The sequence below is a fragment of the Polypterus senegalus genome, chromosome 4 (genome assembly GCF_016835505.1).
Source record: "Polypterus senegalus isolate Bchr_013 chromosome 4, ASM1683550v1, whole genome shotgun sequence".
Taxonomy (NCBI): domain Eukaryota; kingdom Metazoa; phylum Chordata; class Cladistia; order Polypteriformes; family Polypteridae; genus Polypterus; species Polypterus senegalus.
The window spans coordinates 35234702-35378880 of NC_053157.1; positions in this window are offsets into that span (position 1 = coordinate 35234702).

Here is a 144179-nt window from a genome sequence, read left to right on the forward strand (position 1 = left end):
AAAATGAGAGACAAAAATCATGGTAAAAAACAAGAGCAAGAAAATCTTTACCAAAGATCGTTTAGAATAAATAGTTTGAAAGAGTGATTTAAAATGGGTTTTGAAAGTGATTTCCTGGAGAACCTTTTAGCCCGTCCCATCATGTCTGACCTCAGAGGAGACAGCCATGACAATAAATGTATTTGCTTTAACAGTAGACATTTCAAAAATTGATGAGCGTGAAAACCAAAATGGCAGAGAAAACAGTCTAAAAAATTAACCTTCAAAATGAACGAGAATCGCCATAATTGGATGTTAGAATCAAAATTAGTGACTTAAAAAAAAAACACCAAACAAGTGCCAAATTACCAGAATCAGTACAGAAAAACATATAGAAATCAGAAGAAATCTAAGCATGCTAGTAATAATTTAATTAATCTGTTTTATTTATCTTTGTTTCATACGAAAAATGCTTTTATTTATTTGTATTTTATGGGTTAGAAAATTTCTTTTGAAATAAGTTTGGAGTAAATTTAATTTTCATTTAATTGTCAGACATAGATGTGAACTGTGATACATTTATGCTTTACAGGATAATCAATAATTCATTTTTTTAACCTATAGAAAAGCCTTGAACATGCTAGAGACAAATTGTGTTAGATAGTAAAACTTGTTTTATTGATTACATTTTCTTTAGCTCTTTTAATAGTATAGCAAAGTCATTTAGATTGAAGTGTATATAGCAGAAAAAGCCTTGGTGTTGATAATGAAGATAGTCAGAAGAAGGAAAAATGGTAAAAGTAAAACTACTATGATACCAATGGAAGCCTAAGAATATCACATGTAAATGTCTTCATTGTTCTTCTCTTCTGACACTGCACGTTTTGATAACATGGATGTCTGTCTTCCCCAAAAAAGTACTGCACAATCTGTAGTATTGGATTCAAGCACTCTTTTAAAGGAAAGTCAGTCGTATCTGATCTTTCAGTTATTTGCCCTGTCATGTATATTGTCTTTCCAGTGTCTGTCTGCACAGTCCAGACGATCAGGGTCTGCTATAAATCTCAATTTTGAGTTATCTACCTCCACTTAGTTGTCTCTTCTCATCTTTTATTTTTCTTTCTCTCCCGTCTATTTCTTCCTTGTCTGAATGTCCATGAAAGAATGTCACCATTTTAAAACTTTCAGAATAGTAAATTTTAGTATGGAAAAATAAAGGAACAGATCCAAGTTTTTATACACTTTTAACAGATATTCTCTGCAGCTGTATGCCCACATTAGTGAAGCCAATATGAGCACTTGTGTTGGGTGCACGTCATGGAGGTAATTAACCGCAAATTCAGACATACCTTCACTAGACTCAATGAGGAGGGCTGTTAATGACTACAGAATATATATACAGAATAAATGTAAAACATTATGTATACCATCTCCAGCTAAATGTCACAACCATTACATCGGGTATAATTTGAGGAATTCATAGAGCAAAACAGATCTTTGTTTTGATGCCCCTTTGAATATATGCTGAATATAATGATAAGGCAGGTTGTAAGTCCAAAATACCATATTGGAGAGCCACATTCTGAAAAAGAGACATTCTGAAGGCAAAAGATGACAGTTTCTGTTAAATGGAAGAAACCTTGAAAGAAGTCCATCGTATATAATGCAAGTTACTTTTGTGTAGTGCTATTCACTGAGTGCGGGTACAAAGCACTGTGAACATATCAGAGTTTAAATACAATTACAGATTATGCTAATTACTTAATACAGAACTGATACACATATAAAGTAAATGCAGATTTGTTAAAACACAAAAAACAAGATAGAAACTGATTAAACGTGGTTCGAAACAGACAATATCTGTCCATTAATTAATTAATGAACTATGGCCAATTGACAACGGTAGAGATAAAAATTGTAAAAGAGAAAGTCAAACACAAAGTCACATTCCTGGGTTTTTGATAGTGGCGTCTGTGCTGGCTGTAAAATCTGATGATGAATCTTTCCATCCAATGCTCCTTTATCTGTGATGACTTTTCCATATGTAGAAGAGCTGCCTGGCAGTACAGCAGTGGCACCAAGTGCCATATCCAAATGCTAAGAAGAGAAACTGAATAGAGATGGGTTAAGAATGGCTTAAAAATATTGTGGTGCTAATATTTCTGTCCAAATGACTAAAAAACAGATATGCACTATGCGCAACTAATAAGCAGCTCTAGTCAGGGTATACTAGACTAAAGTTCTGTGTGTTTTGCCTGGATTTAAAAGCTGGGACTGAAGGGGCATCTCATATAAAAGCAAGCAGTTCATTCCATAGCTTCGTGGCCCTGTAACTAAAAGCTCAAACTCCCACAGTTATTTTATGAATCCTTGGAATCTTAAGTAGGCCGGCATCTTGAGATCTAAATGTGCACTCAGGTTTGTAAATAATGATTAGCTCAAATAAATAAACAGAGCCTTGGCTATTTAAGGTTTTAAAAGTTAAAAGGAGGATTTTGATATCAGCCCTAAGCTTAATTGGGAGCCACTGTAAAGACTAGAGAAATGGAGTTACAGGTATTTTCTGGTTGGTATATTAATTCCTGCAGCAGCATTTTTAATTTACAGTAAGTGCATAAAGAATGCGTTGAGTAGCCAGTGAATAATGCATTGCAGTAGTCAGTCCTACAAGAAACAAATTCATGAATTAATTTCTCATTATCTTGCATATTTAGAAAACATCTAACATGTCATATATAATGACACGTTCACTGCAAGCCAGACCAAGTGCCTTACAAGACTGAGTTGAGAAAGAAAGTGGAAAACTTACTCCTGGCAAAGCACAAAACATTGCTACAATTGAATAAAAAGTACAATAAAGTTCATGAAACAATCTCAGCCACAACTGTGACAGACAAGGATGCTATGTTAGGCCTTGATTTAAATCTGGAGACTGATGGGGTCTCTCTAATTTTATTAGATAGACCATTCTAAAGTGTGGGGGCTCTACAGGATAAAGGTTATTAATAAAAAGAAAAGTCTGAGATATAAACCTTACTTCCAAAGGGTTTAGTAGAGTAATCCAGCTTGTGTCAAGTGTTTAGAAAGACAATAAATTAATCACTGAAAGCTATTTTGCTGCTTCTAAACATTGCACTCTATAATCATTCTTGTGATTGACTGTCATTGTCTATTTAACTCCTGTGGCTTTCATAATTGCTCCTCCCTCAAAAATCACAGTTTATTTTTGTGTTCTGGGGCAGTCTGCTAAGGTTTAATATTTTCTTAGGTTTGTATAAAACTGATGTATCAGCCAACTAAACATGCAAGATGTGAGGCAACGTCAGTTACACTTTATGTTGGCCATTATTAATATGTGATTTATGAATTATTTGGTAGAATGCTTTTTTTCCGCATTAATCAAAATGCTAATCTGTGTTTTGGCAGATGTGAGGCTGAGCTTACACCTTAGCTTTAAGAGTCGGCACATTATTGACTTATAAAACAGGTGATACTTTACTTTTGGCCGGCAAGGTTTTTGTTCATGAAGACTTAATGGCAGGACGTAGCCAGGTCAAAGTGAAAGCATGGCATTTCAGAAATAGCATAAAGACAGTCATTTCATAATTCCTACATTTTCCCAAACTGGAGAGATGACTGACAGTAGCAGACCATCATTTCTGAACACATCTTATTTGATTACTTGATTGATTTCATTAATTTAAATTGATTCCTAGTTTATATTTCTGAACATGTCTATAATAATATAATTTGTAAAATTTCCACCCGATTATCTTGAATTTGATTAAAAAATTTATGGAATAAGGTGAACAATACAGTAATTCTATTTTAATTGCAAGGGTGCCTCAATGGTCTTGAGGCTAGTGATATTGTCTCACATTTCGGGGCTCCATCCAGATACTCTGATTTTCCATATTGGAGCATTTGAACCTGCTCAACTGGTTAATGTGAGATGTTCATGATCTGAGTGCTGGAGTGGCTATAAGTTAATCTGCAAATATATAAAAAAAGTTACCTTGGACTCTAGCTATGTCTCCATGTAAAATTTGCAGATAAGCAGAGATTTGTCACTTCAGTGTGCTTCTGCAATACAGAAAATGTAAAAATAGGATTAACACCTGAGGGCAACTACTCTTCCCATTTTGTGTTCTCTTATGTTTCTGTCTCTAATGAAGCCTTCTTCAACCTGATCATAACAGCACAAAGGACAATGTCAAACTTACTGGAATCATTACACCTTGATCTGCCCATACCCTTCTGGTCACATGCAGTCACTTGTTGTTTGTGAGGAATCGAGTTTTCTGCAGCCACAAAGATACATGATTCAACAGAACAACCTCATGTTGCACTCCTATGATAATACCCAGGTCCATATGAAAATCACAAAATCAAATGAGATATCAAGAAGCTGATCACCCACCTGAGTGACATTAGTGCATCACATCTGCTGACTTCCTGTAATTGTATAGGATCAAAACCCACTTGCTTCTTGTGGGATATCCATCTCAGTTTTGCTGATTACTAAATGTGAGAATCTGTAAAATTTTACCCATCCTCCACTGCTTTCAGCCTTGAAGACAAACTCCCTTATTACTCTGAGTTTTGAAAATCACTGCAGCGAGCAGAATATATTCTACTACCATGAAACATTTGCAAAATTTCTTCTGTTATGCAGAAATAGTCACATATTTATCATCTCTTGTTGCACTGCGTAAATTCACTTCTAAAAATGTTCATTAGATTATAACTAGCATTCAGTTCCAAGACTTATGAACCAAAGCGCACTAAAAACTTTAGACCTTAAATGACCCAACTTAAACTGACTTCCTTTACAACATTCTGTTATTTCTAAAATTCTCCTTCTGGCTACATCACACTTCTATTAGACAGGCTACTTATCATTAGGGCCTGTCTCATATCAACTCATCAGATACCTCTGCCCTCTGTCAATGGCCTTGTCACAATTTTAAACACTCATTGTACAACTTATTCATTTAGTTTTTATTTTGCTACTGCTGTTTAGATCTCCACTTCTAAGTAATTCTAACACCCCTGTAAAAGGAATTCACTCGACACACCTAAAAATGTTTACGGCAGCCACCCGTATATTATTCCTGGCTGCAAAAGAGTCTTTGTAAAATATAGAGATGTTCTCTATTTCGAGTCCAAAACAGAACTGAAGAAGGGTTGACAAGATGGTGGCTTTAAGGGATAGGACAGGAAGGGGATTTGAGGGGACCAGAAGTGATGTTTCTTCATTAGTCAGACGTAACTGGAAGTGATATTCTTCTAGGGGCCAGAACCGGAAGTGACGTCATCTGTTTTAAATCAGACAGGTTTTTCCGCGGTTGGTCTGTTGAGATAACAAGAGAAGGTTTAGTGCACCACGCCACCCCCTGGCCTGGCGTGGAATTACCTTTGCTTGGTCCATACAACATCCTCTTAGTCGCACATGTGTGACACCCCCTAATCCACTCTGTTGTCAGCTGTAACTAACTTGACTGTACCTGCTGAATTAAAGTTGATTAACCAACACAGTCAGTCCACCTTCATGTTTATATTTGTAATATTTCTTTTGCCAAATTTTCATATTTTGAATGTTCTTTGGTGTTTCATCATGTAACCAGATCACCTGTGACATGCACCTAATATAAAAAGTTACAAACTAACCATTAAGGTTTTTATTTAATGAGAGATAGATGGATTTAACATTTCCTTCTATGTAACTGTTATCTGTAACCTCATACCTGTCTCATTATGTATTCAACCGTAAGGACTTTTAATGGCAGGCTGCTCGCTGACTGGAACTGTTTTTTATTTTTACTCCTTTACTTGAACTCAGTTTACTGCCAATACAGGACTTCATAAAGCATCTTGCATTCCCTTAAGGGACAGCAGTTAGACAAGGACAATGGTCCATCACATCTCTAAGCCAGTAATCAATAATTGGACAGTGAGTTTAAGCTTTTACTTAAAAATTATATTGTGACATGTGAGTCACTGTTTTGCACCCCTAAACACGAGGCTGAGTCTCAGTACTTTAGCAAAACCAGCTTTTATTCAGCTTGAAACAGGACCAGCACAGTTATTTATTGTAGCAGGATCTACCGCTCTCCTATACACAGATACAGCAATCAGGCAGAGTCGTGGCCAGGTTAGCGGCCAAGTATTACTGTGCCCTGCATTTATAATGTTACTGCATCACCTGTCGATGGCAGGTGCTTATAGCTCGACCGTGAGGTTTTCATATTTTTTTCACTTTTACAGCGAGCTGCTACTTGTCGTCCTGTTGGGGCGAATCCGAAAAGAGTTTAGAAACCTTACAATATGTACTTGTATAATAACTAGTAGCAGCAAATGTAAGCAATACAAAGAATTAAAACAACCTGGGAGAGTTGTCAGAAGGGGACCTTGTTTTTTGATTTCATGGATAATTCAGTTACTGATTGTGTCAGGGTTGTCTGCAGGATGTAGGTATTGCTGTCTGGCAAAGGAGTCACCGCTTTGAAGTCTGGCTGGTTGAGTATACAAACAATACAAAGTTGTGATGATAGACCTGCTCCTCCCTTGGAGGATGTGTGTATTTACCTGACTTGGGTATTACATGTCTGACGCTATTGGTTTCTAATCAGCATATCTGTACTTATTCATGATTCGTAACAATACATTTTGTTAATTTGTGTTTTCATTAATTGTTAAACCCAGGAAATGTAGACGTGCCACTGTTTAAACTGATTGTCCAGAACTGATTATGGCAGGGACTGAAGGAGATTTAAACTCATGGACAGGAGAAGGCAGGAGGGACAGTCCACTGAGAACGCTGCCAAGACTTGCAGAGAGCACAGGGGCTCACTGGCAGACTGGGGTACGTGGCTGGTGTGACGTGAGGGACACGGACGGCAACACTTACCCCAAGGGAGGAAGAGGCAGCTCCATAGGAGACGGCGGTTGTGGGTCCAGCGAGTGAGGGAAGCTGCATGAAAGGACAGGAGCAAAGCTGGCAGACGAGAAGTGAGGCGTGTCTAGGTCACAGCAACACAAGGAGCCCAGAGTGGAGAAAAAGAACGTTGAGGAGATGCTGACAGGGATTCCACGGTTGGACAAAACTTCTGTTGGGAAATGCAGTGTCCAGTGAGCAGAGTGCATCAGTGAACAGTTGGACGATTGATTGTTGGGGTAACTGCACAAACTGGACTCTGCACCACTAAAGGTTGTATCCTCCAATTCTTGTTTTTGATGGACTTTTAGAGTGTGGACTGTGTGTTTTCCTTTTAGATAAAGGAAATTCGTTCTTGATATGGTTAGATTTTGTTTATGTTCATTTATCTTTTTAATGTACTAATGCTTGTCTGGTGTAATAGAAGTTACTGTTGCTTTTCCTGAAATTACTGCTGTGTCTTTCTTTGTGTGTGTTACTCACTGCCCAATTTAAAGAAACCTGTGTGCTATTATTGGTAAATTTCAGGAGTTCCCAGTCTCGAAATAAAACTGGGTGGCGTAGTCGGATATTTTAAAGGTGTCTAGGTTAGATTACCTGTAAGTGTGACCAGACACCTGTCACAGAGTTCATGCAGTCTTCATTCAGTCCCAGATGACACTTCTTAGATGGTCTACAGTTCCTTAGTTAAAGATTACAATATATCCTTAATCGAAAAGTGAAAAGAAAGACTCCTTGCCAGAGACATACCTCCTTGGAAAGTGTCCAGCAGGTAAGCACGTAGAAAGCTCCATTTAAATGTCTGGGTGCTCCTTTCAAAGTGGCAGAAAGACAGCAAATGAATCAAACACTCCATTATTGCAACAAAGCACCAGCTGAGCTAAAACTAAAGTGAAAACAGAACTGAAAACTGAAATCTCCTTGGAAAAAGTTTAAATAAAAGGCAGCCACTCTCCCCTCCCTTCTTGTCCAAATTAAGCACACATGCCTGTTTTACTGTACACTAGCAAAATGGCTGACATTTTTACAGTTTCTCAAAACATAAGAAAGTTATCACACCAACTCAAGGTCAAGTTTCATGGGAAATAAAAGCTGTATTAAGCTAGCAATACAAAACATTCTAAGGCCCTGCTTTGCCTTTTAGTATTCCCAGAACACACTTCACTCCTGTTCTGCTTGACAAGTCTTTCAGGCCTCATCCATTTACCTAAAATCTGTCAGCTGAAAAGGCTGAAGTGTCCTCCATACACTGCCCTTTATTATGTTATTTTGAAATGCACTGTTTCTTCCAGTGTCATATAAATTAAAGATTGCTTAATATGAGTAAGAACATTCACTACAAACAAATTACTTTCCCTCTCATATCCACTTACTTTAGTTCAGGGTCAAAGAGTTTATCCCAGTAGCATTGAGTGCAAGATAGGAATGAGCCTGGGATGGGGTACCTGTCCATTACAGGATTGACCCCCCACAACACAGTCAGTTTAAAATTGTCCAATTACTGTAACATTGAAATCTTTGAGAGGAAAACAAGAATCCCTAGAGAATGTCCAGTGTGGGCACTGGGAGAACGTGCATACTCCACACAAACCACAATTTGAACCATGGATACATGAGGTACCAGCACTTAGCCCTGTTTCATGATTTCACTTTCAAACATATAAACACTGCGGTGGGCTGGCGCCCTGCCTGGGGATTGTTCCTGCCTTGCATCCTGTGTTGGCTGAGGCAGATCCTCATGACCCTGTAGTTAGGATATAGCAGGTTGGATAATGACTGACTGACGTATAAAAAAAAAAAATAAGACAATAAAAGTAGGTGTAGTGAGATTCCAATCTCATACATGCTGTATTCTGATAAGTTGTAAAAGTTTATGTGTGATAAGAGGTCCATGGCAAGGTTCAGTTTTAAATATAAAATCTAATCCTGGAGGGTGCAGGCTACAAATGGGTGTGGGTGTGTGCAAGCATGTCCTACTCTAGGGTTGATTGGGGGTACTTGGCTGATCACACACTCACGTGCAAATGCAAGCGGGTCAGTCGGGTGCCTGAGTCCCACCTCGCAGTGGGTGGAGGGTCACACCTGCACTCAATCAACTAGGATGTAAGGGAACCTGCACTGCAGAGAGACGGGAAAAGAAGAATCAAGGGAGAGCAAATCCAGGGAGAGAACCATGAGAGCGGTATCAGGACCCAAAGCAGAGCGTGCCAGTGAGCCATCCAGCCATCAGGTGAGTGAGAAGCAGCACAGTTGTTAGCCCTGCTGAGCAGCAAAGGTTCAACGTTCTACAGGCAAATCATCCCCACTGATGTTTTAGAGGAAGGCCCAGAGTGGTCTGGCACCCAAGGTAACCAAGACGGGGGTCAGTGTAGAGGGCCACGTCTGCTGGAGTCTTCCTCGGCTGAGTTAGCCATGGGTGAGAGTGAAAGACAGAGAAGGAGTGGCGCTGGGCTCAGCACAGAATAGAAGAAGAACATTAAGGACCCAATTACTGTGTTTATTTTGTTGTGGTTTTATTTTTGGATTATTTATTTGGTTTTAACTCACAGACTTAAACCGATTTTTATTATGAAGATTTGCACAGTTTACACATTCATTTAGATTTTAAATAAAAGCACAGAACACTTTTGCACCAACCTCTTGCTGAATGTGTGTGCCCTCATTTGCCCGGCTCATGTCAGTTCATGACTATCAATGGTTATCACTTCAAGAGGCTCCAGGAAGCAACATGGGAGTGTGAAGCTAATCCGGACCGTCACCATATGTCCTTTACAAATGTCATATTGTATTTATTCTTTAGGAAAACTCCAAAAAAGGGCAAGAATTTATGCTGTTTGTAATAGTACTATTTATAAATATATTTTTATATGTAACTACCCAAAGGTTCTAAAACTGTAAATCTCTTGAATCTCCACGTTACATCTGCAATTTCCGGAACCAGCAACCTACAACAAAATATTACATAACTCTGCTAGATGAAAATAATTAGGTAGGTGTAATTTAATTACGTCTCCACCTACCTGCTGACTGTCATGAAATTCAGCATTCCCACAAGCAAAATAACAATATGCCAGTGTTGTAGTTTATAAACACTTAAAAATGGGGCCTCTTTGATCAGTTTCAAGTTAACTTTAATAGATACTGCCACCATTTTTATATATATTTATTGTTTTTGGGTTTTTTTAATTTTACTGCTTTTCAGTATGAACTTTACCCTTTACTGTGACAGAATTACCCCATGTAAAAATGTATTTCTATTAATTATATTAATAGAATGGTATTCTTTCTTTATAAACAGCGTATTAGATTAAATTAAAATTAAATTAAATAAACTTTATTAATCCCAAGAGGAAATTTAGATGCATACAAGTGCAGAAACATAAAAAACAAGGATATAGACTCATAGGACAAATAATGCAATCCATAAATAAATAATGTTTATTGTGCAGAAATAGGAAAATTGACTTAAAGAGTAGCAACATTTAGCTTGTGGCATTGAGAAGAAGCATTCAGCTGCCTGAGAGCAGTGGGCAGAAAAGACTCCCCAGTTGCACGTCTTAGCACACCATGGTGGAATGAGCCTGTGGCTAAAAGGGCTCCAAGACAGCGTCTCCTGGACGGGATGGAAAGGATTCTTCATGATGGTATCTAATTTTGCCATCATCTTCTTTCCCATAAGAAGTTCCAGTGTGTCCAGGGTTCGCCCTATGATGGAGCAGGCTTTCCTAATATGTTTGTTAAGGCATTTTGCTTCTTTTGAGCTGAAGTTGCTTCCCCAAGGAAACTGCAGTATAAAACAAGACACTGCACACTATGGACAGATAGAACATTTCCAACAACTTGCTGCGTATATCAAGAGTTTCCTGGTTATGTGAACACCCAGGTACTTGTAGCTCTGCACAACTTCCATGTCCTCCCCCTGGATGGTGACTATTCTCAGAGGCTCCTTGGCATGCCAGAAGTCCAGGACCACCTCTTATATTGAGTTGCAAGTGGTTCACCCTGCATCATAAGAGAAAGTACTGGACAACCTTCATGTACTCCAATTTATCTCCAATAATGCAGCATATAATGGAGAAATCATCTGGCAAGCACCAATATTGTACCGGAAGTGTGTTGTTTAGAGGGTGAACATGGAGGTAGACAGGGCAGTTCCCTGAGGTCCACTATTGTACACCACCATTTCTGACAAACAGTCCCTGAGCCTCACAAACTCCTGTTTGTTGGTTAGGTAGTCTATAATCCAAGAGACTGCTGGGGTATCAGGTTTCAAATATTTGAATATTTTTCCCAATCGTAGAGGTAGAATGATGTAAAGGCACTGGAATAAATCTAAATTAAAACCATCCTCAAGTTATACTTCAATGTAATAGCAAGTCAGTTTTCCAAATTGTGTGAGAAAATATCATATGTTGAATGTCTGTTGTCACATAAGGATATCTGAGTGCCATAAACCAAGGGAATACTTTGTAAGGTGCCTCTGCCTTTCTCCTGTAATTCACTGCTCAGTCAATAACAACGATAAATAAAATATACTAACAGGTACCAATAGCACATAACAATGTACTAAAAGTAGTAAGTAATGTCATGTGTACAGAGTACAGTGAAGTTCCTAATAGCTGGACAACTAACATAGGGCATGTTGCCACTCTCTGCCACCATTAGAGAGAATCAGTGAGACTGGTGTGAATTTCTTTTTAACAAGGATTAGTGGTGGAAACAGCAATAGCACTGGGATTTTCATATATGAAGAAGGGGCCACTACTCAGAAATTTAAAAGCCTTATAGCCATTGCAATGGGCAGAAGGAATGCAAGAACATTGCCTGGATTAATAAATCCTCGTTGTTGTTGATTCAAGTTGATGAAAGCCCCAGAATATGGTAAACATTTCATGATTCTGACGATCGTCTTGCCAAGTGTCAATAATAAAGGGTAGTGGTATTGGTAGTGTGGTGTTTTTTATGGAACACACTTGATCCTTTGATAGGTGTTAGGCTAGTATTTGAATGACACAGGATATCTGAACTTTGTTTATTTTTAATGGATTCCTTTCATGTCAGCAGTGTAAACATCTGCAAATTGTCTTTTCCAGCAGGATAAAACTCCATATATGTTCCGTATGGGTTCTACGAACAGAGCAGTAAATTGAGCTTAATGCTGAGGTGTCTACACTCATCAATCAGATCGCAGCCCAATAAACCAACTATGGAATGAGAATGCTCTTTACAGCACAGATTTAACACTGGATTATTTCCAGAGTATATGAGACAAATTGAAGCTGACGTGGTCTAGCATTCCTGAATTGTAGTTTTGACACATAATTGAGCCCATGCCCTGACAACAGCTCCAGGCTGTTCTAAAAGCTAAATGGGAGGCCAATGTCCTATTATGGTTTATGCCAAATAAAGATGCCTCTTAGTGCAATGTGTCTGAGAGGGTTCAATAGAGGCAGCAGTGGAGACTGAAGAAGAAGGACGTTTGGATATATGTCACTTGTTAAGTGAAAGTGAAGCAGTCTTATATTAAGTGTGGTTACTCGATGAGACATTTAAACAATTGTTTAATCTAAAGACAAAATGGGATCTTTAAGAGTAGAGAAGTTCGCCTCGCATGTGAGTGGAGGAAACGTCGGTCAGTTTACTTGACCTTTATTAAATACAGTAAATATGTAATTCATTGATCTACAGCAATTCACGGTGCACCATTCGGATTTATTTCCTGCCTTCCACCCAATGCTGCTGGAACAGAGTGAAAGATGGAATACCAGGAACTCTAAATTCTTAAAAACAATTAAAAATCCAAATGTAAAAATGAGTAATGATTTAGCAGCAAATAATTTAAAATTAAGGTGGGAAACTTAAACAAAGAAATGAAATAATTCACCATGTTTACACTATCCTGGCTGGCTGATAAGATGGAGAATTTTTCCTCTTGAATTAGACATTTTGTATTTGGAACATTTATTTAGTACGTGTAGGCTAAAAGGTAAAGTAATATTTAAGTATTTCTGGTAAACTTTAGTTTAGGTACTGCAAAATGCATCTAATGCACATTTACTGTTATGTAACAAACCCTTAACAAAGGCGTTTTTAGTGATAATTCTTTTGAGACAGCTTAGCTATTAGCTAAACAAATGGGCTTGGTGAACTGAATGGTCTCCTTTCGTTTGTCAAATTTCTTATGTTCTTAACTCGCTTACAAAGCATCAGAAAAGTGGTTATTCATCTGTGTAATATGGTCTACTAAAATAACTTCACTTTAGGACGGTCCAAAGTGGCTTAAGTAAGACATATGTCTTTTGATATTGCATACTTCATTATAAGATCTGTGAATCCTTAACATTTATAAGTGTTTTTTCCAGAATATCAAATGCCACACGCACAGAGAGTAATAGATGCATTTTTGCAGTACCTAAACTAAAGTGTTGCAGTTTTTCCTTACGGATCTGAACATACAGTGCTTATAAAAAGTATTCACCTCTTGAAAATTTTTACATTTTATTGTTATACAACACTAGCTGTGTAAGCCTGTGCTGTAAAAAGCCCAGGGTCCTAGAAGCTATTGAAATCATCAGAAAAAAAATTAATTGAAATGTAGAGATGTCAGGTAATTGAAAGGAACTACACTGGGAATCTCTCTCCTAGGATGATTTGTTTTGTCAACATGCTTGCATCGCTTGTGTATTAGCGGCTAAGCGAGTGTCTCTTTTTTCAGAGGTTTTGTTTCGTGCTCGCCTTGGCTGTGTATTAGTGGCGGGAGGAAAAGTAAAAGAGATACCGTTTTGCCGATGTGCTCGCCTCGCTTCTGTGTTAGCGGCTAAGCAAATGACTTTTTCTTCGGAGGTTTTCATTGTGCCGACATGCCAGACAGACAGATACACACATTTCCACATGCGGATGTTTATATATAAGATTAAATCACACTGGATTTAGTTTGATGCTTTTGACACTGATCGACAGAAAAACACACTTTAATGTCTGTGAAGTGATGTAAATGAATTACAAATATAAAACATAAGATAACAAATCACATAAATATTCAACCCCTTTAAAATAGCACACCCAAACCATCACTGGTGCAGCCAATTGGTTTTCGAAATCATAGAATTAGTTCAATGGAGACCATCTCTCCAGGGTTTCAATTGATTGTAGTATACAGTGGTGTGATAAACTATTTGCCCCCTTCCTGATTTCTTATTCTTTTGCATGTTTGTCACACAAAATGTTTCTGATCATCAAATACATTTAACCATTAGTCAAATATAACACAAGTAAACACAAAATGCAGTTTTTAAATGAAGGTTTTTATTATTTAGGGAGAAAAAAAAATCCAAACCTACATGGCCCTGTGTGAAAAAGTAATTGCCCCCTTGTTAAAAAATAACCTAACTGTGGTGTATCACACCTGAGTTCAATTTCTGTAGCCACCCCCAGGCCCGATTACTGCCACACCTGTTTCAATCAAGAAATCACTTAAATACGAGCTGCCTGACACAGAGAAGTAGACCAAAAGCACCTCAAAAGCTAGACATCATGCCAAAATCCAAAGAAATTCAGGAACAAATGAGAACAGAAGTAATTGAGATCTATCAGTCTGGTAAAGGTTATAAAGCCATTTCTAAAGCTTTGGGACTCCAGCGAACCACAGTGAGAGCCATTATCCACAAATGGCAAAAACATGGAACAGTGGTGAACCTTCCCAGGAGTGGCCGGCCGACCAAAATTACCCCAAGAGTGCAGAGACGACTCATCCGAGAGGTCACAAAAGACCCCAGGACAACGTCTAAAGAACTGCAGGCCTCACTTGCCTCAATTAAGGTCAGTGTTCACGACTCCACCATAAGAAAGAGACTGGGCAAAATGGCCTGCATGGCAGATTTCCAAGACCAAACCACTGTTAAGCAAAAAGAACATTAGGGCTCGTCTCAATTTTGCTAAGAAACATCTCAATGATTGCCAAGACTTTTGGGAAAATACCCTGTACTGATGAGACAAAAGTTGAACTTTTTGGAAGACAAATGTCCCGTTACATCTGGCGTAAAAAGAACACAGCATTTCAGAAAAAGAACATCATACCAACAGTAAAATATGGTGGTGGTAGTGTGATGGTCTGGGGTTGTTTTGCTGCTTCAGGACCTGGAAGGCTTGCTGTGATAGATGGAACCATGAATTCTACTGTCTATCAAAAAATCCTGAAGGAGAATGTACGGCCATCTGTTCGTCAACTCAAGCTGAAGCGATCTTGGGTGCTGCAACAGGACAATGACCCAAAACACACCAGCAAATCCACCTCTGAATGGCTGAAGAAAACAAAATGAAGACTTTGGAGTGGCCTAGTCAAAGTCCTGACCTGAATCCAATTGAGATGCTATGGCATGACCTTAAAAAGGCGGTTCATGCTAGAAAACCCTCAAATAAAGCTGAATTACAACAATTCTGCAAAGATGAGTGGGCCAAAATTCCTCCAGAGTGCTGTAAAAGACTCATTGCAAGTTATCGCAAACGCTTGATTGCAGTTATTGCTGCTAAGGGTGGCCCAACCAGTTATTAGGTTCAGGGGCAATTACTTTTTCACACAGGGCCATGTAGGTTTGGATTTTTTTTTCTCCCTAAATAATAAAAACCATTATTTAAAAACTGCATTTTGTGTTTACTTGTGTTATATTTGACTAATGGTTAAATGTGTTTGATGATCAGAAACATTTTGTGTGACAAACATGCAAAAGAATAAGAAATCAGGAAGGGGGCAAATAGTTTTTCACACCACTGTAAATGCACCTCATCTGGAAGCTTCACCTTGGAGTGAGTCAACACCATAGACTAACTTAAACAATAAAAAAAAGAAAAACACAAACTACACACCGCAAAATGGTTGAAAAGTCAGGGGATGGAGACACTCAGTCACTGAATATCACTGGTGTCCAGATAAATCAATCATTAAGTAATGGAAAGAGTCTGGCACAGCAGTAAATCTGCTAGAACAGGCTGTCCTCAAAAACTGAGTGACCATGCAAGTAGGACACTGATGAGGTAGGCCATCAAAAGACCTAGGATAACTCTGAAGGAGTTACAAGCTAATGGGAGGCAGATTGGAGAGAGGGTGCATATAACAACTGGACATGAGTGCTTCACCAGTGACAGCTTTATGGAGAATAGCAAAGTAAAAGGTACTGTTTAAAAAAAAACACATATGACATCCTAGGTAGAGTTTCCTAGATGGCATATGGGAGACTCCGCAGTCAGCTGGAAGAAAGTTCAATTTTAGGCTAATAAGACCAAAATGAAAGCATGACGGTGGCAGCAGGGTCCTGCAAAGATAACAGAGAGCTGTGCAGACAGATTCAAAGCTGTCACAGCTGCCAAAGGTGCATCTACTAAATACTGACTTGAAGGGGGTAAGCACTTACTGTACGTATCTGGCCTCCTTCTTGGGACCTCTGCTGAGCTTTTTTGTAGATGGCCTGCTTTAGACAGATTTACAACTGGGCCATACTCTTTCCATTTCTTCATGATTGATTTAACTAGACTCTAATGGATATTCAGTAGGGGATGATAATGACTTATCATAAGTTGGACCTTCATATAAAGAAGCTTTAGAATGAATAAACTGAAACCTCTTGCCTGCAGATGGGTGATCTGTATTGAAACAAATTCTGTGACATCTTCAACCAGTACGCTGCACCAGTGATGATTCAGGAGTGTCCTTGTGAATCATTATGAGATCAGTTATTTTCTGTTTTGTATTTGTAATAAATGTGGATCCCTTTGCAGAGATTTATTTTCATTCTGACATTAAAGAGTCTTTTTTTCTGTTGATCAATGTCAAGAAGGCCAAATTAAATCCACGTGATTCAAATTGTATAATAATAATCAAATTATGAATAATTTCAACAAGGTGAATAATCTTTAAGGGCACTGTATACAGTACATCTGCTAAAACGGAACATATCAGAAAGTATGGAGTAGTTTGAGTTTCTATGAGGCAACAAGAGAAACAACTCTCAACAAACCTCCTCTGGACTGCACTCTGTAGTTGTTTACACACTGTATTGATTGGCATTTCAGTTTAATAATAGATTGTGACTTTCATCTAAATCTATATATAGCCCTGGAATATTCTGCCACACAATTACTTAATTTGTGCAATGAAGCATATGCAAATTGAACTAGTGCACAGATAATTCACTAACACATTGAAGCCTTTTTCTGGAGAAAGAACAAGGGAGCCGAGGTGTCTAACAAACATAAGTGTTATTTTTGACAGAATATTTATTATAAAAAATAACCTGATAAAAATGCACAACGCATTTTAAATTTTAGGATATTTCCCAATGAAATGACAGTGACAGTAATTAAAATTCAATGTCACAATTTGTTTTCATGTTTATTTAATTTTAACGGGAGCATGGAAACACAGTGGCCAAGAATGTTGACTCTCTCCTCCAAGTACTTGGATTCAGTTTTTGCCTGTTTGTTTGGAGCAGATTCTCCCAGTTCTTGTTTGGATTTCCTTTCTACTCCTAGTATGAATCACTGTGTATGTGTGATGGGTTGGGTTCCAGTCAAAGTTTGGTTCTTGCCTTGGTTTCAGTGCTGTTGGGATAGGTTCTGGCTCTCTGTAAACTTAAACCATACAGTAAATGAAGGGATGATTGTTGGAGTAGCACCTTTGATATTCCAGACAAAGAGCAGCTGGCTGAGTTTATATAGTTTGGGTGTATATTGAGGATGTACTCTGGCTGCCTCAACAAGAGGTGGACAGATATAAAAAATAGAGATGATTTCAGTACATGCTTGAAGGAATTCTATCTCTAATCTGGTTTGTGAGTCTGGTGCAGATGTTCTCCAGAAATGGCATAGATGGTTGCTGGCATATGCAGGCCTGTTCTGTCACTGAGTGTTTTCCCGCTGTGATCCTCACTGGAGTAACCAGATGGAGAGTGATGGGTTTTGAAAATATTGGATTTATTGCAGTGGTTTCTAAACTCAGTCCCTGGGACCCATTGTGGCTGCAGGTTTTTGTTCCAACAAACTTCTCGTTTTAGTTGGACTCCTGGCCTAATTAAGCGAGTGGTTATTTCCCACTTTCTCAGTTTGGGGTCCAATGTAGAAACTACACAACTAAATTTAGTATTTTTTTATTAAAATGTACTAAGCAGTCATATGGAGATTTTTTTTACATTTTAACAGTATTTTCATTCTGCTTTTATTGGTATTCTGGTTATTTAATCCATTACTTACTAATTAGTGGGTCTGACACTGAAGTAGTTGCAGCCTTCTATCATTCAGTGTAGTTTGTCCAAACATTTTCTCTGCATGTTTTAAAATGTCATTAATACTATAAAATGAAGGGAGAAAATGTCATGGAAAAAGAGCACAATAATAAGAAAACAACAAAAGAGAGTTAAGCATTTAAAACTATAGCAAAAGTAAAAATATTGCTTAATGTCTTCTAAATGTAAAAATCATACTGCCATGCTTTTCTGAATGCAGAGCACAAGAAGCAAAAAAAGGACAAGAAAAAGAAACGAGATTCATTATTATCAGTGATTGTGAATCTGGTTGGATTAAAACCCTGTAGCCACAATGGGACCCCAGGAGCAAGTTTGGGAACCACTGATTTATTAGATTATTATGGCATAACTATCTCAAAAAACATTTTATTATTTGTATTTTGTTGATGTTAGGTTTATTGAAATATATTTCCTTACTTAAAAATGTAGGAATAAAACTCATCTTGCATAACATTAATCATACTGACTATACTAAGCAATCAACAGTCAACCAATAACATTGAACATTAATGTTGCCACTCAAAAATAATGACTCTTGTTTTCAGATATTTAATGCAAAAAAGCAAAGTAATTTACCATATATACTTGCGGATAAGTTCTCCCGTGGATAAGTCGGGGCTTGATTTTACTCTATAATTTCCGGTATTTTATAATGTCGGTCGTATAAGTCGAATGCAGAAAACTTATGCTATTGATCCAAGAGATTATGATATGCTAACACCCACCTGAGAGAGTAACCACAGAGCACACTGCCTTTTTCTCTATGTATTGTGCCTACGCGACCACGTGGTAATACCCAAACTATTCTGAAGCGACATTTGCATTGTTTTGTGTTTTTTGTATCTCACACCCTCATACACCTTTATCGTAAGAGCATCCCTTATCTATGATGGAGTGTTTGATCAGAAGAAAATATGAAGCTGGTTTTACATTAAAAGTTGTTGATGTGGCGAAAGAAATTGGTAACTGCACTGCTGCAACAAAATTTGATGTGATTGAGAAACTGATGCAAGACTGGAGGAGGCAAGAAGATTTAAAAAAATAAAAAATTAAGTGTTGCATTTTTGAACGGGTGTATAAATTGGGGTCTGATTTTATGATCGATTTTTCGGGTTTCAAGACCTGACTTATACGCGAGTATATACGGTAATAAAATTTTGGCTTTAAGAATAAGTTTGGTATTTTTTAAGTTAAACATATTTTTTCACAATCTCTGTATATAATCTTCATTTGGATCTTGATCTTTGTTTGTCCGCGAATGAATTAGAAGAAGAAGCACTAGATGGCAGTAGAGAGACAGCTAAAACATAGGCATTGCATTAAGAATCTCCTCCAGGCTTATACTACTGAAGACTGTAGTACTCCAGTCACACCTCAAAACACAGACATTCAAACTAAACAAATTGTTGTGCTTTAAATTAACTAAAGAGATCTTCATTTAGATCTTGATCTTTGTCCACGAATTCCAATCATGCGTAGACCACCTTCCAGTTTAGTACGTTGTTGTTACTCACGGATGTCAACAATGTGCCGGAATAACGAAAGGGGTGGTGGACAGTGTTACGCTGGTTAGCTCCTGAGGCCTGGTTAGAGAATGAGATTGCCGAAGATAAAAGGTACGTGCCTACGTAACATATGAATGAAAGAAAGACAGTGGGTAAAATGAATGACGACGTAACAGCACGTTCCGGAAATTATTATTGTTATGTTGTAGCCGGCGAGTGCTGCGCGTCTCATAGTTGTACCGTGGCTTGCTCACATGTCAGTGAAGTGATCCCTATTTATGCTTTATAGAGCCTGGATACCTATGTGTCCCCCTTTTATAACCATTGCTCCTTGTATATTGCCTTACTCATTGGATTGCCACAAAGCAACCTGTGAGATTGGAGAAAGGTTGAGAAGACATCGTGAGAGGAAACGACAGCGTCATGAAAACGAGACGGACTGTGAACAGACAGAAGCAGAAATGCTCCCACACCACCACATAATTACTATTTGGACAGTGATTCCGAGTAGGCCGTTCCTATCGAATCAATGTCCAAGGGTTTTCTTTTGTAATTTTGTTTCCCTTATAAAAAATCATAATGCTGTGCGACGAAGGGCCCAGTTCACAACTGGTAGCCGCATTTAAACAGGGAGCCCTTCACAGACAACTTTAACACGCATAACGTAGTTGGGCGCACATGGCTTGTCATGGTATATTAATTTGCCACATAAAGTTTTGTTCTAAAGTGAAGCATTTTTTATATATATCTTAAAAATACCTATTCTGTTCTTGCAGTTTACAAAAGGAATGAAGGATACCAGGGCTAAAAACATCAGGAAAAGTCTTTAACTTACCAAATCCATTTTTCAATCGGCTCTGCACCTCTGCTCACCAATTGTGTTTATCTATTGGCCACTGTGTAGAAGGCAAGAAACAGGTGCCAGCCGATCACAGGAACATTGACATACAGACACACACACCCTTGCACAATGTCATTCATACTAACCCCGGAATCAATATTTCACATTATCTTTATTGCTTTGTATATATGTTATAGACAACACTTCAGTAAGTCTGGGAGAAACTTCACATAGACAGTGACAGGGTACACAATTCAAACCCATGACAACCAATCCATGAAGCAGCACCGGTAGCAATTGTTCTACCTTGCTGCCCTAAATAAGAGCCACTCAGTTTTCTAGTAAACAACATTTCCATTATTAATATTCCACGGCTCTGCATTTCAGCCTGATTCCTTTGCAGTTACAGTGAATTGAGTCTACTTAAATGCATATGGAACTGCAGCTGACTTCAATAATGGGTAATCAGGAACATGTTTTCTTTTCCTCTTCAGTTGCAAGTAGTTATCCATGGAGAAATGAGTGCTACAAACTTGCAGGTCCACTTTCAGTACATCCTCCATTTGAATGTTCACATTCAACCTAAGTGCTACCAGCCATAACTTTAAGGTGTCATGGTTATAACAAGGAAGTTGATGGAAACAGTAACCACTTTAAATCATGGATATGTACATTTGAGAAATATATTCTCAGAAGAAAATAATGCTCAAAACGGCTTAAGACACGTTTGTTTTCATGCTGATCAATTTCTTTATTTAAGTCTAAACTTCATCCAACAATATGGCTGTTAGCACACAAGCAAACATGAAATGTATTCTTACATCAAAAAAAATGTTATCACAGATTCTTGGAACTAATAATTTCTAGTTATCACAAGGATGCCTCATAAATGTGGGAGGCATGTTTTCTTAAATCAAAACCTTTTCTGCTTCAAAGTGGACATCTCAGTATATATAAAATCCAACGTCTGTATGTCTGTATGTCTGTCTGCTTTTGATGAGAGAACTACTTAATGGATTTAGATCGTTTTTGTCTGTAATTTGCTTGAACATTCTGGTTGATTTTGCAACTTTTCTCATTGTGCTAAGTATCATAGTTTGGTCGCGGCATTGATTTATTTGCTCGAATCTGAGAGACAGGATAAAGAGAGGGGGAAGTAGGACCTCAGGAGTAGGGAGCCGGGCAGGGACATCCTCATTCATGCACCAGCCTCCATTTGAGTTGCTGTACCTCTTGCCGTGTGTTGGAGTGTACCTTGCCTCTGCTTAGCTAGTGATACCTGTTTGTTCAGGAGACATTATCATCTAGAGATTGTTAAAGAGTAACGTTTGACATTTTTGAGAGATAGATCACAGCTACGTATGTTATAGACGGTACCTGCTCATTGGAAGAGATATTACAGCCACATGCTCTCCACCCCACGCGGGTGACGCTCTCCCATCAGAGCTGAACATGATCAGATACAGTGACAACGTTTGACATTGGAACACACCTACCTTCCACTTGGTCAGCAATGCCTTACAAACTTTTTGATCACAGCTACATTCTCGAAGGCTTGTTTGAAGGCTTTTTCATTTGGTATTTTTAAAGTTTATAAAAAACACTTCATTTTAGTACACAGTTTTTGTTGCAAATGAATATATACCATGATTGTGAAGAAATAACTTCAACCTGAAAAGTGCTAAACTTTTCCTTTAAATTCACAATTTTGGACCTGATTTAATCCCAGAACAAGGTGCAGAGCTTTTAATACAATTACTTAAACACTTCCTTTCATACACTGGACACAGTTCAAAATGCTTTATAAAAAAAAATTACAATACTTTCCCAAGTTACCTTAGCCAATAATGCATAATAAAGAAAGAATCATATTTTTACTACTGACATTATACCTAAAAAACAATACAAATAGGAATAGGATCAAAAACATGCATACATTTTAAAAACATAGATGTTATCTGTTTATCTTATATATCCTGATGTAATGGAGTCATTAATTTATTATTGTATAACTGCCAGACGGCAATAGAGGAGAAGAAAACAAACCAAGGGTCTAGGTAAGAAGATCTGAGAGAAAAACCTCTGGATGTGCACAGCCTTGAGTAGAATACAAAGGTTTGTAGACCAGGACTTTCATAACATGTAACAGCCAGGAAGACATGGAGGTCTGAAGATGCTGGAGTCCCTGTCGATGTGTTGTCCTTCAAGCTGGGGATGTTTCATAGGAATTTTGTATGTTCTCTCTGTTTTCCCGGTAGGTTCCTTTGGAAATTCCAGTTTTCTGCCAAGATGCAAGCACACAGTAGTTTATTATGCTTTTACATGTGTGCAGTTGTATTGGTCTTTCTATAAGCTGACGATCCAAGAATTGTTTGTGTTTGCACTCACAGCTATTTGCGTTTGTCTCTAACTACTTTGTCTGCTGTAGGATAGAATGAGCGTCAAACCTGGCTTAAAATAATCCTCTCAGATTTATGGAATAAGTGCTAGGAAAGTGAATTTATGTGGCATATGACACATATGTGATATGTTGGAATTATGATAATATATATGTGATGTGTTTAAATTGTGATGGTCTCATCCAGGTCCAGAAGGCTCAGTCCTCTCGGGCAATGCTTATTTCAAACATCTGCTGACTCAGACTATATTCTCTAACATCCTTCCTACGTATAAAAAATCTCTTTTACACATGTAGTAAAATTGTTTAAAAAATGTGAAATTAATTTCGTGTTGGACTTCTTGTATGCTCTAAAGTCTGCACTTAAGACATTACATGGGATATGTTGCTGATTGTAATGAAGGTCTGAAGGAAATAAAAACAAAAATTCAAGTGTAAAGCACAAACTAAAATTTTAATGTGCAAACAAGTACAACAGAGTGTATATTATGAATCTCTCATACTTTAAAAAATTGTTTTATTCACAAAATAATTCTACATTTGACTTTTGTTTCTTATATCATTCAGTTATGTATCTGATAATCTCTTTGGTTTAAATTTGTATGAGTACTGAACTGAGTTAATAGATACAGTATTTGTGCCTGCTGTAGCCAAAGCCAGTGTGAGGCTTGAGGCAATTTTAAAGGACATCGACTAGCTTTTATTTGTCTAACAGACGGCTGAAGAACTGTGCCAAAATCCTGCACATCTCCCAAAAAAGGGTCAAAACTGGTGGACAGCAAGCAGACCTGGTGGATTTGTTAACCCAATCACGCACTGGGATGGCACATAAGGGAAAGGCTCTAAATCAGTCCAGTAGTTTATTCATGCAGAAGGGGAGAACAGCTCGATCCTTGAGACACCAAGTGGCAGCGTTCCTCACTCCCTTCAGGCTTCTCTGTTTTCAAGAGCTGCAGCCTGACCTGGCTGTCAAAACTTCTGGGGTTATGTGGTTTTTTTTATTAGTATTCTGCAGAATCTGACATTTCTGTTATCCAGCGATCCTTCAGACCCATTTAGCTTGGATAATTGGGATTCTGTTATATTTTCAGTAAGGACAACACACTTAGTACTGTGACAAAACACTCCCCAGTCAATGAATGTTCATTTAAATCTCTAAAGATTAAGAGTTAAAAAAATACATTTGAAGAATCATATTAATCTTGCATAAAGGTCAGTCATAGGTTAATAAACATAACAGGTCAGTTTAACATCTTGGGACTAAGAGGTGTTATTTATAGTGCTCTGAGGACACCTACTGACGAACAAACAAATAAACAAAGATGACAGGAGAACTTCTACATGTGAAAATGCACTAGAATCAGTTACATCCTGGTCTGGATTGAACCGCTGTTTGTGTTTTACATAGTAATCTAAAGACAGATTTATTGTTTCTTCACAAGTTTAAATGTAACCTTTCTGGTATTAACATAAAAATTGCACTGAATGGCTAACATCCTCTGTTGTGACATTAAGTAGCAAATCGAGACAGTCAACAAAGAATTTCTTTATTGAAAGTAGGAAATATATTTAAACTTTTTTGACTATTTTTTTTAAATAATGTGACTAAATTCAATATTTTAATTTTTTAACTGACTTATTATTTTCACTGTATATGACCAATTTAAATATTTCAAATGTCCTCTTTAACTTCTTGTTAGAAAATAACAATATCACCATTTGATGTATAAAAATGCAAATAAATTGAAAACAACTGTCCTAACAAAATGTGCAAGTACATTTGAAAATAGATGAAGGACATTGTATGATGAAAGGCCCACATATTTTCAGTTGTTCATTTTTGCCTAATTTTCTCCATTTTAACGCGATCATTACACATGCAAATTGACAAAGGAGACATGTAGCGATTCTTGTAATTAGCAGTTGGAGGGGGAACCAGTTGGGTCAGGGATTTCAGGTGGAATAACAAAGAATAAAACAGGAAGGACCGTGCAAGTCTCTTGCTGCGTTCACCTGCTCTTGGAGTCTTCAGAGCTCCGATTTGTGACGTTTCACTTTCCCACATGACTGCGCTCGTGTGAAATTCTCGTCGGACTATTCTGAAAAATGCGACGTTGCTGTTAATTTGTTACGTGGTCTGTAAAACAATCCATTAAAGCTAAACTGTATATTTTTCCTGAAAATAAGGAGCAAACTAAACATATTAAATGTGTATCAATTTTCTCCCAATGTAGTAGCATTTATGGTTGATATGTTTGCATTTTTTATTTGACACAATGGACAAAGGTAAATGGTCAGTGTTATATCATAACTTGGAGTATTTGATAGCTTTGTTTTCTCCAAAGTTGTAGCTCCAGGTTTGACATGGAATTTTTTAATTCGGAAACTTATATTTATTATCCGTCCAAAATCACGCAAATAAGGCATCAGACAATGAATTGTCTGGCAATGTAAATGTAGGTCACCATGGGAATATAATAATTTGACTTCTAAGAGTGCAGAGTGCTTAGGAAAGAATGCAGGCAGGGGTAACAGCATTAATGTGAAAGAGAGGTCAAAGTGGCATCTCTTTCAGACTGATACAGGGGCACAATCTTAAGAAGTGTAAGAAAACATGCTGTCCCATGAGGCCTGGCCTGTTTTCTTACATAAAAGACTCAGTGTTACCAAGGAACACCAACAGAGGCTGAAGGAAGCTTTATCCATGTGTCCAACAAGGCAATAAGGTTCTCGTCAGTGGGAGCTCCTTCTCTGCTGACAAGGGATTCCAGTATGAGCTGCCATCTTGCGTGGACCACTGGTTTTTATTGTGTCCTGACTAGAAGGGGTGGGACCATCTCGGGGCTGAAGGCAGGCACTAGGCATCTTCCTGGGGCTGCCCCTTGGAACTGCGGGTGAAGGAGAAGACATTACCCTCTCATTACGGAGTGGTACTGCTTACCTCAACAGTGCCAGGAAGGTGATCCCCAGGAGCACATGTGTGACACTCCACTCTTCAAAAACATTTACTTTTTAGGACTGCACATGTTCTTTGCTTCTTTTTTTTGTTGTTGTTGGTTTTGTTGTTTTTCCCTGCTCCCTTCCTTGTACTTTGTTTTTATTTTTGGTTTGTATTTTTAATGTATCCTTGACCGCTTACCCTTTGCTGTGTTCCTTATTTACTGGTGTGGGTTTCCAATTGAATTAACGCTTTCAAGTGCTACGATTATTAGGACAGGACTTGCCTGAGACATATTTAAGTCACCTGTTGTCAGCCGTACTGACTAAAAAATTTTAAGAGGAAAGTCTGTGAGAAAAGAATAGGTAACAAAATGAAGCAAATGGTCAAAATCGGAGATCAAAGAAAGAAGGAATAACACCAATAACACTAACCTAAAAATCAAAGTTCAAAGCAAAAGTCAATCTCAAAAAAATCTCAAAATAAAGCACACATTTCCCAAATAATGAATCTAATGTCAGATAATATGAGGCAATACGAGGAGACCTTCATACGGTCACATCCATTACATCATTATCGCGTAACCCCAGTGCATTGTATCAAGGATTTCTATAAAGGGGAAAAGTGAGGACCGCAGTATAGCAACACCAAGAAGAAAAGCAAATGGCATAGAAAAAGAAGGGAAAAAATCATAAACTTCAAAATAAAGCGTCTAAATAAAGCTAATCTCTGGATCAGATAACAAAAATTAAAAAGTATAACAGCACCATCTTTGCTGATCATTTCAGTTTTATGCTTCCCTTTTTGGAGAGGTTGGTGGTGATGTACCTTTTTTCTCTATTGAGTATACATCAATTTTCCTGAAATTATTGTTTTGCTTTTGAAATTGTAAAATTTTGGATTTTTTGTTGAGATTTTCATTTCTACCCTCTTTTCTGTTTGAATTATTTTTTGTTTATTGTCATGGTTCAGCCAGGGTTTTATCTTTTTATTTGATCTTTTTGCTGTTTAATAAGAATTCCTTTGAAAAATACTGTAATGGTACTGACAAGTTGTATTAGCCAGGGATGAGTCACTACCACTATGAACTGGAAACCGAATCATGCAAAAGAGCAGCTTCAAAGCCAGCAGTAGGTGTGCCATTAAAAACGACTGCAATGTCGCAAACACAGTTCAATCTAGTTTGGCAATGGCAAGCCATGTAAATAACACAAGATATGTTGTTGTACTCAGTGCCGGAAATAAATATTATTATTATTGTACGGTGATGGGTCTGTCTGATGGTGCAGCTGAGGAGCAATAACCACTTAAGAATTGAGGTTTGATTCTGTCTTTTGGGTTGTGCTTTGGTTATAATTTTGGATTACGTAGTTTTGAACCTCACTGCTAACAAATTAGGGCACTGGTTTTTGGATTGGATCTGTTCATTTCAGGTTTGCCTAAGGCCAAGCTTTTCTCCCCCTTTGTTTATTTCCTGCCTTTGCTTTCTCTTATGTAAAGATTTTTTTGAATTCTGAATATTTTTTTTAATTATTTAAAGATTTTCCTTTCATTTCATGGGCCAGGGTTTTTTTTTTTTCCTCTCTCTCTTTGTAATAATTTGGACTTGTAAGCCTTTGACAAACTTTTAGGCTTGTGCTGGCAATTAAGCCTGCCTCTTGAGTTTAGGGCTTGGCTGCTTGAAGTGATGAGGCCTACCATTGTGATGAAGCGCAGGACTAGCTTTTTTTGAGGCTTGTAACCTTTTTTGAGAGTATGAATTGACAGGATTCAACATTTATTTTGCGATTTATTTAGTTAATTGAAGGTATCGTTTGCATTAAATATAACCTTTTGACATTATGAATATTACTTGATTCTTATTGAATTTATACTTTTCAATTTAAAGATTTTTTTTTACATTTGGAAACTTTTTTGATTAATAATTTTAAACAATAATGCAAGTATTGTTGGCCAGGGGTTTTGAAACTGTTTTGGCCTTACTGTTTGGGTTAATTCACAGCAGTGCAGTGGATTCACAAAAGTCAGTTCACAAAGCAAGTCATGTGTTAGAAATAATTACTTTTTCACACATGGCTTCTAAATGTTGCATATCATTTGTTGAATAAATAAGGCATATTAAAATCGTATGTGATTTATCTAGCTTTAGAACTAAGGTCTAGATAATAAATAGTTATGTCCTGAGATGTTCAACGACAGAAATGAAAAAATGTTTGCTTTTTTTGCATCACTGCAAGGTCAGAGTCTGTACAGAAATAATATCTACCATATATACTCGCAGATAAGTTCTCCCGCGGAAAAGTCAGGGGTTGATTTTAATGTATAATTTCTGGTATTTTATAACGTAGGTTGTATTAGTTGAATGCGGAAGACTCACGCTATAGGTCCACCTGAGTGAGTAACCACGGAGTACACTGCTTTTTTTTTTCTATGTGTGTGCGTCAATGCGCTGTATCAGCATGTGCTCCTAAAGTCTCTCTCTCTCTCTATTGTGCCTACGTGACCACGCGGTTATCCGCAAACTATTCTGAAGCGATGTTTGCACTGCTTTGTGTTTTTTGTATCTCACACCCTCATACACCTTTTTCGTAAGAGCGTCTGTTATCTATGATGGAGCATTCGATCAGAAGAAAATATGAAGCTGGTTTTAAATTAAAGATCATTGAAGTAGTGAAACAACTTGGTAACTGTGCTGCTGCAACAAACTTTGATGTGCCTGAGAAACTGGTGCGAGATTGGAGTAGGCAAGAAGACGTAAAAAAAAATTAAAATTAAGGGTCGCATTTTTGAACGGGTGCATAAATTGGGGTCTGATTTTATGATCAACTTACATGAGTATATACAGTAATTGGGCTAGTGACAGATTTAGTGTAAATGGGTAATGTTTTACCTTATACTGTGTGAGATATGCCCGGCCATTCATCCCGGCCAATACCCCCAGGCCACTAGATGGAGCCCTCCTTGCAGCATAGTGGTGCCCCGAATGCCAGCAGGGAATCATGGACAGCGGAGTCATAATACACAGCCCTGCTGGATACCATGGGGGCCGCCAAGAGTCGCTGCAGGGAGGCCCAGGGATTTATATTTTCCATACAGCTCGGAAGTATTTCTAAGTCATGGGAACGAAAGAAATGATATACTTCTGGGCTGAAGAAAAAGAGAGGTTTTTACCTGACCCAGAAGTGACAGAAAGTCACACAGGCTAAGAGACAAACACTTCCAGGTCAAGGACTATAAAGGACTCTGGGAAATCCCAGACAGACGAGCTGAGTTGGGAGGCAGGGTGGCTAAGCGTCTGGGAGAGGAGGATTGTGATTTTTGGATTATTGTTTATTGAGAATTGTGGAGAGGTGTGTGCTTTGTGCACTTATTTATAATAATAAATCAATTATTTGAACTTTTATCTGGTGTCTGACGTGTGGTCTGAGGGTACAAGGGAGCGAGAAAGCCCTAATCTGTCACAACTGCTTATTCTCTCCAGTGTAGCTGTTCTTCTGCCTTCTTCTTACTAAATGTTTTATCAGTCAATCAGGCATCTTGCCATGCTTCTTCAAGGGCAAGACAGCAGTTGGTGTGTTTTCCAATATACTCCTGTTGCAGTCCATGATTCTTACTTGCTGTTTGACAGTACACTGTTTACACCTGGCACTTCCACCATGGTATATACAGGGTGAGTCAAAATTATGTTAACATTTGAATGGTGGAAACAATTTATTCAGAAAACATACTTCATATGTGCAAGATGATTTACAGGAATGTCTCAACCTGTTTGGCATCATGTTCAACACATATATCATATGTGACACATAAACTGTCCACAAAAATTGTATATAAGTATATACACAGAAGTACCATTAGGGCTCATTTATACTTCACGCGACGCGACGCATGCTGCAGCAGACGCTCCTGCTACGCAAGCGTTGTAGTGTTTATACTTGCGCGCATACTTTACGGAAATCTGGAGGAATCCACCAGGTGGCAGTGCGAGATATTATCGAGGTGAGAAAATGTTCGGCTTCTCTGTGTTGTGAATTGCCTAAAACACCTATTAAATTCGATAACACCTTACCGCAATATCTCTGAAAAGGATGTTTATTGATTAAATCCATAAATCCAGGGATGTATGTGTCCATTCCAGGAAGCATTGGGCACGAGTGAGAAACAGTCCCTTGAAAAGGCTCAGCTCATCACAAGGTGAATACAAGCACACATACACTAGCGTCATTTTAGCGGCACCAAATCCCCAAATCTGCATATCTTTGGAAGGAAACCGGAGCACAGTGTGGAAGACAAGCAGGAAATACCAGCAACATAACTCCCTCGAGACAGCAGTGCTATCGCTCCACCGTGACACCCCCATGTGTGTAATTATTCCCCATGTGTGTATTTATTAACAGTATTCATTATTTAAACGAAATTATATGTAAACGTAACATACACATTTTAATGCATTTCATCATGAAAGTGATATCAAGTATAAATCTAAAGATTCTAAATGTGCAGAGAGTTGGAATATCATACATTTAATTTGTTCTGTTTGGCGATCTATTGCTGCTTTCCGCTGCTGAAGCAAAATGCCGACATACAGATGCATTTGTGGTGCTTTTATATTCAAGCGTCACATATTCCCGATCGTAATGACACGATACATTTTAAAAGTCTCACATACCATCTTTTGTGCCATCTATTTTTTATTGTTTTACTTTACCTGCTGTCAGGTCCAAGAAGCATAGCGATTAAAAACTGGGATGACGCTTACGATTGTCTGCTTTAATGATAAAGTAAACTACGAGGTTAAAGTGGAAATTTCGAGATTAAAGCGAAATTTCCACTTTAATCACAAAGTACATGTTTTCACCGTGTCCTTTATTTTTTTCAGTGGCTCAAATATACGCTATACATTATGTTGCTGTTGTTAAGTTGCAAAATTAAAAAGTAAAAAGACATATATAAATGACAGGATACATTTTAAAAGTCTCACATACCATCTTTTGTGCCGTCTATTTTTTTTTTTTTGCAACTTCACATCGGCAACATAATGTATAGCGCTGTATTTGAGCCATTCATCAAACAGCAAAGTGCGCACATCAATCCCCGAAGGATCTCCATAGAGGCTTGCTGTCACATGAAGATAGTAAACAGACTCTGACGTCACGTTCCGACTTTTAGCACACTGCGCCCATGACTTTTGCTGGTACTGCAACTCGCGTACGCATCATGTTAATTTCTGAGGACCTGCTCAGAGGATGCGTGAAATGAACGCTGGGAACGCGTGGCAGCCATGATGCGGGCGCGTACGCGTTCTGAGCGTGAAGTATAAATGAGCCCTTAGTGTTAACATATTTTTGACTCAGCCTGTACTTGTTTTAGGTATTTTGTGTATTTTACTCTCAGCTGCCTTTTAGCATCATAAGTCCATAAATTACAGTCCATCATAGTGCATGCTTAAATCCTACAAACACACTAACTCGTTCACGTGCAATTTAAAGTCAGAAATCATTGTAGCATGTATACCTTTGAAAAGTGGGGATGAAATCTGAATACCCAGGAAACAACAGGGAGAGGCCAGATCAAAATTCTGAGCCAGTGTCATGAACCTATGAGGCATTTACACTAACCAGTGGGACACCATGATGCCAGTCTGGCACTGTGGTGGTTACTTACTTTTTATTTTCCATCTCTAACAACTGTTACTGATAAAATAACCTTCCCACAGTAAAACACCTGGTTTCTCCACTTCAGATGCAGATGGGGTATTGCTTCATCATCTTCAAAGGCTTTCTATGTCACTTCCAAATACAATTTCTGCTTATTATTCGTTGTTTCTTCTGCTAGGAAACTTTGGTCTTTATTTTTATTTTTTTTTCTCCACATTGGAATTCCTTTGTTATTTATACCTTTTCATGGACATACTTTCAGGATGAGAGTTCACGTCAGGATTTGACAATAAGAAGATAAGGTTTAAGAGCCACCTGGGTGCTTTACTCTCTGATCTCCTCCTTATAAAATCATTGACCCTCTGTGCATGTCCAGAACCCAGCTGCACACAATGAGGTTATTTTCCCAAGTGACTTCTCACAATTGTGCTGTTCTTCAAAAAAGCCTAAAAAGACAACAAAAAAATACAACTTGATAAAAAAGCAGTGCACATATTCAATGGAAACAATCCCTATAGTTGAAGAGCAAGTGAAAAAAATATTTTATCCAGTTTTAAACCTACTTTTCTGGCTTGAGATGTGCAAGAATATTTTATCAAACCATTTGGCAAAGCTCTGTCAGGTTTTAAATCCTTTAAATTGTTGCAAAGAAAAAAATTTGATCTCATGTAGAGAAAAAACATTTACCAAATAAAATCACCAAATAACATAATTCAGTGGTGGCCAGTGCTGTGGAATGGCAAACAATGTGAAGAATGTCCATATAGAAAAATAATTCTCATTTAACTCGTATCACATAATCCACATATCCAACATCCATGTATCATCTCAGAACATGCAAAATGCATGCATTATTTTACCAAAATTCTATTAATACTTACTTCTGGAAAACTCTGCCTAAAAGATAACAGGAAAGGTGCATAACCACAATACAGTGTGTTTGAAATGAAGACCAGATTCTTGACCAATGAATGAGGGGGGAGAGGAACGTATGTGTGCATTAGCGGACTTGCAATTAGGTAAAAAAAAAAGCTGTTTTGTTAAGGTTTTCATATTCTCCACCATACCACAATTCTTAGGTATCATTCTTACACTTTTGTATCTGAGAGGTCACAGAACTCTTCCTTTATTGTCCAAAATATTGGTCAAGGTGGAAGGGTATGCAGAACCTACCAAATGAAATCTGGCAGCTTATTTGATGTGTTTGCCATGAATCCAAGCTCAAAATATCACAACATTGCTTTCCTTGAAATATCACAGTGTTGTTACTAAATTATAGTAGTAATAATTGGCGTTAAAAGTGCTTTCTAGCATCTGTTCTTAAGTAGCTTCCAGCTATGCCTTCTGGCTCCTTAGTTTTGAGGACTTATTTTAAAATGTCAGTTGTATCAGAACTTTCCATGTACTAAATAGTTTAAAATAGAACCATGTGTCTTCCATCATAGGTCTCATGCTCAATTTGATAATACCCCAATCTCAGTCTCCTTTCATAAGAGAATGAGTTAAGGTACAGAATGTGAGTATTTAATCTTTTATCATCTTTTCATTATTTCCTTCCTCAAATAGAAATACTGTACATCCGCTGGGAAGGCCATAGAGTTGCAGTCTCATAAGAACTGAATTATAAAGATGTCTTCTGCATGTTTTGATGCATTTTGTTACTTCATCTTTTGCTTAACATTTAAAGGGTACCTAGAGTCAGTATTGTGACATGTACAGAGTACAGTGTAATTTTATTGCATGTGGTAATCATTATATACGACATTTCACACATTCTACTTAGGCCTTGTTCCACACTACTACTGTATGTTTTCATTTATAAACACACTGGTCTTCAATTTCACCTGTTGTTCATACTACCTGGCTGTTATCAACCCATGAAAAATGATATTTTTGAAAACGCACTCCAGAGCCGTATGTTTCTGAAAATGTAGTTTCATCATTGTAGTGTGGACAGGTGAAAACACAGACTCTATTAGTGCTAATTTGTTTGTGCTTATTACGTGGCCCTTCCTGATTGCATCCTACTCTTTACAATGTCTCACTCCCTGATTCACAGTTGAAAAACATATATGGATATAGAAGAGTTGGTTTCCATGGCACTTGTTGTATTGTTTACTTGTATGCATTTACGTTGTGTTTATATAGTTTGAATGCTGCATACATGCGCAAAAGACAAATAATTTACCTCGTACAGTTTTGCAATTAATTCTTTGCTGATGGCTTTATTGTCCCTGCAAGGATTTTTCTGATGATGTGCACATGCCCAGTGTAGGCGAAGGTTTCACCATATGCATTTTCAGTCATTTTAGTGTGGATAGAGATACTTTAATAAACAATATGAAAACGTAGTAGTGGAGATGTAGCCTTAGTATGTCTGGATTTTGCCCATTTATATGGAAAGATGCTTGACTTCAAAATAAAACTTACAAGCTATCCCCCGCAGCTCCGGCCGTGTAGTAATGAAACAGGACAATGAGGAGGGCCCTGCCCGGCTCTCCACTCCTGACGTCACGCTTCCTCCTCCCCTCGGCTCACTACATATCTCTCGGAGTTGCAGAAATAAATTCGTACCACAAGCGAACTATGAAACATGATGCACATTATAGAAAAAAAAACGATCTAAATCCTTTAAGTAGTTCTCTTGTGAAAAGTGGACAGACAGACAGACATTGGATTTTATATATATATAGAGGTAATACACCTTCTTAATTATGATTGTACAAAATCATGTGCATTTTAGTTGAAGGAGAATAAATTTGTGTGTCACAAGTGACGTCACAACGTTGCATTGTCGCTGATCATATTTTTAGCAACAGCCCATGACAGTGATAAACACTGGTTTCGCCAATAAAAAAAATGACACAAAATGGCTGTAGCTTCAATAAAACAAAATGGCATCCAATAATAAAAATAAAAACAAAACTTAATCATGGAGATTTGATAAGGTATGAAAATAAAATTTTACAAACAAACTAAGACTGTGAGCAACTATCTAAATTTTGAAGGCCTGGGTCTTGTTCCGGTGGCTTAGTAGTTAGTATTGCTGCCTTACTTCTCTAAGTCCTTGAGGTTAAATTCCATTCTGGAAACTGTGTGTTTTATATTGTGAACTCTGGTTCCTCTTGTAAAAAATGAGTATATTGGATTGATTGAAAACTGTAAATTATTCCAGTATGTGTGAGCGTATGAGTGTATTTGAGTGTGTTTTGTAATATCCTACTATGGAGGGTTGGTTACTAAGCTGTTTAATATTAAAGAAGTTCAGATCTGTAGTCTTGAATAACAGGGTGGTGTGTCCTTTCATATGGGGATGTTCTTTGTTGTGTTTCTTCACATAAACCTACTACTCTCTGTCTTTTCTAATGTAGTGACCAGACCTGCACACAAATCAAATGAGATTACATTTAAAGCAAAACAATGCACATTTGAAGCTTTAATTGGAATATTGTGTGCAGTGTTTGCAAAAAGGCACATTAAACACTAGAGAAAGTCCATAAATGTGATTTTTGACTGATCCCTGTGCCGAGAAGTGTGAGCCATAAGGAAAGATTGAGGATATTAAATCAAAGCCATCTCACCATCCATCCATTATCCAACCTGGTACATCCTAACTACAGGGTCATGGGGGTCTGCTGGAGCCAATCCCAGCCAACAAACCCCTGGCCGGGCACCAGTCCACCACTGGGCACACACACATCAAGAACACACGAGGGACAATTTAGAATCACCAGTGCACCTAACCTGCATGTTTTTGGACTGTGGGAGGAAACCCACGCATATGTACATGGGGAGAACATGCAAACTCCACGCAGCGAGGACCCGGGAAGCGAACCCAGGTCTCCTAACTGTAAGGCAGCAGTGCTACCCACTGCGCCATCATGCCGCCCCATCTCACCATACAAGTGTTTAAAGTTATGAAAGTAATTAGTAAGATACATAAGGCATGTTTTCTTCAAATTAGTTCTTCAGGAATATAGAAAGCCAATGAAGGATGGTCAAAGATAAATTTTGCACACTATTTCTTCCTACATAGATGGGAAATTAATCAATTGCAGAAGTTACCATGTCCTGTACTAGATGGTTGTACTGTGGGGCCCTTCAGATCATCACAAAAGAATATGATTAATGGACTAAGACTGGCTAATTTTCTTCTTATTGATAAAATTTTTCTTATGTATTTCTGTGCATTTTTGCTAATTTATGTTTTCCCCTAAGCTGTGAAGATTCCTTCAACTCTGCTTAGTGTAGGAAATAGAAGAGAATTTTAACTTGGTTAATTAATTATTAGTTTAGTCCTTTGGCCATTCTGGTAATTAAGTAAATAATTTGGTGAGGCTTCCTTTGCTTACAGAAGGAGTTATCTGGCTGCTAGGTTTATATCACAATAACTGAAGCACACTTGTTTTAAGAAACATAATAGTATAATATAATAACCCTATACAGTACAGAACAGAATTGTCAGCTTTCAGCTCCCTTAAGAGAGAATGGCATATCTTCTTTTAAATCTCAGAGACAGAGCTGCTCATCGGCTTTCAAAGAGAGATGACAAAGAGATGTGTGCAGCTAGTTTTTGCAAGAAGGTGTAACCCTGAGTGATTGGATCAAGATCACTTCTAGTTACAAAACCAATATCTGCTTATAGGAGTCTCATTTTGTACATCATTGCACAGGCAGGCTCAGTTTGCGATCAGGAGCTTAAGGTAGATGTCCATTTGGCTGTCTTAAGTGTCAGGAGAAGCCTATGCAAAAATGTCAGTCCATCTCTGATTCACACCTTTGTTATCAGATGAAGCACAGAGCTGACCAAAGTTTGGTATGAGCTCCAGTGTATCCATTTATTCTGGAATGTAGTTTGAGGGAAGGTGCAAATGGCTCTCTGCATCTCTGTTAAATCTGCTGTTTTAACGGGCCTTATGTTCCACTTAAAGCCAAGCAGAATGGGCAGTACTCACTTTGTCATACACTAGTATTATAAGAACATCAACGGCACCAAAACCAACAAAGTAGGATACCTTCCTTGATCTGAGCCCATGCTCACTTTTTCCTTTTCTACTTAAATCCTTTTACCTCTTATTCGTTGGTCTGCTCCTTAGTCCATTGTGGTCTCTCAAATTCCTCTCTTTACCACAGTCAGTGTCAGGTCTGTGGACTGTGTGCCAAAGCATCCTCTTTATTTATTGTCTGATGACATCAAGGGATATTTAAAACACACAACCTCAGGAACTTCAGTATGTTGAGAACAGACAAATAGAATGTATTAAATTATATACTTTGTTTATCGCTGTAGTTTGACAGTGACAGCTGAAGTGTCTATGCCTCTATCAGGTATTTTAATCCAGGATTTTGTGGAGAATATGAGTTGTTCCCATCAGTACACCCTTCTGGACTTCTTGGCTTGTGTTTTGTCCTGGCAGTTCCTGAAGATTCTTCTTGAATCCTTTCTTGATGGTAAGAAGAGCCGCAACCACCACAGGCACAACTCTAGTCTTGATGCTCTACACCCTGCTGATCTCTACATCCAGGCCTTTACATTTGCTCTGCTTTTGAGCTTCTTTGAGGATGATGTTGTTATCAGCTTGGATTTCTATATCGATCAGCAGGCACTGCTTCTCCTTGTGATGGACCACCTTATAAGCACAGTTAGATGAAATGGTACGATCGAATTTCAATGCCATGTCCTACATGATGCTAGTGTCTCTGATGCTGATGACAGACTCTAGCATGAGCTGGTATCATTTCTCAGGGATTTTTCCACCTAACGAGCCCCAGATTACTGGCAACCTTGTTGTAACGATTAATATTGATGCCAGCATGGTATACCCAGCAATAATATGGCTGATCACCCCTTCAGGCTTTCTGCACATTCTGTATTATTATTACTATTACTATTAAGGGAATTCTTTCATTTTAATCTGCAGTTTAAATATTTTTTTTAAATTATTTTGAAATTCTGAAAATGGGTAATTTCGGCATGTCATTGTTTTCCTGCTTATCTTTTTAAATTCTTTCAGTTACTTTACTCCATCATAAATGCTCACTTTCTTATTTGAGTTCTTTCTTGGACGCTCTCATGCTGCATAGACCCTACATTTTCCAGATGTAGACTTATTAATCTATAAACATATGAAATTTCTTCATACAGCATGATAACAGTTTAACTCTTTCAAGGCAGGCGTTGACTTATAATAACATAGAGTAGCATCTTCACGCAGATGCCAGCCGCTACAGGAATGCATTCAGCACTACGATCAGCTGGGAACTGATCAGCTGATGCTGGTACATTACTTTCATTTTCATTCTCCAGATCACTTGCATCAAAATGAGAGTGTGCTAAGCCAGAGTTCAATTCATAAATAATACGCAAAATGTGGTCTATGGAGTTTTTTGCTTTGCACATTCACTCTGCTCTCTCGCCTTTAGCTCCAGTGGCGGGCAATTGCTCTGCTGCGCATTCTTGCCAGCCACCAAAAAAAATAATCAGCCCTCAATGAGTTAATCTGATCTCATCAAGTTAGTTTGGTACTGGCACAATTTTTCAAGCAGTTTGCTAAAATTTGCCCTGATAAAATTGAATCTTTAAATGCATCCTGCAGATGCAATTCCTAGCCTTTACTTTAGTCACCATTATATCCAAAATGGATAACAGGATTTGTTCCAACTGTCTGAAGCTTGTCTGTTCTCTTGGGGAAGATAAATTTTGCATTTGCCATTTAACACACCAGACAGTCTATCATGTGAACACCTGCCAGTCTACAATTATAATACATAAATTCCTCATTACATTAATATTTCTCTATTGTATCTATTAGAAAGATAGATACAACATTGGCAGTACTTCTCTCCAAGTTGCTGTTGACTTTTGTACGTGCAGCGAATGACACACTTTATTGCCTAGATGTAGGCACACATGGATTAATGTACACATAGACCAAAAGAGCTTTTTAAATAAATTCTTGCCTTATTGCTGTGAACAGAAATAAGTGTCTTAATAAATTACTAACTGGCAATATTTCCAAAGATTTGAAGAAAGTCATTTTGCAGATATCATAGGTTTACATTACTAAGTGCACACTACTTTACTGCCTGCAGCTGATTATGCTTTCCTCCGCTTCTGCATGAATGTCACTTTAGCACGATTGATCATCGTCTTTGTGCAGTCATGCCAACTTGAAGTATACTGCTTTTTGACTTATAAACAGTACTCAGTGACACAATTCATTTTCCCTTCTGACTTATAAATAGTACTTAATGATGTAATTCCTTTTCAAAGCCTTGAAAAGGCAATATAAGCCTGTATTAGGTGCACAAAAAACCCCTGAATAAAGAATTGCTACTTAAACTGCAAGGATATGATGTGACTGGAAAAAAATACAGGCTAGCAGAAATGTGACATGAGTGCTAACATGCATACACATTTTTTCAAAATAAAATACCAATGAGTCATTACAAAATAACATTTTGAAAATTCTGTACTCAAGCAAAACTGTGTATGGCACATTAGCATTAACTAGGCACAAAAAAACCCTTTTTCACAACCCTGAACAAGTTCACGAAAAACTTACACAAGGCATAACATTTAGGTGGATTCAGGGGCTGTGCATGCAGTATAGCATTCAATGGACTGAGATCAGTAGGTGGGTTTTAGAACCTTCTCATTCTATTTCAGGATTCTGGGGGTCAATGGCTATCTCACCAGGATTGGACAAAAGGCTGAAAACAGGACTGGACAGTTCATCACATGGACCACTCTAACTCACACACACACACATAAACTCACACACCATATTCACACACAGTGATGGTTTGCAATTGCCAGTATTTAGAGTTCCCAAACGTTTTGATAATCAGACCATTACCTGTATGTGTGGAGCCTACATGTTCACTCCACATTTACCTGGATTTTTATCCAGGTACTCTAAATTTCCTCCCATACCCTAAACAAAAGGTTGTTATGTATTTAGCAATTGCATTCAGGCAAAAATCTAGCAGTTATGCCTATAATTATGCTCCACACTGTAATGGCCCCTTCAGCCAGGGTTGGTTCCTGTCTTGTACCTAATTCTGGAGTGGTTAGGTGGTGCAGTGGCAAACTATGCTTCGTCGTCCAAATATTGTCTGTGTGAAGGGTGCATCTCCTTCCCATGCCAACAGGCCTTATTCTCTGTGTGCTCCAGTTTTTCCTACACTCTTAGGTTTATTTTTATTAAACAAACCTTGGTGTATTGAGAGCAGCAGAGAAACAGCAGAAATTGTCACATTTACAAAAAGAATCTTAAATCAAAACAAAAACTTAAAGAAATGAATTGCTAAATCTGTCATGTCTTATACTTTCAATACCAACTACCAAAACCCATCTATTCATTGTGGTCACCATTGTGCACACCAGCCACCCAACCCTGACATTGCCAGACTCTAGGCACAAGTCTTTCCAACACACACATTTTATTTTATACCAGTAACGGCATACTGCACGATAACATGCAGTAAATACTCTTGACTTGAGCATTCCTAGTTTTCATCCTCTTTCTCTGTGCATTTAGCATTTGTTTGCTCAGAGGTTGATGCACTTGCTGCTTCCTGAGCAGCTCTTCTATTCTCCACCTCAGCGGCCCGCTGCTTCTCTTCTTTTTGCAATAAAATTGATTAAGTTAGTTTTTGTGTTGCAATTACTTAGTACGTTTTCTTTAATTTTTCTTCAATCTGCCTCAAGAATGATTTAAGATATGAAGTGGTAGGGGAAGTGATGGCGAAGGTGGTAGGGAATGAGAAGAATGAGAACGGAGCCCATACACATGCGCCGCATGGCCGCCCTGCTGCGCGCTGCCGAGAGTTAATTCTACAATAAAATAAAATAAAAATAAAAAGAGTAATACAAATTGTCTCCTGAAAGCGGATAGTAGACGTCACGTAGTATATGTGTACCAAATTTCAAGTCAATAGGTGAAACGGTTTGCGAGCTACAGGTGATTTAAAATCCTGGACAGACAAATGAACAGCCACGGTAGCGTATTATATAAGAAGATGTGAAACGCTGCTCTTTTATTCCCCCTACAGCACAGTACCATAAACAACACTTTCTATTCTTTTCTTCTTCTTCTTCCTCTCCTTTCCTCCTCCACTGGCCAGCTTCGGCCCGCTTTCTCCTGACTCTGGCTCTATGAGTGAAGTGTGGCGGCTCCCTTTATGCTGCATCCTGGGAGCACTTCAGGTGGCTCAACAGCGTTATCTAGAAGTACTCCCTGGTGTTGTTGAAACCCAAAGTAGGGCTCTGCAGCTTCCCTGGTGACCCCCACAGAACCCAAAAGGACTACAGCGAACTCCACCTCTCCCAGTGTGCCCTACGAGAATCCATGGAGCCACAGCAACCCAGGAGGCTGCCCTCTAACACTCTGGGGGAGACAGTGTCCTGTTCAAATCTGCTTCCCCAGTTCTTCGCATATATTGGCCTTCAAGCATGTGAAAGAACCACGGCCATCTGTCCACCGTCTATTTTCCTAATGCATGGGTCCAAAGCAGGGTTATGGGGCTATTTCTAAAATGCTAAAGTGGCTTTCAAGTGTTATTATCAAGCTAAACCTTATATTTGATTGTTTACATTACTTTTCCTTTCTGGTGCATTAGCATTAGTGTTTAAGGCAGATCTAAAATTCTGATGTCAGTGTGCATGCAACATCATTGCTTATAGTGGTGATGTGATGTGTGAGGGTATAATGCATTGTGGGGTACTTAGCCTATGCTCAATACATGAGTCTATTAATGTTGTCACAAATGTGCGCATGGGAGCCACAGGGACCAAAAGAAGGGAATTCCATGCCCGGCCAGGGGGTGGCAGGGTGCACTCAACCCTCTTATATTGTCCCTGCAGACCAGACACAGGAAGTGCTGCCTGAGTATGAAGACGTCACTTTAGCCTCGGCTCTGAGAATGACATCACTTCCTGTCCCGGCCCAGAGGACGACATCACTTCCTTAAACCACCCTATAAAACCCAACCTCTTTCCTCTGTTGGGCAGTTCTGTTTTGGACTCTCTTCTGTACTCTATTGTGCCAAAAACCTTGCCTTTTGCAGCTAAGGTCAAGTACATGGGTGGCTGCCCCAAACCTTTGTCTTGTGTCGAGGCTCATCATTTCACAATATACAGAATGCAGCTTGTAAGCAGAGATGGCAAAGCTCTTTCACTTTTTTGAAATATATAGAACAGTCTATTGTCTTCTGTGAAATCCCTAAGCACACAATATACTCAGCTGCAACTGGCTCTGCACTCTAAAGAGGAAGTCTTAAAGACTAGGTGTTCTCTCTGCATATGAGTAATAAGATTTGAGCTATGTGTCAAGTATCTGAGGCAACACCCTTTATGAGACCAGCAGATGCTGACAAGGGAACAGTCAAAATAGAAGCCCTTTACCTCAACCGTTGTAACTTCACCTTCAAGAGAAGCAGCAAAAACATAGCTGGGTATCTGGCCTAAAGAGTCATGTTAGTTCATTCCCCAAGGTTCTGACAAACTTTCATGTTCTTTCTACAAGTTGACAGTCATTAGTGGAAAAGACTACCATACAGTATGCACACCTGGGCCAGCACCTCGGTTGTTTAAGGAGACGTAGCCATCTTGACACAACCCTTGCTCATTTCGGAAGACAAATGGTCAGTTACCACCAACCAGGCTGACTACAATGAGAGGGATATTCCAAGTTGTCCGAAAGTGCAAGGGAATGTAAATTGGGGGCAGAAGTTTGGATGCACTTAGAACTAGAGAGTGACACTAATGTGTACCTGGCAAGAGTAACTCACAGCCACAGTCTCTTCAATATCACGATACCTGCAGCCAAGTTTCACCCAACAAAATTAAAAATGCCACACAGGGAAGTATTTGGTACTGGTTGTGCCAGTGAGCAACTCATTACAATAAATAAATAAATAAAATTACAAACAAACTTCAACAAATATTGAAAAGGCAATTGTAAAGTAGTAAACTAACAATAGTTTAATCGATTTAACCTGTTATTACAGTGCAAACTTGTGGTATTGCGTTGTGCAGGATGAAGTTCTATTTACTATGATCTGTTTTGTGCATTCTTGGGCATATTTTTTGTGAATTGAAAATAATGTGGACTTTATTTGTTTTGCAGTCAAATCTGAAAAGCAACTGCGCTAAATTTGTTTTACCCCTGTGTGATATCTATTGTAGTGGGAAGTGGCCTCAGCCTATACTCTGTATATCTGATAGTTTATGAACCGAAAAGGATCAGTGGAGAGATGAAACACAGACAAAAATTGAAGAGTGAATGGTGCAAGTTTATTTACAAGAGTGTTGTACAATCAAAAATGCAGTAGTGTCAAGTGGGCTTTGAGACACAGTCCTTCAGTACTGACACTTCTTCAGAAATAAATAAAAACAAAAAAACGGAAAAATATGGTATTTACAAAAAACAGTGCACTCCTACAAAAACTACACACACATTCCAATAATGAAGGTTGTCTTCTTTTTTCTCTGGCTCAAGAATCTCCTCCAACAGGAAAGAAAAAAATGCACAAGAATAAAAACAAGTGTGTGTGTGTATACAAAAACAATTGCACCAAACCCAAAATCAAAATTATCCCAGCACCAAATAAGTATTTACAGTATACCTCCACCAAAATAATCACTAGGAGATATATAACTCTATATACAAAAGAATATCTACAAAGCCGCCAAAATCACAACTGCTTCTCCAATAGCTCAGCAGAGCTTACTCCTACCTCGCCTTTAGGTCCGCTTCCTTACAACCATATAAATACCGCTGCTTCAATTTCAAGGCTTCTTTAACTTAAATTTGGTAATGCACTGGGTCGCGCTTTACCAAACCCTGACCAAGCTTCACAATTGAGTTACTTGTACATTGTAATGTCAAAGGACTCCTGATTGTGACATATTTTTATTGTAATCTATACTAATAAAAGGCAAAGCCCTCACTCACTGACTCACTCACTCACTGACTCATCACTAATTCTCCAACTTCCCGTGTGGGTGGAAGGCTGAAATTTGGCAGGTTCATTCCTTACAGCTTCCTTACAAAAGTTGGGCAGGTTTTATATCGAAATTCTACGCGTAATGGTCATAACTGGAATCTGTTTTTCTCCATTTACTGTAATGGAGATGAGCTTCAATGCCGTGGGGGCGGAGTTTCGTGTGACATCATCACGCCTTCACGTAATCACGCAGTACATAGAAAACCAGGAAGACCTCCAAAAAGCGCTGAAGAAAACATGCATTATATAATTTAGAAGGCAGCGAAACAATAAGAAGCGAGCGAGTGACATATACAACCATATTTATGAGTTCTGCTACTTCGGAAACAAAGCACGATGTAAACCTACACTATAAATTAAGTTCATAGACAGGCTGCGCTGGTGTTTGTAATTTAGTGCCTGCCCATATAAGGCCGTCCGTCAGCGGAAATCCAATAGCAAACTCCCACTAAATATTCACGGGTTAAGGACTGTGCTTATGCAGAGGAAGATGAGATGGTCAGGGTGGTGTTTGACACAAACTCAGCGAAACTGCGAGAGAAAGTTTTAAGTGCCAGGACTAAGGTAACATTAAATACAGCCATGGACATAGCACGAGATGGCACCAGCACAGCTGGGAAACTTCGATGCATGTACACCGAGCGGCTCACGTGAACTGACGAGTGCACAGATAAAAGCAACAGTTCCAAAGAGCTGAACAAAACCGAATTACACAATTGAAAAGGCAGCAAAAATATGAAGCGCCTGATAAGCATATTCATAAATCCAGCTACTGCGGAAACAAAGCACACGGTGGAAAAAGTCAATGTCCCGCTAAAGGAAGACAGTGTAAAAAACCCATGCATGCAGTGTGTCAGGTCTCAGATAAAGAAGAAGACGAGCTGTTTATTGATGCAGTAAGAAACGAATCGATGAATGAAACCTGTCATCTTTACAACGATTGACAAACACGGAATGTAACTTGAACACAACACATCCTACAAATACGAACCTGATTGAAAGAAATAATGATAATCAAATCCTTGATGACAGCAACACTCAGTAACACTCACAAAACAAATACTGTATATTGACAGTCATGTTACGTTATTTTTAAAATGTTCCCTTTTCTTTTTCTAGCTTTTTAACACACTACTTCTTCGCTGCGATACGCGGGTATATATATATGTATATATATATCCCGATCTACATACTCGAATAATGGATACTTTATTCGCCATCAATGATTGTTTTGGTAAAGCCATACTCAGTGTATTCATTAGATGAATGGTAAAAAAGTAAGAGCGAGGGGAGGATGACTTATTGAGGCATGCAGGCTGTAGTGCGCGTCAACTCTATCTGAATTGCGATCACATTTAAAAATATATATTTTCAAGTTCTATTTAGTCCATATGTGTCAAACTCAAGGGCGCGGGCCACATCCGCCCGGTGTAATTATATCCGCCGCGAGATCATTTTATATACTGTATTATTGTTATTAATGGCCCGGGTATATGAAGCGCTGGTAACACAATAAACTACAGATCCCATAATGCAGCGCTTCAGCTGCCTTGTCGAACACTTACCGCGTTAATCAAGTCTAGCTTATGATGCTGCAAGTTATTGCGAAGCTAGCTCACACGATGCTGAAGAGAAAAGTTGATTCTGAAAATAGAGCCTTTAAAAACCGATGGGAGGCTGAGTATATGTTTACTGAACCCGTGTGTCTCATTTGTGGAGCTAATGTGGCTGTAATTACAGAATTTAATCTAAGACGGCACTATGACACAAAACATCAGGGTAACCTGAAAGACCTGAATGCAATGCAGAAGATACAGAAAGCAGAATAATTAAATAAGAATCTGACACTTCAGCGGACGTTTTTACCCGTGCACAATCACAAAGTGATTTCAAGTGAAGCTGCTTTTATGGGAGACACAAATGCACCAGTGCAACTTGCCCCACTTTCCCTGTTGCCAAGTAATGTTGAACCAAGTCGTCACTACGGTGTTCCCAAATACGCACTTTGCTGATAAACTGAGCGCACTGAGTTTGCACGGCGCTTTGGTGACTTTGAAGAACAAAAAAAGTCCGTCTACATGCGGCTCGAACCTTGTGCATGTTTGGTAGCACATATCTGTGTGAGAAGCTCTTCTCAGTGATAAAGACTAACAAAACAGCACACAGGAGTCGCCTCACTGATGAGCACCTGCAATCCATCCTGAGAATCTCCACAACACAGAACCTCACACCAAACAGAAACGAACTTGTTGCCAAAAAGATGCCAGGCGTCCAGCTCTAAAATGACATATGAGCAAAGACAACTGAATGATTTGATTTGTTATTGCTGAAAGGAACACATTTTATTTATATTTCTAGGTTTTGTTATGCAGCATGTTCATATTTGAATTTGTATAATTTTGACAGGATATATTTTTATGGAGAGCAAAATCTTTTGGGATATTTAAAATCTAAGTTTATTTTTTATATAAAATTACATAAGAGTAAAGAAATTTGAATGTTCTTTTAACGTTTACTTTATTTCTAACTTGTATAATTTAGACAGGATATATTTTTATGGAGAGCAAAATATTATAAGTTGTTTAAGGTTTGAGTTGATTTATTCACGAATAATATTCCTGTCTGTTTTTACCATTCCTACCAAAGATATTTCTGTCGACTAAATAAAAATTCCTTCTATTTAAAATTTAAATAGAACTTGAACAAATACGATAGTTCATAATATCCACGCAGACTTGCACGTAAGCGCGGGAATTATCCGTTTTAACAACAGCGTATTGCACTGATACGAAATAGCTGTGTGTGTATATATGTGTGTGTATGTGTGTATGTATATGTGTATATGTATAGATATGTATATATATGTTTGTGTGTGTGTGTAAATATATATGACAGCAATACTCATCACTCACAACAGTGACAAAACAATTACATTGACAATCATGTTACGTTATTTTCAAAATGTTTCCTTTTCTTTTTCATTGCTTCTTTAACACACTACTTCTCCGCTGCGAAGCGCGGGTATTTTGCTATCCTTATATATAATACGCTACCGTGGCTGTTTGTTTGTCTGTTCAGGATTTTAAATCATGTGTAACTCGCAAACTGTTTGACCTATTGACCTGACATTTTGTACACATGTACTACGTCACCTCTACTGTCCACTTTCGGGGTGATGATTTTTATTACTCTTTATGTTTTTATTTTATTTTATTGTAGAATCAACTCTCGGCAGCGGCCAGCAGGGTGGCCGTGCGGCGCATGCATATGGGCGCCGTTCTTATCTTTACCACCTTCGCCGTCACTTCCTCTACCCCTTCATATCTTAAATCATTATTGAGGCAGATTGAAGGGGCTTAAGTGAAAAATTAAGGAAAACATACTAAGTAATTGCAACACAAACACTGACTTAATCAGTTTTAATGCGAAAAGATGGCAATGAAGGAAAAGAAGAAGCGGGCCGCTAGGGAAGAGCTGCTCAGGAAGCAGCAAGCTCATCAACCTCTGAGCAAACCAATGCTAAACGTATAGAGAAAGAGGATGAAAACTATGAATGCTCAAAACAAGTGTATTCACTGCACGTTATTGTGCAGTGCGCCTTTAATTAATAGTATTAATGCAATTCAAATTATACATGTTTTCAGATGACAGCGTTTTCAAATAACACAGCATCATGAACTCCGATTGAGTTTAAGTAACCAAACTCATATCAGAGAGAGAACATTTTTGTACAATGGGTGGTTTCCTTTTTCTCTTAGGCAAAAAAACAAGTGAATAATAAATGTAAAAAGCCAATAGATGAAGGGGCAATAGGCACCCTTCCTTGAGACCAGGATGATAAGTGAAGGCAAATCTCTAAAATAATTCTGGCTACAGGATATTGTTGATGTCTGTCTGTAAGACGTAGATATTTGTCTGACTTGTAAAAGAGTCACCTGCTTTGAAGATTAAACTGCTTTGTAGCTCATCAAAATACAAGATTCTGATAATAGAATTGCTTTCTTCCTTGGAAAATATTTGCATTTACCTGGTTTGAAAATTAACATTGTTCAGGGGATATTGGTTTCGAATTAGCATACAGTGGTGTATGTACTTATTGAAAGCTGACAACACTTTTTTTAATCAATGAAAATGTGTTTACACTATTGTACCATTATTTAATTGATCGTCATGTTGGTCCAGGCAGAGACTGAAGCAGTTATATACTATTAGGCAGTTAGTGGTGGGAGGAGACGGTCCTTCAAGTATGCTGTCTAGATTGCTAACACTGAGCGCAGGGACTCGCAGGCAGATGAGGGTACATAGCTGACAGCATGCAAGCAATGTTCCCTCTAAAGAACAAGGGCATGTGTGCAAAATATATTTTGTGTCGGTGGTTCTCTGAAATGACTTGTGCAAGGTAATATGTATTTTTAGGCTTGCAATTTAAATATGTGATGAAGGCCTGTATTGTGATAAATTAATATAATATGTATGAAACTTTATTCATTTATCGCCCAGTTATAGAGAAACATAAATACAAACAAAATACATGTAGCCAAGAAGCTATCAGTATAACTGACTTGAGTATTATACTACGACGACAAGTCATGTAGTATAATAACTAACGCAATGTAAGTCAACTAAGTGGCAGTGGCACAACCAATAATCACACTGTTAATAACATAATGATAATACAAAATCAACCATGTTCTTAAAGTATTGAAACACAGTAAAACACAACAGTTTTATATACTGTATGATACAGTTAAAAATCTGGCTTGATAAAATTAACAAGGTGGTTATTACAACTTTTCACGTCTAATTTTACATTCCTTCGACACGTTATACATTTTGTGCAAATCCAAAGTCTTTCCAACATTTAAATATAATTTTATTCATATAAGATGATCCAAATGAGTAACGTCAAGCATGTTTCGTGTTTTCACTTTAACACTATTTATGAGGCTAAAACCTCGTTCACGATCAGCACTGGATGCTTGAAAAGTACAGCAAATATCGATTAACATTGCGAGTGAGCTAAATTGTTCATCATTTAAAGTTACTCCTGCAATTTCATGTAGTGAATTTATGGTACCAGATTTCAGTTTCTCTCTGATCTGAAATTTGAAGTCATTGTATTGAGTAATAATCAACTCATCCTTTGTTGTAAATCTTTATACTTTACGCACAGTTCTTTTAACACTTTGGCACCAAAATCAAATGCACAGTTTTTCAAACCTGTGGGATCAAAAGCTGACCAAAATTGTAGTTCATCCGCTGCAGATCTTATCCTTTAAGTGATCACAGACTGATTGTATGAACTGTGTGATTTGTCTTGTGTCAATGCTTTCATTTTCACTGAAAATTTGCTTGGCTTTATCATTCCAGTAAACATTCTCACCCAGATATTGTGCTTCCAATTTACAGATTTTAGAAAAGCAAAATTGATGTGCTTCAATTGGTGATAAATTACTTCGTTTTAATAACATGGATAAATTAGCTAATTTGATACAGTGGATCTCGTAATGATTTCAAAACATAATTACAAACAGGATCATTGCAATCTTGCACTTGTTCTTCACAGTATGCAGCTAAAACATCAAGATTTTTAACAAAAGCACTGACAGCAAAGTGACTTGACAACCAACGAACTTCATGAATTGATCGAAAAGAAATTGCATCCATATCATTTACATTTGCCAATTCTTCAAGTGCACCTTTTTTAACTGAAGATCAACTAAATAAAGTATAAACAGTACGCAACAGAATCTCAATATTTTTAAACAAACTAACATCCCTCCAAGAATCAGTAAGTGCCAAGTCTTCTCGGTGAGCAACACAGTGCTGTTCAGCAAGATGAGGAACCGTTGCCTTGAGTAAAGCAGCCAATCCCTTCCGACGGCCTAACATAACTGATGCCCCATCTGACGTTATCATAACCATGCGGTTCATGTCGAGTCGATGATTACTGTAGTATTGTCTTATTGCTGCCTCAAGGGCTGAAGCATCACATGCTGTTAGCTGAATGATCCCACCAAAAATGGTTTTGTAATCATTTGAATTTGTTGGACGATATTTAAAGTAGATGATTAGCATTTTATGTACTGTTATGTTCGTACTTTCATCAACGATGAGCGCGTGGAATGATGCAGCTCGAAGTTCTATAAATATGTTGTTTGCAACCACTTCGTTGATTGCTTCAACAAACTCAGAGGTGTAGTACTTCGCCAACTGTCTGGTATAGAGGCACATTTTCCCTTATGGTCATGAATTATTTGCACTGACAACATCGAAGCGTTCAGCCTGATGGCAAGAAGGACATTATCCATTAAGATTCAAACTCCTCGTTTGATCGCTGGAGCTTGTTATGCTCAATTCGTTCTTCTCGCTCAGTACTTGTTTCAACCAGAAGATGTTTCAGGTCGATTCCATGCGAGCGATTGTACAAAATTTCAACATTTTCTAAGTGAATACGTGACGATAAATGTCGTTTACAGTAGTCAAGCTTCCACGTATCCCAACGCTTTCTGGTGACATATTTGTTGTCTTTGTTAGCCTTATTACTTGAACTAGCAGCACAGAACTTACACTTAAGTCCATTCTCGTCTAAGTATTTGTATATGCAACCTAATTCTACCGCAACATTCCTTGAATCTGGCGTATCTGTGGTTACTTTTACTTTTAACCATTCAGGCTTAAATGAATCCCGCACTTTCTTATTTTGCATTTCTTTACCACTTGTTGTACATGTTTTTCTCTTCAACATTTTAAAATATCGACAGAAAGACTGTTAATTTAACGAAATCGACACAAAAACTGTTAATTTAACGCACTAATGTATGTCTAGGGAAAGTGAACTGAGTGAAGTACAGTAGACAGTGCAGCGACTGGTCACTCAACAAAATAAAATGTCCTTGCTAATGTGGCTCGCTGGTTATTTACACGCGCCGGTGTGTAAATGACAGTCTGCTGCCTTTATCTCACTTCACAGGGTGACGTCACGATCTGTGCCCGGGATTACAAAATGACTGTGCGGCAGGTTTACAACTACTGCGCTGCCGCACATCTTAGAGGGAACGTTGCACGCAAGGCACACGGATGGTGACACTTACCTCCAGTGAGAAAGACACAGTTGCACCAGAGGAGAGGTGCCAGGTTCAGCGAGACAGGGAAGCTGATGGACAAGAAAGAAGACTTATGTTGGAAAACAAGCATTTGGTGAGCAGAGTGTTTCACTGGGACAGTTGGAAGGTTAATTGTTCCGGTAGCACAGTTCCCAACTTGGACTTCACACCACTGAAGATTGTATCCTCCATTTTTATGTTTTACCAGACTTTTAGAGTGTGGACTGTGTGCTCTCTTTTTAAAATGTTTTTGCTCCTGATATTTTTAGACTGTCATCTACTTTTATCTTCTTGATGTATTTTATATTGTAGTACAAGTTACTGTTGTTTCTCTTGAAATAGCAGCCATTGTGTGTTTACTCACCGCCCAATATAAAGAAACCTGTGTGCTGTTATCTTTTAATTTAAAGAGTTCCCAGATTCTTAATAAAATTAGTTGGATATTTTAACTGTGTTTGGGTAAAAGATTACCTATAAGGTGACCAGACACCTGTCACACTCAGCATTGAAATTTGCCATTTTTAGAATATTCATCAGACTCTAACAATAATTTCTGTTCTAAGACTGTAACTGTAACATTCAATTAGCCAGGTTCAGTAAGGAATGTATAAATTTACAGTGAGTGTATTGCTGTAAACAGTAATGTTCTCTGTACATAAAAATGAGCCAACCACCACACAGTTTAAACTGTTGATCAGAAGGTTGTTATTTGTGTGGAATTCATTTATTGTCAGGTAATATGTGACATATTTAGAAAGCTCTTTCTGTATAATACTGAGCTTTTTCTATAAAACTATCAGTTCCTTTATCAAAAGCGTCATATTTTGCTTTTTTCTATTACCTTAGCAGTAATAAATTTCCTTCATAAGCAAGAATAATTTTCATAGGGGTAAGTCATATTTTTTAGTATTATTTACCCTTTTTTGCTCTTATTATTCTATACATTTATAACCATTTTTTTTTTCAAAAATACAGTAGGTAATTATGTAAAAAGTCACTTACATATCATGTTGTATTAAAATAAAGTTATGTTCTTTGTTCTTGAGGGCTGCCACAGTGTGGAATTTATTTCCATTGCTAAACAGCCCAGTCTATTCTTGACCTCATGAATACTGTACATAGATTCAACTGACAAAACAGAATTTATTTCCAACAATCTTAATAACTCACAACATAAATTGTGTAGATGAATAATGCACAGTGTTTGAAATGTTAAAGTTCAGCTACATTAAAATACAGTATGTATGATGAAAGAAAGAGGACTTTGTTTTTGTCTAGTAAGGCCTATCATTAATCTTTTTGGGCTCCCAGTCCTGTGTGGAAGGTTCCCTTTTGCCGCTGATCACGATGATTGTCAGCTACAAAAAAAATATAATGGAAAAATAAAACTGGATTTAATACAGTTATTCCACTATTTTTCTTTATGTTCCATTTATGTCCTTAATATTGTGATTTAATATAATTTATTTGTCTAATATGTATGTTTGACAAGTACACAATGAATTGTCATGTTTAGCGCATTTTTGTGTATTTCTACTGTATATTAAACAATGTATTTCCAGAGATGTTGCATCAGGAAAAAGTGTCCCTGGTCACAAAAGGACTCTAGGATGCAGAAACCAAGAAGGTCAAAGAAGTGCAGTGCCATATTTCAAAAAATATTGCCAATGTTAAATCATGTGAGATGTCAGGTCTACACAGCAAAATACAGTGGAGTCAGAAAGTATTCAAACCTTTTAAAATTTCTGTACACTCTACTGTGTTTTGTTTGTTTAAGTTTAAAAGGATCAATTTGGCATTTTTGCCCATCACTCAATAACTCATAATGAAAACGTGAAAATGTGTGTTGAGAAAGGTTTGCAAGTTCATTAAAAAATCAAAATGTAAGTAAGTATGTAAGTATTGCAGACCCTTTGCAGTGGCACACCAAACTTTGGTCAGGTGCATCCTGTTCTTTTGGCTTACCTGTGAGATGTGTCTAGAAACGGGAGTCCACCTGTGTAAAAATAAATAGACAGTCTACCCTCCATCTTACTTTAGTAGGAAAAATTAAAACTGTCAAGATGAATATCCTCCCTAAGCTTCTGTTCCTATTTCAAAACATCCCCATATTCATTAACAAATCTTTTTTAAGAAATTAGATTCAATCATAACCTCGTTTATTTGGAATTTGAAAAATCCATGCATTCAAAAGGCGACCCTACAACGACCTAAATCAGAAGACGGCATGGCTCTACCTAATTTTCAATTTTATTACTGGGCAGCAAATATACAAGCTATCAAAACCTGGACATTGACACAAATAGATGAACACACACAAGCTTGATCTGCAATAGAAATTAAATCCTGCAGCACTTCTTTATATTCCTTGCTTTGCACACCAGTAAATACAAGATATCATCAATTTACTAACAACCCAATTGCGCTTCATTCACTCAGAATATGGAACCAATGCAGGAAGTACTTTAAGATAAATAAGATTTTATCTTTGGCACCTTTGCACAATAACCACCTTTTCCACCCTCTCAAACATATGCAGCTTCCAATGTCTGGAAAACATTTGGGATTAAATCACTTAGAGATCTGTACATAGACAACTGTACACTTATTCAACTTGAAATCATCTATCGAGCACATCTCTCTCGTTTAAAATTGTCACAATGTTTCCAGGGCAAGATCCAACCTGTGAACGTTGCAAACAAGGTCCAAATTCACGGCACCACATGTTTTGAGTCTGCACCAAATTAACATCATTTTGGACCAAAATCTTTAAATGCCTTTCTGACAGCCTTGGTGTCACAATCTCTCCTAATGAACTAACAGTTGTGTTTGGTGGGCTCACAGATGGGCTTAAAGTGGAGAAGGACACACAAACTGTAACTGCCTTTACTTCACTATTGGTACGTAGACTTGTCTTGAATAACTGGAAGAATCCTAACCCATTTCTTTTCAGTCAGTGAGTAACTGATGTTTTATACTACTTGAAATTGGAAAAAAATAAATAGTCACTTACAGGATCTGTGCAAAACATTTTTAAAACCTGGCAGGATCTAATTAATAATATTTTAGAATAAGCATTTAAATTGAGGAAGCGGATTTTCTTCCCTTTTTTATCCTATTTATTGATTTACTTATCTTTTCTACTATTAGAGTTTCACTGTGTTGGCATAGCTCTCTTTCTCATGGGTGCAGGTTGTCTTGATTTGAACCTCCATCCTTCCATTATCCAACCCACTATATCCAAACTACAGGGTCACGGGGGTCTGCTGGAGCCAATCCCAGGGCGCAAGGCAGGAAACAAACCCTGGGCAGGGTGCACACACACACACACACACACAACAATTTAGGATCGCCAATGCACCTAACCTGCAAGTCTTTGGACGTTGGGAGGAAACCCACGCAGACACGGGGAGAACATGCAGACTCCATGCAGGGAGGACCTGGGAATCAAACCCAGGTCTCCTAACTGCGAAGCAGCAGCGCTACCCACTGCGCCACCGTGCCATCCTGATTTGAACCTAGTTTTGTAAAATTGACTTGCTTGTATGGAATGTTGTTTGATTTTAATAAATGCAATAAAATGTAAAAAAAAAAAATAAGCTAAGGCTCTTTGTAACTATTTAATAAAAGGGTTTAGAGAATAGATGGGTGGAAGAATAAATGAATAGTTTTCCTTTTAACAATTTTATTCAGTGCTTCATTTTGTACATTTGGGTCACTTATATTTTATACTCAAAAATACCTTAGTGGTCATTTATTTATTTTACGAGAGAAAAGAATTATGCATTTTCAACTTTACTTGTGTTTTTTCAGCTCATGGAATAAATTAAATATTTATGTAATGCTATATATCTAGCAATATATGCTCCTTTTCATCATATATAAAATAAAAAATGAGATACACATGTGAGAGCATAATAAGGGTCTCATAAGAAATATGGAACTTGATTTGCCTTTTTAGTGCCTGATGACCAATTGCTTCTTTGTGTGTGGGTGTTGCTGTTTTTATATCTTAAATTTATTTTATAAGATTATTAAAGTATGCTTTAAAACTGCATTACTTCAAAATGGATGTGTGGGTGGATATTAATATAATTGTAACTTTATCCTTGATCTTTTTGAAGGATACATTAAGAAATTGCAGCTGGATAGATCCTGATTTGTGTCACTTTCACCCGAGTAGCTTTGGGATTTGCTTCACATCACCAGGTGGTCATACTGTATTTTTGGTAGAAATACAGAAATAAAAAAGTAATCATTTTGGGGAAATCATTTTGGCATCAGCTTTCAGTGCATATTATATATAATAGCACTGAAAACTTATCATATAACACCCAAGAAAAGTAATAATCTTCACTCAGGATTGTATCAAACAATATGGAGTTTGTTTGATGTTCTTCTGTGCTATAATGCAATTGTTTGCATTTAACTATGCAATAAAAAAAGTAATTTCTCTTATCAGTATTTAGTTGTACTAGGTGTCTGCCTGAAACAGAACATTCTAATTGTCACAACCTGCAAGCACATAAAGGTAGTAATGAGTACAAAACAAGCGACCGAGTCATTCAAATACAAATACATTGCAATACAAAGACAAACAACTAAACCTGCCTAAATTAAATATGCAGTAAATGATATGACAGTACTGAAGTAAACAGAAGTAATGAAGCAAAGATGGCAAAACCAAAGAGAAAAAGTATAGTTAAAATTAAGATCTCGTGCGTGTCCCAGTTTCTGTTCTCTAATGTTAAAATGACCGATGTGACGTAGCATACATACATAGGATTTTACCAATGATACTGTGTTGCCACATATATCTTAAGGCTGTTAGGAGTACAGCATCGAAAAATGGCCAAAGTGGTGTGAGGCCTCTCAAAATAAACCAGGAAAAGGTTCATTCCTAGGTAGCTCAAGTGCCTGCTCTACTGGCAGGCTTTGGTCTACACACAGGGCCAAGTGGGACTTTGGCTTCAAAAGTATAGAGAAATACACACAATGTCCCAAAATGTTCAAAATGCCCAAGAGAGAGAATTACTGTTAACCTGTGGCTTGTGAATTTAAATGGAAAACAAGGGAATCTTAAAAAAACAAAAAAGGATTTAGTAACAGAAATAACAACATTAATTTTTATATCACATTTTCATACAAAGAATGAAGCTCAAAGTACAGTACTTTACAAGATGTCAAAGAGAAAGTTACAAGGAAAAAACAATTAAGACTAGATAAGAATAATAATAAACAAGTAACTAAGAAAAAATCTGTATGATCTTATTAGACTTGATATTAAATTATTCTAAGAGCAGTGTCACTAATATAGAAAATCGTACTGTAAGTATCTAAAAATGACTCTAGTAATAAGGTCAGAGGGCCAGGAGGGCATAAAAAGCAAACTCTGTAAGGCCAAAAAACACTTAAATCTTGTGTCATATTTGCTCAACACAGACCCATAAAATGCTCCAGATGCTCACATATTTGACATGACCTAATGTTACACTATTTAGATATTTTAATTGATATTGTCTTCTTGTGTCTACCTAGTCTAGAAAACATAAACACGTACTTTCAGCCTTCCTTCCCACTTTTGTTATTCTCTACATTGATTTTTGCGAGACTCTTCTGCTACTATGTGGAAATTATTAATCAGCCCACAGAACTCTCTCCATTTGGGTGGGTAACAGGTATTGTATTATTCTTCTTCAGCGTGCCATACGTGCCTAGTGTTTAATCACAGAACAATTCCAGCATGGGAACAGAACAGGAACAGACATGCAGTGTTACAATAACAGTATCTCTTTCAATTTACCACCTCAACCTTTGACCTCTTATGAGGTTAGAGAGCCTCCAGATCCAAAAGATCTCCCTTATCAGACTAACGCAAAGCCAAACACAAAAATAAATGCTGAGTAGTTTATAAAAGAAATAAAAATATTGTCAAATTATGTCACAGACACAAATGGGTGGATCCGATAATTCTTCAAATCTACACAATTTAGCTATTATACAACAAAGAATTCCACCATGATAAGGAAAATAATAAATAAATCAGTGCACAAAACACACTAGCAAGTAATTGGCACAAAATCTTTTGCCAAAATACACCAAAGGTAGCATCCATTTTTAAATCATTAATGGGGGAGAGACATAAATGGAGCAAGTCATGTTGGGTGAACCTAGCTTTGCAGCAATCGCAACATAAGAGACTTCTTCTACTTCTTGTCGTCCCTGCCCACTTCTTTTCATTGCAGATGAGCACAAACATGTCAATAAAAATGTGCCAAGCAACCCGATGACCCCAGAATGTTAGAAATAATTTTATGCAGCATTTGAACAGAAATAAGTAAATGAAAACACTGTCACAAGTCTCAAAATGTTTCATTATTATTATTTTCTTTGTAAAGAAAAATGCTTCCTCTTGTCTATAATTGATGGTTTTACTGGTAAATCCAAATCTCAATGAAAAATCAAAGTGATTTATCTAAACGCCTTTCAAAGAATGTGTGCAGTGCCCATTGGTACGATTTTCTACACTTTCACTATCTGATGGATAGCCTGGGAGCATTCTTAGGTTTTGATCAACTCCTTTCTAAAATGTGCCTAATGCTTCTAACTATCATTGGTACAGTTTGTGTCTTTCACTTCCACATCCTACTGATCTCGATTTTCAGGTCCTTATATTTACTGAACATGATGTTTGAATCATCTGGAATGGCTATATCGATCAGCCGGCAGGTTTTCTCTTTATTGTTCTGCAGCATTATATCAGGACGATTAGCTAGGATGGTTCTATCAGTAAATATTGGAACATCCCACATGATGGTGATATCGTTAATATTCACAACATTTTCTGTTTGATGTTTATAGTATTTATGTGGTACTTGTACCCCCGGATGCTTGCACATAGTTCAGTGAACATAACTGGCTACTTTACTGTAATAAGACTCTTCTACTTTGTTGCGTAGTCTACATTTACTATCTACCGGCTATTTGAAGTTGTTCTTCTGGTGGTATCTGGTGTTGAGTGCTTGATCCTGAACTGCTATGATTAAGCTTTCTGCCTCTCTTTTAAGACCGGAACTGCAAAGCCATTTCATTGATGCCTGTTTATCGACAAATGGTCTTTCCAAATGTTGAAAGAATTTTCCATGCAATGGTTTGCTCTTCAGTTGTACTAATTTGTCTTTCGCAATGTTGTTTTTCAGATTCAGTTTGACATTCTGAACTTTAGTGTTTTGCTTCAGGTATTTCTCTTTTTGGAGAGAGTATTTAGCTTTGCTGGCATCAGATCCCTGATTAATTGTGTAAACATGTTTTTGCTAAGCACGATGTAGTCACTAAGGTCAATGATTGATGAATTGAGAGCAACCTCAAGTTCAATTAAACCATGTCCGCTGTCTCGTCTCTTAATATAAAGTCTTTCGACGTCAGCTTTTGGGCGATGAATGAATCCGATGGGCAAGAGCTTTCTTGTTTTTCTATCCTTTTCAACAAGTCTGCAATTCCAAAGATATAAGCTACTGGGATAGATAAAGTATTGATAACTGTGACCTTGTTCTTAGAGCTTAATTCATTCTTGAGAATCTGACGAACTTAAAGATAGTCCTCTTTCACGATCTTCTACTTCATTTGGGTGTTATCAATCCCATCACTGTCTTCCTCACCGAAGTACAGTACAAGTATCCGTATTTGTAATAACTCTTAAATAAGTGGTTAACTTTGTTGCTATTTTGACTTCAAATCCAACCCCTTGTCTATTTAGCATGTTTTTTAACAGTATTAATACTAAACAGAACAACAATATTAATATTATTATTATTATTATGATTAATTAATCAAAATAAGATTGAAAGACTGGGGAACATAATATATAGCAGTTAAAACTCAACAACAGTTATTTAATAATGACAAAACTTTCCTCTGTACCTTGTGAAGCTTAATGTCACACTTTTCTGGTGTTATAGGCCATGGGAAACACCTTGTAAAATAACAAACAAACTCGCACTTGATAAAGCTACTCCTGCACTTTTCAACTATGTGGAAGTGTTGAAATTAAAATTATTAAATATTGTTAAACATTATATAAAATGATTCCCTATTAAACTTAGCATTCAGAAGGCATTGACCTTTGAGATGGCAATCAACATAACATAAGAAACTGCACAACACCTGTAATGAGCAATGGTTAATAATGCTTAATAGTGACAGAAAGGAGGACTTGGCAAGAACAGAACTGAATTTTCTTGTTTTTACTTGAAACTGGCTACAACTGAGTGACAATTGATGGGGACACATTATCAGTGTAATAAAACCGGTGGCCCAGTTAGAGAAACTTACAAAAACTCTTATGATCAGGGCTAAAATCCAGACACCATAACAACCCTCTAGTACTGCTCAAGTGTTTCATATCTGCATGTAGGGTTAAAAATAAATCCTTATTCATGTGACCTAAATTAATAAGCCTGTTGTAGCAAGTCTAGGATGTCTTATCATACTTCCCATTTCATGCTCTCTCTCTCTCTGTGATCCACCAAAGGCCATGTTTTCCACAGGTCTGCTATTTATTTTCTCCTCTGAAAGTTTCTGCCTGCATTCTTGAATCTCCCTTGGCTTATAGAATGTAGCACTAACCTCCCCAGAATTTATGGAATGGAGTGCTCTGTGTAGATGTGTGACAGGTCAATCATGCATCCAGTCCCACCCATCCTCAGGGCTATCTTCCAGCTGCTACAATATGTTAACACCACATCAGTATTCCCCCATATTGCAACAAACTGGCCAAGCACATCATAGGTTTACATTAATTTAGTCTCAGAAAAACTGTTTATTTTAATATTTTTTTATTTTAATGGAAAGGTTTGAAATAAATGCATTTTTTAGGGTGGTGACCCCTCCCACGAAACTGCAGGTAGCCATAAATTTTGTGCTGTGCCAGTGCTTATAACTCAACTTTTGTGCAATGCCTGCTTCTATAATTCATTACATCTAAAGATACTATCATCCTCTGGAAGCGCCCATTTACCTATGTAACTCATTTATCTTTTCCCATGCCATTTCCTTGTCTGCCCCTCCAATTACTTTTGATAACAAACCAGTTACACCTAGAAAGCCTACTACATTACACACATACTCATGACAGAAAACTGTAATAAAAAGACAGAATGAATAACTTTCATCTTAACAATGACATCTTTTTCAGACACAAATCTAGCAGTACATTTCCTGCAGATGGTGGTGGAGCCGTTTAAAAGGTCAATGGCAAGAAAGAGGCGGGTTCAGGCACACGGAAACCAAAAGTGATTTCATGACTTATCTCGCTGTCAATCATCAGATCTGCAGATGAAAAAAGGGAAGAGACATTAGGTGACAGTGCCAATGCTGGGTCGGGCAGGGCCATCTTACAGCATGGGCACACTGGGCAGTTGATGGGAGGACCCCATGCTAATTTATGTATGTTGTGACTTACTGAGTGGTTTTGTAGGTAGGAGCCCCAGTGCCCTGCTTTGCCCGGGGTCTTTAATGCTGTTAAGATGGCCCTAGGGTCTGGGTGGAATTACAGTCAAATGAGTCCTTAGGTTGTTTCCCAATCACACATTTGTGACAAGACAGACAGTGTCTCTGAATGTGTGGTGTTGGTAAAATGATTTCTGAGCAGTAGCAGCTCATATGCAACCAGTGACTTTTATGAGAATGTCATTTTTAATGAAGTCTCTTATTGCCATTTTGCCAGCGGATGGCTGGCATCTCAAGACACAACTAAGATCTAAGCTAATCTAACTCCCAGAGAATTAAACCCTATTAAACATCAGTTGGACTGCAAAAACATATTGCTAAAGTTTAAAAGGCTTAATAATATTTATATTACAAATGGGATCCCATAAATGGCAAACTTGTTTCAAAATAATAAAAAATATGGTTTGCCATTCATATTGTAAGAGAAATAATGATGATTGTGTATGCTTTTCTTGATGTTACAGTCCAATTGTACTGTATTTCTGATGTAACCTTTAAATAATATTGGAGAATTGGCTAGAATGGCTACCCACATTATGTCAGACTCATTCGGCATTAGTAAGATGTAACAGAGATGCTGCAACCTCAAAATACAGTAGGCTCTTTTGACAATATTCCTTCAAAGAAAAAGCATGATTGCAGGTGATATGTGCAGCAGTGCAGAGGGATGCTTGTATCTCACTGTGCCAAAAGCTGCATGATGAATCTTGCCTTATCTGAAAGTAACAGTTGTGCCACTGCTATTATCTGCAATTAAGTAGCGAGGGGGGAGTTTCTGGGGCAGCTCGCAGCCAGATTTGTTTATTGTTGGAAGTCCCACTGGGAAAGGAAAGAGGCCTCCACAGTGAGCTAGGAGACACTAACTCTAGGATCATGTTACGTCTTTGTGCAGCTCAAAAAGCACTCTGTAGCCCTGTTAACACACAGGGCTTTCATTTAACGTTGCTCAAAATTAAACTTCAATTTAGTTTGAACCACTGTCTTGTAAATACTGCAAATGTGAATTCATTTGGCAGTGTTCCCACTGTGCCTTTCTTCCCCTGTATGCTAATCAGCTACAAGCAGTTGGTATGCTGGCTTATATCCTTTAGGGCTTGGTGTGATCTCAGAGTGGGTTTCTTTTATCAAGGTTAATATAGTGAATGGCCAAAGCTGAAGGTCTATCTTTGAGTTTTCTGGAATTTTACTAAAGGTACTGTTTGGTTATTAATTGGTGGCTCAGTGATGCATTGCGAGTTGCGATCTTCTAGCTGCAGAGGCCTGATTTCTATTCCCAGCCTGGTGAATGGCTGTATGGAGTTTCTATGTGGTGCTCCAGGATCCTCTTACTTCCCAGTGCTGTGCAAGTTGTGCTTCTTGCCGACTCTAATTCGAGTGCTCCTTATGATGGATTGATGTTCTACCTAGGGTGGGTTTCTGGATTTCATCCGTTATTTCTTGGGTATGATTCTCGTAATTCTACAATAAACAAAATATTACTTGATAATTATAAAATTTACATATAAACTTAAAGGGCTAAGCAATATATCACATTTTTGATTCATTATTTAACAGAAATCAATATGCAAAAGCAAATATTGGAATATTTAGCACTATAATTTAATTTTGCATAACTTTTTTTCTTGTGTGACTGCCTATGTTGCCTGGTTTAAATTTAAATCCCAAAATGTTTTCTCTCAGCACCATCAATTAAAGGCATAGACATTATTAATCTTTAAACTACAATTTTGTTGCTTGGAAGACTAACTAGACTGGTGTGTTCATCTTCTGATTTTATTTGATTTAATCAAAAATAAAAAGCCAAAGAAAGAGGATAAAATACCTGATGCAGAACTACCATGTAATGCACCAGCCTGCTTATCCAACAATAATATCACGTGCTATCCAATTTATGAAACTATTCCTGACTTTGACTTACTATTTAAGAAAACAATTAAAGAAGGTGACACTTGCAAAAACTATCCAAGTACTCACTTTGTTTTTATACAAAGTCTGCATGCACTTCTTAGTCAAATATAGGAAAGGGTCCGTAAGTAATATAATTTACACAGCAGTCTTTGCTGTCAGGACCTGGCATAAAGTGTACACATTCATCTTATTAACTATTTTTCTATTATTGAGCACAGGGAGATGGACACACCTGTTTACTGGTCCATCATGGCGATCCACCAGTGTTGAACTAGAAACAAAAACTTGCTTTAGACATTTGTCTACTCTGGCCCATGACACCTTAAATGTAAAATAATGAAAGCCTTTAACACTTTCTTTTCAACATTTTAGAAAGATTTTACTAGCCTTAATTATTTCAGTTAAACCCATTGTTTAAACCAACTTCATCTTTCCCCTCCTGAAAGAGACTACAAATGTGCTAGTAAGTTTCATTTTCTTTTAATCATCCTCTGATGGATGCTTGTAATGCTTAAACTTTGGGAATTCTTTTTACTTTTTAAGCACTTAATATTAAATTCTGAATACTCACCACCCATTGATCAAATTGAAATATACTATCAATGAGTATAACAATCAACTTTCTCGACCCTGTGACTTTCAAAGAACCAGAATTTGAAAGCACAGGAAACTTAAAAGTGTATTTCAAGGAGACAGATACACATGCTCTCCTATATAAGAAGAGTTACCGCACCAAACATACCTTTAAAGGCCTGGTAAAGTAACAGTTACTGAGGTTCTACAGGTTCTGTACCCAGCAAACAAACTTCCACGATGCAACCACAACCATGTTTCGAGCTTTACAAACCAAAGGGTACAGGAGGACATTCCAAATGAGAATCAAAAGAACGTTCCCCCAAAGACCAGAATCAGAAAATAGGAAGACAGTTCCATTCTTTGCAACTTGTTCTCAAACCTGTGTGGAATAGAACAGAAGAATCAGACAGAGGTTCTAGCAGAATCGGAGTACCACAATGCTCCAGGAACACAAAGTCATTCACAGCTTACAGAAAAAAACAGAAGTCTACAGGACATCTTAGTGAAAAGCATCCTTACAAGACCACTTTGAACAAATGCAAGCTGAAAGAATAGTGCATTCAAGGTAATACAAAAACTAACACTGGATTCAGCAAACTGCATCTATGTGATTAAATGTGAAAAATGCACTCTTCTTTGGGCCATGGAATCCAAAAATGTGGTAAAAGTAAACCTAGCAAAGCACATCTACAACATCAGAAATGAGAGAAGTAAACCTAGCAAAGCACATCTACAACATCAGAAATGAGAGAAACACAGATACCATTCGTAACAAACTTTATACAACATGGACTGAAAAACATCAGAATCTGCCCAACAGAACAAAACAAGGACTGGACAGACAGACGAAGGAAGTTAATGGAAAGAGGCTGGATCTGTAAACTAAAAGCAGTCTACCAAGCAGACCTTAATATCAGAAACTCAGGAGAAAGCCAAACTAATAGATAAAAGACAGTAAGGCAACAACAACAACATTTATTTATATAGCACGTTTTCATGCAAATGATGTAGCTCAAAGTGGATTACAAGATGAAGAAAGAAAAATATAAAAGATTAGGCAATACTAAGTAATCTATACTAATAAAAGACAAAGCCCTCACTGACTGACTGACTGACTCACTCACTCATCACTAATTCTCCAACTTCCCGTGTAGGTGGAAGGCTGAAATTTGGCAGGCTCATTCTTTACAGCTTACTTACAAAAGTTAGGCAGGTTTCATTTCACATTCTACGCATTTGAACGTCAAAACTGGAACCTACTTTCGTCTATATCCTGTATAGATACGACCATAGCCTGCAGCTCGGTTGCCGTGTGAGGCGGAGTTGCGTCTCGCATCATCACGCCTCCCACGTAATTTAGTGCCTGCCCATATAAGGTAAATATTCGCGGGTGAAGGACTGTGCTTAGCATATTCATAAGTGAAGCTACTGCGGAAACCCTCCCTCAGCGAAAGTGCAAGAGAAACTTTTAAGTGCCTGGTCTGAGCTAAAATTAAATAAAGCTGTGGACATCGCAAGATCGCACAAGATCTTCGCGAGATACAAGCTTAATACGATGGTTGTGCTGCTTCCAGACATGTGTTTTCATATTAAAGCATTTAACCAATCACATTTCAGCCATCATTTGTTGCCAGGCAGAGAGGCCTTCACAATCCATTCTGCAGGCCCTCTAACACAGAATAAATGTCGATTAAACTGTTGCGTCAACCAATCAGATTTTGAGCTGTTGTCAGTAGGGCCCCCTAACAGGTGTACGGCAACGTCACCGTATTCAGACCCATTGATTGGATAGAAGCCGATATGAGGAAGTCTACGAGGCCACTGAATGCACCGCAGGCGCTCCGAGCGCAAGATCCTCGCGCGCACTACCGCCAACTCCATGGCAGGATTCTTGACAATATTATTTGCCAGACACAGACCAGATTTCAAGACCATGAAAAACTGATGTTTGTCACGCTCCTCGACCCCCAGAAGTTTCGGGAATACAAGAAAAATTTCCTGCATGCAGCCTTCTCCAGTTTAACACAAGAGCCACGGGGCAGTTTTTGATCTGTCTCAGCTAAAAACAGAACTGACTGTAATGTATGCCATGGATGATTTTGCAGGAAAATCTCCCACTGATCTCCTTGACTGACTTCATCAGAAAAATCTGAATGAGAGCATGGGGCAGCTGTACACATTGGTATATTTGGCGGTGACCATTCTCGTGTCCACTGCTTCTTTCGAGTGGACATTTTCAGCCCTAAAGCGAATTAAAACTTATGCCAGAAATACGACAGGGCAGGTTCAACTTTCAGCAGTAGCTTCGATGGCAATAGAAAGGGACTTTTTGATGGAACTGAAGCGCACGGATAATCCGTACGACAGAGTAATTGAACTGTTTTTGAGGAAAGAAAGGAAGGTGGATTTTGTTTACAAATAATCCGAATTTTTGGTGAGTAAAATGTTGCGATTTTCCTAAACAATATTGCAAGTTTATGAGTTAATATTTTTTTATGTGTGTCATGGCTGTAGCTGCAGTAGAAAGGAACTTGTTCACCCCTGGTTTGTCTATTCAATAAAGGCATTTATTGTGGCTACAGGAGTTATCTATCTGCGATGCAGCTGCTCTTTATACTGTATTTCTGCATATTAAGATGGTTTTTATAACCATAAATTAGTTTTTGAGGGGCTGGTTGATTCAGACGGAACACTACTGAAGGTCTAGGTGTGAAATGCTCGGTCCGCCACTCGACCAGATGATACGTAAATTTGATGAACATTACAACCTGAAAATAAACGAAATTGTAGAGAGGTTCAGATTATACTTCTCCCAGTGTGTCTCTCTAAATCCTCCGCGCAGGAACATTATCATAAGGCTTAACAATCTTATTGTTACACCTTCTACGTGCACCGAACCGTCCTTATTACGAAGTCTTCCTTGCTTTACCGCTGGCTGCTTCTTTCCATTCACCTATCTACCTCTTTATTTAAACAGTTTTCCTTCTCACTTTTCCGCTCCTTTGCTGTCTTCTCCCTTTTCATTCAAAATACGCACCTCCTTGCCTTTTTACTGTCAGCTCCCCTTACGTCACACCATGGTACGTTTAGCACAAGTTAATACCGGGAATGCCTGTTAAACATCTTACATTCACAAAAGCGATTTGCGTAGTGAACACTTCGATGAATGAAACCTGTTATCTTTACAACGGTTGACAAACACGGAATGTAACTTCAAAACCACATGTCCTCCAAATACGAACCTGATTGAGAGAAAGAATGATAATCAAATCCTTGATGACAGCAACACTCATAACAGTGACAAAACAATTACATTGACAATCAGGTTATGTTATTTTTAAAATGTTTCCTTTTCTTTTTCATAACTTCTTTAACACACTACTTCTCCGCTGCGAAGCGCGGGTATATTGCTAGTAAAGAATAAAGTAAGGACAGAAAAAACTAAAAAAAAACTGTAGAGGGCTGGAGAAAAAAAAAAAACAAAATCTGCAGGGGTTCCGAGGCCACAAGACCGCCCAGCCCTCACTGGGCACAGACAATACACTGACCAAAATCCTCTTTGAAATTCTTTTCTTTACAAATTATTGTATGAGCAATGTCCCGCACCAACCCCCTCAATGCTAAACACTAACATTTCTGTTTTTCTCTTCTGTCTTCCTTTTTTCTTCTCTTCTCCTCTTTATCTCAATTACTACCTCACCCTACCTAAAATCCTAAGCTTAACTATTCCCCCATCAGAAGCAAAATATTAACCCTTTTGTTTCTCTCATTCTTCCATCTTCCTATATTACTACTGTCCCTACCCTAAATCCTTACCTTAACCTGCTCCTCTGTTCCAGCCCTATGGTTAACCCTTTCTCCCTAAACCTTAAGCCAATTCCTTCCCAAAAGCCCTAATGTTAAAATTTCCATCTCCAAACCTAACCCTAACTAGGACAGGGCCCCAGGACAGGACACCAGGAAGAAACACAACAACAGGACAACTACAGAACTACTTTCTCACCAAGGAGGAATAGACTGAGAGGTCCTTTGTGTAAATGGAAAAACCATACCTCTAATTTACTAAGGAACAAAGAACCTCATCATATTCCTGTAGGAAATGTCTGTAACACAAATAATCAAACAAGAAAATTTTAAGGCAAAGGACAAAGAAAAGGGATTGATTAACCACAGGTCACAGTCTCTAGGAACATGCCTCTGGAAACACACAGTGCTGCCCTAATAAAATGTCTATGACTTTTTTGTTCATTTTTGATTCTTTTGTTTATGTTAATAATGTTGATCATTTATTTTTCTATGTGTCTATGTATTTTCTATTATGTGCCATGTGTTTTGTGTTTGGATCCTCAAGAGGCAGGCCCACTTGCCCGTCACCATAAAGGGACTGCCCTCTGCTCCATAAAAGCGGAGGAAAACCCACAGCCGCTTTTTTGCTTTAATGGACATCAGGTTTGAGGTTCCTCTATAGAGCTCAGACACCTTTGCATTTGTAAGTCTTGTGTATCTCCTAAAGACTCCTAGGTTACCTAAAGCAGAACAGCCCAACTCCTCCCAGTTGGGCTCCATATGTTGTTACCATAGTGGCTTCAAGGTAATGATTATAATAGTGTGAGACACTCCAAGCCTTACTATTTTAAGGGCTATCAAGGTCTGGACTTTGGGCTACTGTATGGCCTCTTGTCATCCTAAACATGTTCCAACTTCTTGCCAAATCCCAGTCTGCCTTCTCTGCCCTTGGGCAAATAGCTTCTGAGGCATCCATTGCACTGGCTAGACTTACTGCCAGTTATCAGTGTTTTCCTATACTGGTATATATAGAAATGTATTTCCATTGCCAGCATTACCCTAACCCCCACACCCTCTCTTTTGACCTACACCAGGCCTTTCCTCTGTGCCAATTTGGTGCTACTTTTCTTCCTGGAAGCATCTTTCCACTTGGTCAGCATTCAACAATATGCAACACTTCATATTTACATTTTTGTTAATTTTACTGCCTCATTAGGCATTCTCAGAGATTATATTTTAATTGTTTAATATGATGGGTTTGTTTGTACATAAATACCAAAAATGATATTTACTTCCTAATAGCAATATAATTTGTTTAAATATCATAATGTTCAAAATGAATGCTTTCAATAGCTCTTGAAATACTTGAAATTGCCACAATTCAAATGTTAATATCCATTCATTATTGAAAGATATTACAACATATGAATACATTTTAAAGTGAATGCCCACAAGTGCCTCTTGAATTACCTGGGGTGTGTTCCATAGTGAGTTTATAATGCATACGTAAAGCAGAGCAGTGTGTACAAGGATGTGTGCCACCTCAGTTTACCATTTAGTACTGAGATGAAATATTTCAATGTAACAAAACAGATAATGACATTGAACTGTGTTCTTCAGTTGTTATTTTGTAGCACTTTGTACCACTTGCCTGTCACCATCAAGGGACTGCCCCAGCCCCATAAAAGCTGAGGAAAACCCACAGTCACTTCTTTGCTTTAATGGACATCAGGTTTGAGGTTCCTGTAAAGAGCTCAGATGCCTTTGCACTTGTAAGCATTGCCTTCTCTATGGCAGAGTCATATTATATTTTGTTTAATCTTTTTTTGGTATATTATATGTTTAATAATATTTTGATGTTATGAACTTTTTTCTTTAACTTTAGCAAGAAAAGAATTCACAGAAATAAATATTCAGTAATAAAGCACAAACTGTTAATAAGTGAAAGGTAAACAGAAAATAATAGAAATAGAACACCCTCATGGCAGCCTACTCCCTACTGAGCCATTTCATTCACTCTTTTGACAACTCGTAAATTAAAATATGTAGGCCAATGATGGCTGAACATACTGTAGTGAAGAGAGGGGATGTGATGCTAATTATGAACCCCAGACACAAGAAGATTGAGAGTGGTAGCAGTGTTCACAGAACACTTGTCCCCAGATTAATCACACCATAAACTACCATTTAGCAATGGTGGAGACCCAATGACTGACAGTTCGAGAAGAACTGAGGTGCTTTCCAGAGGGTTAAACAATTATAAACAGCTGATTTCTAGTGAGAGGCCCAGAAAGAATAACTTTCCTTGAGGTGGACACAGAGAGAGAAGTAGAGAGGAGCGGTACAACAGATTGTAGAGTTAAAGGTGAAAAGAGATGTTGACAGAAAGGGCAGGTGAGAGAAAATTGGAAATAGAAGAACAAAACTCAGAAACCACGGGACATTTCCAGAATATATGTAAAAATGTGCCAGGGACATTTGCCTGAGAGAAATGTCCAAAAAACCACGGCTCAAATAGCAGGAGAGTAAAAGCACCAAGTAATCAAGAAGTCAGAGCAGGTCAGGACGGCTCTGGGAGGTGGCCCTCAGAGTCTAATCCACGTGAGTTAATCACCTTCTTCCCTAGTAGACAAAAGAGCAAAAGTCTTTGAACACCCATAGACATGAGGAATAAGTAAAAGTGCTGCATTATATAAAAGGATTTGCCGAGTTTACAAAGCACTGTGGAAAAAAACTCAAAAGCTCCTAGAGGAGTCCAAAGACACTGCAGGGGTATCTGATAATCAAAAGAAGTTACGAGTCCAGCCCTTTAGGAACTGCCAAACAAGGGCAAGAAATACTGAATTGAAATTCAATAATCTAAAGATGGAAGAAGCCCGACAGGTGAAACACACATTGCAGTGAGAGAAACGATTCAAAAGCCATTGGTAATGTTATACAATTCAGTAGGACACCAGGAGAAAGGAGCGTCTTATGATATGAAAAAGCTGACCTTTGCCATTATGAAATAAAGCTCTCTATGGAATGGTAATTTCCAACAGCCTCCGTGGCAAGCCTCAGGTTATCATAAATGGAGTTACCTGAGTCATGAGTGAACTTACAATGAGCAGAATATGAGGAAAATGGCTTCTCATAACTGGAGCCATATTTTTACACGCTTGTGACTTAACACTTGAAAACCTGAATAAGAGAATATTTTTTATCCTTCAAATGATATTAACTAAAAATGATTCTCATAATTCTGTAAAAAATTGGAGGCCTCAGACGTAAGGAGTTGTCACCCTGAATGCAGATCCTATTCCATTTTGAGACCAAAATTACTAAGGTTGACAACTATTTCATTGCCTTTTGTTTTCTTTGATGTGTAAGTATTTGAATGTTATTTCTCCAGGAATCAATCCTCAACTTCTTAGTGGAGAGAACTGTGACCTGGGGTCTGTTCCAGAAAGAGAGATTGGAAAATCTTGGATCTCAAAATGAATTCCAGTCTACTATAGCACAATTTCTCACCAGATGATTGGCCAGTTCCAGAACACAAGATTTCAATCGGCTCATGCAATCTCGGATATGTTGGTCCAGATTAACGCGCATGCACAGCAAAATTTGCAAGACCTTATGAGTCAAGCGCTGAACAGTTGATCATCTACTGTCTACAGGTGTGAAAAACACAGTGAACAGCTTTCATGCCAACAGAGCAAGAGGTGCTGGTGTAAGTGCATGAAGATTATCGGCATATCCAACAAAAGAGGAGCCACACAGCAGCAGCTACTAAGGAAAGGAGATGGCATGAAGGAATATCACTGCAAGAATGAAAAACATAAAACATATAAGGTCTAAGATTTGTATTAATATCAACTCAAAGCCATGATGTGAGACACTGAATATGTCATATTTTATGAGGTGGCTCAGCCATATTAAAACCTCAGATGTAAAATGGTAATTTTCATTCAGGCACTTCTCTGGGCATTCCAGAATGTTTGATCATGGTCTGATTAAGTTTCTCTGTGCAGAATTTGGCAAAGAAGATGTGCTTTAATGTTGATTGTTCATTTGAAAGGGGGTACAGCGTTTTCAACATTTCATCAGCTTTTTCTGCTTTATAATTAGTGTGGAGGGGTCAGCATTTCTGACAGAATATTTATGACCCTTGATTTTATGATTGGATGAACTTCACCTTAGCTGTTGAGGATGCAAAGTGTTAATCCCTCATGTTAATATTTGATATTTGTCAGGTTAGTTTCAGGGCATTGGTTGCTCCAGTAACTGAGCTGGATTTCATCAGATCTTTCTTTCTGGACGAAGCAAATCCTGATCCTGTTCCAAAAAGAAGGATTAGCAAGTTATATACATCTTTAGCCTTCATCTCTTCCTGAAATGCAGGTTTTTGCTAAATCCAGGTTTTCTCAATTGTGAATTCTAACTTAGTTTAACCAGATTTCACACTAATCTGGCTTTCTGAAACAGGCCCCTGGTGTTTAAGATCCTATAATTTTGGTATCATGTGAACTTACTTCATTGACCAGAGTACTAAGCTGTTTGATGACTTTTTCTCTTCATCTGTCACCTTGGCTATGCCATGATGAATTACTACAAGGTCTTTTTGAAATTAAGTCTTAAACCAGCAAACTGTTAGGATATAAATGTTTTAAGTTCACTGAAGATTTGATGGCATCACAATCAGAATTTGCTTCAGCATGTGGAACTTCTTTAACTGAGTTGGCTGCCTCTACATTGGACCCTCTGAACATCATTATTAGATTCCTCAGAGAAATGAAGGTCCATACGTTGTATTTCTTAATAAAGGAAGAATAGAGTGCAAAAAGGAAAAAGGTGGACATTGCAGATGAGCTGCTATACATTATGTTGATCTAGTGTGAAGGGCTGCATGATCTCCATGCATACAAACAAATTATGTTTGGATAAAAAAGCACATTAGTTAATGTGTTTAATAAAATGTTCTCTAGACGCAATTCTTTTCTCTGAAGTGTGTTTAATGTTTAAGTCAGCATATTATCTTACATACCATTTACTTAAGTCAAATCCCAATGCACATTTCTTAACTGTAAACTGCTCATTAATTAAGCATGTCCCTCAAGCTTTTCCTACTGGTGCCTCAGGCAAGTTTGGGTCACTAGTTTCTATAAACTTCCGCCTTCTAGCTTTAAAAGTTTGCTAATCACAATTGAGTCAGTAGTGTCAAGATCCATGGTTACAGACAATGTGATAGTAAGCCTGGTAGCAACCTCAGGGGCAATAATGGAGAAAATAAAGAGCTGTACAAGTCCTGAATTCAACCACACAGTATTAGGGAGGAAAACCTGATAGAGAGTTAAAAGCCCCCAACATGTCAGAGGCAATGTGAGACACCACTGATGGATGCTTGGATTCCTATTAGTCATCAGGAAGGATAACCATCTGGAATTTCTCTGGTCCTATCTATGGCACAGAAGTGCACTTGGACACCTAGCGGCAGCTCTGAGAATGCAGTCCCAGATTTTTCTTACACGGTTCCCAGGTGGTCCTTGGGGCTTATCTGGCTAGCATAGCTTTGAGCTTAGAATTGGGAAGTCAATTAGCTGAGGGACCATCTCAGGGAGTAGAAAAGTACATTATGGAGTGGAGTATAGTGAAAGGTAAGAAGGGAGTGCTTCTTAGGTACCATGGGTTACTGGACCAGCCTTCCCACTTAAAATATAAGGTCCTTAATTGCATAAGCAGGTACAATGTGACAGAGGGTGTTTATTGTTGTTTCCCATTTCATTGTATCTGGAATGAGTCAAATGGCACCCTGAAAGGCAGGGTGTTTACTCACAAAGCATAAGCAAGTTCAATTGCTACTTTAATGTTTTGTGAAATGTATAATCTATATAATAGAGAGCAAAATGCAAAGTGACAGTTTTTGATAGTTGGCAGTCATTAGAACTAAGTGTTAAGTGCAAAATACAGATTCAGCTTTTTGAAGTGTAATTTTTTTTATGTGCATGTAAACATATTTATTTATATACACTCATTTTATTATGAACTGTTTGTACACACCAAATATATTTTGTTTGCATTAAATGTTTATGTTTTAAGAGACTGCATTGCTTCCAGTCAAGGCAGTTATTTTTATATTTAGAATTGTTCTCTCAGAATATTTATATGTTTCATTAAATATATACTGTATGTAAAAAGATAAAGAATATAATGAGTTATGTTAATTATTGTAAAAATTGAATTACTTGAATCTATACTTACTAGTTGTATGCATTGTACACATTTTGTGTTAAGCAGTATGTGGTATTAAGGTCATTATGCGTCAATACTCTGAAAAATTTATCAAAATGATAACTCAAATTGTTTACTAGTTGTCAGTTATATCATAGAGAGTGTGGCGTATTAGGGCTGAGGTTTAAGAAGGAAAACCCAGATTAACTCTTTCAGGGCAGATGTCAACTTTTGTTGAAATACAGGGGTAGAGGATGGTAATCTGCAGTAAATGGTGACAAAACTGGCTGTTTCATTTTAGTTTCACTCTGTTTGCTAGAATAAAAGTTAGCTTTGTTGATTTGACCTTAATTCCCTGTGTGTGCTTGAGTATCAAAGAGCAAACAACCTCTAAAATGGCATCGACATCTGGAGATAGACCAACACGAATGTGCAAGGCAAAATACTCCATGATCGACGTTTTGTGTATTATCACTGAATCGGTCTCTGACCTGTCAGACTGCAATTTTGATGCAAGTTATCTGGAGATAGAGATCAAAAATGAAGGTAAGGTGCCAGCATCAGTTGATTGTGGTGCTGAATATGTTAATTTAGCTGATACGCTTACAGCAACGTTCACCTGGGAGGACTGACACTTACAATGACAAGAGGTACAAACCAGATTGCATTGCATTGTGACTGCCACTGCCATCGAGCCACCCCACACATCTGCTGCTGCCAGAAACAGACGCCGACAGCAGCCACAGCATGCAGCAACAGACGTTTTATGTTGATTTATTTGTGAAACCATTGCTTTGTGTGCTTTTCAGAAAACTGAGTTTCTTGGAAAAAATATTCATCCCTCAGAGAGTTAATTGTGCCCCTTAATAATTCCTTCAGCAAAGCTGCATATAAGAAAGTGCGTCTCCATATTCTCCATATTCGTAGTCAGCAAAAGACAGTTTTGTTTCCTCTCTGAGCTGTTTTATGGCATTTTCACACTTGTGGGCATTTGCTTTGTGCTGAATCAGGAGATGATTAATTGCTTTTTTCAATCTCCAATTAATTTGGGTTTCACACCGCAAACTTTAAAGCAAACCAGAACGTAACTATAAACTTCTTTTATTGGGCAGAAATCAAGGGTTGACAACAGCTGTGTTTGTGCATTGCCACATTTGCAATAAATACAGGGTGAATCAAAATTACATTAACATTTGAATGGAGGAAAACATACTTCTTTCACAAAACATACTTCATATGTGCAAGATGATTTACAGGAATGTCTCAAACATCATGTTCTACACACGGTATGCGGCACATAAATTGTTCACAAAAATTGTATACAAGTATATACATAGCAGCACCATTAATGTTAACATAATTTTGACTACTCTGTATATGGTTTGCTTTACCAAAACACAGCTCTGTGAGAATAGCCCTTACTATCTCACAACTAGAAGAGTATATGAAAATTGCGCACTACCTCACATTCAAAAATAGCTTGCCTTAATGCTAGAAGTATCAAAAATAAGGTAAGTGAGTTGGAGTTGTATGTAGCAGAGCATAATTATGATATTATAGCAATAACGGAAACCTGGCTAAATAACAAAGATGGGGATAAGTGTAACATAGAGGGATACACATTTTTTAGGAAGGATAGATAGAACAGAAAAGGAGGTGGGGTTGCTGTTTATGCCAAACAGGGTTTAAATGTAAGACCTCTTAGTGAGGACATGTGGCTTCGCCTGGAAAATATTAGTGAAACAGGTCTTATTTTAGGAGTGTGTTATAGACCACCCAATTCAGACAGTAATTTCAATACACATCTTTTTAGTAATATCAAAAAGGCAAGTTTACAGGGAGATATTATATTCATGGGGGACTTTAATTATCCAAATATTAACAGGGATAACCTTGCAGATGGAGGCGCATAAGAGCAGGAGTTTTTAGAAGTAATCAGTGACTGTTTTTTAACACAGCATGTTAAAGCACCAACAAGGGGTGAAGCCTATCTGGATTTAGTATTCTGTAATAATCAAGATAGAATTGAGGGCGTAGAGGTGATTGAACCACTAGGGTCAAGTGACCATAATATAATACAATTCTCAGTATTTTGCAAGAGTACAGATGCAAAGACTAAAATTGTTAAGTTGAACTAGATGAAAGATGAGTGGGCCAAACTTCCTCCAGAGCGCTGTAAAAGACTCATTGCAAGTTATCGCAAACGATTGATTGCAGTTATTGCTGCTAAGGGTGGCCCAACCAGTTATTAGGTTCAGGGGGCAATTACTTTTTCACACAGGGCCATGTAGGTTTGGATTTTTTCTCCTAAATAATAAAAAACATCATTTAAAAACTGCATTTTGTGTTTACTTGTGTTATATTTGACTAATGGTTAAATGTGTTTGATGATCAGAAACATTTTGTGTGACAAACATGCAAAAGAATAAGAAATCAGGAAGGGGGCAAATAGTTTTTCACACCACTGTATAGACCAGTAAGCTTAACATGCATCACAGGAAAATTAATGGAAGGAATTATTAAGGATTAGATTGAGCAACATCTGGCAAGGTTTATTCTGAACAGTCAGCATGGGTTCAGAAGAGGGAGGTCGTGGTTTTACTAACATGATGGAATTTTATGAGGAGGCAACAAAAGGATACGATCAAAATAAAGCTTATGATATTATTTATCTGGACTTTCAGAAAGCATTTGATAAGGTGCCACATGAGAGGTTGGTCATCAAGTTAAAAGAAGTGGGAGTTCAGGGTGATGTTTTTAGATGGGTGCAGAATTGGCTCAGACACAGGAAGCAGAGGGTGATGGTGCGAGGAACCTCATCAGAACTGGCCGATGTTAAGAGTGGTGTTCCACAGGGGTCAGTGCTAGGGCCGCTGCTATTTTTAATATATATAAATGATTTAGAAGCCATTAAGAAGGCTAACAGAATGTCAGGTTATATAGCGCCTTGTTGTGTGGAGTACAAGTCACAGGAGGTTCTGCTGAACCTTTATAATGCACTGGTGAGGCCTCATCTTAAGTACTGTGTGCAGTTTTGGTCTCCAGGCTACAAAAAGGACATAGCAGTGCTAGAAAAGGTCCAGAGAAGAGTGACTAGGCTGATTCCAGGTCTACAGGGGTTGAATTATGAGGAAAGATTAAAAGAGCTGAGTCTTTACAGTTTAAGCAAAAGAAGAGTAAGAGGTGACATGATTGAAGTGTTTAAAATTATGAAAGGAATTAGTCCAGTGGATCAAGACTGTTATTTTAAAATGAGTTCATCAAGAACACAGGGACACAGTTGGAAACTGGTAAATTTCGCACAAACATTAGGAAGTTTTTCTTTACACAAAGAATGATAGACACTTGGAATAAGCTACCAAGTAGTGTGGTAGACAGTAAGATGTTAGGGACTTTCGAAACTCAACTTGATGTTTTATTGGAGGAAATAAGTGTATAGGACTGGCGAGCTTTGTTGGATTGAATGGCCTGTTCTCGTCTGGAGTGTTCTAATTCTAATGTCAAACAGTACATCTTCAGTTATGTGCTTCAAGTTAAGTTAAACAGTAGACACATCAGGTGCAATATAGCACATTCAGATATACCTACACACCCAGCCCTCAAGTCCCTTTCCATCTTCCTTTCTGACAAATTGCTTGTGGGATTATCAGGCACTGGAGAGCATCTGATTTTTTTTATATTAAATCAGAATAAGACAAAAATCATGTTAGCAGGGTGAAAAGCTGCTCTCTCAGACTGACTGACTATTCAAAATGCTGGCATCAGCCTACACCTGGCCAAGCTCTTCAGTTTTCAAAATGTTTAAATACACTTAAACATCCCAATAATTCAATGTGTCTTTTAGAGAGAAAAGGCATTGATGGTTTGAGTAAAGAATATTTTTGAAGAATCTTCTCTTTATATATAAAATCCAACGTCTGTCTGTCTGCTTTTCACAAGAGAACTAATTACTAATTAATGGGTTTAGATGGCGGCACGGTGGCGCAGTGGTAGCGCTGCTGCCTCGCAGTTAGGAGACCCGGGTTCGCTTCCCAGGTCCTCCCTGTGTGGAGTTTGCATGTTCTCCCCGTGTCTGCGTGGGTTTCCTCTGGGCGCTCCGGTTTCCTCCCACAATCCGAAGACATGCAGGTTAGGTGGATTGGTGATTCTAAATTGGCCCTAGTTGTGTGCTTTGTGTGTGTGTGTGTTCTGCGGTGGGTTGGCACCCTGCCCAGGATTGGTTCCTGCCTTGTGCCCTGTGTTGGCTGGCATTGGCTCCAGCAGACCCCCCTGACCCTGTATTCGGATTCAGCGGGTTAGAAAATAGATGGATTTAGATCAGGGTTTTTCTATAATTTGCTTGAACATTCCAGTTGCTTTTGCAACTTCTTTCATTGCACTAAAAATCACAGTGTGCTTGCAGGAGCAATATATTCACACTAATCCGAGACAGAGGATGCAGGCCAAGGGGGAGCGGGGGAAGCGTGATGTCAGGAATGGGGAGCTGGGCAGGGCCCTCCTCACTGTCCATTTTGCTAATACGTGGGCGGAGCCTCAGGGCATGGCTAGTTATAAATACAAATATTTATTACAAGAAAATAGCACAAGGCTCTACATAAAGCAGCAAAAGGAGTTGCCAAGTAGGCAATCCAAAGAAACCAAGTCCAATCCTAAATTGTAAAATGGAAAAAGATAAAAAGAAATCACAAAACCAGAAATCCAAGGATGGAAACAGCAATACTCGCTTAACTCTCATCCAAAGCAAATTTAATGAATCACAAGGAACTCATTTTTCCAACTTGCTGTTAAGAGCTGAGGGTGGTTCCTTACATTGAAGAATAGATGTCTGTGCCTCTATGGGGGCCCACCCACAAAATACAAGGAACATAGGAGAACAAAAATATGCACATAAAAATCTAAATAATTAAGAAATAAAATAAAACTATAATAAAGCACATTCATAGAAAAATAATAAAAATAACTAACAATATTAACAGAAACAATAATAATAATTCAAAACTAAAAAGTGAACAAAAAAAAACATAAAAAGAAACATAAGCCACAGGAGGGACCCTAGAAGCAGAGTTGTGACTTCAAATGTCACCTGACATGAATCACAGGAGCAGCAACTGTGCTTGGTGTCACCCATGAAAAAGATGTTACAAAATGCCTGCATCTGCTTCATTTTCAAGATGGTGGCAAATTTTTATAACTTCATAAAAAAAATAATACAAGAAATAAATATGTAAAATTATTCCTGCAGATCACAACATATGTTTGCTGGTTTTAATGAGCAGAAGTGTAAAGAAAAAATTCTGTTGTCTTTGTGACTTAAAGCAACTAACTAATCATGATATTGCCTAACTCCGATTTGAAGCAGGCACAAACGTAAACCCTATAAAATGCACATGGCCAAATTCCCTGCCAATTTGTATGAATTTTACCTGAATTTTCAAAATAATGTGTATATATTTAACTCGTTTCAATCTCTAGAATTAGATCAGGCTACTGTTACTGTTTAAAAATTTTATTTATGCACAGTTACAGAAACTGCAGTTAATTTATTTCGTTTTTATGCTTCCAGAAAATATTAGTCTTTTCCGTTGTTGGCAAGTAAAAAAATGATAAGCTTTATTAGATTACCAAGGATCAAGCTTTTGCATATGTTCAGCAATTTTACTGTGTACTTTGCTGCATGCACTTATAAACATGGCCTGTCTGTATGTCTCTGTCCCAGTGTATTATTTTAAAGTCTTCTTCAGTTCAAAAACAATTCAAGCTGCAGCTAAGTATCAAATCTGTCTCAAAAGTTTCTATTTTAATCCAAAAACATGTGTACTTCTATCCCACATGCCTAAAAATAATGGTTGTAGTGTAGTTTACTGTTTTGCATGGTTCCTTGTAAAATCATTGACATGACAATGAACTATTTCATTCAGGGAAGTGTTCTTTGCATGTGAAACCGGTTCTTTGGTGTTAGAAAGTAAGTGGACAAAACAACAGTCTTCTTGTATATAAACGTCTACGCATGGAAGTGTGCCTGTCTGTCCGGCCCGGAAGTGAGAGGTGGAGTCAGGATAAGGGCTCCAGCTCTGAGGATACACAAGCAAGGCCAGCACGTCGGCAAAATAAAACCTCTGAAGAAAGTCACTCACTTAGCCGCTAATACGGAAGCGAGGCGAGCACATTGATAAAACGGTATCTCTTTTACTTTTCCTCCCACTGCTAATATAAAAGCGAGGCAAGCATATTGGCAAAACGAAACCTCTGAAGAAAGATAAAGTCGCTTAGTTGCTAATGCACAAACGATGCAAGCACGTCAGCAAAAGGAAACCTCTTAGGAGAGAGATGCCCAGAGTAGTTCCTTTCAATTACCTATCATCTCTACATTTCAATTTTTTTTTCTGACAATTTCAATAGTTTCTAGGACCCCGGGCTTTTTACAGCACGGGCTAACACAGCTAGATAATCTATAATAGGCTACCTAGCAGGATACAAACAGATCAAGAAATCCTGAAGTTAGCATTTGTTATTGTACTCTGCAAGACTCCTTTTAATTTCAGATACGCATTGGTAATTCATAATCTGTTATTAATTATTCAAGGCTGTTTAGACCCTGTTACTGATCTAAACAAGTAAATGTTCTTTCTGAAACTTTCATGTGGATGTCTCTTTGGTGAACCAAAAATGCTTCTCCAATTGCGTCACTCAGGACATCCACTTTGGTACCTTTATTTTTAAGAGTGTACACTGTGTGGACGCTAGGGGTCGCTGTCACCCTGTTGAACCCACCAGACAGACGTCCAAGACACAAGTTTAAAACACCAAAATAATTTCTTTAATAATCTATATTAATAAAAGGCAAAGCCCTCACTCACTCAATCACTCATCACTAATTCTCCAACTTCCCGTGTAGGTTGTAGGCTGAAATTTGGCAGGCTTATTCCTTACAGCTTACTTGCAAAAGTTTCATTTCAAATTCTACGCATTTGAACGTCATAACTGGAACCTACTTTCGTCCATATACTGTATAGATACGGCCATAGCCTGAAATTCTACACGTAACGGTCATAACGGTCGATAATGGTTGACAACGTCCGCCATGTTGAACTTTCTTATTTATGGCCCCATCTTCACGAAATTTGGTAGGTGGCTTCCCTGCGCTAACTGAAACCGATGTACGTACTTATTTCGATGGTATGATGCCACTCTCGGCCGCCATATTGAACTTTCCAATGTCACTAATTTTCCAACTTCCTGTGTAGGTAGAAGGCTGAAATTTGGCAGGCTCATTCCTTACAGCTTGCTTACAAAAGTTAAGCAGGTTTCATTTCGAAATTCTACGCGTAACGGTCATAACGGTCAACAACGTCCGCCATGTTGAACTTTCTTATTCATGGCTCCATCTTCACGAAATTTGGTAGACTGCTTCCCTGCGCTAACCAAAACCAATGTACGTAGCTATTTCGGTGGTATGACGCCACTGTCAGCCGCCATATTGAACTTTCCAACGTCACTAATTCTCCAACTTCCCGTGTAGGTAGAAGGCTGAAATTTGGCAGGCTCATTTCTTACAGCTTGCTTACAAAAGTTAAGCAGGTTTCATTTCAAAATTCTACGCGTAACGGTCATAATGGTTGACAACGTTTGCCATGTTGAACTTTGAACTTTCTTATTTATGGCCCCATCTTCACGAAATTTGGTAGGTGGCTTCCCTGCGCTAACCGAAACCAATGTACATACTTATTTCAGTGGTATGATGCCACTGTCGGCCGCCATATTGAAGTTTCCATTGTCACTAATTCTCCAACTTCCCCTGTAGGTAGAAGGCTGAAATTTGGCAGGCTCATTCCTTACAGCTTATTTACAAAGGTTAAGCAGGTTTCATTTCGAAATTCTACGCGTAACAGACATAACGGTCAACAACGTCCACCATGTTGAACTTTCTTATTCATGGCCCCATCTTCACGAAATTTGGTAGGCGGCTTCCCTGCGCTAACCGAAACCAATGTACGTACTTATTTCGGTGGTATGACGCCACTGTCAGCCGCCATATTGAATTTTCCAACATCACTAATTTTCCAACTAGGTAGAAGGCTGAAATTTGGTACTTATTTCAGTGGTATGATGCCACTGTCGGCCGCCATATTTGTTACTTATGGGCCCATCTTCAAGAAATTTGGTACGCGGGTTCCCAACGGTAACTGAATCCTACTTACGTACATATATACGTCCATAGCCTGCAGCTCGGTCACCGTGTGAGGTGGCGTTGGGTCCCCCATCCCAACGCCTCCCACGTTGTTGGCTGCCTGCCTATATAAGGACGTCCATCGCTCCAGTCTCTACATTCCCTTCCTTGCTTCGCCACGGGATTCACGTCTCCCTGCTGATAACTACAGCCTTTTTATTTAATCCACGGCTTCTCCGCTGTTTTATTGTACATTTATTACGATTATAGTTATTGTGTGGGTATTTTAGACTTACTTTACATTGTTCAGGTACCCATTTCCTTTATCATTCCAACCGTACCCTCATTAACATGTCTATCGAGGTGATCACCACTGATCAAAGAACTGTCACTTACCGAGTGGTTTCCATGCTCGGAGATGGCACCTACCTTTTCCATTCTCTTTGTTACATATTGCACGGCCATATCAGGCTTACTCTTGATATCCGGAGGAACATTGTGTCTTATGTATTGAATGACTTGGACAGCTTCAAGGTGTGGACTGATGACGGTAAAGGAGATAATTATTCTACACAGGAGTACTAGAAGAGTGAAATGCTTAAGCCCTTCACCTATGAATCTGCATATGAGTTGATGGCTGCCGGTGAATTGTTCGGTTGTCGCTTTCAAGTGTACTGAAATGGCCAAATATTTTACACCTTTTGACAACTGCCAATGCCTCTTAAACATCTTAGATTGACAGGTGACGATTTCAGTAGTGGACACTTTGATGTTTATGAATGTTTAAACTCTCAAAAGCTGGATGTAAAGTTATCGGTGAAACCGGTTGTATACTTACAACGCTTGACAGATACCGAATGTCTCTTCAACACAAGTCCTACAAATACTGTCGTAATTGAAACAAACCATAAAACTCAAACCGATTATGACAGCGGCAATCCAAGCTGTGAGATTTGAAACAAGATTACTTTTCACATGGCCAACTGTACGTTGCATGCTCAAGAGTAAGCTCAGCGCACAGCTTGGTCATATTACAACCGGAGGGCCGAACTCACAATGTGGTATACAAAGAGATCCTTAACAAATAATTATTGGTATATTTTCCCTCAGTTTAAAAAGGTTTAATTTTCTTCTTAATAAAAATTTTAAGGCAGTACTTTGCCGCTGCGAAGCGCGGGTATTTTGCTAATATTCTTCAATAAAGTGCACAAAGCATCACACACTCCACAATTCTTACAATAATAATAAACAATAATCAATAACACAATCCTCCACTCCCAGCAGCTCCGTTACACTCCCTCCAAACTCCAGCTTGATCTGCTGGGTTTCCCATCATCCTTTAAATAGTTCATGACCCAGAAGTATTCCTTCTCCATGTCAAACGGCACATCCTCCTTCCTTAAATATCCCAAAAGTACTGCGGGCTTCCGTCCTCGTGACTTCGAAGCACTTCCGGGTTGGTGTAGCAATACTAGTCCCCAGGTTCTCAGTGAGCTCCACCTGGTAGCACCCCGGCATCCAACAGGGCTGAAGAAGTGGTCCCCATGTCCCATGCTGCTCTGAGGGAATCCGGGGAACCATTTCTGTCCAGGGGAGCTGCCATCTAATGTCCCGGGGATGCAGTGCCCTGAAAAGGCTGCTCTTCTTACTTTTCTCTGTTGAGGGATGTCCCAGCCAGACTGAAACGCCGGCCGTCCATCACAACGGTTATGTTTCCCCAAAAATAATGTTACTAGGACAATCACATGACTCTTTTTAGAAAATTGTCTTGTCAGATCTGCTCCTAAACTTATATATTTTAGCAGATCAGAGCACTCATAGCTGCCTATTAGCAGTTGTAGAATAATAGGCAACAAAAGATCATAAAGGTTTGGGGCTTCAAAGTGATCACTGTATATTATGATGTTGAAAAAAAGGTTGAGGACAAAAAAACGAGTCTTCTTCAGACAGATGTCAGCCAGACTGTTTCCAAATGGTAGCTTTAAGGAAGTGCAGGGGAAAAAGGTGGGTTTTGTACACCGGAGATGAGAAGTGATGTCATTGGAAGCCAGTCCGTTAATAATTCTTTCTGTGGAGGGAGGTAGATGAGAGGTATTAGATGACAATGCCAAACCTTTGTTTGGAATGAAGCTATTATCAAATAAACCTTAAAGTTGTAGAAATTAGATGAATAGATTTGCAACTCAGAATGGAGTGTTTTGTGTTCGTAAGCCATAAGAAAATTGGAACATACAGGAAATTTCACATGAATGGCCTCCCAGGTGGAATTTACCAGTGAAAAAAAGTTGGGCTTATTGGTACAAGAAAAAAAGAGTGTAAGATAGTTGGTCTATGGCACATGCATTTTAAATAAATAGATAATGCACTTGTGTTTTAGGGTGGGATGATGCTGCACCCACAAATGCATGAGTGAGATTGACCCGTTCCATCATTACCGCTGGAGCCATGATGAAGCCCCACAGAGTTTTAAAAGAGAACAGATGTGTGAAAGAGAAGGAAGAGATTAAACAAAGAACCATGAGTGAGCACGGTATTGGGTGCCTGAGCCAGTTTAAGAATAAAGAGTAAGAGCGGTCGGGAGTCTTATGATGATGTGAGCAATTGGCATGAGATGGATCGTTATCTGCTGATATGCTGGAGGAGCAGGAATGATGATTATGGAGTCCTCTTTAGGGATCTAAAGGACACCTGGAGAATGTGACAGAAGACGGGATTACAGCCAACTCAGCGGTATGGCAGACACCGATGGAGGTGGCCAAGATGAGAGTCAGAAAGGAGGACCACAGCTGCTGGTGGCTCTGCCAGCTGAGGAGTCCATTGGATGAGCTGGGGAGACAGGAGAGAGAAATTGGTGCTACTCTTAGAATTATGACAGAAAGAAAAGTAAAGCCACAATGACTGTTGTTTTTAATTATAGTTTTATCTTTGGATTATTTTAATGATTTTATGGATTTTTGCACTGCATTTTGGACACTTTATTGTTTGGTTTTTAATAAAGTGTGTGTCCTCATTTGCCTTGCTCACACGTGTATAGTCCATACATAGTTATTGGTGGTTCTGGGTTCAAATGGCTCCTTAATGCAATTAGGGCATGTGGAGCCGACCTGGATCATCACACTGATAGAGAAACTGATGAAAAACCATAACTTCCTGTATCCATACTGGAAATAATTAATTAACCAGGGTTAGAGTACTTCAGAATTTTTATTTAATTTCCTCATTAATAAGACAAAGTAGCACATTAAAAAGATTGATGGAGATCAAGAATTATAATTTACTAGGCTGACCCGCCTTTTAAGGTGACCGACTTTTAAGTTGACCACTTCTTAAGGCAATTCAATATGCAGATCAATTTGATATTTTATACAAACTCATTAATTTGGTTATATTGCATTTGAGTGCTATTATTTTAATACTCGTAGTTTCTGTTATTTTTGTGATGAAATTTAAACTTTTTTTCTATATTGAGGCCGCCCTTTTGAACCCCCCTGATATTTACTACGTGGTGAGGCATTTGTACTCCATCAACATTAATTATTTCCAGAGGCATAATTTTGTCTATTTTTCCAGCGCATCGCGCACAAAAGCAAGGTAACGATGGGAGCACCAGAACTCTGCTCACATCATGTCGCTTTGTACCGCAAGCTGCAAGTAGTAATTTTGTGATAAGCGGAATACCGCTACACTTTCCACTGACGGGACGGAAGGACAATCCCGACTGCTTTTATATAGTAAGAAAGAAGAAGATATCGCACAGTCTGGAGTAGAAAATATCTTTTACCTGGAAAAACGAAACTACAAATCCCATCGTATCCATCCATCTACATGCTTCCGTTAGGTCAGATTATCTCAGTTTACAACGTGAGCTACCACAGCTATGCTGATGACACACAGCTGTACTTATCAATAGCACCTGATGACTTCGACTCTCTCGATTCACTAACACAATGTCTTACTGGTATTTCTGAATGCATGAATAGTAATTTTCTCAAGCTAAATAAAGAGAAAACTGAAATTTTAGTAATTGGCAACAATGGATTCAGTGAGGTTATCAGAAATAAACTTGATGCACTAGGATTAAAAGTTAAGACGGAAGTAAAAAACTTAGGGTAACCGTTGACTGTAATCTGAATTTTAAATCGCATATTCATCAGACCACTAGGACAGCATTTTTTCACTTAAGAAACATAGCAAAAGTTAGACCTCTTATATCATTGAAAGATGCTGAGAAATTAATTCACACTTTTGTTTTCAGTAGACTAGATTACTGTAACGCACTCCTCTCAGGACTACCCAAAAAAGACATAAATCACTTGCAACAAGTGCAGAATGCAGCTGCTAGAATCCTAACTGGGAAAAGAAAATCCGAACACATTTCTCCAGTTTTGATGTCACTACACTGGTTGCCTGTGTCATTCAGGATTGACTTTAAAATACTGCTTATGGTTTATAAAGCCTTAAATAATCTCGCTCCATCTTATATATCGGAATGCCTGACACGTTATATTCCAAATCGTAACCTTAGATCTTCAAATGAGTGTCTCCTTATAATTCCAAAAGCTAAACTTAAAAGAAGTGGTGAGGCGGCCTTCTGCTGTTATGCACCTAAAATCTGGAATAGCCTGCCAATAGGAATTCGCCAGGCAAATACAGTAGAGCACTTTAAAACACTGCTGAAAACACATTACTTTAACATGGCCTTCTCATAACTTAACTTTAACTTAATCCTGATACTCTGTATGTTCAATTCATCATAATAACTATTCATAGTGGCTCTAAAATCCGTACTGAACCCCAACTCTCTCTTCTGTTTCTTTTTCCGGTTTCTTTGTGGTGGCAGCCTGCGCCACCACCACCTACTCAAAGCATCATGATGCACCAACATTGATGGACTGAAAGCCAGAATTCTACGTGACCATCATCATCAGGTCCTTCCATGAAAACCCTAAATACAAAGAGGACTGTTTGACTTATGTTAGGTAGATTGCCCAGAGGGGACTGGGCGGTCTCGTGGTCTGGAACCCCTACAGATTTTATTTTTTTCTCCAGCTTTTGGAGTTTTTTTTGTTTTTTCTGTCCACCCTGGTCATCGGACCTTACTCTTATTCTATGTTAATTAATGTTGACTTATGTTTATTTTTTATTGTGTCTTCTATTTTTCTATTCATTTTGTAAAGCACTTTGAGCTACATTTTTTTGTATGAATATGTGCTATATAAATGAATGTTGATTGATTGATTGATTGATCGTGCATTGCAAAATGGACAGGGCGTGTGTGAAACTCCGCACCTGCGTAGCACTCATGGGACGGAAGGACAATCCCGACTGCTTTTATATAGAAGGATTATTCATGGTACTTGCAAGTTTTTCCCCATTGTTTATTTAAAACCCAGGGAAATAACTGCATACAGTTTTGTTTTGCTGTTTTTTGTTCATTAACAATATGTATCTCTTCAAAGACTAACAAACATTTTACTAGTAAACTGTGTTTATTATAGCTTATGGACTACAATGATAATTACTGAAATCTTGTGCTGTGTGATGTGATGAACCAGATTTTTTTAATCTACTCCAAATTTTTCTTCCCCTTTCTTGTCTTTTTTAAAAGGAGTTTGGCTTAAATGCTACAATATTTGTTACCCTCTGTAGGTATTCTGTCGAACGCATCCCACCTCCAACCTGACAGTCAATCTGAAAATCACAGAGAGACTAATTACTGGAGGAGACACTTACCAAAGGAGCGTTTTCTCCTGACGAAAATGACAGCCAGGTGACCTACTTCTCAAGCCGATCGAGAAATCTAAATCGACTATTTTCTGTCACACAAGTAAAAAGGCATTTTGGACTGCTGCTAGCCACCACTTTAGAATGACAAATTAGATTTTAGGTAATGGGAATATGGTGCCCCCTTTTTAAATTTTTTTCACGAAATTGAAAATCTAGCAACTTCCAAAAAAGAAAAATAAAGGCAGCAAAACAAACAAAAATCTTGTGGCCAATGGCATTAACATCCCTTCAAGGAGTTTTCTGCAAACACACATGTGCCCAGTATAGAAAAACGTCTGTGTCTTATGTGTTTTTGGTTGTTTTAGTGTGAGCAAAGATACTTTTGGAAACAGTGTGAAAACACCAGTATGGACAGAGATTGTCCATCTATCCATTATCCAACCCGCCACATCCCAACCACAGGGTCACGGGGGTCTGCTGGAGCCAATCCCAGCCAACACAGGGCACCAGGCAGGAAACAAACCCAGGGCAGGACGCCAGCCCACCGCAGGACAGAGATTGTTTCACGTTAAAAATAAGTAGTGTGGACATAGCCTAAGAATTTATATCAGTAATGAAACACAAGACATTGTTTTCAAATCTCTTTAAACTAGATAGTATTGATAGCTCCAAGTCAAAGTATAAACATCAGATAATGTCTTAAGATGACCTTTAATTTTTTTTAAAAATCCAGAAACATCCATGAAATATTGATTGATTAGGAACAACAAAATGAAATTGAACAATAAGTGGATTGTTCTTCTATGAATAGCTTCCTAATAGTAGTGGATCTAAAGCAAGCTCTTACCCTCCCCATTTTACCAGTCTCATATCCCAGTCTCCTCTCTGCTTTGGACATTGCACATTTACTTTATAGGACTTCATTCAGTTACTCAGAATGGGCCTGATTAAAATAATCACAACTACACTAACTTCTGGAGAGCTGCAGCTGCTGCTGCTTATGGTTCACTGATAAACTGTGAGAGCTCAAGGGTGAGGTGGCTAAATAGAAGTTGTGCTCTTTACACTTCTAACTTTTAAGGCAAGAACTTGATCATGCTATTGTGTATTTCACTGATGATATTGGTAGAGGGAGTGCAACTAAAATATATTCATGAATATCATTCAAACCCTTCTCCCTGAAAAAATATACTTCTTTTCCGTCATGAGTACCTGACATTTTTAGTATTTTAATGTATTTTTTGCAGTGATGTGTGCATGTTTCCTATGGTTCTTTGTCAACAGTTTGATGTGTGATCATTTGTATTGATGAAATGTGACAATGTGCATGTGGGTCTAACTATAAGCTTTCTCTCAGAAACATATCAGGTAGTGATTTTTTTTTGTTGATGTTTTTAGGACCATAACTAATTTTTAATTTCTATACATTTTTATCACTATTATGTCACTAGCTGCATGTGGTCTTTGGGACAAAAAAATGACCTGAAGACTCCCTAGCCGTTTTAGTATATTGGTGAACTTGCAGAGGCATCAGCAAAATGGGCAGAGACAAGGTTGTATCTTGTCTGAGATAGATGTGTAGTCGAGTGCAGCTGTGGCACAAATTGAGCCGGGCTGGCTAGAACCTGTTTTATGCAAATATATGGTAGCTCGTTGTATGAACCTACAACATGCATGTACCACAAAGCAAAGTTTGTCTGCTTGGGTTGAATGAGAAGTGAGCTGAATGCAAGTGCTGAAAAAAATTAAAAGTGCATGCATGTACCATCTCTCACCAAGTGCAAGTCACACTTATATAAGCTTCTACATCTTCCGTAGATTTCACATCAACTCCTGTGGTTGTGGTTGAGCGTGAAAAGACACACACGCACACACAGATCTTTCGTAGTGAGAACTGAGGTGTATGCAAGCACCAAAAATTTTTAAAAGTGCATATATGAGCCATCTAGTGGCTGCGGTTGAATGTGAGCAGGGCGGAGTGCTCCATACACACATACAGGTCTTTCATTTATATACTATATGTCTAACAGCATAGCCATTTTTTGTATTTGTTTGAAATAGGTGCCATTATTTTGTGTGTCTGGGCACTACAATACTATGTGGTTGCTAAGCATGTGATCAACCAAAAAAGATCAACAACATCAAAGAATTCATCACATACAGTTTAATATGGCCTTTTACACTGAGCAAGGATCTGAACTTCATTGTGACCACTTGCAAAGTAAAATTCTGGTCATTAATTTTGATTTTGCTGAAACGTTTGTGATTTGTTTTTGTTTTCCTGTCTTGCTTTGTCAACTAGCCATAGTTCAACAATTAATTAATGTACAGATATTGCTGGGATTCATGTATTTTAATCAGTTTTATAGCAGGCTGTTTGCTGCTTGTGCTGATCGATGTATTTACAAAACAAAAGATGCTGAATGGAGAGGTGCGAAGGGACTTAAGGTGGGCCGGGATTACGAGTTTTTTTCGTAGGCTTCAGGGATTCTAGTGTTAAACCATTTTGTTTTCCTGTGTGTTGAAACAAATTTGTGTGTTTTTGTGTATTAGTTCTGTAATTAGTAATTTAAATTAAAATTTAATTTCGCATTTTACCTGAGAACTTGTCAAAGCACTCTGTGTCTGCACTCAGTGAAGAGAGCTATACAAATATAAACTGAATTGAATTAAATTTAGCCTTGGTACCATTGGCGATATTCCTTGTAAGAAACCCTACTTCTAACTCAGACTTCTTTTCATTAATCCACTTGGAAAAGAATTTTCTCATCTCTGCTGCCTATAAAAAAAGAATAAAATTATATCACTTCCAAGTGACCTTTTCTTTTGCCAATTTCAAACATAATTCAAATATGTGATATCATGGTGGCCATTTTAATAGAGCCAAACTACATACATTTTAGCCTCCAAACATTACAGTGCCTATAAAAAATATTCACCCCATTAGACATTTTCACGTTTTATTATCCATTTAACTAATTATGTGACTTTTTAAAACACTTTGCAGAGAACTGCCTTCACTTTGCTGTTAACACTAGAATTACCAGAGCCTACGAAAAAACTCGTAATTTCGTCCCACCTTAAATCGCTTCCTAAATCCCTTCACACCTCTCCGCCAGCGTCCTTTGTCCTCTAAATGTGCTGATAAAGAGAAGCTAGGAGCAGCTGGCTATTCCATCCCCCCACCAATTTAGAACGTGCACGAACTTCTCTCAGCTCATGCCTTGATTGAGTATCTGGGAGTGAAGTGGAGTTTTAGAGTGGAAATAATAGATCGTTATTTGGAACACACGCATTTCATGTCTGTTTTCCGTTTCTACAGTAATCTGTGTAAACACATTGTTAAAACAGAAATGTTTTTAATATTCTACTAGTAGATGACAAAATGTAGGCATAAACTATATAATGTATGAAGCCTGAAGTCCAAATATCAAAGAAACATTTTCACAAAAGATACAAATATAACACAACAATTGCGCTTTTATTCAAAAATATAACTGCAGAAACAAAAAGCCGCCTTAACATGCGACACTGACACCCTTTTGTTGTAACTTCCTCCGTGGTGCAGTAGAATCGGTTCCCGCCTCAGAATCAAAAGGTCGCGAGTTTGATCCTGCACCAGTCCATTTTGAGAAGTAAACTGCTCTTATTCTTACTATTTTTGAATAAAAGCATACATTTGTTTTCAGTCTGTAACAGCCAGTGCAATTTATGATCCTTGCTTAGCTTTTTTATTTTTTTTTAATTCACTTTTCATTCTCTCAGTCGCGTTCAGAATCAATCCATACAACCCCATCTGACACAGCTGTTTTCACATAAAGACGCACTATAGCTCTGCAGTGTACCACGATGCATACTAACGCCTCCCAAAAAAAAAAAGGGTTCTGACACACAGACGCTGGTGAAGCTGCCTTCTTCGTATCTCACCTTCACTTGATTATCTTTTTATTCAGTTTTATTGAGTGTTCCTGCCAGTCCCCGCAAGTTGCTGTATGCTGTTTCTTTTGTACTCCAGGACATGCAGAGGAGAAAATGGTAAAGGCATTCCGAGGCAGGAACTGATTCTATTGCACCATGGAGGAAGATACAATAAAAGGGTGTCAATGTCGCATGTTAAGGTGGCTTTTTGTTTCTGCAGTTATATTTGTGAATAAAAGCTCAATTGTTGTGTTATATTTGTATTTTTTGTGAAAATGTTTCTTTGATATTTGGACTTCAGGCTTCATACATTATATAGTTTATGCCTACATTTTGTCATCTACTAGTAGAATATAAAAAACGTTTCTGTTTTAACAATGTGTTTACACAGATTACTGTAGAAACGGAACAGACATGAAATGCGTGTATTCCAAATAACGATCTATTAATATCCACTCTAACACTCCACTTCACTCCCAGATACTCAATCAAGGCATGAGCTGAGAGAAGTTCGTGTACGTTCTAAATTGGTGGGGGGATGGAATAGCTGGCTGCTCCTAGCTTCTCTTTATCAGCACATTTAGAGGACAAAGGACGCTGGCGGAGAGGTGTGAATGGATTTAGGAAGCGATTTAAGGTGGGACGAAATTACGAGTTTTTTCGTAGGCTCTGGTAATTCTAGTGTTAAGGCATCTTTTTCTGTTGATCGGTGTCAAAAAAACAAAGTTAAATCCACTGTGATTCTACAATAAACTGTGGAAACATCCAAGGAATGAAAACCTTTTTATAGGCACTGTAGAAAATTTTTTTTACTCTTTTGGCTTTGTTTCTTGCTTGGCTTCAATGTGTTTTGGTTTTTGTTGCTCACGTCTGGCCTCTTAGCGTTTGGTTTTGGATTGTTCTTGACTACTCTAAAGGAACCTCTGATGGTCTCTGTCTGTCCATAAAACTTTCATCACAACTTGTTTTGATTCTTTCTCCATCTTCCCAGATTATACTCCTCTTGCTTTCTCTTCATTTCTCCCAATCACTCCCACTTTGTCTTACCTTTCACTTCTCCGTCAGTTCCACTTTCTCATATATGTGCCCTGATACTTTCCAGATTTGCTATTGCAGATCTCCTCCCTACTCTAAACCTACACAGATTAGGTTGCTGGTTCAGTTTTTGCATCTGATTGGCTGGGATTAGAAGTGATTAGAAATGGTGAGAAGTGAAGCTGACACAGAAGTTGCAGTAGCTGACATAGGCAAGGTAACAGGATTTTTGTGTTTTGGAGGTGAGTGCTCTGTAACTCAAACTGCGGAGCTGACCGCCTTTCAGTTTGTACAGAACTTAAAAGAGCAATAAACTCAAAGTGGCCCCAACAGCTGTGAGTGTTCTTGGTTCATATTTACAGTGTCTTCTACAATATTTTGAAGCATACCAAATATGAATGGGCATGCTATACTGATGTGATCTTTACTAAGATGATATGCTCTTTTCTTGACATGTTCACCAGCTAAGTAATGTCAATGAAACTGACCATATCCCACTGTGGACATCTGGGAGTAGACACAATGGCAGCAATTGCCACATTCTTTTGGACAGGAAGGACCAAATTAAAGAAGGAATTTGTATACTGTGTAGGAAAACTAAACTCAGCAGCTTGTGTAAAATAAAGAAAGCCACACTGAAACCTCTGCTTCATTAACAGGCTCTTGTGGGAACCAAGAAAGCAACTTAATTACATCATAGTGACTGAGGATTAATTTATAAGGTTCTCACAGACCTACACCAAACAAATCAGGTAAAACTGCCACACACAAGAGTTTTTTAAGTTTAGTTTTGTTTGTTTAACTAAAATGAATTATATCTAGTATAAAAAGTTTCAAAATGAATCACAGAAGTAATTCTGCAGAGCACGATAGGAATCCAGTGCTTCAAAATGACTCATTGTGATGCTAAGTTAAACTGTAATACCTGATTTGGAATTTGTTTTATTGCCAGGAAATGGCTTGCTGTGTAGTCACTTCCAAATATAATGCATGACAGTGTACAAAAAATACTCAGCTAGCCCTAGGTCTTTAAACTCTTCATAATTGACCATTTAAATTAGGATAAATACAAAAGCAATCCAGAGCATCAATAATAAAGTCCAGGAGGATACAAAGACACATCTGAAATCCATGGAATGTGCTTCTGATAAACATCGCTAAACATCTCAGGAAATCTGTAAAGATAAATTAAAAAAGCTCAAATGTCCATCCAAGCAATGAAGTTTACAATTATATCTCAATAGTGCTAGTTCTTTCTGCTGTGTACATTGAACTAAACGTTTCAAGAGAGAATAGCAAACCTGAGGAATCAAAAGCATCAAAACAACAAGCGTACAGTGTAAAGCAAAAAGAAGAAGGAAAGACTATTTCAAACAAGATGCTGCACTCAAGGAGCGTGGAGCTCAGTTATCAAACCCAGAGATTATATTTCATGTTGCTATTCTATTAGCACCTCAGACCATGAAGAACCATAGATGGTCTGAGGTAGCATTAACCTCTCGAGAAGGAAGTATAAAAGAGCCATGACTTGTAAATTGACCACATGAAAGTTAAGTGGTGGACATTTGCAGACTGTACTTACTCACAGCATATTAACTTGTTTGGGCGGCATGAAGGCACAGTGATAGACACCAATGCTTTACAACTCATGGAGAGTAGATTTGAAACCTGGCCTGATCACTGTGTGCTTGGAGTTATTCCAGTGGCATGATCTACAGATAATCTGGTTTTAATTTTTATATTAAATTATAATATATTACAATAATAGTAGTGGGCAGAAGGCAAAATCAACCTTGTGACCTTAGGTTCAATTCATCACTATGTACACTGACACTCAATCATTATGGGCCAAATTAAAGTCAATGACCAACCAAACAGGCACATCTTTGCACTATGCAATGAAAATCTTAGTGTCCAGAGGAAGACCCACTCAAACATGGCAAGAATGCACAAAGCACAGAGAGTTAGTGCTTGAGTCTAGATACGATCCCATGATTCTGAAGCTGTGAAGCAGAATTGCTAAAAACCATAGCACTAAACTAAACACCATAGCACTAAAGCACTAATCACCAAAGCACCCCATTTTAATTTCCGTTACTAATATTTTCTGGAGTGTGATTTTTATAAATATGTTTTTGAAGAGCAAAGCATCATCTTGAGAATGACAGGCAAGCTATCAGGAATGCAATTAATAATGTATAACAAAAAAGTACTGGCATATTAGGGGAACAAGGTACACTGAAATGGCTCTAACAGTGAGCAGTGATCATCTTCCAATATTGTATCAACTTGCTTGTACGATGCTAGTTTACACTGCTGCTCACAAGACAAACCCCTAAATAATGTCGCCCTATTATTAAAATTGGATGTATTGTTATAAAAAGACACACATGCATATTTTAAAATCAGCTTGATCATTTACAAATTGTACTGTTCACTGTTCAAACATAAAGATTCCTGTAAATCAGGGTGCAGTAAAGTTGCAGTCTGCTTTGAGATGTGACTCAGACAAAAAGAGGTTTTACTGTACGCTGTCCCAGATGACTGGGGACCCTGCCCAGCCGGGATGCCAGGACGGTCCCCGAGATGGACGATACCTCCCCTGGGCCACGAGAGGGCAGCTGCCAGGGTCTCCTTGGGGGCCACGGGAATGGAGCTGGGACGCTCACCCCTATAGGAGAATGTGGCCACCGCCAGGGGGTGCCCGGACAGTTAGGGAATCCTGGATGGTAGCACTTCCGCCACACAAGGAAGTGCTGCCGGAAGCAATCCCAGGTGCACCCGGAGTGCTTCCAGGTGCTCTCTTGACACTTCCGCCACACCAGGAAGTGACGTCAGGTGGAGCACCAGGGGCTCACCCGGGTCATGATAAAAAGGGCCACCTCCCTCCAATAGACGAGCCGGAGTTGGGAGGAAGAAGACGGAGCTTGTGAGGAGGGGTGCGGAGGTCGAAAGAGAGAGAGGAAAAGAAAGGAAGAGAGAGAGGTTGGAAGGCATTGTGGTGAAAAAGGAAAATAAAGAACTTTGTGTTGGACATTCTGCTGGCTGTCTGTCTGTGTCCGAGGGTACACTTTCCACAACGCATAAACTCAGGAAATGCAGCACTACTGTACCCAGAATTCCTCTGAACGGGAAAAATTCAAATTTGAACAGTAGGAAAAAAGTTATGAAGTTATGTAAAAGTACTTTTGTCAGATTTTTCTGTTTCTTTCTATTGATCCACACATGTCTTTTTTCTGGTGTGGACATTTTCATTACGATGTTTGCTTGCACTTTCCTCTATATTTTTGTGTGAATTTTTACTTTTTGTTTGTATTTTTATATTTTTGTCAGTATTCTCATATATTTTTGTTTTTGTTTTGCCCTTGAGAATCATTGTAAGATTGCACATTTCAGAAACAATCTGATAGATTAGTTGTAAGTAACATTAGACAAAAAATGGGAAATCTAATGTAAATCTCAAACCCACAGTATGCAATTAAACAGTGTCATCCATTGTAATCAGTTGTGTACAGTTTTTAGACAATTATATAATACGAGCTGTGTAAGCCCGTGCTGTAAAAAGGCTGGGCTCCTAGAAACTATTGAAATTGTCAGAAAAAAAATTAAAATGCAGAATTGGCGGTTTCATTTTGCGGACGTGCTCGTCCCCCTTGTCTATCAGCGGCTAAGCGAGTTTCTCTCTCCTCAGAGGTTTCGTTTTGCTGATGTGCTCACCTCGCTTGTGTATTAGTGACTAAGTGAGTTTGTCTTTTGTTTCACTTTTACGAAGGAGTCCCTTTCAGCTTCATGCTGAAGCCTCATACTTCTTTCTTCTTCTAACTCGTTAACTTGGGGCCGCCTTGCCGGCTTTTTGAGCTTCATGCTGTGGCCTTGCACTTTCGGACCGGACAGACAGACACACACACACTTCCATGCGTAGAACGTTTATATATAAGAAGCATTTTTTTTAAGATTATTATTTTGCAATTATATAAAAACTAGCCAGAACAGAAGTACTCAGAATTGGCTGGGTATAAATAAACAGGGGAAAACTGTCTTTTGGAAATTCAGTATGTCTAAACAATAGCTTTGATGAGACAAAAAAGATGTACTCTTTGACAAAAGCAGTAATCCTGCAAGACAATGGCAAATTACTTGAAAAAGAAAACACCATGTATTTGTGCTATTAGATGAGATTCCGCTACAAAACTTTTATGCACACTAATGAGAGTTTCCTCCCACCAGTCCCAGCACATTTGTGCTACGTGATGGGAACTGTCGCCCCTGCTTCAGAACTGTTTTTTGAGTTGCCCTCCTCCCATTCTGCCCCATACAATATTAAGTCTCTATTTTAGATTGAACCAACAGCAAGGCTTTTCATGAAAATTGTTTCATAAGTTTTTGCGCAACTAGCAAACAAGCAAACAAAAATGGCTTACAGTTTTATTTATGTAGATTGTGCATGCTTTATAATTCTAATTTTAATAAATGTATTGATAATTAATGACAGTATTAATATTGGTGTTATATAATAATATTATCACAATATTAATAATAAACTGAGTCATAATATTTTCATACAGTCCAAACTGGCATATCAAGACCACCTTCCATTCAGGGAAATATCTGAGGCACATTTACAGTAAGTCAATAAAAAGCAAAGTTTATTAATAATATGACCTGTTCTTTAAATACAGTAGATGTATAAACATAACACCAATGACAATTGAAAGCTCTAGAATAATACTTTTATTCAGGGCAAATGTGCAAATGAAAAATGTAAGCTGAGGACTTTGCAAATCCTCTGGCCCTTTTCCTCTATTCCTACTTTCCACATAATACTTGCCAAAGGTAGCTGTTTTTCCATAGACTACAGACAAAGAGGAATAAATCTTCCCTCAAAGCTGTAGATCTTGCATTCAGAAAATCTACAGCTGCTTTATTCTTCTTGGAACCACTTCAAATGTTAACATACTATGGGAAGTTTTGAGGAGGATCTAGCAGTGCTTTCTACATTGGGTGAGGATTTATGTGGTCTGAATTGTTAAAAACCCGGGCCTATTCCTGTACAGAGAGCAGAGGTGACACTATAGCACTCGAACAAATTGTACAACATGCTGCGGTTCCAGCAACAATGGGATAGAGCCAATGCTGACACAACCACTCATCATTTATAATTCCTGTACACAGCAGTATAAAACAATGAAAATTATTTTGCAGGTGTCCTACTTCCAGCTGCACGTTATATTTCCCAGAAGTGTCAAAATTCATCCAGCAGTTCTGAGGTCTTTGATAAAGAACACAATGGAAATTTTATTTTCTTCCTGAATGAAATGCACTGTCTGAGCTGCAACATCCTCTTTTGTTTCCAATTTGGCTCAACAACTGGGGCAGAGAGTAAGTACGGTTCAGCCAGAAATGGCTGTCTTAGGTCCAAAACATAAAAAGGAGGCAACTTGTGAGAAATAATCACAGCCATATTTTACATTTGCCTTGTTAGTTATTTCTTTTTTTTTTTTTACACACAGTTCTTGCCTTTCATATATCCCTAAAATTGAAGCTATGCTGCTGAACAAGGACAAGCTATTTCATGTGCCATGCATACACTAATTTAAAAATAGAAAATGGCAGTAAACACTTTATGGTATTGATTTTATGTAATTATTTTTCAGGTATCCAGTAATGTGTGCTTTTCTCCACATCAAGAATTAAGGATATATACGGCACATCCCGCTTCTTCAAAATCTGAATTCAGTAATATCAATTAACAAAATTAATAAATAAATGTGGCCCTAGAAATGTTGTAAGGAATCTCTTACCTGAAAGACCTGTTTGCAAAGCATGGCACAGATGTGAAGCTCTGGTGAACACACACTGTATCAGAGGTCACTGTGTAGACAAAATCTGAGTTCACCTACAGAACATTCCTCATTCTAAGGCTCCTCAACTTTAGAACTGAGAGGACTCCAACTGAGAATATATCACCAGAGGACTACTGAAGCTCTGTTAGGGTGACCATTATGTTCTTAGTCACCTCCCTAAACCAAGGCCCTTCTTGCCCGTTTCCTCAGTTTGGTAGGAAGAGTCCTGATGGTTCCAAACTTCTACTCCTTCAATATTATTGAGGCCTCGGTGGTCCTTGGAACACTCAAAGCATTAGAAATGGGTTTATACCCCTGAACTGATCTAGAAAGTGAAGGGGTCTGAATGCTTTCTGAATCCACTGTGTGTCATCCTATACTGCTGGCCTATACAGTTCTAGTTCAGGAGGTCAGGAAAACTTATTCTTTCAAGTTGATGCTGATAGAATGATCTGAATTCTTTTAAGTGAAGGATTCCTTTTTTGACAGTGCTTCAGCTCATAGTCACTCATTAAAGTGCGTGTTCCGTCTTGGTAGGACACACAAGTAAGAATTTCACTGAATTCTGTACACGTGACAACACTACTACTAATTCTAGTACTTCATTCTTGTTTTACAATTCAGTCTTGTGTCATTTCTGGTCATGTACTGTATATCAGTAAACAAGTCACGTTTATGAATTGCAGTTTGAGTTGGATTATTTCTGTCTAATTCAGAGTAACTTAACATTCTCCATCCTACTTACTGCAGTGGACCTTATCTGGCTTCCTTTCTGAGCAACAATGGACCCAAGCCTAGATTAGAGCTCAGTACTTTTCAGGGCCCGCTCCTGCACATGCCATGTGGGGCAAGTTAGAAATTGACAATTAGCCTAATATGTATGTCTCTGGTAAAAAAAAGTCAAGCTGGCATGGGGTAAGCCACATAAAAAGCAACTGGGCACAGGATTCAAACCAGGACACAGAATCCTGCAGTGCCATCCAATAGAATTTTAGTAAGTAAGTAGGAGAATATAATAATAAACCCTGATCTTTTTATTGAATCAGTAGTCATAATGCTTTATGCACAATACTACAGAATGCCTTTTGATGACGCACTCCATGAAAGTCGTTTTATGAACTACAGATTGATTTCAGCTTGCTGTTCACTATGTTTTTACATAACACAAGCTCAAATTTAACAAATAAAACTAAATTCTGGTTTAATTCTCCAATTCTTTACCTTGAAGGGTAATTTACGACTCCAGTTTAGCCACCGTTAGAATCACTGTAGGGACATCCAAACAGCACTTAGGAGAATGACTCAAGGAACAGACTGGAAAACATAAAAACAACACTGACCTGAAAGTATGGACACAGTAAATATAATGGAGCTACATATCATGGGTGCATTTTATTAAACCCAAACCCCAAGTCTTATTATATGATTAAATCAGGAGTTTCCTTTATCAGCTCACCCACTCTTTTTCTTGTTATACTGTGTTCATTTCTGGTGCTTCAAGAAAATAGATGCAGGTGTCAGCTGGCAAATTTCTTGGTAGGGCAGGCCAAACTGGCGATGTGGAAGAGTCAGAAAAAAATAAATGGATGCTCACTGGTAGAGGTAATTGCTATGTTTGACAAGTTGGCCACCACCCATTTTAAATTATATAAACTTTCAGGTAATCTTGAACATTTTGTGCAGACAGAGTGTTATAGTAGGCTTTTTCTGCCATTGAGGTTTATTTGTAGTCATTATTTGGTCTTACTAATATATAATGCCTGTTGAAAAATGTTTGTCTCTCATTTAAGTTTTGTTTTGATTAATATCATCTCTTTCTTTCTTTCTTTCTTTCTTTCTCTGGGTGAGGCAGAGTAGCATGAAGAAACTGGTCCTGACATCTCTCTTTTCAATCAATTATCCGGTTGCTGTTTTCAAGAATTAATAATTAAGCATATGTCAGCATCACTACAAGACTCGTATGATGCCGAGCGTGTTTGCTAAAGAGCCCTGCACAGATTCTTTAATACACTTATGGTAGAACTGATGGAAACACCCCTCAAATGTAAAAGATTTTATCATAAAATAATCAATTTACCTCAAAATACCTAAAGGTCAAGAAGCTGACACTTTTTTTTTAAATGTTTAGTAGGATTTATCTACTAAAAAAACTAAAACAGACATGTCTCACATTAATCAATTTTTAACTTCTTTAACCAGTTTAGGGTCACTTAGGTGTTCAAGTCAAATCTCTTCATTATTTAAAATGGGCAAAAAATTTTTACTTAAACTTTACCCCTTGTGTTTTAAACTTTGTTGTTTTCATGACCTCAAATGTGGATTATTCTAGATTTATTATTACTGTTATTATTACCAGATGCTTTTAACATGAGGTGAACTTATAAAATAAATCATTATAGTTACAAAAATGTGAGTGTTTGGCAAAGACATCAATGAGCAAAACAGAACAGAATTCAACACAAAGCATGTGAGGCAACATTTTGTCCTGAGACTAAAGGATAACGACAGGAAAACTCTGGACTGCTCATACTTTTGACTGGTCTAGGTTTTGTGATTTTTTCTGGATTCTTGGGCAGCAATTTTAAAATTCAAATTTAAGGAAGAATAAAGAAGAGATGAACAACACATTTTGCTGGTTTATTAATTTATTTGTTAAATTCCGTGACTTCTTGTTTACTGTTATGAAATTGATGTTTATTTATTATGATTATTTACTTTCAGATGCCATGATGCGTTTTTGAGGGTGTCACTGTTTTGTTTTTTGCGTTGCTTCAGTGGTTGCTAAGGGTGGCTTGGATGTCATCACCCCAGCTTTCAGCATCAGATTAAAAGGTCAGCTATTAATATACTTCCTCATCTGAATTTACAGAAACCAAAACTCTTTTTGTTGGTTGTTCTTTTTTTTTCAAAATCTGAATTTTCTAAAAACGTTTCTAGTTATCGACTCTCACTTATGTTTTTTGACTCTCGTTTTGACTTTGGTTGCAGTGCACCACATCTCTCAGTTTTAAACCTTTTTTTCACTTTTTGAGTATGTCTTTTCTCCCGGGTAAAAAGCCTTGCTAGTCATCTACCATAATATGTACGACTTTGTAATTTCTTAGCAACAGTGTAATCTCTTATTGCCGCTGACCATTTGTAGTGATCATGTGAGTGTATGTACAGTTGTAAACACATCCCCATAAATTATAAAATGTTTTGAGTTTTTAAAAAGTCGGGATACTCAGTGGGTCTGGATTTTTGGAATCTGTATTTTTGGACTTTTATTGTAGCAATATAACAAGAGTACACTTTAGATATTTAGAGGAGAGAAGTAAGCCATAGACCCTAAGATCCTAAGTAATCTGGCAGTACTAAATATCAGTTTGCTTGAAAACATTTTGAATGGTCATAAGAATCTCATTTATCAGTTAAGAAACAAGTGAGAAAAAAATAAAAAAGAGAATTAGTAAGAGAGAGATTTATAAAACATTACAAAACACTATAAAAGAGCTGCCTGGTGATTTACAGATAGGACATCATGACCTGAGTCTTTATTTACCGTATATACTTGCATTTAAGTTCTCCTGCGGATAAGTTGGGGCTTGATTTTACCGTATAACTTCCCATATTTTATAATGTCAGTTGTATAAATCGAATGCAGAAATCTCATGCTATTGATCCAGTGGCAGTTACTGATATGGGCGACATGAGCCATTGCCCAGGGCGGCATCGTGGTGGGGCCAGCATCTTGGGCATCTTAAGCATCTTTGCGTGCGCCCATACTGCCCCAACATCATGCCAGCGCATTTTTGGGATTGCATGGGCACAGATCGGTTTTCTATTGGGGGGAGTAAGGGCGCCCTCCATTTGCGACGTGCATCTGCTGCTTGCCGCACAGGGAAGAGAGGGTCGGGGCGGCAGGGGATTCTCTGGTTGGCTGGCGCAGCATCTAATAACCAGCTCGCAAAATAAAGCAAAATAAAAACAAACAAACAAACACAAAAGCACCAGACATTATGATATAGACTTTGCATCGATGTGTTTTCTAAATTCTATCACACTCATACTGTATATGCGGGAAGTGAGCACGAGGGCCCTCGGTGCACCTGCTTGCTGCTGCTGCTGTGCTGAAGTCTCACTCACAACCTGTCGAAAGGGGAGGGGGCGGGGTGATTCCAAATAAAGCACATTTCATTCATAATATTGTCAATCCAAGCCCATTATGTCACAATTCATTTTTCCTGGGTTGTGCAAAATCGCAGAAATCGTTAGATGGGCGCTCCTTGCGTGAGCATCATAGAGCAGAGTACAGCAAACAGGAAGAATAAATCCTCCTGTGTGAAGCTGACGCCAGCTCAATGCGTGTCCATAATTGGAGTGCACATTACAGGCTTTAAAACGGTAAAATATCGTCAATGAGATTTTGAGCATGTTGATAAAATGACTTGAGTCAGTAAGAGTTTTTTGTTTATGGATATATATGTTTATGTGCTAACCTACTAATGCAAATGACTCGCGTAGTGGAGAGTGGTAGGCGGGGAAAGTTAACCCGAAATGATAAACTGACTGCAGCTCTGAGAAAAAGGGTTTATGTTGCTGTTAGTGACCTGGGGCCTAATGTATAAATGGTGCGTACACACAGAAATGTTACGTAAGAACTTTTCCACGTTCAAATCGCGATATATAAAACCTACACTTGGCATAAAGCCACGCACTTTTCCACGGTGCCTCATACCTTGTCATACGCAAGTTTTCTGCTCAGTTTTGCAGACTGGCGGCACCCAGCGTCAAAGCAATGCTACTGTTCCTGTGTGGTCCTCCTTATTTTCCTGACGCGGCTTTATAAATACACTAAAACTAACTGCATATTGTTTATTAGTGTAATGCATCTGATTGTAATTATCTTGTAACAATATAATGGTCCAGGGAATAGCCATAGTATTCCAAATACCATAACTGCTTTAGCGTTGTTACTCTCAGTGCGCCTTCTTCTTCTTTCAGCTGCTCCGGTTAGGAGCTGCCACAGCGGATCATCTTTTTCCATATTACTCTCATTTCATCACTCGGAGTATTTATATCACTGTATCTGAGTGTGAATCACAGCAGTAGCTGATCGGAAAGAGAATTCTCATATACAGTATCAAGCACACGCTGCCTCAGCCACGGCAAAACGTTTCAAAGCCTTTCCTGTATGGACCTCGCGGTTCAGAAACAGTTTCATCCCAAGAACTTTAAACACACTCAATCAAGTGCTCCTTGTAGAACTGTTTGTACTTATAAGCACAATTACCTCACTGTAAACTTGCACTACAGTTATAATATTACACAACCTGCGCCACTTTATAAAGCACATATTTACATATGAAGACAATATCATTTTTAAGATGAAATGCAGCAAAATATGTTTATTATATTATACAGATAAAACTTTATCTTCATTTAAATAATCTATATTCTTCACTGGGACTGGCGTGAAGGATAGAATAATTAAACATGTACTACGAAGATATTTCAATGTTCCTTAAATGTTTTGAAGAATCGGCGCTCTAAGCTTACAGATGGCTTAACGTCTATTACAGAGCTGATTGTGTGGCGATCGGTTACTTGGAGAAAGAAAAGCAAGGACTGCAGGGCAACCACGCCAACATATATTGAATATAAAACAGAAAGAGAAAATAACTACACAGCTAAAAACGCAGCGGCAAATTTAAACAAAAGTTAAACGCCTGTGTTATGAGCACGAGGCAGCTATGCAGTGTCCGCAAGGGACGTGGCCATCCGCTGTGCATAATATACCATATTGACATTGGTGGGCGTAGGGCCACCGATTCTTTCTCTGCCCAGGGCCGCCACAAGCCTAGAGCAGCCCATGAGTACTGCTGCAATAAATAATTTCATCAAAGGTCACGCACAATCACTGCGCCGTGAAACCCATGTTTAATAACGTGCTTTAATTCCTATCATCATAAAAATGATATCACGTATACATCTCAGTATTTTAATTATTCAGAGAGCTGTTTCATCACAAATGTAATGGATTCTGTGTCCAGTCGGAGGAAGAGAGCCAGTTTAAGAAGCAAGTAGTGATTCACACACATAGAGCACATAGAAGATCACATACAAAACAAAGCATTTAACGTGCTACTTTAATTAAGATGTGATTTGAGAAACTTGTTAATTAAAAAATTTTAAGATGAAGTTTATGACGTTCTACTTTAATGACAAAATAAACTACATGATTAAAGTGGAAATTTCGAGACTGAAGTTGACATTTCGTGCTTTTTCCCCACTGTGTGCCATTTTTTTCTCTGTACCCTAATAAGCTTTCATATGGCACTCAGACGGTGGGCTACGACTCACCTTTTCACCTCGACTTTGATATGTGACTTCTTTTTTATTTCCGGCACTGTGTGACTTTGTGAATGTGAGCTTTCAAGTTTCTCCAACACACTATGTCACTCAATCAACTTCCTTTTGTTGATTATACCCCAGTTTAATTAAACAAATAGTATATTTTTCCTTTGCCTCCACTTGGTATTCGCTGAAATTCTTATATTTTCCCCCGTGCTTTTCCCATTGTCTTTTCACAGAAGGCTGAGCTTAAGGGCGATTTATATTGATTTGCATATTCAAAAAGGCATAATTCTGGGAGGAGTTGGGGAGTTACATAAAGCGCGTGCATAACGTTACTTTTCACACTGAGCGAAATTTATGTAGCGGAAGAACATGGAAGTTGGAGTACGCACAGATTCCTGCATCTGGATTTTTCTGTGCATAAGCACATTTCAGCTTTTGTGCTTACGCCATGTTAAAGTGCGAATACTACGCACGGCGTTATACATGAGGCCCCTGGTGAACTGATGACTGGAGATGGTACTAAAGTGAAAATTCTTTACACTATAATGAAATATTTTGGTGCTGTATAAATGTAAAATTTGATTTTGTCTCTGTTAGAAATTACATTTCCACTAGTTGGTTTTATTGCACTGGTTTTGATCAGTGTTTATTAGAACACTGATGGGGACGCCAGGGGGGGCGCCAAAGGGGGTGTTCGCTCAGGGCACCAAACAAGCTAAAACCGCCCCTGCTAACGCCCACATGAGAGATTAACCACGGAGCGCAGTGCCTTTTTTTTCTATGTATTGTGCCTACGTGACCACACGGTAATACCCAAACTATTCCGAAGGGATGTTTGCACCGTTTTGTGTTTTTTGTATCTCACACCCTCATTCACCTTTATCTTATGAGCATCCTTTATCTACGATAGAGTGTTCGATCAGAAGAAAATACAAAGCTGGTTTTAAATTAAACATTGTTGAAATGATGAAAGAAATTGGTAACTGTGCTGCTGCAATAAAATTTGATGTGTCTGATAAACTGATGAGACTCTGGAGGACACAAGAAGATGTAAGAAAAAAATGCAAGTGTTGCATTTTTGAATGGGTGTATAATTCGGGGTCTGATTTTATGATCAATTTTTTGTGTTTCAAGACCCGACTTATACGTGGGTATATACAGTAAATAAAACTTTTTTTGTGCAATAACATACTTATTTCAGTGAGGGTGTGCTTATGTTTCATTTCATATTTTGCAGTTTTCAATATTTCTGGCATATTTATGAATTTTTCAGTTATGTACATTTCACTAATACTGTTCTATTCATTTATTATTTTCATTATACAATATATCATGTTTTATGAATGGATTTCTAAGAGGCTGGGCCACCCTGGTGTCATGGATCCTTCAGTGTTTCATTGTCATTTGAAGTGTTAACCTCCTTAGCGTTACATTTTTTCGGACTTGAAATATTACATTGTTATTAAATTTTATCTTTCTACTGTAAAATGTGCAAAACACTAAAAGTACAAAGTCAAAAGTGTAGAAAGTATAATAATGATACAAATTATAATATTAATGATGAATAATCATAATAACATGAACAGTACCCTGCACATGTGCGAGTGACGCAAGCGTCACTTTCGGTTTCACTGACCATTTTGTCATCACTGCTGATGAAAACATTTCCTATGAGACGGCATTATGAGGCTAGGAGAAGATGTGTCTTCATCATTACCATGGTAACACTCGGGCCTGACAAATACACAAGACATGCCTATACCGTTGCCTGAGTAACGTTCAGCACTAACATTGTTGGCACTTTTACAGCCCAAGTAAACCTCGGGTCTTACACGAGACATGTCTGTCCTATTGCCTGAGTGACTTCAGTACTAACACTTTGATCACGTTTGGGACTTTTTTACTCCCCTTTTGCCCCATGTTGCCTTTTTTTGTTCTTTTTATTAACTCCAGTAAAGATTTTGTGTAGATTTTGTCTTATCAAGCCAGAGGTTTTACGGTTCCTCTCTCTAATGAAGGGCAGTTATGTGTATTTGTGTATATTCTGAAACATTTAAAGAAGTATTGAGCTTTAAAAGCTAGATTATCCTTTAAGACAATGTAGGCCAAATCTTGCCTGTACAGTTTGGTGTCAGGCTGCCTGAGGTGAGGCCAGTCTACAGAGAGGTCAGTGAAGATTTGGTCCTGATTTGGGGGCCTTTAAGAGCACACACCCCTTTTTCGGGTGTACTCAAATCATAACACTTGTTATCTGATAATATACATATTATGACACTGAATATTTATTAGAGGGCCACATCTGTTTGTAGCCAATTTGTAGAGGTTTGGTGATCATGCAAAATGACATTTGAGTTGCTGTGTGAAAATGTCAGATGTATAGCTGTCTGAGAATATTTTCATAATGCAATCATTGCTCCTGTAGATTACTGCTGGTTACATTTGGTGACACATATCCTTTAAGGCACAATACAACTGAAAATAGTGACTAAGCCGTATTTCTCATCATTAGTGCTGGTTGCTACATATTCATATTAATCAAAATCAGTTTGCTTTGTTCATTAGCAAAAAAATGGAAGTCACTGGATAAAATATTACTGAAATGAAGTTGTAAAGAAAAATGTTGTGATTTTATGTGCACTATGTTTTTGTGGTATTGTCGAAACCTGAAACCCGTCTATACTTAAAAGAGTGAGAAAATAATAAGATTATCTTACAAAGGTGTGATTGAAAATAAATTTTCTACCTTAAGATATTGTACCAGATTGTTTTAAGGGATCTAAACCATGAATTTATCTATTTTTTCAGCAGTTATGGATAAGGGCATAAAGAACAGAACATAAAGACGATGATATGCTGTATCACCATTTCTAGTTTGAGCTTAAAGGTTTAAGTTCATTCCACAGTCTTAATGTGTGTGTTAAGTGCCCAGTAATTACATTAAAATACCCAGACCTCTTTCTCCTATAGTAGAAATTATATTTCAGCCAATGTCACCTCCTCTTTGATATAAATAAACTCTGCATTCAATTACATATTTAAAGAACAATTCATTGAAATAAACAGACGAGAATCTACGCGATATTGTGATATTGTAAGTGCGAGAATCTATGTGGGATATTCATTTTTATCATTTGCCTCTAGTGACAGGCAAACTAATTTCTCATTTAACATATTCCAGAGGACTATTACATGTAGATATTATTTCATTTTTAATACTTTGTGTGATTGTAACTCCTATATATGTGAAATGCTATCAAGATAATCAAAGGGATATGCTAAAATTTGGACATACATGCAAAAGTATTAAGGAGGCAATAACATGTTGATCTTAAACCCAGAGAACTTACATAACTCATTCATTACATTTAGAAATTTATAGGCATCCTAGGCAAAAGAGCTTATATTGATCTGTACCGTTAATCTTTGCAGTGTGCATGTTGCATGTTGTTAATCAGAATGATTTAATTTATTGCATTCATTTACCACAGAGGATTTAAGGATTCATTTGTTTTAATTAGAATTGTAAGTGGCAAGTCTTAGAAATACAAGGTGGGACAATAATTAGCATACTCATTTATGGTGTATACTTCTGTAATGGGGAAGTAAAACAAGGTAAAGTGAGATGATGGTAAGAAGACATGAAATAGTAGACAAAGAGAAGAAATGTGCTTGGACTCTTGTTACTCAATCAGTAGACAGGGTAGCGGCACCTTTAATAATTTTCATAAAGTCTACAGCGTAATTGTTGAAATAATTTTGCTGCACTTCAAACCATCTTTAATTGTATAGATCAAACTGTCAGTTTCATCAGGTTTTTATATCTTTATTTTGTTAAAACTTAAACTGGGAAACCTCAAACAGTGATGCTAATATTGGATGACAAATGGCAGTCACCTGCTTACAGTAATTTTCCTTCATTTTGTCACTTTATAGCCAAAAAAATATAAGAAATGTAGAAATGTTTAATAAGACTAAAAATCTGTGACTATTGGAATATTACAGGTAACAAACAGAGATTCATAACAACCAGAAGACACCGCTCTTTAGTAGGAATTGCATGTACTACTTGGCAAAGCTGACTCAGCCTGTCCACTGTAGCCTATGCAAGGCAGTAACAAAACCATGATTGGGTGCCAGTCTGCTACAATGCCCACATCCACACTCACTCACATCAGACCAGCGTAGAGTCACAAGCCTAACTTGCATTTCTTTTGGACACAGGAGTACCTATAGGAACCCTATGCAAACTTCACTGGACCCGAATTTGAACTGTAGCATTAGCATTAGCACCACTGAAATGACATATATAATTTGATACTATCCGTATGTATGGTGTTCACGTCAATACCCCGTATGTATGGTGTTTGCGTCAATACCTCGACTCAATACAAGTTAGAACCATAACGTGGCAAACGCAGACTCAGTATTGCATGATTGGCTAAGAATATTCGATGCGTCAGTGACGCCACTGGATGGCCAAGTATAGTAAGTCGGTGTTGGTTCGAGCAGATAAGAGTAAGTTCGGTTGGTTTTTGGAACTTTGGTTTGGTGGGGCGTACTTTCCAGGACTGACATCGTCGACTGACTTAAACCCTTCGACAGCTCTGGAACCGTAAGTAATTTAGAACGTATCGCCATTTGTTTGGTACGTCGAAATCTATCTTTGGTCAGTTCGGTTTTGGCATTCGTCCTTCTGACATCTGTTGGCAAACTGAGTAATGATGGCTGGGTATTAACAATGGTCATTGTTTAAATTTTAGCCGATCTCAGATCTAAAATGACCACGCCAACATAATTATTACTTCAACTCTGATTAGAATCGTAAAATGCGGTTTGTTTTGAAAATTTGTTTGCCGGAAAAAATCAAGTGAAGTGTGCTGAAGAGCTGAGTTCACGTCTCTCAGCCCCATTTAAACAGGAAGCTCTTCATTACATTTTAATCACAAATCAGTGCCATGATAACAAAATCATTTCAAGGACTTAAAAAAACAAATAATTCTTTGCAGAGAAAGTATGGATTTCACAAACGTAGAATTTGTAGCACGATTCGATTAGGCTCCCAGTCACTAGTTATATTATATTATATTATATTATATTATATTATATTATATTATATTATATTATACAAGCTGTGTAAGCCTGTGCTGTAAAAAGCGCAGGCTCCTAGAAACAATTGAAACTGTCAGAAAAAAAATTGAGATGCAGAGTCAGCGGTTTTGTTTTGTGGATATGCTTGCTCCCCTTGTCTATCAGCGGCTAAGCGAGTTTCTCTCTCGTTTGTCTTTCATTGGTGGTTTCACATTGGCGACAGAGTTGCTTTCAGGGGTCATAGAAACTACTGAAATCAGAAAAAAAATTGAAATGTAGAGATGTCAGGCAATTGAAAGGAACTACTCTGGGCATCTCTCTCCTAGGAGGTTCCGTTTTGCTGATGTGCTTGCATCGCTTGTGCATTAGCGGCTAAGTGACTTTGTCTTTCTTCTGAGGTTTCTTTTTGCTGATGTGCTCGCCTTGCTTGTGTTATTAGCAGCTAACTGAGTTTCTGTTTCCTTTGAGGTGCAGCCCTTACCCCGACTCAACTTCTCACTTCCGGGCCGGACAGACAGACACATACACTTCCCAGCATAGACGTTTATATTATATTATATTATATTATATTATATTATATATGGTCCAGGACTGCATCTCCTGTGGCCCTTTGTTATCAGCTCTCTTATCGCCATTTATTTCAAATGTATATTTTGCAGTTTAGATTTTTATGAATATAGCTGCCAATTCTTTCAAGCTTACGCTGTTGTTGTAAGTGAACAACAAAGTGCACACACAGCACCTGCAATGTTTTGTTCACATTAACGATTCGTCCAGAACAGGTTATGTTTATTATTAAAATGTGTAATGTGCTTCTTCCACATGCGACACACATTGTCTAATAGTTTTTTTTTTGGGAGACTTTATGATGGTTCATGGAAATCTAAGCCAAGTGAAAAGTGTTTATATCATGACATTAAATCCACTTTTCCTTATTGTAAGAATTATTGACTTATCCAAAAATTTGAATTTACGATTATTTAGCTTACTTTAAGAAATCTTGTCAAGTAAATTTTTGGCAGATTTTATTTGCTAAATACAAACAAAATAACTCTCATTTAGAGATTTGTTTGTCTAGTTTTTGCATGTGGGTTTTTTGCAGTGCAGAAGCTTGTTGTCTGTTGGACCAGTGTAACAAGAGCACCACTGCTCTTTGCAGTTCAAAGTCACCACCCCTACTTTGACCACTGCCTTCATTAGGCATTGGATTGGTTTAGAAATGTGACACTCAGTGAGACGTATAATTCACTCAAGGCTGTCTCCAGACGTATATATTACACATTTGGCTTGTGATACTAGTGTTCGTTTAACAAAGAATTTCACAGAGAAATTAATTTTTGAAAAAAGATGTATTTAGTTCTGAGAACAACAGACTGATTTGTCAGACTTGTAGAGGTAGACATTCTATTTGACTTGAAGGCTCAAGAGATATTACTCAGCACATCAGTACCAGAAAACATAAAATCGCTGAAAAGAGTAAGTGTCCCAGGACTTGAAGCAGACACAACCTTAAGAAAGTTCAGGGCGGTTTGCATACCATTCAGCTTCATAAATAAGAAGGGATTCCTAATTCAATGAAGTTATCATTTAATCAAGCAGTGCCATAGATAGCATTGTAACATGCTAATACACCCCAGCAAGTGCATAAAGTGCTGTTTAAAGCACTCAAGTAATAAAGTACCTGAAGGCTGTATTTGCTAGGTTTTATTCTTTACAGTTGTTGTTTGTATGAGCAGTGTAAATGTGTTTTTATACAGTATAGTAAAGCTGCGATACCCCCAGTACCTACTCCCCAATAACCCCCAGCTTCTCCATAGGGGCGCATGCAAATTCTTTCATGACGACTCTGGTCACCCAAGCCATTCTCTTGTGGCCTCCCTCATTAATAAGGTATTTTAATCCCCTGGATATTTTCCTTTATTTTCTTTAAACTTTACAGACTGTAGTACATGCATGTCATAGGCAGAGAAGAATTTTCTGTAATGCTGGGACCTTCACTTCTGGCCTTAATAATCATCCCATTGTCTTCGTCACTTATAGTATGCGTCTGGCTTCTTAACCATGTCTGCAAAGTGTACTGTGTATATTGAGTCGGAGCTGCATAATTTGCTATTGTGTTAACAAGAAGGTGACCCTAATAAAGTGTCCACTGAGCATACACATTACATTAATTAATCTGCATATCATAGCCACTATATTTGGATTGGCATTTTAGTTATTTTAGATTTCTACTGTACTGCGATCTGGGTCAAGTGCCAATCCTTGTGGTAAAGCATGTAAAGCATCTGCTTGAGCCATGCTCCTTACTTCTTTGGAATTCAAAAAAAGAGAAATGTATATATCTTATATATACTACAACTTCCATTGTTAATGAAAATGTGCCATGTCTTTGACTTGAAGGCACAAATAATCCAGATATTTAAAGCAATGCAAGCGCACTACCAATTTGCAACTTTTACTGACACGTCGTACAGCAATATATAATGGCAGGACAATTATAGAAAGTCTAAGAAGTCAATATAGCTGGAGACAGATTAACACTAATTAACTGTTTTCCATTGTTCTTGCCATTTTTGAGACCGTGTGTGCATGTGTGTGAGCAGGCAAAAGGAATGACTGTTAACAAGAACTTCTGGGATCTGCAAAAACAGCAGGTGCTATGCTGAGCAAGTTTCATTTTCATTGTTCTCTATTAGTGATAACATCACATTCTTACTTTAATTTTATTTAAGACTACAGCTTTTGTTTTGCAGTAAATATGGTAAATATAGCACATTTGAGAACTCAACCTCTCAACATTGTTTTTAATACGCTGTGATTTTTGATTTACAGCATTTATGCTTGTGCGCTAAAAAAGATAAAAATGAAACCAGCATATGCAGAAAATGGTCACTGGCAAATTACTGTTATGTATACAGCATATTGAAAACCTATTTAGGTCCCTGAAACTTTTTGTACATTTTGGCACTTCAGATTTTCAGTTTTAAAATGATTAAATTAGGATTTGTTTTTCATCAGTGGTATATAGTGTCCATAAAAAGAGTTCACCCCAGGGAAGTTTCACATTTTATCGATACATAACATTAAGTCACATTGGATTTAATTTGGCTTTTTTAATTCTAATCAACAGAAAATGTCTCTAATGTCAAAGTGAAAAGAGATCTTTGCAAAGTGGTCTAAATAATTACAGCTACAAAAATACAAAATAATTGGTAAGTATTTACCCCATTCAGGTCAGGATGTAGCAGTGAAACTGAAGATGCTTAGAGAAGTGCACCGCCATCTTACATGGTGGGACAAGGTGATACAGCTTAACATGTGACCTCTGTGTCACTTGCCCGGCAATAGACATTGGAACACTAAACTATACAAAATGACAGTGGCCGTAAACTTTTTCCAGCACACAGTGGCATTTAGGTGATACCCCAACATAATGGTAAAATATAATAACTGCACAAAAACCAAATCTAATAGAACATTTCCACAAAACAAGAACCCTGATGTCTCTGGAGCAAGCATATAACAAATAGGAGAATGACAAGAAGAAACATATCCTTGTCGGCAAAGAATATGCAAAATATCACCTAAAATATATTGCAGACAGGTTAGAGGAAATCTTGTCATCGCCTGAGCCTAAAGTTTATTTGCTTTGGCCTAAATAGTAAGTGGTATATACTGTACAAATCAAATCAAACATTACCAGTCAGCCAGGTCAAACCTTCCACACCCTAGAGTACGTTGCGGTGGTCACATTATGTTATAAGAACTCTTTTTGGTACAAGGCATTTGAAATATTGTCAAGAGTGAAAGAGGAACGAATGGAGGAATAAATAAAGAGAAATGTTTAACCCAAGTGTCCCTCAATTACATATCAGAAACTGGGGAAAGAGGCCTGTGCTGCAATAGAACTGTGGTGGAAAACATATTGCTCGATAGTGTTGGGGAATGTTAGTTATAAAAGTAATTTTGTTACATTACTTATTACATAATAAAAAGCAGCTAAATATATGAAATATTGTTACTTATCATAAAATGTAATTATTCTTCTTTTGTATTAAAAACTGTACTTTTCCTGGGCAAGCATGTGTTTCTAAACCCATATATGAACCTTCATGAAACTGACCAGAAACACAGCCAGATTTGATCGTTTTCTTATGTTTCACAAACACACGTAGTCCTTCATGTGCTGTGAGGTAAATAACATCATGTCATCTTTTTCCATCCCCAAAGCAAGCCCTTAAAGATTCGCATTATGAATACTGACCAGATGGATGGATGGCAATGATTTATGGGATGGGTGGTTGCTTGCGTTTATTAGTGATTTAACATGACACAAGACTACTGAAAGAAAATGGTAGTTTACGCGCACCACCAGCCTTACGCCTTTCACTATTTTAAGCATCACCCTGGCCATCGGACCTTACTCTTATTCTATGTTAATTAATGTTGACTTATTTTTATTTTTTATTGTGTCTTCTATTTTTCTATTCTTCATTTTGTAAAGCACTTTGAGCTACATTTTTTGCATGAAAATGTGCTATATAAATAAATGTTGTTGTTGTTGTATCATAGCTATTTGTGCTGGCCACCCTTGAACAGCTTTTCTGTCTGCTTCCATTGCCTTTTTTGATCCCTTCATTTTTCTCCTGCTTCCTTGGTTGTTTTACATGGACAGAAAGCACATTTGGTTTTACATTTGTGTTAAATATGGTCACCATCTCGGTCTGACCTCCAAAATTTTTCAAGGAAGATGTAATTACAAACCGATCACTAGTGCATTTACACCTGGTTTTTAATGTGGTCAAGGGCTGTTCAATCATGAGATCATCAGATTACCCAAATGTAAATGGCACATCATACACACTAACATCAACTGCAGGCATTTTTACAGCCTTGATGGGTGAAAACAATTAGAAAATACACTATTTTTCAAACAATGTACAAAGCAGCTGGCAGTATATATATGTTTTGCGCAAATTGCACTGAAGGACTAAATTAATATTATTAATGATAATGGCTGCTCTCTGGAATTAACAAGCATATGTACAATAACGAAACATCTCTAAATAGGTCAGTGCTAAGAGGGGCATTACTGTTTACAAATGACTGAGGATGGCATTGTGGCTCAGTGGTAGAACCGCTGCCTCGCAGTTAGGAGACCCGGGTTCATGTTACATGTTCTCCCCGTGTCTGCGTGGGTTTCCTCCAGGTGCTCTGGTTTCCTCCCACAGTCCATAGACATGCAGGTTAGGTGCACTGGGGATCCTAACTTGTCCCTAGTGTGTGCTTGGTGTGTGTGTGCCCGCGGTGGGTTGGCGCCCTGCCCGTGGTTTGTTTCCTGCCTTGCGCCCTGTGTTGGCCTGAATTGGCTCCAGCAGACCCCCGTGACCCTGTAGTTAGGATATATCGGGTTGGACAATGGATTGATGGATGAATGACTGATTGCATTTCTTGACTCAGTGAATTATTCTAATGGAGTCATTGAAATCTTCATTAGTGTATGCACTTTTAAAGGGGTGGCGCAGTGCTGGCGCTGCTGCCTCGTAGCAAGGAGACCAGGGTTTGCATCCCAGGTTGTTACTCCATGGAGTGCATGTTCTTCCTTTATACGCAAGGTTTTACTCCCACTGTCCAAAGACATACAGTATAAGTGAATTGGCAACACTAAATTGGCCGTGGTGTTGTGTATTTGGTGTGTGTGTGTGTGTTCACCCTGCGATGGACTAGCACTCTGCCCAGTGTGTGTTCCTGCCTTGTGCCCTATGCTGGCCAGGATAGGCTCCAGCTCCTACATGACCCTGGTCTGGATCAAGTGGGTTAGAAAATGACATGACAAGACTCAGATTTGCTACTTACTTTTTGACAAAAGTATCAGCTATATAAAAATTGGATAGGATTCTGTATATTGTTTTTCTTTAAATTATTCATTAATTATTTTCTTTTCATCTTTATATTCATTTGATAAATAATAATAGAATGAACCACAGAAAAATGTGAGAATCAATGCACAAAAATCACCTGAAGCAGTTTGAAAAGTAAGAGTTAAAATAAATCAGATGAGAAAACATTAATCGTATTTTATGGGGGAAATGTTACTTTAGGTAGAGAGCAGGCAGTTGCACTGTATCATTTAAAGTGTATCTTTTAAAGCAGTAAAGCTTTACCTTTTAATTCCCTGATTCCTTGGCCCTCCTACATGTGTGAACAGCAGAGACTACAAAACTGAAGAATTTTTGCAGCTAAAGTGTTACAGCGTGTGATTCAAAAACACTTAAGAAGGTGAAGATGGTTATAGAAATTAAACCTAGAGCTCAAAAAAATAATTTAACCAAACTGTTGAAGTGCTATACAGTAAAATTCTGTTTTTCATTTCTGTTTTATTTATTTCCTGATTTACATAAAATACTTGGACTATTAAAACCTTTAAGTGAGTAAACTACAGTAGAATAAAACTGGGACAAAAACTAATAGATGTTATATAAGTTGTTTCTCAGTTACTGGTGTAATTACACTTCAAATTCCACGTTATGATTCCAATAGACATTTGATCACAAAATAAATAAATAAAAATGATCATTTACCAAGTTGGCTACATATTAATGCATCTGCTGATTAAACAAAATGCATTTTTTAAGGTGCAAAGCTGTTACCCCTCCACAGTGAAGGAATGTGCTAATATTATCCCAGATGTAGAAACTGGAAACAAGCAAAAGGTGGCTCAAGTCCTGGAGGGGAGTAACCCAGAGGTGGAGCAGCACTAACGCCTCTTTAAGGACATGTGTCTGTTACCTGTACATTGGCATGACGTAATTACTGCATATGTTTATCATTTCAGCTTCAGTAGAAAATTGGTCTCACATTTCAGATGACAATTAGACATCCTGTTTCGATAGAAGCATTTGTAAGCAAAACATGATCATGAATGCAGGAAAAGCTTTATTGGTGAGGCAGAGTGTTTAACTGTACAAACTCTGGAACAGTCTTTTTTACCACTATTAGACACCCAATCTGTTTTATTGTTTAAATCAAGGCTGAAGGCATAGTGTACTCTTGTTATAGCTGCTGAGGCTGTTCACAGTAATTGCAAGAGTCATTTAACTGGTTTGTTCTTTCCCTTCTTGCTGTCCTGTGGTGAACTGAAGTAAGTCTTAAAGATTTATAAAAATTATGGCATTTGCATAACCTAATTACAGGATAAGAGGTAAGTGGTGGCAGCAGTAAACTGTGGAACCAAAGATATAAACCATAAACCCAAGATCAAAATTGGTCTATTCAAATTACACTACTGCTTTCACAAAAGTGCAGTATTTGTTAATTTGTCACAAATTGTACCCTTTAGTTAGATTTATTTATTCATTTTTTTTAATTTTATTAATTTTATTGCAATCCATACAAATCAATCAAGTTTTTACAAAAAGAAAAATTGAGTTAAGGACAAATCGATCCCCACCCCTGAGAGAGAGAGCAAGCTTGTAAACATACCTAAATTAATAAATTGTCTGTGCTTTATGAGCTTATTTTAAAATATTACTGATTAGATCCTGCCATATTTGGAAAAAAGTCTGTACGGATCCTCTAACTGAGTATTTGATTTTTTCCAATTTCAAATAGTATAACACATCAGTTTCCCACTGACTTAAAAGAGGAGAGTTTGGGTTCTTCCAGTTTATCAGAATAAGTCTGCGTGCCAACAGTGTAGTGAATGCAATCACAATTTGTTTGTCTTTCTCCACTTTAAGCCCCTCTGGAAGAACCCCAAACACAGCTGTTAATGGGTTAGGAGGGATTGTGAGACCAAGGCTGTCTGAAAGGTAATTAAAAATTTTCGTCCAGAATAATGTTAATTTGGTGCAGGGCCATCTTCAGTTAGATTTAAATTAAATAAACCACTTGGTTTTTTTTTTGACTTGTCTAACTCGGGTCGGTCTGCAAAGTCAGGCCTGAAGGGCCATATTGGATACAGGTTTTTGTTCCAACCCAATTTCATAATGACATGTCAATTACTGCTGTTAAAGCTCTTATTGCTTATTTTAGTCTTTAGCAGCAGTATTCACTATTTTAACTTTTCCTTGCTAGCAATGAGGTGCAAAAAGCAAAGGTGCCAACAGCTCTCCGTCTAACTGGCTTCCTTTTAGTAAGGAAACAAAAGAGAAAAAAAGCGAAGGACTGAGAATTACTCAAAATCATTTGGATGATATCCTTGGAAAGGTAAAATCTATGATATAAGAATGAAATGATACAGCAATATAAAAACACTAGGTATCCAAACAATTAACTAGGCCTGTTATTGGCAAGGATTAGTTTCTAATTAAGCAATCATGGTTGCAATAAAAACCTGCAACCGATTAAAGCCATCCAGGACTAACATTGTAGACTCCTAGTTTATCCTGACAATCAAAAATTACCATGGCATACATCTCTGTCAACTCATACAGCCCAAAATGTATCTGAATAAAGGCCCTTATTCTGCTAGTATGTCATCCTGTCATGTTCAACTTGAAGAGTGGGAAACAGAAAGCTTTCCAAATGTTCCTTAGAATCTAGTGGCACTTATCAATGTTGTTATGCATTAACTGAGCATGTTCAGCTGTTGCTAACCGTAGTGTTAACTTCACAGTGAATCGTTTTATTTCAGGTGACTACCTGTTGAAGCTCATCAAGAGAATGCCAAGAGTGTGCAAAGCAGTAATCAGAGCAAAGGGTGGCTATTTTGAAGAAACTAGAATATAAAACATGTTTTCAGTTATTTCACCTTTTTTTGTTAAGTACATAACTCCACACGTGTTCATTCATAGTTTTGATGCCTTCAGTGAGAATCTACCAATGTAAATGGTCATGAAAATAAAGAAAACTCATTGAATGAGGAGGTGTGTCCAAACTGTACCTGTACTGACCTGTACTGTACTTCCAAAAAAACCTTACTGCCAGTCACACTTGCCCTGCTGGGACTTCCAGGAGGTGGTGATCAGAGCAGAACCACCTACCATCACTTCCAGGGTTAGGCTTAGGCTTAGGCTTAGGGTTATAAAGCCTTATAAAGGTGAAGGCAGTCCTCGGCGGTGGCAGGCAGGTGGTCCCATTACTTAGGGGACCACACACAAAACACAAGGCAAATAGTAAATGCATTGATGCATAGACAAAATTGAAAAATACAAATACACATAAATAAAATGAATTAAAACAAAAAAAAAATCAAAAATGAACAAAGAAATTATAAAACAAAGATGTGAATCCTAGCCAGGGGAGGAACCCTGGCTGAGGCACAACAGGTAGTGAGGGAGTATCTGATCTGATTTCAATAAGATACAGACCTCTATGTTTTACTGATTTATCATGTACTCACTGTAACAAATCCCTAAAATTGAAAAAATCCACTTCTTTTTTATCCGATAACCTTAAAATAATATGAAAGTTTGGATTTTATATGTCCAGGAACCTAAACACAGACACCATGTTAAGTAAGGGGGTGAATAAAAACAAACTGCAAGCAAAATTAGCACTACACACATGAATCCCCAATAAGAATTACCAATCACTACAATTCCTAACTCACTAATCCAGTTCAGGGGCCAGAATCATTGCTGGCAGCACTGTGTGCAACATAAGAACAACTCCTAGACAGAATGCCAGTCCATCAAGGGGTAAACCCATGACTCCTAGACTGAGCTGAGATACTTCACCCTAATAACAGAACAGACAGGGTTGTAAAGGCTCGGGACACTGTAAAAAAAAAAAGTCTCCCAGCTTATGTAAAGTGTATATATTCCATCTCTCATATCGTGTTCATCAATAGTATAATTTTGGAGATTTTTGAACCAGATATGGATTGTATTTAAGTATAATTTAACTGGAGAACATTTACATGTTAGTAGTGTTAAAATGTATCTACAGCAATGTTTTTTAAACTATGGCTTGCAACCTCTTCTGATTGGTCACTGTATGATCATGTAGGAAAATTAAGCGAGTTCCTCCAAGTGTGAATACCATCCGCTATTTAGCATACCATTTACTGTTGTAGTTTGCAGTCCAAAATGCAAGCCTACAAGTGACACTAGTGCATTACAGAGAGTTTTGTTTCTGTGGCATGAATATATAGTGAATATCCCCAATGAGACCACCACCCTTTCCACAACCTGTGATGACTGAAAAAGAAACACACTGTCAAATAAACAGACAAATGCCACAGAAAAGGTTTGGGACAGCTACCCATATACTTGAAATAAGGCTGCAAAGTAGGCAATTAGAAGCAAGCTGTATACAGATTCAAGTCCAAAACAGAACTGATTTGGATGAAACAAAATGGAGGTTTTATGGATAGGCAGAGGAAGTGAGGTCAGCAGAGTCTGAACCAGAAATTAGGTCATTGGGGGCTGAACCAAAAGTGATGTCATTGGGCCCAGGACCAGAAGTGACATCTTTAGGCCCAGAAATGAAAGTGATGTCATCAGGGCCAAGCGGAATTTCCCGTAACGGGTCTGCAGAGGAAAGAGAGAAAGTGTTAGTGCACTCCATCACCCCCCCGGTCTGGTGTGGAATTACCCTTATTTAAGCCCTTTAGCTGCATCCTATATGCACGTGTGTGACAACACATATAAGAAAAGGGAGAGAGGAAGAAATGACAAATATAATGTAGTTGAAGGGAAGTTTTAGTTTGTCGAAATTAAATGTGGCACAAGAATGTGACGATTCTCAGGGTGCGGGGTCAGGTGAGTCAATAGGGTGGAGGTATACAGTATATAGTGCTATGAAAGTGTTGCATGATAAATGCAGTTTTTAGTAGCAATGGACATATGCTCGGGGCCTTGACGTTGTGGTATACATTGAAGTGAAATATCACAACTGAGGTGCAAACATTTTGTATGAACTTTAACATGCCTTGGTGGCAGGGCTGGTTTTCGGTTGCCTTTCCTGGTGGTGCAGCCAGAAATATCGATAAATCTTTGTTGGGTTCTCCTTTCATGTTTCGAGTGCACTGATAAACATTTCACTAACATGAGGCGGAGGTTCTTGAAGCATCACTCGTGCTAATACACTTTTTAGAAATCTCATTGATGCTGGGTAACTTTTGTATGCTATATACTTGAGGAGTCATGTCTACTTTCTATTGGGAGCATACCTACCCCAACAATGGCTTTGCCCGGCCGGGAAAAATTCCTTCTCGTAAAATTATTTTAAAGTGCTTTGATAAAATTAAATCCATTGGTAAGGTGAAGAACGTGTTTGTTGGACCATTGAGAAATGTAAGAGCATCAGAAAATATCAAGAGATGGAGTTGAGACGTCTGCGTTCAGCACAAGTCCGTTATTAGCATGACACCTTTCAGACTGGACTGTTCTTCATCGAGAGTAATCACTCATATAAAATTCAAATAGCACATATTTTTTTAAGGAATAATATGTCTACGTGATTCAGTATAATGAAAACTCGGATATGCTGAACAATTTGCAAACTCATTTAGAAGAGTATATTGCTAATGGTGGAGCGCATTTGAAAACATTATTTTTTTTAAATAAACTGCGTTATTAATTATTTTTTTGACTACTTTACTAATTATCTAGCACTTTGAGTCAGGTAACTAAGTTAAGTGGCCATACATGCTTTCCTTTGAAAAATCTTATTCTTGCCTCACACCTGTTATAAAGAATTTATTTCTCCCAGCTTTATTGAAGCTTACACTAAGCATTTACACTGGCAGCGAGCCTATTCCATTTTGAATGATAATTATTTTTTCTTTAAAAATGTTTGCTTTCTGCTTTTCTCTTGGAGTAATGTTTAAGTGAGAAATATGCTTAAATAGAAAGAGAAATTTGATCATTTTTTTTAATTATACGGCCATTGTTATTTGTCTGTGTGTGGCTCGGCTGTCATTATGGGGATAATCCTGTTCTTGAGTCCCAGTTTGTTATAATTTTGTTCTTTGGGTCATCAGATTAAAAAGTTTAAGAACCCCAGATCTGCAGTGTCCATGTCGTGTGTGGATAGACATTTGATGTCTCCGTCCCCTCCCAAAATTCACATCATCTGCTGCTTCCATGTCTGCTAGAAAATTCATTTGCATCTACACTTGTGTTAAATGTGGTCACTGTCCATTTAAGACTACCTCCCAATTTGATCACAATCCCAATACAAGTGCATTTACAAATGATTTTAGACTATAATCAGATCACCAAAAGCACATGTTAATTCCAGGTGTAAAGAGTGCTTTACAAAAATGTGTGTTTGTAAATTGTCAATAATATCCAGCTACGGAAAAATTACATTATGATTACTATATTAAATTAACTGCTCAAGTCTGTAATATTACTATTGGAAAAAAAAGGAATTTAAATGGTGGAAACAGCTTCAGAAAATGCCTTAGCTCATGTCTTTTCCATTCTGGAAAGTATTTTCTCAACTCACGCCATGTCTGCTTCATGAAGGACTCCTAACACAGGGTGACAGCTTCAAATCAGTAAAAGCACAAAAGTGCCAAAAGGGATTGGAGGAGGCATATTTATAGATGCAAAAGCATGGTCATCATCCCATCACTCATCACCCTATGTAATGAATCTTTCAATCCACTTTGAGGCTTGAAAAGCTGTGTGTGTGTGCCAGAGAGAGGCATCAATCTCCACTTCAGGCATCCTGATGGATAGTAAGAAATTGACCAGCCAGTGTGAATCCTCACTCGGCTTTCACCAGTCATTTATTCAAGTCACATCTTACTGCTAGAAAGGCAGAATGGGAAGAGACAAGTCAAATATTAGATGCCACCCACTTAAACCAAAAATATTGAAATGTGATTCACCATCTTAGTGCAGCTTAGCAACAGCCAGTGTTGAACTATTCATCAATTATGCCAAGTCAAGTTGCCAGCCATTTGTTCTATGCAGTTAATGCTTCTAATGAGAAACTTGTCTTATAGGAGAAAAAAAAGAAAAAACACACACAATGAATTGTATCCATTCCATCTGAGAAGTGCCATCTGGCAACATAAAGCACCATTTGTAGCTTCAGAGCCAAATGAAGCTTTCAGTGATACTACAATAACATATCATATTATCTTTCCAGGTTTTCAAGGCAGTCTGAAATTCTGGCCTTCTACTGAATAGCTTTGAGATACTTCCCAAAATGTATTGTTAAAATCACAGCATCCTGTTCACTTAAAGTCATATTTTTTAGGTTATTAGTCAAAAATAAAATTAATTTAATTAGCCAAATTTTAAATTATATCCATGCAGGTGGCGCAGTGGTATTGTTGCTGCCTTGCAGTAAGGCGATCATGGGTTTGCACCCTGGGACCTCCTTGTGAGGGAAGCACTTTGAGTAGTGAGAAAAGTGCTATATAAATGTAAAGAATTAATTATTATTATTATTATTATTATTATTATTAGGTTTGAATCAACAAGAAGAGCAAAAAGTTACCAGGCTGAACATTTTCAAATTAAAACAAGTAGCACAAATGTGGCATGGCAAGTCATTTAACCTTCTGACTGAAAAGTATGTAAAATATTTTATCATATCCTAATCTTGTAAGCCAACTAAGGTAATGTCGTAACATAGAAATGAAAATACAACATTAAAAAGGAGCACAAAATGGTTACTGCACAATTATCAGGTGCACACTTGAGGACAGGGCATGACAGAAACACAATTACATCTGTCCATTTTTCAAACCTTCAGGGAGTGGAGGCCTGTTCCAGTATCATCATCTGCATGATTGGATCAGATCTGACAAATGTCCAACCAACTGCAACACAAATTAATTCTAAAATGTGTTATGGTTTGTTTTTAAAGCAACTACTCATCAGTTGTGTCCAGATCATGTTTCTTAACTATGTTTAGCACAGCCTTCAGACACATGTGATATGACATTATATGATGTTTTCACTCACAGCTCATGGACGCAGGCCAGTCTGCCTTGGCATCCATTAGCCATAATAGCAGGAACCGACTGTGGACAGGGCAGCAGTCCATCACAAACATTTCTGAAAAAAAAAAATTAAAATAAATAAAACAAATACACATGCCCCAGACTAATTGAGAAGACATTCATGGCTATTCAGAGACCATTCACTAATGGATCTATCTCAAGACCTCACAGTCACTGAAAAGTTCATTTAATCTTGGAAAAATGGAGGAAAATCACAATAATGCTTCATATTTAATAGGTAGAAGGCGTGATCTTAGATCTGGTTGTGAAACAGTGCAGATGGTAGCATGTCCAACTGCAAGACGGAGGCAGTATGGTTCAGGTCCTGACTGTTGCTTTGCTTTTATCTTTTGTATACAAAAATGTATGCAGAAGAATAATTTTCAGCTCTAATTAAGTTATATCAAAATTTAAAAAAAACAACTTTATAATTACAAAATAATCTCTTATCATAGAAATTGCCCAACATAATTATAAAAAAATTAAAATAATTACACTGTTTGGTCTTTACTTCTATCTATTTCTAATGTGTGTTTATTTTATATTACTTTATTATCATGTAGCATAATAACTTTTTTGATTTCTTTTGAATATTCCATTCCGGTCTTCTGTATTCTGTAATTTAAACTGATTACATTATGAATATCCTTTAGGAAATCACATCTTTATTTATCCTCCATGGTTTACTTTACTTCCTTTATTTCCTTTAAATAAAGTTTATCTTTATTAGTTTGCATGTCTGTCTTACTCCTGCAGAAATATTTAGCGGGGAGTTTAAAATTATCATTGCAGTTCATAAGTACATCGTTAGTATTTCTGTGTTCCAGTGTGTATTTACATGATAATAGTGTTACCCATTCCACAAGAAAAACAATTTGCTCCTTATATCCTTATATACTGTATATATGGACCATATGTATGTACTGTGTGTATGTATATATATATATATATATATATATATATATATATATATATATATATATATATATATATATATATATATATATATATATATATAGTGGACGCGGCCCGGACACAGACAGGCGGACATGTTGTTCATCAACACCACACGTTTATTTACAAGTATTCACACAGAATAAAGTCAGTGCACACACGAACCCCCACAAAGTCCTGGCCACACAATGCCTTCCTCTTCGGGCCACCTCCACTCTCTCTCCTGCTTTGTCCTGCTTCCACCCGACTCCAGCCTTGAATGAAGGGAGACGGCCCCTTTTATTCCTCCCCGAATGGGCTCCAGGTGTTTCCCGGCACTCCTCCCTGGACACGCCCCAGTGTGCAAGTGCCGGCTGTCCTCCCGGAAGCTTTCCGGGTGTCCCTGCTCCTCTTCACCCCAGCACTTCTTGGTGTGGCGGAAGTGCTGAGGTCCAGGGTTCCCAAGGCATTGGGGAGCCCCCTGGTGGTGACCATGGGTCCCTACAGGGTTGGGCCCCCAAAGCAACCAGGGTGGCGGCCTTGTAAACACATATACATATATATAGTGTGGCCAATGGTGGCATAGCAACACCCCATACTCAACTACACAAGGAGAGCCCAGGGTTCGAGCAAAGGTTATTTTTATGGGCACACAGTGCCTCAGTAACACACAAGTCCTTTTTTTTTTCTTTTCTTTTTTCCTCCACGCTTCCCAGGCGAGTCTTGTCCAGCTCCTCTTCTGCCCTCAAGTGGAGGGCACTTGTTTAAAACCCGACCCAGAGAGTGTTTCCAGTTCACATCCAATTTATAGAGGAGCATAACGGTCCTTGTGTCATCAATATCTGATAGGGCAGTCTTGCTGGTTAGCTGCCTATAATGGATGCCCTTAAACATGGCGACCGTCGCTCATGTGCAGTTCAGTAGCTCCCCTGCTCCATTCCCTCCACCCCCGCATAGCATCGCCAGCACCATGCTCGTAACTGTGAGCTGTCTCTATTTTAAACAGTAACTAACTTATGGCAAAGAAACACAGCTGCTCTTCAGAACTTCCCTCTTAAACAGTATTTCAATGAGAAACAAACATTCTCTTACCTGTCCCCATTACAGGATCAGCTGCAGACTTGCAGGCTTACTGTGCAACATGCTTCTTGTATGAGGTTTAGAGCATTTAAAAGACCGTGCCCCGGCCAACCTAACGGCTCACTCTCTTGTCCTCTCTCCCTCAGACTGCAACTGCTCCAGTTGCTGCTTCCGAGCCATTGAACCCGCTTGATGAGGAGGACTTTGTGTTCTTTTGACTTGGAGATGGGATCTGACTATAATTTTTTAGGCACTTGATTAATTATGCGTTTTGAAACATTCAAACATCAATGAACAATAATGTTTATTTTTACATTATTCAAAACTACTGTTCACTGTAGTTGAGAAATGAAAAGATCATGAAAGATTAATGATGTTCTTTCCACTATAAATTCAACATGGTACAAGACTCAGTTGTACTAGGAACTTGTCACATTAATCAATAAGTTACAGCTACAGAAAGAATGGGATAAAATGCAGCAAATGTAAAATGGTACAGCTAGAAGAACCATAAAAATATGGTTGAAGAAAAAAGAACCACAGATCCATCCATTCATTTGTTAAACTCTCTCCAGGTTGTACAGCAAGATTGTGGCATAAGGCATTCTGTCACTGGGCACACTCTCTCATTCACCCACACTCGCTTACTCATACAGAGCCAATTCAGAGTTGCCAATCAATGTAGACTGCACATATACAGTATGGGAAGAAATTAAGAGTATCCAACAGAAACAAAATATACAGGTACAAGGAGGGCATGCAAAGTCCACAAAGATTAGTCTGAGACTTCATTCTAGATATATGTGGCAAGAGCCATATCCACTTCAATGCTATGCCATTCTGGCAGATACACGTTCTTACCTTGTTCCAACAGCCAATTTCCCCTGACCTTGATCAATAACAAGCTGGCTTATGTGAACAGATGCTTTTCAGTTTTCTCGCGTGGCAATTGTCTGCTTATTAAGATCACATTACACATTTTAAAATTTCTATTCTATGTTTCTTATAGACAAGATTTGGTTAATTACAAATACTTTCCACTCCTTACTCTGTTTAACCATAATATTTCTTTGAGGGTTATACAATTTTGTGTATTACAGATGTTATTTGAAAAAAAAAATCAAAGGAGTCTAGTTCATTATTCTCCAAAAAAAATCTCATAACAAGAGTGTTTATAGGTTCAGCATGTTTTCTAATACACTGCTTAATTGTCTTGACCTAATTGACATGACATAAGCATTATTAGGTCTTCGTCTGGATGTATCCTGCAGCTAAGAATACGAAGGAGGAGTCAAAAGGTTAAGTGGCAACAGCTGTGAGCTTCTTGCATCAGCTCCAGCTCACTGTATGTGGGCAGAGCAGCTGAGAAGGTGCCTTGATTGACATGTCGAGAGCTGCTATGAAAGGGTTTCTGCTTTTGACTGACATTGATAAATCAGATGAGAATGTAATTTTGAAGAAATGAGAAAAAAAAAAGCCAGCGTCTGCAGTCAACTGTGAGAATTACCAATGTGCTCTATAATGATTGGATTCTATCTATCAAATATAGTGCCTATGTCTTTTTAGGAGGATACAGTTGCACTCTATTATCCACAAAAAAAGCTAATGCTACAATATTTTTCAACCAGTCTGTCAGAGATACACAAGCTTACATTTACACATGGCGTTAGATACGCAACCTCCTAAGTTCAACATGTAGCATTTTCTTCTCATTTATTGCATTCACTTCATGCCTGTCATTTGTGTTTTGAATTTGGTTTGTACAGATTCCTCATCAGGTAGTGAACCTGACAATTACCTAGCAGTCACACATTTGCAGTATCTGACAATATGACTGGAATTCTTGTGTGGAAGAGCCTGGGATCAATGACTTCGAACAAACTACTTTATCCAGCATGAAAATGTCCTTGTTGTTCATCTGAGTATGGTTAGCACTGCTGTCTTACAACTTTAGCAGTCCAGGCCAGTCACAGTCTTCTTGGAGTTTATATGTTCCCTCCATATGCATGTGCTGAAATAACTGAGAACTCTAAACAGGCTTTATATGAATAAGTTTGTGCGTGTGCATGCATGAGGGCACTTTCTGGGAGGACTCTGACTCCCATCATCCAATAATGGAAAAAGCTGGCTCTCATCACAGATAGATGAATCAACGGATTACATTATGCTGTTGATTTATATTCTAAAGTACATTTTCATCATATGTTTACTTTTAAACTAACAAATTATAACTGCCATTTAATTTGCAAACATTTAAGTGGCACCGTAAAATAAATTATGCTACCTAATCGTCATTTGCCTAGGATGAAGACTTCATTGTGCGAGCAGCATTATTCGTCCTGAGAAAGATATTTAACCACGCCCGGGGCCGGAACTAAAGGACAAGTATTGTTTTTACAACGTCACGTGAGACAAGGCAGTGAAACATCATTTAAAACAAGTCCACGGACATCTAACCTAGCAGTTGTTGGATTGCTGTTGGCAGACACGCTTCATGTGCTCCCAGCTCTTAAAAGAATGACAAGAGACAAGCAAAACATGCAGCTCGCCAGCAGAAAAAAGTCTGCAGATGATTAGACTGCTTCTCCTTAGCGTGCATTCAGACAACCTAACCCTTGCCCCAACCCTTTCACAACGTGAGCGACAGAGATGCGAAGTGGCAAAAGGACAGCTGCTGTACAGTCTTTGAAATGCTCGGGCAGCGAGACAAGCCAAACATGCAGCTCGCCAGCAGCAGATGATCCAACAACATCTCCTTAGCGTGCGTTCAGCCGCACCCCCTTCACAACGCGAGCAGTGTTATAAGTCCAACAAGAAAGAGATGTAACCACGCTCGGGGCCGGAAATAAAGTATTGTTTTTACAAAAGTTTTAAAATAAAAGTGAAAATAATGCATATGTAACAATTCCCATGAAAATAACAATCTCTTTAAATTGCATATCTGGTAAACCAAACCCGGGGGTGGGCAAGTGAAGCGAGCAGGGGGCAGAGCCCCCTAGTTCAACAAAAACAGAAAACATTGCTTTTTTCAGTTTGTTTGTCTACTTATTACAATTGGGGCAAAATAAGCAATTCTTATTTTAACAAGTTAGAAAATGTATACATAGCGTAACACTCAGGTGTGTTTGGGGATTTAAATAACAGAAAATGCTACAACTTTCAAATCAGTTAACTATTTGCTTCCTCAAAGATACGAATATCACTTTTTTGCATTTTAAATATTTTGTAAATATCATTTTATAATTTTAATTTTCATTTCATTTTTTTGCAGAGAGTAACTTCCATATTTTTTACTTTACTCGACTATACATTTTTTTGTCTCTTTTTACTTTTACTTCACTAACCTTTCAAATAGCAAATGGCTACTTTAACTTGAATATAATTGGCTGGACACATTATTTACTGCAATATTAAACCAGAAAAGAAAAAGGCTATACAGGAATGCCAAATGTTTTGCTCATCTAATATTTGATTTGATTATCTAACTGATCATCAAATTTGCTTTGATTAAATAAAGGCCAACCCTGCTTTAGGAAAATTTTGTGTGTAAAAACAATCTGGGACGATTTTCAGATGTGCACCTCTGGTATTAACACCCAGTCATCTACGCAGTCATTCCAGCTTGAGCTGAATGTTGGAGACGCACAATCTCAGTTCTTTCCACAGGTGATCCACTGTGTTCAGAGATCACACCAACCTGCCGAACAGAGCTGAACTAGATCAGCAGGCCACAGTAGGGCATACTTGTGTGTTCACATGCTGTGGTTCACTTACTTTTCTACATGGGCTGATGACATGTCTTCTCACATTATCTTGGGGTCCGAAACACACAACTTATTGGAGAAGCTCCAGAAAAACCTGAACCTTTAAATACGAATGTAGAAGTGATAAAGTCTAGGGAAAGCGCATTAGTAAACATTGTTAGGGTCAATGCTGTTCAATTAATTTAACTGCAATTAGGTGTTCACGTTACAAATCTTCACTACGCAAAGAGGATTTCAAGAATGAGAGATTTGTACACCTCTCTTACTAGTGCCAACCCCACTAAATTAAGATACAATTATTAAGATGTCAGCCTGTGCTATCGTTTAACGTTTTAGTTACTTGCTTCTTGCTGACTTTCTTAAGTGACTGTAACACAATTTAGGTGCAAAAAAGAAAGTAATCTGAATTATTTTCAGTTTGGGAGAACGTTTCTGGACTATAAAAAAATGTGATGATGGCAAAGTGGTAACGCTACTGCCTTACAACACGGAGTCAGGGATTCAAATTGTGGGTGCTCCCTACTTGAGTTTTCATGTTCTCTCCCTGTCTTGTAAAATTTCCTCTGGGTCTGTGAAGAACATGCACAAAGTTGTGATTGTGTGCATCTGTGACTTTTAAATAATAATAATACTTTGCATTTATATGGCGCTTTTCTCACTACTCAAAAATAGCAGGTTAAGGGCCTTACTCAAGGGCCCAACAGAGCAGAGTCCATTTTTATTTGGCATTTACAGGATTCGAACCGGCAACCTTCCGATTGGCAGTGCAGATCTCTAGCCTCAGAGCCACCACTCAAATAGAAAACAAGGTGGCAAGAATTACTACACAAAGCCGCTACTTTACTTGAAGAAGTTCCGAATTCAGCATCTGAAGTGTCCACTGTAAATGTCTCCTTCCCTTGATGGCTGAATGTTTACATTTGATCTAATGGTGATTCACCAATCAAAATGCGGCAATTAGACCCTGCCTTTTCAACTTTGGTGGGTGAAAATGACCGCTTTCATTTCAAGGCATAAGGTGTCATTAAAATAAATTAAAATGAGGAAATGATTAAATAAATACATAAAGAAACAAGCGACAACATTTTATGAAATGTTTCATTATTTATCCTCACATATAATTGTGTTTTTGTTTATTGTTACATTTCACAATATATTAATTTATTTGTGTATTTATTTAATGCTGTCAAAGGAATTTCTCCAAAACACTGAGTCCCCCTTCCACTCACAGTCCAAAAACTGGTCCAGTTGAAATCAGGGTGCACTGAGCCGGGGTCTTACCTGGGATTTGGCCTTAACCTTTTAAGTAAAGAAGCTTGTAGCAGCACCAGCTCCTTGACACACCATTCTAAATATGGAATTTCAGAAAGTGCAGTTGAAAAAATCAATGAAAAATTTTCTTAAAGCTGCAAAATAGTTAACAATCGCTGCAAGTAATTTGTCTCCTAGTATTATTCTCTAAAGTGAGAGCTACAAAGTCCTTATGAATTTGCATTCATTTCTGACTCAGTGACATTTTATCAGTTTTTACTTTTCATTTATTTGATCTTGTCCATTTTAGTCTGGCAATGGAAGTGTTGCTTTCATTTTGCAGATCAAGACACAAGAATCCTGTCCCGTGGCACTGAGGAGGTGTTTCAAAGTATAGGCTTACTTATTAGTTTTCGTAGTACTTGGTTTCTTATGTCAGCTGTGGTTCTGTTTAAGAGAGGAATTAACTTTACAATCCTTTTTATATTCCTGGCCCCCTGAATGTAAACCAATTACTTGATAAAAGATTGCTTGTATTTCTGATCTATTTTGATTCATATTTTTGGATTAGGGTCCAGCTCCTCTTGAGCCTTAATTGGATTAGGCCACTCTGAAAGTGCTATATTTTCTCTTTGTATTATTGTTCCTTTACATTTTTGGTTTGTAGCTAGTCTCTGGCAGATGAATTTTGTTTAGAGTGTTTCTTAAACCAATGTAACATTTTTCTAACCATGGCTACTTCCTCCAGGTAAATACTCCAATTTAAATTCTACCTTAAATCCTCCACCCAAAATGATACTTTTTAAGCTATTGCTTACACTGTGTTGCATGTAGTGATGACTAAAAAAACTTAATGTCATACTTTCATGGAGCAAGATAAGAAAATTTCTGATACAATGAGCCTCAACAGCTGCCAGCAGGGGCCAATGCTACAAAATAGCAATATTAAATATTAAAATGTCTATGAAAAAAAATTAATTTACACATTTCACATAATCCTTATGCCAGTTATCTAGTCATATGCTCACAACAGGTAAAACGTGTGCTTTTTTGGCTAAAACAACATTAATTAAATACTTCCTGAAAATCAGGAGTGCACAAAAGTAAAGCTCCCTGAAATGGGGTCGAGCTTTTGAATTGAAAACCCACCTCTCACTTATTCATTGTTAAGCAGTCATGTCTTCAACTGAAATACATATATTATGTTATCCAAATGTTTTCATGTTGCTGGTTATTTCTGAAAAAGTGTGCAGGTTATCATAAGAACCGAGGCGCAACATCTAAGGGCAAGGAAGGAAAGAAGCCAAAAACATTTCCCGAGAGTGGCAACTGGGGAAACTCTACAAGGCGAGCACTTAAAACTGACCAGATTCAAATTCAAATATGAGAGTTTTCTTTCTGACTAATAAACTTATAAGATGCCAGGGACTTTTAAAGCCAACATAAATCGAACTTTTCCTTCAAAATGTGTATTTTGTGTGAAACTGCTTGAAAATATATGATTCAAAATTTTTCATGGTCATTACTACAAATTACATGGGGTAAGTAACACATAAAAAATATTAGTTTTGGGTGGAGTATTCCTTTAATGGAACGCCATGCCATTATTAATTTAACTTCACATTCTCCTTTTCCCATTCTGAGTAAAATCTAACCAACCATTAAATATGAAGTGAATTAAAAAATTCTCAAACTAAACCTTGAAGTAAATTCATTATACTTTCTACACGCTTTTAAAAGGAATTTAAGCAATAGGCCTGTCTTGCAAAATTAGCCTCTTATTGTGCTTATCATGATTATTAAAAATGGAAGTGAAATGAATTGAAAAATTGTAAAATACTTGTTAGCAGTAATTCTTACTTAAAACCTCTTTCTGTAATAGTAAAATTAGTGCCACATAAGTGAACATAGGGAGTGTTTCACAGACATGTCTATCTCTGAAATTTTCAGTGTGATGCCTCCACTTATGGCATTTCCACTTCCTTTAGAAAGGAGGAGAACACCCTAGAAGACTAATGACATCACTTCCCCTTTTGATAGCATTAGCCCCGCCCCTTCCACCTCTGTGTCTATAAAATATCCAAATCAACAAGAAGTTGCCACTCACATTAGACCAAGCTTCCATCAGAGACACACCTCTTTAAGGAACTGAAGCACATTTTGACAGCTTGAGGAGCTTTGCCAATACAACCTGACAACTTTGCAGAAACTGATTTTCCTTTCAGTTCATTTCTTTCATCCCAGACATTAAACTGGCTATTTCCCAAACTACAAACTTTAATGTGCTTTTCCCTTTCTTTCACAGTGGCAATAATCTATATAAACAATTTAAAACATAACAGCAATACACTTCGTAGTGCAATTTGTTTCTAGTTAGTGACCAGAGTTTGTTCACATCTGTTCATTCATTTCATTGAAACTTTCTTTTTCCATTATGCAAACGCAGGGAGTCTAAAACTGTCCCACAAGACACAAACCAAATCCGAATGGGATGCCAAGGGCATAGTCATGTATAGCTCAACTTACAGTTTAAAGAAACCAGTAAGTTTTTGGGATGTAGAAAGAAGACCACCATGATTACTGAGAGGAGCAGACTTTGACCAAGTCAGCTCTGAATGAGAGCCTCGGCATCATTAATTAAAGCACAACAATTAAACTCGGTAGAATTTTCCAGATATTTTAAATATAGGTTATTCAAGCTTTTTCAAATTCCACCAATTTTTGGCCCTCTATACTCAAAAAAAACCCCTCAAACTTACCTTTTCTGTTTAAAGTTTTAAAGAAAATTGCAATCATGAAGCTCCTAATCTTAACAAGAAATTTCACTGCTTCTGTCACACTAATTAAAAATGAAATATAGTTTAATCCATTATATGATATATGATTCAAGGAATGTCACCACTGTCATAATTGTCTATCTCTATTATTTTGACATGTGCCACCTCCCTAAATATTGTTGCAGACCACATTAACTCTTTCATGGCAATGGTATTCCCTGATAGCAATGGCCTTTCTCAGCAGAATAATGTGCCCTGCCACATTGCAGAAATTGTTCAGGTTTGATGAACATGACAAAGAGTTCAAGGTGTTGACTTGACCTCCAAATTCTCTAAATCTCAATCCGCTCGAGCACTGATGAGATGTGCAGGAATATCAAGTACAATCAATGGAGACCCTTCCTTGCAATTTACAGAAATTTAAGGATCTGCTGCAAAAATCTTATTGCTAGATACCCCAGGACACCTTGAGGGGGTCTTGTCAAGCTCTTTCCTTGATGGGTCACAACTGTCGTAGCAGCATGAGAGGGACCTACACAATGTTAGGCAGTTGGTTTTAATATTGTGTCTGATTGGTGTGTATTGTTAATAGGATAATGATATAAAACATAATATCAACATGATGTCAAGTTTCATTTATAAACAGATGATACACAATAATACTTAACAACTACAACACTTTCAGTTGTCATTAATTAACTGCTTTAGTAAAGTGAAACAATGAAAATTGTCTCTAAATTCATAAAAATCTGAACTTATTTCATTCAGATGTATTTTTTTTTCAACAGAAATGTAATATCAATGACTTTAATTAAAAAATGTTCAATTTATTTTAGTTGAATTCACACAAAATTCAGGTATTACCTTTGATGCAGATTAAACCTTTAGTCATCAAATTTCAACACTTTAAAAAATCTACTTTATCCAAAAAATCTACTTTATCCAGTTTAGAAATATTACTCACATACAATGAATTTTGAATTAGCAGCATGTTGAACAAACTAGTTTATTAGAGCATTTTAAACAATTTTGACAGCTGAAACACTTTATTGTTAGGTTGTATAAATATATATATTTTTTACTACTGAATTTATTTCAAAAACATGGTAGAAAGTAGAAAGTAACTAGAACTATGAAGATCAAGAATATGACTCCAGCTCTTAAATCACCACTGGATTTCAGCTACGCTTAGAGCTGACAACAGCTTATCTTCTCCTTACCTTATAAAACGTATGTCCGTGTTGATTCTAATTGTTACATTTATTATTTTTTTCTGACTGTATAAAATGTTTGTAAAAGTGCAACCACTAAATTGGTAAGAAATTTGATCCAGAGTTTGAACAATGATTCTATGTTTGAACTGCATGCAGTGAAAAAATGCAGCAACAGATGGTACTTACGCAGCGATCATAAACATCATCTGTTGTGCCCCCCAAGTATTCTCTCGCTCTCACTGTGAAAGCATTATGCTTGTTTGTTTTTAGTGCTTTTTACTTTCTCGTATACAAAGTATAGGGAAAGTATTGCCATCGTCCAAAGTTTCAATGTCGAGATTTTGATGAATCTCGACATTTTACGCCTCCCTAAATTTCTTGTGTATGAAGTATAAGGAAAGTATTGGAATCCTGCAAAAATTCCATTTTCAGATTTTGATGAATATCAATGCTTTAGACCTCCCTGAGTCCAAAAATACAATTTTTGGAATTATGTCTGTGTGTATGTAAACACGATAACTTGAGTACGCTTTCACTTAGGTCAACCAAATTTCGTATACAAGTATTAAGTAGAAAATGTAGATTTTTAGCAAATTTTGGGCTATTTCCGTTAATTGGAAATGGTCTATTAACTATGTCATCCACATGGGACAGTAAATGCAATTTTCATTTTATTGCACGGTATTTGAATATTTTATTTCTTGTTTTCATGTTTTAGTTTATTATTGTGAGCATTTTATTGTGTTATTTTAATCTTAAATTATGTGCTGTTTAAGTTAATCAAAATGTGTATTGTTTAGGGTCTGGGAATGGGTTAATTCATCTTCCATTATTTCTGTTGGGGAAAAATTGATTCGTACTTCAAACTATTCAGTGTTCAAATGGCCTCCTGAGACGAATTAAGTTCGAATTACAAGACACCACTGTATATATTTTTTATCGTATTTGTGCTTTAGCCTTATTGGTCTTTATTACAGTTATGAATAATACCGTGATGTCGTAATGTTTAATTGTTGGCCCCACCATATTGTTAACCTGTTGCAACATCTTGTTGCTGGTGTGGCCCTGGAAGTGACATGTGATAGCATCATTACTACAACCATTTAAAGATCAGTAACACATTAAGCACTTTGTTCATGATTGGGAACAACTCATTTCTCTCCTTGTTTTGTTTTGACTATACGTTATGGTTCTGACTTTGCAATGTTTCTTTTACATTTTAAATTTGGCCTACCATTTAGGGTTTTGGTTCACAGAATCTTTAATTATTAGACTTGGAATAAAAATTTCCTGATGGTTACAGTATATTTCCAACAATAAAAATCCTTTCAACAACAAAACATTTATCAGATAGATAGATAAATGTATACTTTATTAATCCCAAGGGGAAAGTCACATACTCCAGCAGCAGCATACTGATAAAAAACAATATTAAATTAAAGAGTGATAAAAATGCAGGTATAACAGACATTAGCTTTTATAATGTTAACGTTTACCTCCACGGGTGGAATTGAAGAGTCGCATAGTGTGGGAGAGGAACGATCTCCTCAGTCTGTCGATGGAGCAGGACAGTGACAGCAATCTATCGCTGAAGCTGCTCCTCTGTCTGGAGATGTTACTGTTTAGTGGATGCAGTGGATTCTCCATGATTGACAGGAGCCTGCTCAGAGCCCGTCGCTCTGCAATGGATGTCAAACTGTCCAGCTCCATACCTACAATAGATCCTGCCTTCCTCACCAGTTTGTCCATGCGTGAGACGTCCCTCTTCTTTATGCTGCCTCCCCAGCACACCACTGGGTAGAAGAGGGACACACATAAGGCCACACTTGTGGACAAACGTGCCACCATCAGAGAGCCTCTTTTGATCTCATATGAATCAAAGCTGAAAGACACACTGTTTTATACATACTGCTCATAGAAGCTCTTACAAAGCACTGCTAAGCTATGGCAATAGAACTTAAGCCTATACAAAAACTGATAAGTTAAATGTCTGAAAGCATTTGTAAGCATTAAAAAAGATGGGCGGCATGCATAAGTAGGCAGAAAAATGGATAATGTGCAGATGTTTGCTTTCTCATTGACTGGTTACTTACTGTAGTATGCAAAATTGTTCAACCATTGTCTCTTCATTTCAACTATTTACTGGTGTAAACTTGCGTCATGATACTGTGGTGATAGTGTTTGATGATCATTAAATGCTTTTGTTAGGGTGTGCAACCATGTTGTGCCTACATGTGAAGAAAGATATCTTAATAGGTTTGGGGACATTAATTCAGTTCAAAAATGTGTATGAGGGATCAATACTTTCCAGCTTAAGTTTGCAATAGTCCAGTATATAGATGTGGTGAGAAAGGACATGCAGGTGGTGGGTGTAGCAGAGCAAGATGCAGAGGACAGAAAGATATGGAAAAAGATGATCTACTGTGGCAACCCCTAAAGGAAGCAACTGAAAGAAGAAGAAGATGACATTATTTAAACGCATCAAATATAGTAAAAAACCCAACAAACGTGCAGAGAGGCATATTCTCAAAATGCAATTATTTCATATGCTTACTTTAACTTATTTGAATTCACAATGGAATGTCTAAAAATGTTATAAAGATATTGGTGTGTAAAATAAAATGTTAAATATTTTTAATATTATTCAAACTGATGATTTCTTTTGTTTTCTCATTGATGAATCTTTGCTTGTTGCTTGTTGTCGTAGAAGCTAGTATTGTCAAGGAATGGTAGAGCACTTACATTTAATTTAACTCCCACTGTATAGTGATCAATGGCTTGATTATAATCTGTCTCAAATATTAAAGCAAATTCTTGCTTGCTAGGAAGTGCATAACTGAATGTCTTGGCGAGTAAAATACATGGTGGAAAGGTTATAAGAAATCACATAGCATTGTATTATTGTTTATTCTTCAATTACAATAGTGAGCATTCGCAATATCCCTCTGGGCTAATTATATAGTATTAGTTACACTTAATCAATTTACTGGAGTAAGCCCAATTCTGCCCACTTTGTCAAGTTTTATTTTTCTGTAAAGACAGAAAACAGACATAGTGAGCGCTGTATGCCAACGCCTTCTGCTGCAAAAGCAAGTGTTATATCTGTGTCAGCCTGAATATTAACAGCTGACACCAGCCTTGAAAAGACCATAGGCATGCTAGCTCATTTATGTAATATGGATCAAGTTCCGCCACTGAAGTGTTGGCACTATAATTATTGTTGCAGGGGCGCATTCATTATAAGCTATTCTTAGTCTTCCTTTAATAACTTCAGCAAACGTCTTATGAAATGTAAAGAACAGAATTTAAAGAGACAGGAAGAAAAACAAATAGGAAAGTACAAGATGTCTAATATATAAAAAATGAAAATTGACTGGATGTATATTAAAAATTTCATTTGGACATACAACATGTACTTTTGTTGTGTACATGGATCTAGTGTGACTTTTATGGGGACTGATTTCAAAGGGAAAACCAAGGAAGGATTTAGAAGTGCTACAGACTTTTACATATCTTTTCCACCTTCAGAGTCAACAACAAAGACCAAAAAGGAAGTGGTGACATTGCTGCTCCACTTCAACTCTGCATCTTCTGATTGTTCAAATGAAAATCAGTGTTTAATTTGGAACCAACCATTGGAATTACTAAAGCGCAGTGATGAGCAAACATTGCAGAGTTCGCTTTGCTGTGAGTTCCCTGAAATCAAGGAACTGTTTGTGATACTGTTTTCTGGGGAAGGACTAACTGAACTAGATTTGACTGGATTATAATAGTGTAGTCATCTTTAAAGTTTTCCTGAGGGCTAGAGAAACAATCCATAAATATACTGGACCGATTCTTGTGGCCAAAAAGGTGACCTGAGCTGTGTGGCTGCAGTGCCAGTCACTGCACCAACGTGCCTCTGTGATATCAAAGCATAGATTTCATCAAAACAAAGCGGAAATGTCGAATTCATAATCAAAGGTCAGAAAAAATATGTTGGTCATTTAAAGGCAGAACATTCAAAGGGGATTGTCATGATTGAAGTTACTGGCTTGTTTTACTTTTTGAAGTCGCGCTGAAGGCTCTCCAAACTGTCTGTGCTGATGCTTTGCACTTTTTCTTCTATCAAAAATAAATATGTTGTAATAAACCATTCGTTATTATTATTATTTCATAGAGTCTTCCTTTGTTTGTGGGGTGTCAGGCTCCTTCAAAGTTTGATTTTTATCTGTACGTGGCTAATTATTATGCATGCATAGGGCATGTGCCTCCTTCTCTTATGCTGACATGGAATTTGAAGATTTACATGCACATTTGGAAAAAAGCACAGATATAACTTGTCCCACAGAGTCTGTAATGCAAATGATTAGCATTATATACCGGGGTGGTCCCATCAATGTTACAGCTCCAGAGGACATCGTATTGGCCTCGCAAAGCATTATGGGATGTTGGTTTAAAAATAAAATCTCCTAAAACGGCCAAACTCTCAGTAAATAATTCAATGAACAAGGGCGAATGCAGCAAATTTGCTGTGAATAATGCTTTGCCGAAATTTGTTGATCAACACTACTAGAAAGATGTTGATAACATGTTGCAGCCAACAATCTTGCCAATTCCAGACCTGAGACAGCTGTTATTGAATGGGAATTCCACCTGGTCCCCCAGTTCTTCTCCTGTTTCTTATATTGTGTTGTTCTTATCAAATTGGCCGAAGGAGAAAGAGTACAGGTCATTGCAACTGAGACTCTGCAGGTCTGGTGTGGGACACTGGTATGCAAATCTCATCTGCCAGTAAGGAGTAACACAAACTGATATTTAAGTCTGAGCAGCCCTTTTGCAGGGTGCTACACAGGACTTTTGAACTGCCGCTCAGATGTTATCATTACACTCACTTCTCCTCACACGTAGCAGTTTGGAAGTGCCATTCAACTGTGCTCCCAGAACTCTACCAGGTTGCTGTGACAATTGATCTGTGCTTGTTCCATTACTGAGAAAATCCATTATTCATTTTTTGGTATTTCATTCAAATTGATTGATACTTCACACTGGAAAGCTTGTGTACTGTACTGGAATTGAAGGAATTGGGCATAAAAGGAATGTACCAGCTCATCTATTATTCATGGCATTAGTTAAAAAATAAAGTTAGAAGGAACAGTTATCGTAAGTACGAATGGCTTCAACTCAGTCATCCATAAATTGGTGCGTGACTCATTTATATTGTGGAACGTGACAGACAATGGTTTTGCACCCAACACACTCATGTTTACTATACAATATTTACAATTGTCCAGTGCACGACCCAGTGCCTCCAGCACTGATCCCCCAAAGTCCAGGCCTCACAGTCTCTAGTGCCTTCCTTCTGGCCGCCTCCACTCCTCTCTCTGAGCTCCATCCTCTTCCACCAGACTCTTGCTCTCGAATGCAGGGAGGCGAACCCTTATATACAAGCCCAGATGGGCTCCAGCTGCTTCCCGGCAATCCTCCGCGGACACACCCCCGTGTGGCGGAAGTGCTGGCTGCGCACCCGTAAGCCCTGCAGGTGTCCCCAGTCTTCTTCCCATCAGCACTTCCTGGTGTGGCTGAGGTCCAGAGTTCTTCAGGCACCAGGGCGCCCTGGTGGTAGCCACAGGCACCTACAGGGTTGGGCTTCCAAGCCCTCTACTCGTGGCCCCCAACACAACCAGGGCGGTCGCCCCCTCGTGATCTGGAGGAGGCGCAAACCCTCCTCCGGTCCTCCTGGGCATCCCGGCTGGGTACCACCGCCAGCCGCCTGCCACAATATATTTATACACTAGCCGTCCCCCGCGACTCCGCCCGTGTAGTAGTGAAACAGAACAAACTTTAAAAATCAATAACAAACAGGTATCGCTACCTAAGCGGAGGCAAGTTACGATCCAAAACGTGACCAGAGGTAGAGCGATTCGAATGGAGGCTGGCCCATGAGTGAGGAGAGCCCCGCCTGGCTCTCCATTATTGATGTCACATTTCCCTCTCCCCTCGGCCTGCAGCCTCTGTCTCAGATTAGCGCAAATGAACTGTGATACTTTGTGTGATGACAGAAGTCGCAAAATCAACCGGAATGTTCAAGCAAATTATAGAAAAAACCCGATCTAAATTCGTTAAGTAGTTCTCTCATGAAAAGCGGACAGACAGACATTGGATTTTATATATACCTGTATAGAGATATATACAGTACTATGTAGAGTTTTAATAAACTATAACACAGATAATAAAACGCTAATAATTCAATGATATAATCAGTACTACACTGTATACATTTATACTTAATATCAATACCATACCTAAACTCTGGAGAACTATGTGATCAAAGAACCTAATATGGAGAAATCCCTCAAGGATACTCAGGAATCAAACAAGATCTGCATGGTCCTAGCTTTATTTTATAACAGTATTAGTGAGCCCTTGCTATACTCTAAATAAATGTTGCACCATTCCTCAAAAGGAAAATCTTATTTATTCACATTTTAAGTAAAATAAAGCATCCTTTGATCCAGTGAGTTATACAGGGTGACATAACGTTCTTCAGACAAAGATAAAATGTTGAGTGAGTAGTGCAGTGTAAAATATCACAATATATAGTTTTTGTGACAAAATTTTGTCTTATTTGTTGTTATTTTGGAAAATGCTGTTAAAGCACTGGGTCTGTAGAACTATTTGTTTTTTCCCAATAGGATCTCATTATAGGGAATTTCCAATATGTGTAACCTAGAGAAACCTGTGCTTATAACATTGTGTGCAATGTTTGATTTTGGTACCTGAATTACATCAAGCTTACTGCATATTAATGAGGCATGCATCTTATTGATGGATGGAGTTCACTACAAAATTCTAAGTATAAGTCCTTGTGTTCAGAGTTGTCCTTTGTCATCCTCTGGTGCACTGGTCATATTTAAAGGCTCTGGAGATACTGTGTCTACATTATCATCTTGCTTTTTAGTTTAGTTCTGATAGAAGGTGATTTCAATTAATTAATAGGGATCAAGATTTTATTTTTATCAAATATGTATTATTATTGAATTCGAAAGTGTGTGATATAAGTAACACTACATTTTTATAGGAGGTATCATATGCCATTTAAGCAATTTTAAAATTACAAAACTTAGATAAACATACTGTAGGTTTATTGGGATATAAGGTTATTACTGTCACATGTATAAGTCAGAAATTATACATTTTCAATACCTGAAAATATCATCAACACCCTTTATTTTTATGATATTAGAGGATAGGGTTTGGGCATTTAATATGGATGCATCCCAGACACCTCCCTGTAGAGGTTTTACGGGCAGGACCAGCTGGGAGGAGAACCTGAAGAAGACCTAGGGCTCGCTGAAAGGATTATATCTCCCTGATGGCCTAGGAATTTTAAAGGATCCCACAGTATGAGCTGTCAAGTGTGGTTGAGGAAAGGGCCTTTTTAATAAGACTGTTGCCCCCGCAACCCAGTTTCAGGTAAGCAGTGGGGAATGAATGAATGTTTTCTGGATATAAATAGCCCCAGTCAAACATTTCTAACTATCCACATTCAATCTGACCAAGTGCATAATAAAAAGACCTTCTCAAAAGTGACTACAAAAATATCCATGTAAAAAAAGATGGTGAAAGTTATTAATTTCTAATGATCCATTGAAATCTTAAATAAATGATTTTCCATTAACAATTTTCCAAGAGTATAAGAACAAAACATAAGAAAAACAACTAAGTAGGACCCAGAGAAATAAAAAAAAGATTCTGAATATGTACTGTACTTGTGCTCGCACTGATTTGTCCATGTTTTTGTTGTTTTTCTCCTATGTTACTCTTTTATTTGATGTCCATTGTTTGCTTGGGTTTTAGTGTCAGTGATGTGACACATTTATTATGTCATTACTTGCAGTAGTGGTATGCATTTCCAAGTCATGAGATTTGTTACTTTGTTACTTTGCGATCTATGATGTCACTGGAACCGTATTAATGTTATATGGATGTTACCTTATGGTGTAAAACTCAAACACATTCAGAAACCTTCATGAAACAACCCTTCTCAAAGTAAACTTGAAAGAGTAAATTATTTAGTAATAGAGATCTTATGAAATGGTTCCTAAAAGGGATTTCTTCTTTTTAATTTCAAAATTTCGTAAAAATGTGTACAGCACACACTTACTTAAAATATCTCAGTGAAAATGGTACTTTTTTGACAAATGGCCTTGAAAAATAATTATTTGAAATTTCATCAAAATTGGTCCACTTGGAGTCAAATTGTTTTATGCAGACAAAAAGACAACCAGACATACCAATGTATTCTTTGCACTTAATTAAAATACACTGGAAAAATAAGGAAAAAGACCTGGAAGCTCTGAACTGAGTAGGTGATCCTAAGGCATTTTTGTATTTTACTACTGATGAGTGTGCCTTCTCAGTATGCATGTATCTGATGTCCATTTCCTATTCAGCTAGATGCCTTTCACTGAGCAATAGCTATCATTTTCCTGTCCAGACATTAAATAATGAACAAGTTGTTCTGTTTCTATCCAGTCTCCATTTTGTTAAAAGGCAGAGATTGTCTTGTTTGTGCACTTCCTGTGTAATTAATTAGATGACCAGAAACTGTCAACAAACCTGTATTCCAAAGACATTCCCTTTAACTTATATTTTGGCTGGAATGCAGCAGATTTCTATTTTATTTTGAAAGTAAATGATCTGCAATGTGTGGACTACATGCCAGGAGAATGCCGTCCAAAATAACAGTTAATTTGTTTAATATTTAGTGGCCAAGAACTGTAAATTAAACGTGTCATATTAGAGTTATACTATCCCCCACAACACCTCCAATAACTAAATTCTATATGTTCCTCTCAGCACTCAAAAACATGCATTTTTGGGTAGTTGGTAATTTTTTTGGCTTCCCATTCTGGCTGAGATTTTCTTGTCCAAGTGAAAATGGCCATTCCTCCCAAAATACTCTAACAGAAAAAAGAAGTGCAGAATTAAATAGATAAATAAAACAATCATCTGCACACAATATATCCATCACTTCTGTCTCTTCAATGTGCCATTCCTGCATTGACATCTGGCTCCAGTTTTGCCTATCATTGCACACTCAATTTACAGATGTTTTAAGTTATTGATTAGTTCAGTTCAACTCAATACTGAGAAATAGTATAATGTTGCAATGGTCAGAAAAAAAGTAAGTGCAGTCTGATTGTGCTGAGTAGCACAAAATTACTGTAATTTGTTATTATGTAGGTTTTATAAGAAATATAATAATATTGGAATTATTAAAAAAAATATTGATCAGGGACAAGATATTCAATAAAAGGTTGCACAGTGATTGCTATTTCTGGCTTGATTTTTATGCATAATTTTCTGGATCACTAAACATCCAACGTATGTAATAGTGTTTCCTGAAAGTTCCATATATACAAAGGTTAGTACTGTGAGAGTATCAAGAATAATACAAATGAGTTGTAGTTACATAGCTGTAAATAACTACAATATTATAACAATAACACTCACCCGTCTAAAAAAAAGGAATGGGGATGAGTATAATATGAATAGATACACATTATTTAAGAAAGATCGGAAAAGATGCCATTTACTATATGTAACAGAGAATTTGAATGTGTGTCTGCTTCAGATGGGTGAGGAGCCACATCCTAGTGTCATTTCTAGATTTCATTAGAAAGCATCAGCAACAGAAGCCCGATATTGTGAGAGTGTTATAGACCATCCTTTGTAAGTTTATAGTAAAAAAAGGTTAGTTGGGCATATTATAGTCAAGAAGGACTTCAACACAAATATTAAATGGGATAACCTAACAAACAGTGAAGAACAAGAGTCAAAATTGTAAAGGTTAAAAGCCATTTACTGAAATAAAACAGAAAATAACCTAAACCCAATGTACACAGCCAAAATACATGCATAATAATAAGCTTTATAGTCTTCAAAAACTGTATTTCATCATCCTGACGGTTTTTAATCACCACCTTAAATACCAAGTTCTTAATGACCTGTGATGGCAACGGGAATGTGTTATTAAGCACAAAAATTGCTCCAATGACAAAACAAGGTCCCCACCAAGTGATTCTTCTAAGTTTCAGCAAGGCTACCTACATGTCCGAATTTTCAGAATGATGTATCTGAGATATCTGCGATACACAGTATACTGTAAGCTAAACAGGGAAGTTTTTATTTTTTTTAGTTTACTCGAACCTGACCCATGGTGACTTAACTTATTCTCTTGCACGGCATGTTGTTAAGCAGTTTTTACAAGGAAATGTTGTGAGAAACTTACAGAGCAACCCTTCTCTCCAGAAGGTGTCATAAGCAGCGGACAGGTCGATGAATCCAGTGTTTTTAAAACGTTCTTGAAATCCACCTTCTATTTATGTTGATCATTGCAGCTCCTCTGTGATCTAAATCCAGCCTGCTCTTTCAGGATGTTTTGATTGATTTTATCACATTTTATTTTCATCTGGATGCTGTCCTGGTGGCACAC